Raw genomic sequence first — 130,197 nt, forward strand, 5'->3', positions numbered from 1 at the left:
CATGCCCCAGGGATCGCGTTTGCACTGTCTCGCGTTTCCTTAAAGCAATTGTTTTTGCTATTCCGAATTGCCTTCTTAAGGTGGAATTTTCGTGTACGATATTCTGCGTGCCGCTCGTTATAGTTTGGTCGATGGCGTGCTCTTTGTGCCTTTCTTCGTGCTTTGTTGCAGGCTTTCCGAAGGTCGGCTATTTCGGTAGTCCACCAGTAAGCAGATTTCCGTTTGTTGTTGTATCGACACCTCGGCATCGACGCATCACACGCGAGTTCTATTTGTGCGGCCATTTGTTCCGCCATACTTTCTGCACCCTCGCAGGAAAGGGAGGCGTTCTCCCAAACTGATTTAAACGCTATGGGGTCGAGTGCCGTTCGTTTCCATTTTTGCTGCCACTTTGATTTCACAAACTACTGCGTCTCCCCGCCTATTTCAATAACTATAGCTAGATGATCACTATGCGTGTATATAGATTCGTCTACTCTCCCTTTGATACTTCTCGCCTGCAAAGGCTAAGTCAATTAAGGAGCGCCCTCTACTACAATCAAACGTGTATATTCCGGGGGTGTTTAGTAAGACAAGATCCATTGCCGCGAAGGTTTCTTCCACCAACCGCCCTCTTTGAGTTGTGCATGCGCTCCCCCACGTTCTTGACCATGCGTTGAAATCTCCTGTGATGAGTATTGGGCGCTTACCTCTTAGCTCAACTTCTATAGCAGTCATCATGCGCTCAAACGCCTCAAATGACCAACTCGGTGGTGCATAGCAGCTTACGTAGTAGATGCCCTCTAGTTTCAGCCATGTATATCCGCTACTAGGCGAGGTCATCTTGGATTGGGGAAGTTCATCACTCATCACCCAAATCGCCGTCTGCTTCTCCGAATCTACTACCCAGTTATCAGGGTCAGTATTTTTGAAGGGTTCCGATATTAGCGCCACATCTATATTGTTTTCTGCAGCGTTTTGCCAAAGTAGGTCATGGGCTTCTCGGCAGTGGTTGGTATTCAGTTGGAGTACCTTCATGTTATTATTTTGCGCACCGCCTCTTGATAACGGGGACATTTCCCACTTCCGGCCGCGTGTGGGCCCTCGCATAATGCGCATTTTTCAGCGTTTGTGCATGTTGCAGCTTGATGCCCTTCTATGCCGCACCGCCTACATAGTTTCGTGCGGTCCTGTTCCCTGCATGCATTCGAAATATGGTCATACGCCCAGCATTTATAGCATCTTTTTGGCGATATAACTTCTGTGACGCGACTGCGAATCCATCCCACTTTAACGTGTCCGAGCGTCAGTACCTTTTTGGCGTCATCTGCGTGGAGTAATATGTAGACCGATTCTGTGCTCCCATGGGTGTTGCGCCTACTCTTAATTGAGCTTTCATCTGGCTTTTTCACTTGTGCCAGTTCTGCGATTGCGCTTAAAAGCTCTTCGTTCGTGGTCAGGCCAGGGATAAGTCCTTTGCATTGAATTGTAATGGTGTGAGTTTTTAAATTCACGATAGCGACATCCTTTAGAGCATTTTCAAAAGCTGTGTGATAGCTTGCTGTTTCGACGTCCTTGCTTCTCTTGAGCTCAATAAGCAGTCCTCCTTTTTGGGTTGGTCGCATGGTTTTCACCTTTTCACCTTGAATTCTACGCTATTTTTTATCTTTCGTAGCATGTCCGCATATGTCACATCTTTTGACTTTTTCTCGATTACGATCGAATCTGACCTAGTTCGGATGGATTTGCCACCATTTCTTTTCCTTGAAGGTTTTTTCCGCACTTTTGTCCACCCTTCCTTTGACCCAATAGTTTCCGTATGTTGAGAAAGAAGATTATTGCTGTCATTCTTTCTTTTTTTCGCAGATGGGGACTTGGTTGTTGCCTGCGCTGCGGTGGCTTTCGGGCTAACCTTTTCTCTCAGCCTTTTTGCTGACAGAACCGCGCCTCTTAGGGCTACGCTTGCTGTTTTCTGTACTGAGGCAGAAATTGTCAGAGCCTTGCGCCCTTCGGCTTCAAGCTTTGTGATCACGTCGCTATGGGTGCGCTTTATAATGCTGCACATCCTCCTAATGTCACCATGGACATTTTTGCGTGGTTCGACGTATGATAAGAGGACATCTATCTCATTGCCTAGGCGATCGACAAGCTCATACAACGCATTTGGTTTGGGCGCTGTGGCAATGCCTTGCACTTCATTGTCCGTCTTCTGTTTTTCTTTCTGTTGTGGCTGTTCTGTAGAATCATTTTTGATGAGATGTGATGTTGGCGTCCCTACCAAGACACCGATGATACTACTTGATTGCGCTGTTATTCTGTTTCCACGACGCTGACTACCGGTGGGCATGGGTGATTCATTCTCCTTTGTATTTTCTATAGTTGCTGTTGCTTGTGGAGGAGACCATCTAATCACAGAGCTCCTCTTAAATGCGTTTGCAGCTTCACCTGTCGGCGAGTGAACATTTCTGTTTACATCGGGTACGTGCGTCCCATCAATGAGGGTTTTTGAGTTTTTGTTTGTATTGATAAATTTGTTCATGCTATATGGGCCCCAACTCACATCCGCTATCTCCGCGCGTGTACGTAGTTACCGTAAGTCCCATAGTTATCTATGTAAACAGGGAGGCCATGCGAGGGTGGACTTTGGCCCTTATGGGGTCCAGAGTTCAGAGCCAGACTTCAAGCCGGAATTAATGGGGAGCCATCTCAACCCAACCTACGTGGTCACTGAAGACTACGCGCTTTGAGCGCTTTGTGAGACTTGCCATGTTTGAAAGGGGCGGAAGAGGCTATGAACCCTTCTGAAAGCCATTTTTGCAAGATTTCACTCCGCATACTCAGGTAACAGAGATTCAAAGCCCCAGCCGTTGTTCGCGTTTAGCGATTAGTACAGCCGCTCCTTACGTGGAGAACAGACGCTGACCAGAGAGCCGCTCAATATGAGTCAGACGCTTCTAGAATTTTTTGGGTTGCCTGTTTTGGTGCGCGAGTGGTATTTTATTTCGCACCTACCCTGCATATCTGCTGAGCGTTCCCCTATCCCCCACCTGGGGACACGTCCGATGGGAGACAGGCAACTCCACACGGAAAGGTGAAGTACCTGGGACTTATCCTTGACAGAGGTCTTACGTGGAAGCCAAACATTGAGGAGAGAATTATGAAGGCAACAGTCCCTTGTATGGTTGCAGGGGCGCTATCGGCAAAAGATGAGGCCTCTCGCCTAAAGTCACTTTTTGGCTTTATAACACGATTATAAAACCAATCTTGCTATACGGAGTCCTTGTCTGGTGGAACTCGCTAGAAAGCATGGTTTCAGTTAAGAAGATGGAGAGGGTACAAAGGTCTGCCCTCATTGGAATCAGTGGGGCGATCCGCACCACTCTTACTCTAGCACTTAACGCTATGCTGAATGTGGCCCCCGTGAACATTGTAGGAAAAACTACCGCTGCACGCGCCGCAATCAGACTAAGGTGTTCTGGGCATAAGCTAGACTTAAGTTACGGGCACTCTAGCATTCTTAAACATTTTGAGTTCATCCCCATAGTGCCGGATCACTGTACACCTACGCAGGTCCGAGCGGACCTTTTTCACTCATATTCCCTCAAGGGGTGAGTGGGCAGGGTGTAAAATTTGGCGGCAAGGCATGGCAAACATGTTCACGGATGGCTCGAAGTTGGACGGAAGGATTGGCTGGGGAGTATTTTGTAAGGAGCTTCTCATCAAACTCAAATTCAGGCTTCCGGACCACTGTAGTGATTTGCAAGCGGAGGTATCCGCAATTAAGAAAGCAGTGGATTGGTTGCTTACCTCGGTAATTACCGTTAAGGAAGCAAATATTTATTCCGATAGCCCAGCGGCAATAAGGGCCTTGGGATCGTTGTTTGTGCGTTCGAGATTAGTCGGGGAATGTCTAGCTTTTCTCTCGATTGCATCTGAATACTTCGATATCAGGCTCATGTGGGTTCCAGGTCACAGCAGCATAGAGGGAACTTTGAAGACGATTTCATCGCGAAATGAGAGGAGTGGGGTTCCCTTGAGAACCTGTGGTCTACTCCTGGAAAGATGGGCCTCGAGTCAACTCAGCGAGCGCTGGGCTAGTGCGCAAACGTGCAAGGTCGCGAGATCCTTCTGGCCACGTGTATATCAGGGCCGCTCGAGGGAGCTCCTAAAGCTAACAAAGCCCCGCTTCTTCACTGACTTCTATCTGATAGAATCCTTTTGCAAGATCTAAAGTCGTGAAGTACATACTTTTGCCTAATTTATCCAAGATTTCCTCGATACTCGGTATTGGATATCGATCATCTATTGTAACTTCGTTCAACTTTCTATAATCGACCAATAGTCTCCACTTTCTGTAACAGCTAGCGTCTGATTTTTTGGAACAATCCATATTGGCGCTGAATATTGTGAGTTACTCGGACGTATGATTCAAGATTCGAGCATTTCTTGTATTTGCTTTTTAACCTCATTTTTATGTATACATATACGGGTAACAATAGGACTTAGTGAATGACTAAAAGTTAGATCAGAATTAGACTGATAAAATATATTTTTATAGATATTCTTTTACGATTTTATATATTTCCGTTTTTTCTTCTAAATTCATGTGTGAAGTCCGAATTTGTTCAATTGTACATTGGAATTACTACGGTTTTCACCATGAAAAAGGGGAACTTTTCTATTACACTAGTTTACGAATTTTCACTTTCAAAAATGGTCCTCGATCAAAAAGCGTTTTTTAGACTAATTTGAGGTCGTTGAAACCAAAAATGAATTTTATTTTATTTTTTTTCAAAGAACGGTTTCCGAGATATTCCGAAAAAAACTGTTTTTTGGGCAATAGTGCAGTTATTACCTGCAATCTCGAAAACAGTGCGCGCCATTTCTTTGAAGTGCATAAATTTCAAAGGCACACATAACCTACATGGCAATATATAATTCGTGTCAATGGAAGTCGTAGTTTTCGCAAAACAGCTGTTGAAATTTAAAAAAAGGCATTTTTGACGTTTTTTACTAAATTATCAAAGTTTATTAACTTTTTTCTGCAACAAAAATTTTTTTTACATCGACATAAGATAAGTTTTCTGAAAGACAATTTTGTCACCTACATTTTAAGCCTAAGTTTGTCTGAATCGACGTATTTCTTAAACAAAAATTCGGAATTTTTAGTTTTCACACCGCCATTGAGGTTGGTATTTAGTGCGCGGGTGCCCAGGTACACCTACATATAATAAAAATAAACATAATCAGAATACATAAATAAGCTAAAAAATCAAAAATTTATATTTAAATGAAATTATTCAAAATTGAAATACAAATGTTATATAACAATAATAAAGTAATCAAAACGAGAACGTACAAATAAATACATAAAATATTGCGAATTTTTTAATATAAGAATAAAGCTAAAGCGGATAACCTTTACTTGTTTATTACTTAAAAATAGTTAAGTATGCTCGCGAAATATTTTAAACTCAAATTCCATTTCCTTACCTACGGTTTTTAACCATAAAATACTTACATATATACAAATGTACAGACATAAACCTACACACAGTTTTCAATAAAATTACATGTATGTAAAATGTATTCAGATATGTACCAAAGACGAATTAAAAGTAGAAGCCGAAAAGGATATAAAAAGTTTTGGAAAACTCTACAAACTCCCTTCAATTTAAATTATTACGTTTCAATTAAATTTATTTTAAACAAATAATTATAAACATTTCAATCGCGTCATTTTTTCATTAAGCAAAAACGAATTGTTTTCGTCAGTTATATCTGGCGCGTTTCTTCTGGTAGCCCGCCATTTCGCCTATCAGCTGCTCATCATCCCATAATGTGTGAATGCTGCCAAGTTTTGAAACGAGCTCATGGGCGCGCTCTCTCTCAAAATGAAAGAGTTTCGCATCTTATTATCTATGTCTGTAGTAGATGTCAAAGTAGGCTCTTTAGAGCGCGACGATGTCAGCCTTGTATTCACTAAGGGCATCAATAAGCTGGATAGCGGCACCGGGTGTTTAGAAAGTTCAGATGTTCCAGGTGCATATCCTCAAATCGTTGTCCTTATAGCTTACGCTAAGGGGGAAACAAAAGAGGGAATCTTTATCCGAGGCTCATTTGAATCTTTCACTGGAGTGAAAACCCCTTAAAGAATGGAGGCTCGCTTCACACATTAGTTCTCTACGGACGTATGCCCGTAGCTTATCCAGGCGACGCCTCGCGAAGGCAGTGTGTCAATTTGAAACGAGAAAGGAACAAAGATCGATTACGACATTTGTATGTCTAGTGTAATCGCGCACTTTGCTTTGTATTTCTGATTCTTCTTGACCATTCCTTTATTGTAGCTCACAAGCATTTTTGGAATATTAAAGTAAAATTTTGTTTTCTTTAGGACGTACACCAACTTTCAAAATAGTAACCACATTTATATCATTCCAAAATACAACCCAAATTTCGAGTACTGTGTCAAATCGGTAGTTACAGTGGTAAGTTGATACTTTTTAGTACTTTTTTTTCTCACTGTTCCTGACGCTCTGTAACCCAAACGACCAATGCACAAAATAACTGGTAATTCAAAAACAGTCATGGAAATGCGTACTACAATATACTTTTCTGTGTTAAAGATTTTACGACTCTTGTGCCAAGCGGATCGAAAGAAACTTCTGTAAATTTATTGCATAAATATCAAATGCATAGCAATATCCATTCGAACGAGTTTCCTATAATGAACTGTTTTGCTGAACTTTGACCAAAATATTTTATCATAGACTCATAGACAAAAAGTTTTCTTGAAGGACTCGTCATTGGCAAGAGTTTTTGGGGTAATATTACATAGTGTTCTTAGTGGAATGCCTATATCTTCTTCTGAACTGCAGTGGGCATGCTCGGTAGCATTTTTTTAAATCTGTGACGCCAATTTTAAAATGTTCCCGTTATTTTGACCTGTATAAATGACAATTCTTTCCCTTGATCAAACAAATTTATGGCAACGTACAGAGCCTAACATGATTAGAAACAAATATCACTTTTCACAATTATCGAAGACAAAAACCCCGAAAACACGCTACAAATCGGTATAGTCAAGCGTGTACAGTGGGTGGTATAGTGTTAAAGTTGAACACTGAGTATATACGATTAAGATTTAACCACTGTATGGAGGTATACATTTTTTTTAGCATGTTTGACGTTTTGGTAATATTATATTTAGATTTCCCTACTTTTTATTTTTACTTATTTTAGCTGTAATTAATATAAACTATTTTATAATGCTACATAATAGTTTCATTTTATTTTACAATTTATAATACATAAAATTAGATAATTACATGCTTACCATCCACGACAATTATAGGTATTCATGGACTTCTTTGTATTTATCCATAAATGTTTAAAAAATATACTTATATATAGTTTCCATCAGCGACCTCGGTAGTCTAGTGTAAGTGCACTAGCCTGCCATCCCAGAGGTTGTGAGTTCGAATCCCACGTTAAGCACGGTCCTCGAACTTTTCCAAATTTACCCTTTCTCAACCCCCCAAAACAAATTACTCCCGCACAATGGTCAGCGCATTGTATGCATTGTGGCTGCTAAAACAAGAAAAAAACATGGTTACACAATGCATCAGTGTCGACAGCAAAAGGAAGCGGGCAACCGCGATAATAGCGCAGACTCACCAAATTTAGCGGAGTCCTCAATCATCTGTGCGATCCTTCTACCAGAAAAAAATAAAACACAGATGGCGTTCCAAGCAGTAAGGTGTTGTTCTTAAACAACGATAAGTGGGCATTCCCACTATTTAGGACTGATAGCGGCAGGCTAATCACCTGTCAGAAATCAAAATATTCTACATTAACGAAACCAACGCAAGACTGATTCTTGTCGAGGCCCGATGCTCCCGAGAGTAGTGAACAAGGAGTAAAAAAAAAACTAGGGTCTGTCAGACTCACGCACGGTAGAAGTGAAACTTCTAAGTTGGTTGTTCCATGCATGGGAGCCCCGGTTTAGATCTCTCCCGAGGGGGGGTGTTAAATTCAGGTTTTCATTTTTTTTTTTCTATATCACTCCACATAAATTTGTACTATTTATTTTTGTCCTTATTAGCTTCAAATTTGACACTTGGGTGCAGTGCTGCACTTGACGCTGACATTTCTTTGCACTTCCAATGGTATTTTTTGCCTACTTTTGGCGCGTTAATCAATTTGCTTTGATCACCGAAACGGTTGAAATGTCATTTTACAACCTTCTACTTCAACTATCGTCACTCGTTTGGCAAACGCACTCATTGTATCGCTTCGTCTCCTCCATACCTACCATCTATTTACTTCACAGCAGTTTCTTATTGCTTTCCCGCTTACACACATTCAATCGGCGCTTTATCTGATACTCACACACAGCACTCATTTGCACGGGCTATGGCTATCTATAATACCCGTTGTCGGTTGTCGATTGTCGGTTGCCTGCATGTCGTCAGTCTACTTCAATGCTTACTTGTGTGCTATATACATTTCGTTCAGCGCTTGCGATGCGAGAGAGCGAATAGGCGAGAGTGGGAAGGAGCAGCTGCTCCTTGGCCCCCGCCCATTTGACGGATTTCGGTAACGCTCCGAACTTACAGTTTCACTCGCCTATTTTCAATCTGCCTTGGGGCCCCCGACGCGCCTAAAGAAGTTTCACTTCAAAAATAGTGCAATTTTTATATATATATAAGAATAGTGGGTAACAAAAACAAATCTGTAAAAGAACAAACAAATTAACAAAGCTTAATTTCTATAGCTTACAAATTTTTTTTTTATAAAATTTTACAAAGTAAAGAAAACTCATTTTGACATTTCCTTGTTGAAAAACAGTATTAAATATGATCTGTAAGCTGAAATATCAACCTTGTACTAACCTTAATATTTGCTTTCTGCATTTATATTTTCCTCTCTTATTTATATTATATTTATTTATGTATATCGCAGACTTAACGTAAAAAATAACTGTTTTCGTTAGATATTCTTGGCGCCTTATCACTGGCAGACCGCCATTTCTTCCATCAGCTGGCATGCGCGGTCTGAACAACGACTTATCGAATGAGTGTGTGAGCACGTGTGAAATGGGCTACCGAATTCCCGATGACGTGGCCGCCGATGTTACTCGCATAATTTTGCGTCAGATGGCCAAACTATGTAAGTATCAGAATAAAAACAATAAAAATGCGAGTCGTGCACGAATAAACGAATTTTAACTAAATTAATAGCAGTTGACTTCGTCGGAATAGACACACTCTTCTTTGAGTAGTCCATGAATGCTTTTAACAATTTATCGAAAAGTAATAGTTAATATAAACTTATAAATCGTAATCAAATACTCACTTTTGTTTGGTGTATCGGTGGTGATGGATACATAAATCTGTCGTGATCTACCTATTATTTACAACATTTTGATTGTCTCTATGGTTTCCGACACATTAAGGAACAACAAAGACTAATAAAGGGTGATTTTTTAAGAGCTATAGGAAAGTTTTCCAAAAAAACTCACGTTAAATTCAGAAAAATGCATGAAATTGGCATACCCTTTCCAATGTTTCGGCCGGTATCTCTTTCTAAGAACCCATTCACCAAAAATCCGCGTTGTGGTAGGTCGTTCGGCTTCAATTCTTGCACCAGCTGTATTTTGAGAGGCTTCACACCTAAATCCTTTCGCAAAATTTTCCACGTTGTTGAGTAACAGAGACACAATTGCTGCGAACGGCAACGAATCGATAATTGATGGTCATCATTAACACTGGCCGATACAGCTGCGATATTTTCATCCGTTCGCCCTCTATGTAAGCGTGTTGGTGGTTCGATGTCCAATAATGTAAATTTGGTTCTAAATTTAGTCACATAGCCATAAAATGGAAAAAGCGCGCGATAAACTTTCTTAACAGAACACGCATTTTATAATAAAATAAATAAAATTTGCAAGCGTTGTTCGTTTGTAAGACGATTCATGGTTAAATTATAGACCAAACTGAAGATGTTTGACAGTGAAACTAAACACGAAACGTGCGTCAGCTGTTTAAACCATTTCCTTTTTGAATCGGCTATAAAAAAAAAAAATAATCAATATTTTTTCAAACTTTTTTTTTATTTTGAAGATTGAACATTGTCATTTATGAATGAAAAATAATATCGTTCAAATAACTGCCACGACTGGCTTTACAGTAGGCCATTCGATCAATCCAATTTTTAAGCACATTTTCGATTGTTTGGGCTACAATTTCCTGAATGGCAACTTCGATTTCGTGTTTTAAAGCATCAATGGTCTCTGGATGGTTCGCATAGCATTTGTCCTTAACGGCTCCCCACAAAAAATAGTCCAACGGGCTTAAATCACAGCTCCGAGGCGGCCAATTGATATCGTAATTCAAAACCGGTAGCCAAAAGTTCGAGTGTAACTTTGGCAGTGTTACAAGTTGCACCGTCCTGTTGAAACCAAATGTCGTCCATGTCATCCTCTTCAATTTTTGGAAACAACTCGTTGAGCATGTCACGGTAACGCTCGCCATTTACTGTAACCGCGGCTCCTCGCTCATTTTCGAAAAAAAAAAAATGACCCGATGATGTCGCCAAACCAAAAACCGCACCAAACAGTGACTCGTTGTGGATGCATTTGCTTCTCTACAGTAACGTGTGGATTTTCTGAGGCCAAAATCCGACAATTTTGCATATTGACGTAGCCACCGATGTGAAAATCAGAAAAGAAGAAGAAGACTCACCACTTTGGAAATAGGTTTTCAATATTTCCCAACTTTGTTCAAGCGTATAGCGTCCCGTTTCGTAAATGTCAAACCTTTAAGTAAATTATGAACACATTTGACATGTCATTTGTGTTACCATTCTCAAAAAAAAAGGTGGTTCAAAAAGCAAACGCTATAAATACATTAAAAAGATAATAGCTAAAAAATCACCCGTTAGTTAATATAAAATACTACATATCTTGTACATACATGCCATAAATTCTGGAAAAAAAACTCTATTTTTTCTAGCTACTAGTAAATATAGAACAAGTTACTATATACGAGTATATAAAGGTTTAAACTAAAATATTATTATATATATAATATTATTATATATTGTATATAATCTATACTAATATTATAAAGAGGAAAACTTTGTTTGTTTGTTTGGTTGTAATGAATCGGCTCAAAAACTACTGGACCGATTTTAAAAATTCTTTCACCATTCGAAAGCTACATCATCCACGAGTAACATGGATTATATTTTATTTTGGAAATAGGGCTCGAGATATAGGTCAAAACGTGGACCCGGGTAACCTTCGGATGTGTATATGCAATATGGGTATCAAATGGAAGCTGTTGGTGAATGCTTTAGTCCAGAGTATTTTTTATGCCGCTCCGTGACTAGGGTCTCGAGATAGAGACCAAAACGTGGACCCTAGAATGTGTTTGTACAATATGGGTATCAGATGGAAGCTATTGGTGAATGCTTTAGTACAGAGTATTTTTCATGCCGCTCCGTGACTGGGGTCTCGAGATATAGGTCAAAACGTTGTGTATGTACAATATGGGTATCAAATGAAAGCTGTTGATAAGTGCTTTAATACGGGGTAATTTTCATACCTATTGATGACTAGGGTCTGGAAATATATGCCAAAACGTGGACCCGCCGTGTCTTTGCACCGAATTAAACCAAACTTACACACATTGTTAAGGAGGTATTGAAGATGGTTTCCGTATAGTTTGGATACCTATTGGTGGATAGGGTCTCGAGATATAGGTCAAAACGTGGACCCGGGTAACCTTCGGATGTGTATGTACAATATGGGTATCAAATGGAAGCTGTTGGTGAATGCTTTAGTTCAGAGTATTTCCATCCGCTCCGTGACTAGGGTCTCGAGATAGAGACCAAAACGTGGACCCTAGAATGTGTTTGTATAATATGGATATCAAATGAAAACTGTTGATAAGTGCTTTAATACGGGGTAATTTTCATACCTATTGATGACTAGGGTCTCGAAATATACGCCAAAACGTGGACCCGCCGTGTCCTTGAACCGAATTAAACCAAACTTACACACATTGTTAAGTAGGTATTGAAGATGATTTCCGTATAGTTTGAATACCTATTGGTAGATAGGGTCTCGAGATATAGGTCAAAACGTGGAGCCGAGTAACCTTCGGACGCGTATGTACAATATGGGTATCAAATGAAAGCTGTTGGTGAATGCTTTAGTACAGAGTATTTTTCATGCCGCTCCGTGACTGAGGTCTCGAGATATAGGTCAAAACGTGGACCCGGGTAATCTTTGGTTGTGTATGTACAATATGGGTATCAAATGAAAGCTGTTGATAAGTGCTTTAATACGGGGAATTTTCATACCTATTGATGAGTCTCGAAATATATGCCAAAACGTGGACCCGCCGTGTCTTTGCACCGAATTAAACCAAACTTACGCACATTGTTAAGTAAGTATTGAAAATGGGTTTCGTAAAGTTTGGTTGTAATTCGGAGCACTGGCAACGGGTACAGCGTTCTTTTGAACCAGCCATAATGTCGCTTACTTTTTTAACGCTTGGGGCGGAACTGAACTGTCAAATTGACAGTGTGAGTTACAATGTGTCAATATTTCTTTCTGATTTGGATGCCATAAGGAAAAAACGTAAGTGCAACATGTAAAAATTGTTTGTGAATTTTTTTGGAGTGGATTTTGGAACAGTGAATAATTTCTTACGAAATTTGAGAATTTAATGTGAAATCCGAATGAAATTATGTGTTCGTGGAAAACGATTTTTTTTTCGTTTTTTTTTTTGAAAAATATAAATGGATAATGGTTAAAAAAGTTCCAATGCTTAATAAAACATACAAATTGAAACGAAAAATTCATGGATGATCGGGGAAAAAGACGATTGTTTATTCATATGCGTTGATTTGAAATTTAAAAACAATCTTCTTTTTTCCTGATTTTCAATATTTATTTTATATTTACTCAAAAACAAATAGAAAAACAAAAAATATTGTTTATGCCAAAGCGCTTGAATAAAGAATAAAGAAATAAATAATATGAAAATCATATATTTTCTGTTCTAAACCATATCTATTCTATTTTAGTGTGCCCAGCGAAGGGGGCCGGGTTTGCTAGTATTATTATATATATACACCGGATACGTTTTCAATTTCCCCCCAATCGAATCCTTCAAACAACCTAAGTTATAACAAAATTGTGTTTTATTTACATGAATGAAATACAAAAATCATATTTTATCCAAATAATGACAAAATTTTAAAAAGGAACAAAATTATAGCTTTTTATATTAAACTTTATAAAAATTCATCTCTCAAAAGTTATACTTACTTTCAGTTCATCATATTATTAATTTGTGAAATCAAAAACATAATTAAAATCAAATCCTAGTATTTGGAAGGATAACCATTAGACTTTACAATCGCTTTAAGTCGTGATGGCATTGATTTCACCAAGTTTTTAGTTACAGCTGGAGGTATTTTATTCCATTCCTCTTGAAGGACGTTTTTCAGTTGTTCCTTATTTGTAATCGGAAGTTTACGTATTTGCCGTTTTAAATGTACCTATAAATGTTCGATTGGGTTGGTATCCGGGGACTGTGGCGGTGCTTTCAGCTGTTTTCGCACATTGTATAACATCCACTCTCGCACAATGTTAGATGTGTGCTTGGGGTCATTATCTTGCTGGAAGATAAACGTCCCTCCAAGGCCCATTTCGAAACGTTTTCTTTTAAATTATTTTTCAAAATATTTAAATAACCGTATCAGTCCATAATATTTTCGACAAATACCAAGTTTCCAATCCCGTTCCAAGCTATACATCCCCAAACCATGACAGAGCCCCCTCCATGCTTCACAGTGCCGGCCATATTCTTTGGATCCCATTCCGTCTTAACTTTTCTCCAAACTTTTTCACAGCCACCAGATCCACAGACTCTGAACTTACACTCATCAGAAAATATGGCTTGGTTCCAAAATATTTGGTCATATTTTTCATGATCTTTTGCGAATGAAATCCGTTTACTCCGATTGACACTACTCACGAAGGGCTTTTTCCTAACATTGCGCCCATGATAACCAACACTATGCAAAACCCGGCAAATAGTTTGGGTGCTAAATTGTTTGCCGGTCACATTTGGCCGGTCAATTTGGGGGCAATTATTTTGGGGTTTGTCCTGATTTTCCGTACGACTAAGCTTTTTTCTCTGGGACTTAAGAGCGGCGGACGCTCACAACGCTCTTTATTAGTGGTGCTTCCCGCATTTTTATATTTATTCACAATCTTTTGAACTGTAGCAAAACTCCTGTGTTTCAAACGACCGGTTTCCCGCAATGATTTATGTTCCTTGTGATATATTATAATCAGTTTTTTTAAATTATCAGAAAGCTCTTTTCCTTTTGGTGCCATTACTAAAAATGTCGCAAAAATTAATACAAAACCTACTTCCCTAAATTTTAATACTCACTGTAATTATTTCCTTTTAATAGTTTTAACTTTTTAATCAATACGTAAAAATAAATGTTATGCTAACTGAACAATCGTTTGCTGTATACTAACTTTTGTGACATAAATTTCGCTGGCATCAAAGACAAAGCACAGCATGGATAACTGTACCTAAAATTTACAGCTAATTTAAGACGCATATGAAAGGTTATCCGAGTACGCAATTACCATGTGTAAAATATTTTAATTACATATTAAGGAAAGCGTTAGCGTCAAACAATTCCATAAATCAGGAATCAACTTACGCATATCGGAAAAGAGGGCTTCGCAAAAAAAAAGTCCAACTCCTTATAACTGACAACCAATTGTAATAAAACAGAAACGATTGTATTGCACACCTAATTCTGTTTTTACACGGTTTGAAAAAAAAAAACAAATTTTAAATTTTTTACACGATTTTATTCCATTTAGCACGATTCAAAATCTTTACGAAATATATTCTTATCACAAATTTAGGGGAATTCCCTTTTTGTGTATACAATGAAAGTTATTTGTCACAGCAACTAGAATCGTCTAATATTTTCTGAACGTGTTTGCTAAAGGAATTTTTCATAGGCAAATTTGATTTTCCAACGTTGCATTATATTTAACTTTAACGCATTAATAGAAAATGTAAGCCCAAAAATATTTTATATTCAGTCAGTTATTTATAAAATATTTTATAAAAGACTAACAACTGCCTACCTCTACACAATCAACTCCTGAGAAGAGCTACTTCTTTTTTGCAAGCATGTTAACCAGTGATTTCTCCAAATGCATGCCCTTCATAACATAAAAATTAAGAGCGAGATTGCTTCCGGAGATCAGAAAGCTGCCAAAGAATTTCCACTAAAACTTAAAAAAATAATTGCCGAAGATCCAGGTTTTTAATGCCGATGAAACTGTTCTCTTTTGAAAATCAAAAAAAAAAAAGCCGAGAAGAACATATGTCGCTGATGGTTTTAAAGCTGAAAAGGATCGAGTCACATTTTTATTTTGCAGTAACGCTTCTGGAGATCGAATGTTAAAGCCCTTGCTTATCAATCGAGCACTTTAAGCCTCAAGCAATGAAAGGAGTTAATTTTGATACTTTGCCGGTCAATTAGATGGTCAATAAAAAAGCATGGGTGACCACTACAGTTTTCACCGAATGGTTCATTAAATATTTTGTGCCAGAAACTAGAAAAAATGTGAATGAAAAAAGCTTAGAATTAATGGATTTAAATAATCCAAAAAGGACTTCAACTTGAAAACAAATTTAGCATACCATTTCGTCACAAACGATGCAAATGTCAAAAGAGCTGCACAATTCTGAGCTGCACGTGAACTGAATTCTTGTATGACTCGTTACAAAGAATTATACAAATAGGTAGCAACAATTGGCGAACAACGCCTTGTAACAGAGTTCACTGTTAAAAAAGTAGATTTCGAACGAGCAAATTATTCCAGCGATGATAGTGATTTTATACGAATTCGATGCAAGCGAATGCGAGTAACTGATGATGACAGCAATTAAATTTATGTTACTGTATTTATGATTATCATTTTAATTTTTTGTACCTTAAAAATTGAATTCTTTGAATAACCATAGCTGTTTTACATAATTGTTTTTAGTTGCTGAACTTGTCATACATTTTTTTACATTACTTTTAAGCTTCGAGTGCATATCTTTTTTTTTTTCTTTAATAACTATGTTTATTTAAAAACACATTATATGATTTAATAAAATAACCCTGAATAGTTGTTCTTAAAAAATCCTTGTTTTTCACTAATAGGTTTTAAAGATAAGGAACCAGTCACCTATTTTGCATATGATCACTGTCTTTTTTTACTCGGGTTATTCTGGAACCAATTACCGTGTAAATACAGAATTAGGCGTATATGAAAAATTGAATGAAAAGATATTCAGGCAATGATGACATGTATTAATTGTTATGAGATCACTACAGAAACTTCATATTAGACTTGGTATAGTCAGCTCTGGTAAAAGTAACAATTATGAGTTCGAAACATGTTATTGAATTTCGCAAGTAACCTCATATAGAGTAAAATATTTATTTGCAAGGTTTGATACACCATTTACATAACAGAACATTTTTAGTGTAAAAATATATGCCATTTTTATTATGCAGCTTTAATTTGTATCCTCATGATTTCTGTGTACATAATCATTAACTTAATAATATGAATATTACAATATTAATACTATGGCGCATTAAATCTACAAATTAACGACCATATTATTTTTCCACCTATAAGTGGCAGATGATTGTTGTGCTGATTTATTATCTATGTTGATTTATAATATTCGCAGATTTGTAATATAAACTGCTGTACCACAAATATATTCTCAGTGAGGATAACTAGTAATCCAAGGCCTAATCCATACCACGAATTTGGTATTTGAAAAATTTGAATTTAGTTGCACAAGTTCCATTTTTTGCTGTGTGCTAGGTTTGACTTTAACACTAAACCTACCAACACCGGTCAAATTGACCGTTTTCAAACTTTTTGTAAAACTTACACATTTTTAAACGTTATAATACCGTTATCAAACTATATGACAATTCTTAGAATATGCATATAATATGTTGGTCACTCTTTACTTTTAGTTATTTTTTCTATTTTCCCAAAAAAATTTGTTATGTAGCCTAACTACCGCGGTCGGTCAATATGACCGGTGAGAAAAAATGTTCTACAGTTATCTCAGAGAAAAATTTTTTACAGTTATCTCAGAGTCGCTTTCAAGTGAAAAGAGTAAATAACAATAGTATTGATTACAGTCTCAAGTAGTGCACTTCTAAAGAGTTTTTTATGCAATTTTTTTTACAATTGTTTATTTGAAGGAGATAAGGTAAAGTATCAAAACATGGATGTAAATTTGTTATTCCTTACATAGTGTAATAATCTGTTGTAGATATTTACCCTAAAAATGTCAAAGCATTTGAAAATTACAAATTACCTAAGAAATATAACGGACATGGAAGAAGAATTTTCTGAATATGATGAACAAGAAACTTCTGAAATTGAAAAAAACATGGAAATAGATCAAGAGCTATTTACAAATGAATTGGAATCAGAAAGCGATAGTGAAGAGGAGAATATTATAAATAAGCGTTCAGGGCAGAAAAGAAAGAGGGTTTTATTGACATCCGAAAGTGAGACAGATTTAGAGGATCAACGCATCGAAACTGCTGCTGATGGAACAGTCTGGGAAGAAATAAACGGAAGACCTAAATCTGGCAGGTTACCAGTGCATAATATTTTTAGGGATATGTCAGGACCAACAGGATACGCTAAACGATATATAATGAAAGGACAAATGAAGACGGCATTTACTCTTATCATTGATCAGCGCATAATGCATCATATTATAAAATGTACAGAAGAAGAAGCATTTAGGGTGTTGGGGACTAAGTGGGAGCTAAATGAAACAAAACTAGAAGCATTTATTTCTTTGCTATATGCTCGCGGCGCATATGAGGCAAAAAATTTGGATATCTCATATTTGTGGAATAAAAATTGGGGACCCGCTTTTTTTTCGAAAACAATGAGCCGAAACGATTTTACAGAAATTATGAAGTACATACGATTTGATAAGAAGAGCGAAAGAAGCCAGCGTTTACAAACCAATAAATTTGCTATGATATCTACAATATGGGATCGATTTATTGAAAATTCTCAAACTTGTTATAAACCTGGTGCATATATTGCTGTTGATGAGCAGTTATTCCCGTCGAAGACTAGGTGTAGATTTACACAATATATGCCAAACAAACCAGACAAATTTGGAATAAAGTTCTGGTTGGCGTGTGACGTCAATAGTAAGTATATTATAAATGGGTTTCCCTATTTGGGAAAGGATGAAAGGAGAGATTGTTCAATTTCACTTGGGGAGTTCGTTGTTCTAAAGCTGATGGATCCTTTCACAGGATGCGGAAGGAATGTAACAACAGATAATTTTTTCACGAGTGTATCATTAGCCAAGAAATTACTTGCAAAAAATACTACAATTGTTGGAACAATTCGTGGAAACAAAAGAGAGTTGCCAAAGTTAGCCAAAGAAAGAAAAGATAAAATGGTTAGATTTTCAAGCAAATTGTATAAATCAAATTACATCACTCTTACAGTGTATAAAAGTAAGCCGAAAAAAAAAGTGCTTGTCCTAAGTTCCAAACATAACTCAATAGAAATAGAAAAAAGCAACAAACGTATACCGGAAACTATTAGATTTTATAATAGTACAAAATTTGGTGTAGATGTGGCAGATCAGATGGCAAGGAAATACAGCGTGAAGTCGAAAAGTTGTAGGTGGCCACTTCAGGTTTTTTTTAACATTTTGGACCTAGCTGGAATAAATGCCTGGATTTTGTATAAAGAAACGACGGGTGAAAACATTTCCAGGCAGGAATTTTTGTTCCAGTTAGCTTCAGAACTCAGAGATGCATATACAAAATCTCAAGAAAAAAAGCTTTTACCAACACCGTCCACAAGTTCCGATTTGTGCGTACGAAAAACTTGCCAAATAAAATTTTGTAAAGATTATAAAACAACAAAAATCTGTTCGAAGTGCGAAAAATATGTTTGCGGCAAATGCACATTTCAGACTACAATTATTTGTAAACAATGTGGGGAAGCCGAAGAAGTCGAATAAGTATATTATGTATGCATAACATTCTGTATTAAAATTTTATTTTATTTGTTTTTTTTATAAAGAATTTTAGAAATTATATAGAAATAAATTTGGACGAAATTTCATGAAAATTCTTTATTTTATATACATTTAGCCACAAATCAACCATTATCTGCACTGAATAATAAAATTGATAATCTTTTTAATTACCGGTCAATTTGACCGCGCGCGGTAGGAATAGGTATACAAGAATTGTCGGTAGGTTTAGTGTTAATTAATAACTGTATCTATAAGGGATATATAAAAGTGCAATAAAATTATCAATTTATCTTCATTATTTCGGATTCACGCTTTCACTTTCTTTTTTACGTTCTTCACGGATACGATTAAATGCTTCTGTTTTCAAAAAGTCTACTGAATTATAAACCACACCACTTTTTAAAGGACTTTGCGTTAATGAATCGGCCTTACTTGGCTCCTGCTTGGTTATATTATTTGTACTCTGTCGGTTTGCAGCTGGTGGATTTGCTACATCTAAATCGAAATACTGAAGTCGGTGTTCATTTGTTGGCAGGAGTTTCAATTTAGTTTGATATTTTGAACTGTTTGCAGATGCTGACGGCTGAGGTAAAATTGAAACGTCAATGGTTCCAGTACTTAAATGAGCTTTATTTTTGCCTGCCACTGAGCAATTTTGACGTGGCAAGGTTTTAGTTTCCAATATGTATTTATTTGTTTCTGCCGATATATCTATTGACGGTGGTATATCTACCGAACAACGAAAAGTGTGCTCCATCAATGTTGAATTTACTAACTGAAATATAAATTAATAGATATTTTTTCTTATACTCAATACTGACTTACCTTATAGGCATTAGGCTTAAGATTGCGATCAACTGATGGAGGCCTTAAATTCAAGATATCTTCAATGAATGCGTTATAACCTGTTTTGTCTGCTTTATGCTTTTCCGTTATTTCTTCGGGCCATTTATTTGTGGTACTAATTTTTGGTTTCAGCTTACGGTTTACTGGTGGCAATTCAGACTTATAAATAAAAAATGATATTAGTTACAAATTTTCCACAATCGAAATGTATGGTAAATATTTATTTTGTTATTTATAGGCATTAATGGTATTGCATTTTGTTTAGAATTCCTCATACAATCTCCATTAATCTGTCTAAAACTTCAATGAATACATTATAGTATTGTATTATAGAAGGGCTTATTATTCCTAAATATCCATCAATAAAACACTTTTATTGCTTTGTAAAATGGTCAAAGATAAATGAAACTGACTCACATTGCAAATTATTTATATAAACTATCTACAAAAATTAGCTTACATGTGACAAAAAAAAAACGTCCTGATATATCAGCAGAGTAAAATTTGAAAAGTTTAACTTACATGTTCTACGAAGTCATAACGAAATACATTTCCTTCAAATTTATTATTAGGCGCTGCATTCGTATAAAAATGTTTACGTAAAATTTCTTGAGAATCTGATCTCGAATCGGCACTTGGATCCAATGACGTTACGAATTTCGATGAATGTTTTGTTTTCGGATCCCATATTTTCTCCTTAAACATTTCAGCTATATTATGATATGGAAGCTGATGAGAGCGTGGTATATCATAGCTGTCTTCAACAATTGAACTGGCATCTTGCGGTCCAATCGCTGGCGAGGTGTTTTCCGTATCAGATAGTTGTGGTATTTCCGTTGACGTGCTGTATTTATTACTAAAATCTATAAAATATACCGCTTATTATGTGAAAAAATGTGCCGAAATACCTTTCATTTTTTTTAATATCTAGGGATAGATTTCGTTTATTTTTATACACTTTGACTGCTTCGCAAGGTTGATTTTTTCCCTCAGAATTAACATTATAGTTAAATTCATTTGTCTTATCATTGACATCATCAGGTAATTTAGAGAATCGTTGAGAATATGTTAAAACAAATGATTCGTTTTCCACTGAACTGTCAGAAGGCCGTGTATTGCGGTCTGGAAGAATATGCATTTTATTTGTAATTAATTGATCAGCTTAAATTTATATTAACATTCATCAAACGCACCAACATTCTCTCGGAGGGGCATGGGGTAAGTCCAATCATCATCATCCGTAAATACACTCTCAGAATCCGAATCTGAACGATTATTAACCGTTGGACAACGTTTAGCAGCCGATATTTGTTCCTAAATTGTAAAACAAAAGAAAACAAAACTAAAACAAGAATATATGTACATATAATGTATAAGTAAATAAATTAAGAATGTTCTTTTTGCAAGGATTTTATAATAAAAAAAAAACAATTATTTTTTTCCTACGCGGTTCTTCGGCGCTGGATTGCGCCGTTGTTAAAATATTTCGTGAGGACGCTGTTGCTAAGTCATATTAGTTTCGTGGAGACGCTGTTGCTGCCTTACATTCATCCGCAATATGGTAAGCTATATATATGTAATTGGTGCCTACATCCTTTTTGTTAGAAGCTTGGCGAAGCTTCTCAGCTGGCGGTAATAATGATTTTCGACAAATTTTATTCATCAAAACTACATTAAAATTTATCATAAACAGAACCAAATGGCCAAATACTTTTTCGTAGGATCAGCCCCAAATTTGAACTTTAACTGAATGCTTAAGAGTCCATTGAAGTTGTGGAGTACTAGCAGTATTCGCCATATGCAACTATTCGCCCAAAAAGAAGATCCACCCTTGAATATTTTTCGTCTTCTTCTTAATTGGCACTATAACTGCTTAAACTATATTGACTGAGTTTAACAAAGCGTGTCAACCGTTTTTTTCACGTGCTAACCGGCGCCAGTTGGACACACCAAGTTAAACCAAGTCCTTCTCCACCTGATCTCTCCAACACAAGAAGAACATAATCGAATATTTCCAGAGCTGGAGCGTTTATATTGTATTGTATTCGGACGACATGACTCAGCCAACGCAGCCGCTGGATCTTTATTCGCTGCACTATGTCTCAATGTCGTCGTAAAGCTCACAAAGCTTGTTGTTCCATCGCCTACGGTATTCGCCGTCGCTAACGTGCACAGGTACACAAATCTTCTTAACTCTCATAAGTGACGTAAATGCCGGTACTCGAGTGTGCCTGAACGATTAAGTTCTGCAGTTTGCACGATCTTTTCCAACTTCAGGTTAAAGAAATCACACGACAGCTCGGAGAGGTCATTCTCAATTCTGACAACGCTGCTTGTATTTGCGTAGCCGTATTAGTTTTGCGTGGATACCAAATTCAGACATCGTGGCATATAGGACACTCCTTTTCGTGCTGTCGAATACAGCTTTAAAATCGACAAAAAGATGGTGTGTGTCGATTCTGTCCATGAATATCACCTTCATTCGAGTGTCCGTGAATACTACCTTTACTCAATTTCTTTCTGAATTTATCTTAGCCCATACAATCCCCTTTCAACGTGTGATAATGAGAACAGCGGTTTTTAAATGTGCTGTGGATTTTGAAGTCTTCTCCATGCAAACGCGCTCGATTTGTGTCTTAGTGTCTTTGGATACATTAACATCACTTTTTCTTAATACTGTTTCAGCTTTAATTAAAAGTAATTAGGTTCGGCGTAAACAAATCAATGAGAGAGTTATTTTGTTGTTTTTTTTCCTCGTGAGGAAAGTGGCTTAATTTCGGTATATTCTAGAATGAATTGAATGATTCAATTTCGCTTGATGGCGACAGCACATGGCGAGATTGAGCTCGCCAGAAGATACGTCTTGTTGCCAATCTAGAAATTACAATAGTTATTAAACACATGTATATAAGCAGAGGCGCAAGCGCACAGGGTATTCAACGTGTAAGCGAGTAAACGAAAAGTATTAAAGTGATTCACTTAAGCAAGCCATTAATTTGTGACTTTTATTTAGCAATACAGTGGTCGAACTCTGAGGAATTATTGTGTGTTTATTTTTATAAAAACGTAGCAAATTCGTAACAATTGGTGTTAGAAATGGGATTGTTGAATTAAGCCACTTAGAAAAGGATCGTGAAAATGGCAAAGTTAAACGAACTTAAGATTCAGCATCTTCAAAAAGAGTTGGAAATATCGGACTGTAGAAGGCATAGTAAACTGAGACGAACCATAACAGGAAAGTGAAGAATTCCAGGAAGCAGGAAGAAACCCGTAAGCTACGAGATAGTTGGAGTTCCACTAGCAAATCGCGAAGAAGCAAATACCACCAATAAGACCGTTCAGCTCAACGGTTGTGCTGGTTAAAAAGAAAGATAGAAGCACCCGGTTTTGCAGAACTATAGAAAGCTGATTGAAAACATGAAAAGGCAGCTAGCCATTACTACGTATAGATGATACATACTCTGGACACTTTATCTGGTGCGAAATGGTGGATATTGGCAGATGGAAATTGAGGATTGCGATTATGAGAAGACAGCCTTCAGCATAGGAAATGGGTTGTGCGGACCAGCAACTATTAAGTGCCTGATGGAGAATTTTCTTAGGCGACTCCACTGAGAATTCTGTTTTTTCTATGAGTAACAATTTTAGTGACCATCCGAAAAACTTGGGCGAACCTACTGGCAACAATAGCGAGCGGACGTGATACCATAACAAAAACATGAATTCGAGACAGAACTCGCCAGAAGATTCGAGTTGCCAAATCTAGAAATTATTGTAGTTATTAAGCACATGTAAATAAGCAGGTGACTGAGGGCATTCAGTCGTAAGTTGAACGTTTAAGCGAGAAAACTAAAAGTAATAAAATGGTCAATTCAAGTAAGCAAATTGTGTTGCCATTAATTTGTGACTTTCATTTAGCAATCCAATAATCGAACTCTGAGGAATATTGTGAAAGATTTTATTTGAATAAAAAGGTAGCGAATTCGTAACAACAGGAACACTGCTTCAAATTGTTCTTCATACGTGGAACTGATTTTGTACACAACGTACGCCATCTAAATTTCTCACAAAACTAACGGCGACCGCCGTAGCCAAATGCATTGGCATGCACGAAACACCAAAATGAGAAAGTATTTTCCAATAGCGGTCGCCCCTCGGCAAGCAAACATCCGAGTGTATTTCTACCATAAAAAGCTTCTCATAAAATATTTGCCGTTCGAAACCGGCTTAAAAGTGTAACATCAAGACGCACGCCAGAAATAGGTGGAGCTCATCCAAATAACCAAAAAGGATGTAAGTAAGCGCCAGTTATATGGCATATATATGTATATGTGGTTTGTTAAAAAAATAAGGTGAATTTTGTAATTTCGCACGCGCAAAAAACTTGCCTTATTTATGCCTCTCACAGATAAACTAACCACGCTGTATTGCTAAAACCGTGAACATATCTTCGAAACGAGTGTACAAACATAAAAAACATCGAAAAAAGGTCAAATGTACGTAGCCCGCGAAATTTAAAAACTCCCCTTATTTTTTGAACAAACCTCGTATATACATATAACAAATTGCACGACGCGTATTGTGAAAAGGATAAGCCTTTTAGCATTTAAATTTTTGCATAATAAGTTTGATTTTTTTTTTGGCCACGCTTCCATTAGACAGACTGTACACTGTGCTAGTTCTTCAAAGTCGAAAATATTTCTTATTTGAGCTAATGAAGAAAAATTATTGGGTTGATATTGGGTTGAGGAATGCGTTCTAACCGTTTTTATACTTTCTTTTATTTTACAACGATTTGTTTGCTGTTTGGCAAAAGGTAAGTATGCATTCGATAGAACTCTTTCTGCTCTACAAAACTATGTTAATTGTATTTTTGAGTTTAGAAATGGCAATACCCAGAAGGCAAAAATCAACATTTTCGACACCTGCTCTTCTTTGCTTTTCATCGACGTGTATGGAGAAGGCGTTATAGGTGAGTCTACAGCACCGAAATGGCTTGCAAAGTTCAAAAATGGCGACTTTGACGTCGATGACACGCCCCGCAGCGGAAGGCCTTCTGAATTCGTTGATTAACGTCTCAAATCAGTTTTGAAGGAGAACAGTCGCCAAACCAGTCGTGAATTGGCGCAAAACATTAACTGCGATCATAAAATGACTCTCAATGTCCTTCATTCAATGGGATTTATCGAAAAATTGGGAGCCTGGGTGTCTCAGGAGCTCAACGCAATAAACAAAGAACGTCGCCTTCGAATTGCTTCTCAGTATCTCGCTCGCAAACGAGTAACACATGGTAATGAACAATGCTTTTTGTACCGAATCGTCACGGGAGATGAGAAATGGTGTCTATATCAATATGAAGCATAGAAAGGAGTGGGTGGCTCCAGGTACGCCAAAGCCGAGAATCAAGATGAATCTTCATTCAAAGATGCTTGAATAGGGCCTCTCTCTCAGCATCCGTCGTATTCTCTGGAACTTGCACCGACCGACTACCATCTTTTGAGCTTGATGTCAAACCATATGAAGGGCGTTACCTTCAATAACAAAGAGGTCCCTAAAAACAAGCTCAACAACTCTTTTCATAGAAGGTGTAGGAAGAGGTTGTAAAAATTATTTATATATATAATTATTGTTTTTTGTTTAAATAAAAGTCGTCTGTAAAAACGCTACGAACTTATTCCCCAACCCAATAGGTATGTGTGCGCGATATCGCCAAAACGAAGTCTCTATTTCAGTGATATTAATAAAAATATTAAAATTACCAATTTTTAAATTGAAATTAATTATCAAGTAACCTTGCAGCTAGCAGCCAACCGCAGACGAAAAGTGGTAAAAGAGAGGCCTATATGTTGTGTTGTCGTACACTTTTCTTTAAATGGAAAACCGTACACGACAAATATTCTGTGAAACGCATAATAACATAGAGGAATTTTTAAATAAAAATATGACTGAAAAAAACTTTGACCGAAATAGCAGTAGATGAAATCATTTCCCACTAACTGTTTTGTGCTAATGAATAGTTAATCCTCTATTTAGGATGTTTAAAATATACGGACTTACTCAAGGCTTCTTTCTACTTTTATTTTTCGTTAAACGAGAAAGATATTTCAACAAAATAAATCCGTCTTTTACCCTTGATATCTTTACGCTTTGTGCTTTGACAATTTAAAATAGCTTTGAAAACGAATAAATACGTCATAGTCGCTGCATGAGAAATCTGTGACGCGACAACGGTGAACTAACCTTATGCGTATGACCTTACTTTGTATAAAAACTTCCAATAAAAATGCACTAGAGCATAAAACTGTTTGAGTTTAGTGTTTAGTATAATAAATATTTTTTGCGGACGTACACGGCAAATTGGAGGAGGAGATCAGTAAAATATCTATCAAATGTGCTTTCATAATTCTGTATTAAATAATTTCCTTAGAGATCCGAAGGTATTCTTATTTTATTATGTTTATTTAAAAAAATTATAAGCAAACGCTTAATACTCTCATTTACTTACCCCACTACAGTTAGTAATTTTTGGTGAATAAGATTTATCGTTGGTGAGATTTAAGCCAATATTATTATGACTTCGTGGAGTATCATAAAATTTTGGATCCAAATTATTCAGTGGTGTAGTCGGGTTTTCATGCTGAAAAGATAAATCGTAGTATTCAGACTATATTTTTTACAGAGGAAAACAAAAACAGAAAATGTATAATAAATAACATCAAACTTTGTAGGATTTAAAAAAAAATTAACAAATTAAGAAGTACTAAATTTGGTCCAGACTGAACTTTATATACGCCCGTATAAATACGCTTGGAGGTTTGCCATTGCCTGCCGAGGAGTTTTCGCCCCTTTTTCTTCACTTTGGTGTTTCATGTACAGAGATTCGAAGCTACGCCCTCTAATTGGTAGCATAGTTTAGTAAATTTTAATTTGCACAGGCGTTCATTTTTTTGGAATCAAACAAACTCTTGGGCAATGACACATAACTTGTAACATCAGATGGAATTACCATATAAAAAGTGCACGTGGTTTTTATCCAATCTCAATAAAATATCTGCTGGAACTAAATTTTTTCTGCATTGTGCTCCTTTTTTTGTTCATCAATTGCACCAAATTTAAATAACCTGGCTTCATTTATAACAGATATCACACTTCTCGTTTTTTTGCAAATTACCGTTATATGGGAGGTGGATAGAGAGTAATATGTTTATTAAGTTTCAGTCCACTATATTAATTTTTCCGTAAATTAGCGAGCGCTTGAGAATTATCAACTCCTCTCATCAGCCTGACATTTTGGTATATGCATAGAAAGAAAGAGAGACGTATTATCAGCAAAGAAGAAACGAGAGGCCGAAATACGTGAGTGCGAGGAGCTTGATATGCCGGCCAATACGAACAACACCCGAAAATTCTACCAGAAAGATCGGCGGCTTACAGAAGGTTTTAAGGCTGGGGCGTTTTCCTGTAAGAACAAAAACGGTGACCTTGGGACTGACAACCACAGAATACTCAAATTATGAAGGGAACACTTCTCGAACCTATTAAATAGTGACAGCTGCGTATGTCACAGAGAATGTCAAGATCTACGATATAAAATCGTGGCATCGATATCCCAAGCATTGACGACGGACCTGTCGTTCCGCTACCCGAACATGACGAGACGAGAATTATGTTAACGCGACTAAAGAACAACAAAGCCGCGGGCGCCGGCGGACTGCCGCCTGAGCTATTCAAACATGCAAAATATGGTCGGATGAAAGAATGCCTGCCGATTGGAATTTAAGTGTGTTCTGCCCAATTAGTCGTCTAAATATCGCCTATCTAAAAAGTTTGAAATTCTGATGAAAATTTCTCAATTTTTATAAACTTTTTATAAAGTTAAAAAATTTCATTTACATTGTATTTGTTATAGAATGAACTACTATATATTTTTGTATAACATAAAAAAGTCTTCAAAACTGACCTTGGGTTTATAAGCCATGTTCGTCTTCATTTAAAAAAGATATAAAGTTTTTTTTTGTATTTAACATCCCAAATGTCATTTGATTTTAATACCGGCACACGTGTTAAAAGGGTATTAAATATAACGCTAGCATAAACGAATTTACATAGATATAGACATATGCATATATACCAAAATGTCAGACTGATGAGAGGAATTGATAATTCTCAAGCGCACGCTAATTTACGGAAAAATTAATATAGTGGAATGAAACTTAGTAAACATATTACTCTTTATCCACCTCCCATATAACGGTAATTTGCAAAAAAAAACGAGAAGTGTGATATCTGTTATAAATGAAGAGAGGTTATTTAAATTTGGTGCAATTGATGAACAAAAAAAAGGAGCACAATGCAGGTAAAATTTTGAAAAACGATGATAAACGTATTGCTGACCACCGGGCGCCGACGGACTGCCGGCTAAGCTATTCAAACATGGCGGCGAGGAGCTGGTAAAGTGCATGCATCCATGCAAAATATGGTCGGATGAAAGAATGCCTGCCGATTGGAATTTCAGTTTGCTTTACCCAATCAATAAGAAGTTGGAGAGCATCGTACGAGCCGCAGAACTTAATCGCTCAGGCACAATATTTTATCAGAGCGTACAATCGTTGGCGTATGACGATGATATTGACATCATCGGTCTTAACAACTGCGCTGTTAATTCTGCCTTTTCCAAACTAGATAAAGAGGCAATTTCGAGGTTGTAAAAGACTTCTATATTTAGGAACTAGCATTAACACCGATAACAATGTCAGCCTTGAAATCCAACGTAGAATATCTCTTGCCAACAAGTGCTACTTTGGACTAAGTAGGTAATTTAGTAGAAAAGTCCTCTCTCGACGAACAAAACTAACATTCTACAAAGCTCTCATCATGCCCGTCCTAACGTATGGCGCAGAAGAGTGGACGATGACAACATCCGATGAAGCGTCGCTTGGAGTGTTTGAGAGAAAGGCACATTGGCAACGGCGAATATCGCAGGCGATGGAGCGATGAGCTTTACGACAACATAGACATAGCGCAGCGAATAAAGATCCAGCGGCTACGTTGGCTCCGAATGGATACAAACGCTCTGAAAGTATTCGATGCGGTACCAGCTGATGGTAGCAGAGGAAGAGGAAGGCCTATTTTTCGTTGGAAAGATCAGGGGGAGAAGGACTAGACTGCACTTGGTGTATCCAACAGGCGCCGGTTAGCACGAGAATGAAACGACTGGCGCGCTTTGTTAAACTCGGCCAAAATCGCGTAAGCAGTTATCGCGCCAATTAAGAGTAAGAAGAAGATGTATCTTCTAAAAAAAAAAAAATAATTTAATTAAAAATGTTCCTCTAAGAAAAATACACAAATTTATTGTTTATTTAAAACTAACATAAACTTAACACAACTTAACTTCATAAATAAAATATTCACGAAAATCATATGATTCCTCATATTTTTTATGACAAAATTATTCATACAAAGTTTGAATTTTATATTTCAACTGATTTCATTTTTGTAACAAGGCAGCCTATGCTTTCGAATAAGTGCCATTATGAATATGATCATTCGAAACTCAACTTATTTGATCATTTCAAGTCCTGCTTTCGCGTTATCAATACATCATGGGTCGGAAAAAAGCAGACACAACTGAAGTTGAATGAAAAATAATTTTGCATATACATAATCCATCGGTCAAACGGTGAATCGGAGTCATTTTACTATTTATAGCATAACCTCATACTGGGAGACCTTACATATTGACCCTCAATGATGAAACCCATATAATAAGAATAAAAAAAATAATAAAAAAATTACTTCAACGCAAGTGGTAGCAGAAGTTCGTTAAGAGTTTAATTAAGAAGTCCATCCGAAAACAGGCCGAAACGTGCCGGGTATAACTCGTGGCTCGAAGGAAACCACTCATCAGCACAGTCAATAAAAATGAGAGGATAAAGTTCGCAAAGGAGTATAAAATTAAGCCTCTTGATTTCTGGAGCAACGTTATTTTTTGCGACGAGAGTAAGTTCAACATTTTTCAATCGGAAGGAAGGATTCAAGTCTGGAGAAAACCCAACGCCAAATTCGAAAAAAAACTACAGTAAGTACAGTGAAACTTGGTGGTGGGTGTAATGGTGTGGGGATGTATGTATGTCAACGGCAGGCGTGGGTAATCTGGTATTTATTAATCGTATTATGGATAAATCACTTTAACTTAATACATTAAAAAAAAAAACCTTCATAAAAGTGCACAAAAACTGTGTGTTGGAAATAACTTTTATTTTCAACGAGATAATGATACCAAGCATACTGCCCACGATGTGCGTATGTGTATCATGCATCGTGTGCTTCACATTCTTGAAACAACACCACAGTCTCCAGTCTTGAATTACATCGAACATTTGTGGGACAAGCTCGGTAGGCGTGTCGCTAAAATTAACATAACTAGCAAAACCCAACTAAAAGAGGTACTCCAACAGGAATGGCCAAATTTGAGCCCAAATGTGAGTAAAAATTAGTTAACTCTATGCCAAATGCGTGATATCCACTACTAAATATTAAAATTTCATTGAACTTAATATTTTAGTTGTGAAATTGAATTGTGTTAATATGTTTGTCTCTAAAAAATATGAAGAATTCTGTGAATTTTTTAATTTTTCTTTCTTGGAGCGAAGTATTGTTAAGTTTATATTAGTTTTAAATAAACAATAAGTTTGTGTATTTTTCTTAGCATAACATTTTTCATTACACTAATTTTTTTTTAAATATACAGCTTATCGAATGCAGGCGCTCTTGCTTTACAGTTTGTTCCGCGCAATTCGCCCGTGGAAGTTATATTTTCTAACACATTTCGAATTTTTTTATCTTTATTAGTATTCTATGGCTACTACAAAGGGATTTTTTTAACCTCTTTTAAAATCCTGCGTTCTTTGCAATCATTAAGTTTCTTCCCTTGACTTAGACAGCTTTTATTTGCAATCGAAGAGTCAAGACGTGCACCCCTCATCATGTTGGTCTCCTTGTCGCGGGGATGAGGCTTAAATGGTGATTTAACCCCCATATCATGAGGACTAACTCACCACAAACTAAGAGGGAAGCTCCGTATGGGGTTTGGCTAGCCATTCATCCGCCGAACGGTGGAATTGGCAATCCAATCCCCATGAGGAGATCACCGTACCGACGATAGTCCCCCTCATTTCCTATGGGAAGGTCAGGTCTTTCAACAGGGAAGACCACACACACGAGTGGTGCCAAGCCTGTGGCTAAGCCAGGGCCCGGCTCTCACTCCGTCCCTTCAGGGGCTGCCTCCACGGCAGCGAGGCCTATCACTTGGTGACGACATTCCTTCAACGTCTGGTGCCAGAAGTAGACCCCCCCTCACAACGAAACTTTCGCGAAGCAAGGACGACCCTGTCCTAAGACAAGCCCAACTGGCTGTCTCTGTCACTCCAGGTGTCACGGGAACTCCAGAAAGAGAAACACCCATGTCAACGTCGGTGGCAGTAGACCACATGGCTCAGCCAATGGTTTCTGGAGCTCGCCCTTCTGACACAATCACTGCCCCGGGTAGTACCCACCCCCGGAAGCGAATTAGTGTTTCAGAAAGGTTCTACCGGACCAAGCGTTCAGCCTTCAGGATCCTGGAGAGACTGAAGGAAGCCAAACTAGAGGATCTGACGGAGGAGCAGTCAGAATCCAAGGCGTAGGCTGAAGCCTTCATAGCCGAACACCGAGAGAAGGCTAAAATGGATTCTGTGCAAGGGAATCGCAAAAGATCGAGTGAGGGGACATCGGCTGAAGCCAAAAGATCTAAGGTGTCCGCCACTCAAATAACCAACACCATTAAGAAATCTTTTGCGGAAGTAGCAAAAGACAGACACATAAGAGCAGCAATTGATCGCAGTCCCCATGACGGTGCGATCACACAAGCAAACTGGGACCTGATAAACAGAAATCTCTGGAATGTTTACAGAGACATCCTGCGAGAAAACCCAGGACCCCCACCCAGCTGCTCGGACGCGGGTTGGTTTCAATCACGCGTCAAATTAATCAGGTGCGCTGACCAACGATTGGTAGACCTGTACACTCTGGGAATAAAGCGTCGGCTTTGGCCAGGGGCCCGCCTCGACGTGGTCCTCCTAGAAGACATCCCCAATCGGCCAAGATCAAGAGCCTGGATACCAGACTTCCACATCGACCCAGAGGAAGACTTGGAACTGTTGGAGTACCTAAAACTAGGCAACCCTGAGCTACCAACCAGCGATTGTAAAGTAGCAAAGATTGGTGAAGTGGATGGCAAGAGGAGACTAGCGGTGGTCAACTTGAATGAGGAATCCACTCGCCAGAAATGGAAAGTCAATTACTCCTTCCAATCACTGATACTCCATGTCTACAGACAGGATGTGGCCAGTAAAGACAGCTCCGCAGAAAACACGACGTCATCTGCGGAGGAGACGACGGTTGCGGTAGACAACCAAACGGACGACGAGGTGGCATCCAATTCCGGTATGCTGGGCGAACTCTTCCGTAGGGTTACCCTAGAGGAGATGGGGGAATATTCCGAGCTCTCAGATGCTTTGGAAGATGAGGAGTATATTCCCACTTCTTCCGACGAGGAGATCGCTGACCAAACCGTGGTTGGCTGTCATCCAGCAACGTATACCAGCGATGGTGGGGGTTGTACAGCTCAACCTCCACCAAAGTAAGGCGGCTTCAACCGCACTCATCCTCCGTCTCGCTAAAAGAGAAGAGGAAATCGCGCTCATCCAAGAACCATGGGTCGTAAAAGATCGGGTTTGCGGATTGAGCAACAAAGAGTTTAAACTGGTCTATGTTACCGACAATGGTAAACCCAGGTCGTGTATACTAGTGAAAAAACATATTAATGTATTCTTATTGATGCAATTTAGCGATGCGTATAACGCAATACTATCAGTGGAGTCCTGCGGAAGGACATATGGCTTGCCTGGTCCTACATGACACATGATGCAGTGCAGCCCCATCCATGGGCACATCAAAATCCTGGATGGCACGTTGCGACTTCCCAGACAGGTGCACTATACAGTTCCGCCTATACTTGCCACTACAACGTTCGTGATCCTCCTACCCTCGAGGGAAGAGTGGGAACGGGACGTGGTAAGACAGGGCGAGTGCATCCATGTATACACAGATAGCTCAAAGCTCGATGGCAGGGTCGGCGGAGGTGTATATTCCGAACATCTGGAGATATCCTTCAGTTTTCGGCTCCCCGACTACTGTAGTGTCTTTCAGACTGAACTGATGGCAATAATGAAAGCCGTGACACTAGTACAGTGTGATATGATACCTGAAGATGATATCTACATTTTCACTGATAGCCAGGCGGCGATAAAATCCCTCAAAAAACAGTTGATAACCTCCAAGGTAGCCATGAAATACCGCGCATCTCTTAAAGAGATGGCTGAGTCATTTCGCCTAATGATAGCATAGGTTCCTGGCCATTGCGATCTCATCTCTAATTAGTCTTGACATGGATCTGGTAGATACATTCATTTCCCGGATATCATTTTTTGATTTCTAAGGGGATTTCGCGGGAGTTCTTTTTCGAACGGCTTTTATGGCATTGGTTAAAAATACGCGAGAGCGACCACGTTTTTTTCTGTCTCTCAATTTTGACGCTTTGGAAAAACGATTGATGGTACAGGAAATAAGCATTCTCGAAATATTTAGTTTTATCACCAATTCGTAAATCTCACTTGCACTTTTACCATACTTATGCAAGCTTCACTGCAATGCGATTTTCCTTAGCTCCGCACTCAATAGTTAACAAGCGAAATTTTCCACGAATCTGAGTATAATTGATGAGTACACAATGCGTATGAACGAAAGCAAAAAGAACGGAACTTTTTTTTGCGAATTTTTTCTCGCCGTATGCATTGTAAAATTTGTCACAGCATTTATGACAAGACTAAGTATAGTTTTCTTAGTGGAACGCCTATATTTTCATCTGAACTCCAGTTAGCATGCTCGGTAGGCGTGATATCCACTTAACCTGTTAAACGATTAGTTTTTCTTAGACAGCTCGATTTACTGTGCTGAATTAATTTCAAGCGAAGACTGTCGATGCAAAACCGGTTTTCAGCCAAATATTGGATTCACCATGCGCGCTGGCTGAACGTTTATGATAACGATCATCAGGAAATTCAGTGTTCATGCTTACTTTATAATGTGAAAAATAACAGGGAAATTTTCGTTTTTGCTTAACTTTAAATTCCATAGCAAATGCAATTTCCTTTTTCGGCATGACGCAGATATCCGACATTAACTAAAAAATGAACTCTTGAGATTGACGCATATATACGACATAATCACTTAATAGGTTAAAATCAGTATGCCTAAAAACTTGTTTAAATTTATGACGTCAATTTTAAAATTGTTCCCGTTATTTTGACCTGCATAAATGACACTACTTTTGGTTGATCAGACAAATTTATGGCAACGTAGTCCCTCTCAGTGATTTGAATACGATATTTGCCTCAAAAGAATTACTTGGGGGATATTTTTTTCTAAACACGTTCCTATAAATTATTAATTTTTACTCATTTTGCAGGTATTTTAAAATTCAAAATTAGCTTGTTATCACTGTCGCCTCAATTTAACATGTCATAATTTGAATGCCGTGAACTAAACTACAATAGTACCTGGCACATCCTTTAGAAAGGTTTTAGAAATCAAGTTTTCATCATTTTCCTCTCCTTCTAATGCAGAGCCTACTATGATTAGAAACAAATAGCACTTTTCACAATTATCGAAGACAAAACTCCCGAAAACACGCAACAAATCCATATAGTCAAGCGTGTACAGTGAGAGGTAAAGTGTTAAAGTTGAACACTGAGTATATACGATTAAGCTTTGACCACTGTATGGAGGTATACATTTTTTTCGCGTGGTCAAACACTTACGAGGTCTCAAAATTTAGCTAATAAAGTTTACTTTAAAATACAAAGTGAAAAATTTAAAAATCCAAGATGGCGGCCACAACATGGCGGCTAATTTTTTAAAACTACTCAAATTTTAAAATTTATTACTCGGGGTTTTTTGGGTCGCTGATTACAAATCTGGTGTTAGATTTCCAAATTCCAAAATGGCGGATCCAATATGGCGGACGGATTTTTAAAAAAACTCATGAATTCGCATGAAACTCGTTACTCAGGGGTTTAAGTGGATTTGAGTAGTTTTAAAAAATTAGCCGCCATGTTGTGGCCGCCATCTTGGATTTTTAAATTTTTCATTTTGTATTTTAAAGTAAACTTTATTAGCTAAATTTTGAGACCTCGTACAACTCTTTCCGTTGAAATGAATTTTTTTGGCATAGGTTATTAGAATGAGTTTAATGAATTTTGATTACATTTTTAGCCATATTAAATGAGCCATCTTGAATTTCGTTTTTGGCCACTCTGCATTGAAAAGTAGATAAAAAGAGCTAAATTTAAAGCCCTATTAGAACTCTCTAGGACAAAAATATTTTTGGATGGATACGGGTCTCCCGTTGAGAAAGAATGCCCCATATATATATTCATGGACTTGTTTGTGTTTATCCATAAATATTTAAAAAATATACTTATATATATTTCCCCACCTTAATAAAAACAAAATCTATCAATCAAACACAATCTATTCTTTTCGTTTGAAAAGCAAAAAGGAAACGAGAGAAAATAACAGGGTTAGAGCTTAAACAAAATGTATACTTGATGGCACAGACCATTTTCACGATGTACAGAATGCAGAGGTTTGTTTATGAAAAACTCAGATTGTGTTGCTGATATACGAAAAAAATTAACACAATCTTCACTCATGCTACTCGTTGCCATCTGAACCATAGATGACAAGATGCAAAACGTGCATTTTTTATAACATTAGCCAGTGATACCATACCGGAAGAAGTATGAATAAATATGTACCTTTAAAATAAAAATTAGGAGTTTTCAGTTTACAATAAAAATAGTCACGGTATGTATGATATAAATTACATAAATGAGGAAAAATTCAAAAATGTAAACTTAAATGATATTATCAAGTATTGAAACACAAATATACTGAAGGTTATAAAGATATATATATAAACAATAGTGCAATTTGTATATATATGCATATACCTAAGAAAAGTGGGTAACAAAAATAACAAATTTGAAACAACAAACAAATTAGCATAGCTTAATTTTTATAGCTTAAAAAACCATTTTTTGGAAAATATGACAAAGTGAAGAGATCAGAATTCAATTATCTCCTTCTGACTTGGGAAGTTGAAAATCCATTGCTCACGATGCATCCTGAAGCCCACTTATTATTTATTTTTGATATTTCCTTGCTGAAAAAAGAGTTTTCAACATAATCGCCTTATCACTGGCAGCCCGTCATTTCGTTTACCAGTTGTCATTTGCTCTGCATCAGAATTCTGTCCGGTTATTTCACACGCATTCACACACTCGTCCAATCAGTCAAATCGTCAAAAAAATGCATAAGCAAACCTATGATATGCCCGGAAGGAAAGGCGCGAACCATTTATTGGTTGATAAAAGACACGCAACCCCTGTCATTGACGTCAGATAGTTTAGAGGCGCAAACTGCGTCTCAAGAAGGCAAAATGGAATACTGAGCGAATTTCAGCGAATGAAAATGAGCGTCGTGCGTATCAAGAAAGCATAAATAGTAAACTAAATATAACAAAGGAAGACTCAGCAGAAACCATCTAGGCTGGTGTAAAAAATACGGTTTTTGGGGTAGCTAAAGAGAAATTAGGTACAAAAAGATATACCACAAATTAGTGGTTTGACGCTGAGTGTAGAGCATCTATTGACATAAAAAACGAAGCACGAAGAAAATATTCAAATAAATGGAGAAGGAAAAACCTACTTGACAATAAAAAAAGCACGCCGCTAAGAAAATTATAAAAGAGATGAAAAAACAAGACATCAACATGAAAGTTCAGCGTATCAAGAAAGAAGGAAATGTAAGAAATATGTACAGGGCAATTAGAAGCCAAACAAAGCCATATCAGCCTCGAACAAATTTGTGCAAAAACAAGGAAGGTGAAATAATAACAGAAAAAGAAAAAATACTGAATAATGGCAAGAATACTTTAGTGATATTCTGAATATAGAAAATCCAACAGACTTCGGTTCACACCGTACAAATGCGATATACTCTGCAGCAGAAAACCTCATAGAAACACCGTAGTAACGAAGTGATAGAAAGTCTGACAAAGTTAAAAAATAATAAAAGCAGCGGAAGTGACCAAATAAACACACCGTACAAATGCGATATACTCTGCAGCAGAAAGCCTCATAGAAGCACCGTAGTAACGAAGTGCTAGAAAGTCTGACAAAGTTAAAAATTAATAAAAGCAGCGGAAGTGACCAAATAAATGCAGAACTTTTAAAATACAGTTTTGAAGCGTTCAATAATATAATAACAGAACTGATAAGCACAATTTGGGAAACTGAACAGTTAGCAGAAGAATGGAACATTAGCCATGAAAAGGGCGACAAAATCAACTGTCACAATTACCGAGGTATATCTCTCTTCAACACTGGCTATAAAGTCTTTACAAACATACTTAATAAAGGGTTGAGCGCATATGCAAAGCAAATTTTGAATGACTACCAATGCGGCTTTCGCCACGGAAGATCCACAACAAAGGAACGTTTCACACTAATGCAAATACTAGAGAAAAACAGAGAGCTCGAACTGCATTTGCATTGCCTGTTCATTGGTTTTAAGCAAGACATCGACAACATTATTAGAAACCGTCTGAACGATATAATGTTTAAACAAGGTATACCACTAAAAATTATAAAACTAATCCAGATGACGCTATCAAAAACCAATGCGAGGATTATGATAAATGGAGATGTCAATTTTTAATTATTACTACATGAAGTAGTATGCAAACTTAAATGTGGCGAATTGATTTTTCACTGCAACTCGCAAGTGTTAGCTTATGCCGATGACATTGTTGTGAATACGTAAAATGAACAAGAGCTTAAGAAAATATATGAGCGATTGAAAAATTCAGCTTTACAAGTGGGTCTACGTATAAACACAGAGAAAACGAAATATATGCACTTCGCAAAGAAACCAAGTGATGATGCACACATTGAAATCGATGCGGAATGCAATCATAGGGTTGACAAATTTAAATATTTAGGACTCTTCATCAGCAGTAATTCTGAAACTTCCGTGGCAATAAATGACCGAGTAAGCGCGGCAAATAAAACATTCTTCGGTCACATATAATTATTCAAGTCTCGATTGCTATCAAAAGCTCAAAAGATGGCAATGTATAAAGCGCTGTACGACCCATACTAACATTCAGCAGGTATGGGGGTACCTAAAACAACAGACATCGACAAATACTGAGGTTTCAAAAGAATATACTGCGAAAAATATATGGTCTCTTCTGCCGAGATGACGGAATATATCGGATAAGATATAATCACGAACTCGATGCATTGATTCAAAATGGAAACGCAATACTTTTTATAAAAAGTCAACGAATCAGATGACTGGAGCACATGTACAGACTGCCCAAATGGAAAGCTGCCTGTACAGCGTTTCATAGGCAAGTGGTTGGATGGAGAGGGCGACCAAACAAACGCTGAATTTATGAGGTCACAGCCGACATGCGGAAAATGGGGATCGCAAACTGGAAAACCGTAGCAAAGGTTCAATCGGAGTGGAGAAGCGTAGTTGTGGAAGCAATAGTCTGCGCAAGACTGTAGTGCTATTGATGATGATAGAAAAATTAACAGAAGTGTATGCATTATGGTTAATGAGACCAAAAAGTTCGAATAAAATCTAGTCATATGTCAAATTAAGGGCTCAGACTAGTTAGACAGAAAGAGTAATTTCAAAAATGGGATGAGAAATAAGATATTGTAACAGTAGAAATTAATTTACTGTTTTGTGGAGAGTGGTGAGTTTGAATACATCCTACACAATATTGCAAAGCTGCAAGCAATTACTTAAGATAACTTAGGACTACTCGATAAAAACACCGCCAAAAAGTATTTGTTTGATGTAACAGATGCATGTACCAAATTTGTAAAATTTTGTATACGAGTATATAACAAAAACTACATTGCTAAGACGGACCTACAGAAAAAAAATTTTCTATCATTTGGTGCTTCATGCCTGGGCTTCGAACACGGACACTACCGAATGGTAGTTACACACAAACCATTCCGCCACGACGGTCTCCTACTATAGTATACCAAAGAAGCTATAGTAATATATACACTTGCCAGAAAAAGTATCTGTACACAAAGAAATGAAAGCAGCATATAAAGAAATTCATTAAAAAAAAAAACTAAAACATTTTAAACTTTTATGAGAAATGTTTAGTCAGCAATTTTTCTACAATTTCTATACATTTTTTCCTAGGTTCACCATTAAAAATTTAATTTTACAAAACAAAAAACTTTACTTCAACGAAGCAGAAAAAGTTTCCGTACACATGAAAACAGGGATTCCCCACAGTATGCAGTGACTAATTCATACCCAATAACGAATTTTTTTTTCTTTTAAATAAAAAAAAAAAAATTACTTTGGAGTTATTTCAAAGTTTTTGTGTGCAAGAAATAGCGATGGCCTTCAAAACTAAGGAAATTAGTGCTGGCGAGAAAAAAATTCTCTTCAAACTTAGAAATGAAGGCAAATCTTTCAGCGAAATTTGGCAAATCATAGGACGAGGTCATTCTTCTGTGCAGTATTTCGTGCAAACATACCTTATACTCAAATATGAACGAGACGGTATCAATAAAACCGTCCGCGGATGACATATGGCAAAAATAAATTTTTTGTTTTTTGGTAGGACTGTTATAAGCTTACATGGCAAATTTCAGCGTGATATATCACATAGTTTGTTTTCTGTGCTACTGTAAACAAGTCAAGCTCGAGTGTGTTCTTCGAATTCTCTTTTATGACTTCAATTGTCTTAAAATGTTTTCCACGGAGCGGCAACTTGAGCTTGGGAAACAGGAAAGTCACATGGAGCCATATCAGGCGAATACGGTGCTTGCGGAACGATATTAACATTATTTTTGTTCAAATAATCGCGAACAAGACGTGATGTGTGAGCTGGTGCATTATCGTGATGCAAGAACCATGACTTGTTGTCCCACAATTCCTTCCTTTTAAGACGAATGTTCTCGCGCAAACGCTTTAAAACGTCTAAATAATATTCAGCGTTAACCGAAAAAAACAGTCAGCATAATCTTAATTTTTGAGCGACTTTGGCGTGGTTTTTTGGGTTGATGTACGGCCCTCTTTGAACGATTTGTACCACTGGAAAACACGTGCACGCGATAGAGCAGAGTCCCCATAGGTTGTCTGCAACATTTTTAAGGCGTCTGAAGCCGAAATTTTGTTGGAATAACAAAATTTCAAACAAATTCTTTGAATTTCCATCATTAAATTCGAAGAACACACTCGAGCTTGACTTGTTTACAGTAGCACAGAAAACAAACTATGTGACATATCACGCTGAAATTTGCCATGTAAGCTTATAACAGTCCTACCAAAAAACAAAAAATTTATTTTTGCCATATGTCATCCGCGGACCGTTTTATTGATACCGTCTCGTTCATATTTGAGTAGAAGTTACAATACAACTGGTTCGATTGTGTCAAAGCCACGTTCTGGTCGACAAAGCAAGCTGACTGTACGTGAAAAACGAACCTTATTCCAATCAGTGAAAAAAAAATCCTCGAATTACGGCTTCTCTAATATGTAAAATCATTTCAAATTCCTTTGAAAAGGATGTACACGACGATACTGTACGTAAAATACTTAAAACAGATGGGTATCGCGGACATGTAGCACGTAGAAAACCGTAATCAACAGAAAAAAACGCATGGATTTTGCAAACGAATATGTTAAAAAGCCTGGAGAATTTTGGAAACGTGTACTATTTACGGAGCAAAGCAAATTTGGCATTAAAGGAAGAAAACTAGTGTAGTGTAAGAGCGGTACTGCGCTCAAAAAAGAAAATCTTGCTCCAACTGTGAAGCATGGCGGAGGAGCTGCGATGGTCTGTGGGTGTATGGCGGCGCAAGAAGTTGGCGATCTTGTTTTTATATGTAGAGTCAACAATGGATCAATTCTCTTATTTAAATATTTTAAAGACTAACATAATATGATGCAAAGCGTTCAACAGTTGGAGCTTGGTGATGAATTCTGGTTCCAGCATGATAACGATACCAAGCATTTGGCATATAATGTTAAGCTCTGGTTGCTGTAGAACACAAATTACCAACTGCCCACACCGCCCCAATCCCCAGACCTCAATCCCATTGACCATTTTTGCGATTTACAGGAGCGCAGGGTCCGTCAGCGCATCATAACCTCCAAGGAAATGCTTAAAAACTTAATAACTAATGGATGGAGAAAAATTACCAAAGAGGATACTTCTAAATTAGTCCATTCCATGCCACATCGACATGCGGAGGTCCTCAAACGAAAAGGTTATCCCCTTTTTTTAAATATGAATACTTTAACGATATATTACAATGAAGGAATACTTTTTCTGCTTCGTTGAAGTGAAGTTTTTTGTTTTTGTTTTGTGAAATTAAGTTTTTAAAGATATACTTAGGAAAAAATGAGCGGCGAGGAGTCACTGAAGTTACTTCTCGACGCCCATTTTCCGACGAGCCCAGCACCTAGCAGCACCGGCCTGGATAGCATTTCAACTCGCATTCCGGACCGGGGCTGGTTGCTGGATAAGCGTCGCCTGGCTTGGGCCATTGACTTCTTTAGGCCCTTCAAGTCGCCTGGTCCTGACGGCATCATTCCTGTCCAACTGCAGAAATCTGTGGAGATATCATGCCGTCGGTTGAGCCCTATCTATGCGTTCTGCGTAGCCAGAGGCTATATACCAAGATCATGGAGGGCCGAGAGGGTTATCTTTACACCCAAGGCAGGCAAGAGCTCGCATGTCTCCGCTAAGGACTTCAGGCCAATCAGTCTCTCATCTTTCTTACTGAAAACCCTTGAGATACTGATTGACCTGCACATAAGAAGCGAAATTTCTCGGGGTCGGCTCTCGCATAATCAGCATGCTTATTGCAAGGGTAGATCGGTGGAATCTGCCCTACATACAATCGTGGAAGAGATTGAGGAGTCTCTTTTTCAGGAGTTTGCGGTAGGCGCCTTCCTCGACATTGAGGGGGCTTTTAACAACGTCCTCCCTTAGGAAATTACCAGGTCTCTAGGTAAACTAGGGGTCGGAACCGACCTTATAAGATTTACCTACAAAATACTTAGCGACAAAACTGTCACGGCAGAGTGGGGCGGTATGTCCATCCACTGGCAGGTGAGTAGAGGCACTCCGCAAGGTGGGGTTCTCTCACCATTCCTCTGGGTTGTAGTTTTAAATGACCTGTTGGAGGAGTTGGTGAAGGGGGGCTGCAGGGTAATTGCCTACGCGGATGACGTGGCACTAATTGTTAGAAGAAAATTTTTGGACACTCTGTACAACTTGATACAGGGATATCTGAACGCAGTTGTTAGATGGGCAACGGATTGCGGCCTGTCGGTGAATCCTCTTAAGACGGAGCTCATCCTATTTACGAGGAAACATAAAATACCCAGAGCTCAACTTCCCTCACTAGGAGGGTGCTCCTCTGATGCTTTCTGACAAGGTGAAGTACCTAGGTATTATCCTTGACAGCAAGCTTACATGGAAGCCCAATATTGAGGAAAGAGTGAGGAAGGCAACAATCACCTTGTATGGGTGCAAGGGCGCAATTGGCAGAAGATGGGGCCTTTCGCCTAGAGTGGTTTTCTGGCTATATAATACTATTGTAAAGCCTATCTTGTTATATGGATTCATAGGCCCCTATTATGAGTTGTATTCGATCTTCGATATTCGCTGGTTGTCGAAGATCGAAAATCGAATGTCAATTTGGTATTATGAGCGGTGCAACCCTATCGAAATTTTCGTTGTTTACCGAATTTAGAGTCGAATGCAATTTTGCTTTCGATCGTGTAGCGTATAGTGGGAAAACTTGTTAAAGTGTAAGTTGTTTGCGATTATTTATGGTTTTATAGTAACCAAATATATATATATACTAATTTTGTTAATATTATGCAGGGCGAAAGTCGTGAGTACCAAACAACAATTAGAAACGCGAATCCCCAATTCGCAAAAGGGATTTGCACCAAACTTCAAGCAGCAAAAAAATGGGAGGAATTTACAACGGAGCTGAATTGCTTGGGACCACCAGTGAGAACGGCAGCAAAATGGATTAAGCTTAATAATGGTTTTTTTTTGTGATGTTTATAGAAATACATTTTCATATTTTTTTCGAATGACGAATAATTGAATAAAGAAAATTTATAACAAAAATAAAACAGAAAGTGTGGTGTAAAGGTTTCTATTTAATACTTTTTAGATTTTTCTATAATATTCTCAAAATTTCATTTCTTATGTTTTCTAATTCTCCGTTATTTGACTCCACTTCAAAATCTTCAGCAGCATCGTACACATTGGGTTGAGCAAGTCCTAGCATACCTTCATTACCAATACTCAATTGGTACGATCCCTGAGCACAAACTCGCAGAACTGTGGCTAGCTTTAAAATATTTGGAATCAATTTGGCTCGGGTGCACTGCTGCAACTGGTTTTCTGTACTGGACAGTACGTTCACAAACGGCTCTTTAGATAATCTAAAGTTCTTTAAAAATCTGTAAGGAAATTTCTGTAATATTAAGTACGTCAACACATTTTGAAAATTCTAAATTTACTCAGTGGAAGCCATTTCTAGGTGGTTGGATGCGTCCCTCAACTGTTTTCTACTTCTAGCTAGTTCCACTAATATTTCATCGTCCGATGAATCGTCGAACCACAACTCCGTTGTACTCATTTTCACAAAAAATACTTTTTTTACCTTTTAAAAATAATGTTAGCAAAGAATTTCAACACAATCGGTTTTTCTTTTATTTTGATTTGCTGTATCAGCTGAGAAAAAATTATCTATTGTAAATACGTCGAGCGATCGAAATTCAAAATAGTCCTATTCTTCAACGAATGAGCACCATAATACCAAATGAAAATTCGTTCGATCAGCACTTTCGACTACAGTCGAAGATCTAATGTTGCTCATAATAGGGGCCATAGTCTGGTCGACCTCACTAGAGAAGACGACATTGGTGAAGAAGCTGGAGAGTTCAGAGGTCGGCACTCATTGGAATCAGTGGGGCGCTTCGAACGACTCCTACTCTGGCGCTCAACGCAATGTTACATGTGGTACCCGAAGACATCGCAGGCAGAATTGCCGCTACACGTACAGCAATCAGACTGAGGGGCTGGAGCTATAAGCTCAACCTCACTTATGGGCACTCAAGCATCCTTAGAAACTTCGAGTTCATCCCTCTGTCAACAGAGCAGTGTATACCCTCGTTTAGTCCAACCGGAACATTCTCCACTCACATCCCATCAAGGGAAGAGTGGACGGAGGGCTACATTTGGGGGCAGGGCCTAGTGAACTTGTTCACGGATGGATCGAAGTAAGAAGGAAAGGTTGGCGGAGGAGTCTTTTGCGAGGGGCTCCCCATCAGACTCAACTTCAGGCTACCGGACCACTGCAGTGTGCTCCAGGCAGAGGTAGTCGCAATCAAGGAGGCAGCTGATTGGCTGCTCAAATGCGTACTAACAGTCAAGAAAGTAAATATTTACTCCGACAGCCAAGCCAATAGGGGCCCTCGGGTCTATGACGGTGCATTCGGAATTGGTCAAGGAATGATTGATTCTCTGACATCAGGCTCATCTGGGTTCCTGGTCACAGCGGCATTGCGGGAAACTGTGAGGCGGATGAGCTGACCAGACAAGGGACATGTGAGGTGATTTCCCCGCGAAGGGAGAGAATTGGGATCCCCCTGACTACCTGCGGTCTGCTCCTGGAAAGATGGGCATCGCGCCAACTCAGCGAGCGCTGGGCAAATACACAAATGTGTAAGGTCTGGCCATGTGTGGACCGCAGGCGCTCGGGCGAGCTTCTGAGGCTGACAAAATATCATCTCTCTAATCTAGTGGGTTCTCTCACAGGACACAATGCGCGAGGAATGCATGCTGTGAGACTTGCAATCACCTCGAGTCCTTTTTGCGCTGGATGTATGGAGGATGAGGTGCAATCATCTCAGCACCTTCTCCTTAGCTGCCCTGCTTTGGCGGGGCTAAGATCCAGGCATCTTGGCTCTTACTTCTTTGCCGCGTCTGCTGATATAGCTGGCGCTCACATTAAAAATCTGATGAATTTCATCAGCAGCACAAAGCGGTTGACGCAAACATAGTCATCGTTCGTAATCAGCATGCTCCTAACCATCTCATCACCTCCTCTCCCCGCCCTCTCCCGGCATCCCATCGGTATTTCCCTTTCACCTCACCTCCTTCATAATGGTATCACAAAGGACAAATCTTTCTTTGTCCAAATGTGCTCACTCCCTGGGCAACCATACCAACCTAACCTAGGAAAAAATGTACGGAGACTTTTTCTGCTTTGTTGAAGTCAAGTTTTTTGTTATGTAAAATTTAATTTTTAAAGATGTACTTAGCAAAAAAATTGATAAAAATCGTAGAAAAATTACTGACTTAACATTTCTCATAAAAGTTGAAAATGTTTTAGTTCTTTTTACAATGAATTTTTTTAATTTGTTGCTTTCATTTATTTGTGTACAGATATTTTTCTGGCAAGTGTATGTATGTACATATATGTAATGTAATTCTCCGTTACTTATGAATAAGCAAACTGTTCAATAAACTCACTCTCTATTTTACTTCATCGAGCCTGGTTATTCTTTTATTTTGCGTGTTTCTAAACTAAACTAAAAATTTCCTGTATAAAATTGCTACTGTATAACTCAAAAAATTTTATATACATACATACAGTTAGTAACAGAAGTAATTATACACCGGACACGTTTTCAATTTTCCCCCAATCGATCCCTTCAGACAACCTAAGTTATAACAAAATTGTGTTTTATTTACAACCCTTAACCTAACCGAAAGTGAATCTATCAGTGAATTTTTTATGTGAAAAATTACCTGAGTATAAAGTGGTAAAAAAATAAAAACTTGTGCAAACCCGATTAAAGAAAATTTTCGTAATCGGTGGTGTATAAAATAACATACAAATAGTGTGCAATAAACGTAAATTTTCCTTATTAAAAATTGGCGCTCAGAGCTTGAGCAAAGTGAAAAAACAAAAAAAAAAAAACAATAACAAAACTATCAAACAAAGGCGTCAAAACAATAAAACAAAAATCGAACCCAGCCAGCTGCAATAAGCTCGGCCTAAAAATATGCAAGCTTTTTCTGCCTCTGCATAAATTAAATTTACTCAGTGTTGCTAACTGACAAATCTTAAAAACAAAAAAAACAAAAAAAATGAGCGTGAATAACGCTCAAACTCTAAGGCGAGAGCCTCAAACAAAAACAAAAGTGAATAATGCATATTTCACATATTCCCACGCACCAAGCCACACCCAAGGTAACAGTTGCCTTAACGCGCCTGATAGGCGCCAGGTCGCTCTCTCCACTCTTCCTCTCACAATGACATCAACAACCAACACAACAACAACAGCAAACACAGCAGCTACAATATCAGTATGTTCCCCGGTACATCTGATTTGCTCTTCGGCAGTAACTTCAAAAACTTCCACAACATCGCAAGTACAAAATATTTACACCCAAAGAACCAAATAAGCAAGAACACCTAAAACGACACCTTGACGGACAGTCCCCAAACAACTCAAACGAACAGATGAAAAGTAATAAAAAACATAAAAACAAAACTCAAAACACTGTACAAAAGACACTCAAAGAGTACTGGCTGGACAAGCCTAATTCAAGCAACCGTTTTTAGTTGCTAGCACAAGAAGCTGAAACGAATGAACTACATACTGACAGTGGGACAGAACCGAAAACAAAACCACAAATCCAAACAGAACAACGCAAACTTAAACCACCACCCATTTATGTGCAAAACGTTGAAAATGTACATGCATTAAGGGGTTATACGCAGTTATGACTTTCAAAAAAATCGATTTTTTTTATTGCATTTTTGTAATGTACATATATTCAAAAGTATACGCACGAAATTTGAAGTAGATCTTAGCAATACTTTCGGAGTTATACCTAAATATGTAGAGATGCCTCGGCACGTTTTAAGGTAGGTATTGAAACTTTAAACGTGTTTTTTTCAAAACGGCATTTTTCAAGTCGGTGTACACGATATCTCGAAAACGGCTTGTTTGATCGGTCAACCGTTTTAACTCAATCTTTAAAGATACATTTTCTAGTAATTAATCGTTCCTTTTGTAAATCTGATACTTATTTTCCATTTCATAATCAATTTACGGCCAAATTTTAACGTAAAAATCGAAATCATTTCTTTTAAAAGCTGCCATTTTGTGAAAATTCACTATTTTGATTAGCCGAACGATTAATTACTAGATAATCTAATATATTATATTAACAAAATTTGTTTGGTTTTTTGATTTCAGATAATCCAATCCTGAGTTACGATGTACACCGAAAATCGTCTTTTTTTAAAGGAGGTTCCAGAAATCGCCTGCAGCGCGCTCTATAATCAACATTTTCATAAATAAAAAATTTTGTTACGTTCTTGAAGGATACTTTTATAACCGCCAAAAATTTTTAAATTAAAATATTAAATAAGTTTCTTCAGGATAAATCCTTGACAACCCGTCTTTTATTTGCTTCATAACTGCGTATAACCCCTTAACAACAGCCCTTAAATCACTAACTGATACAAAATACGAACTTAAAGCTCTCTCAACAAATGAAGTTAAAATCCAACCACAAGAAAGCATTCACTACACAAACATTCTAAAACTATTAAAAGATAAAGAAAAAAAATTCTACACATTTAGACCTAAAGACCAACGAGTATTCAAAGTAATACTTCGCAAAGTTCATCATGCAACAGATAAAAACGAAATCATAATGGAACTAGCAGAACTTGGTCATGAAGTGCTAAACATATACAACATTCAACGCAGTAACACAAAAGAACCTCTCCCTCTCTTCGCTATAGAACTAAAACAGCAAGACAATAACAAAGAAATCTACAAAATAGTAACCCTTCTACACTGCAGAGTCACGTTTGAGCCACCTCACCAAAAGCGGACAATGCACAAACTGCCAAAAATGGCCACGCGAAGAATTATTGCACAAAAAATCCAGTATGTGTAAAATGTGCTGGTAAACATAACACCCTTAACTGCAAGATCCATCACTCCTCCAGCAAAAATGAAATTAAATGTGACCTATGCGGCGAAAATCACACCGCAAATTATAAAGGATGCATGGTCTACAAAGCCCTACAAATACAAAAATTTCCCTCCGTCCGTAAAAAAGAACTACCAGCAACGCCAACGCCACCCACAGATCAGTATCAGAACTCTGGCACAAATAAACAAATAACCCCAGGAATATCGTACGCAGAAGCACTTACCAAAAATATGCCTTCATCAACGACCCATAAACAGCATTCTCCCACAACTAACACTTACCCGACGCAACAACAAGACGACTTACAAGAATTGAAACAAATGATGAAACAACTAGTTGCTCAAATGACCAACATGATGAATATCATAACCTTGCTTGTAACTAAACTTGATAAACAATAAATTAATAATCGCTATCTGGAATGCTAACGGACTATACCGCCACTTACTAGAATTTAAAATATTTTTAACCCACAATGCAATTGATATCATGCTCATCTCCGAAACCCATGCCACTGAGAAGACCTATATAAACATACCAAACTTCGATATTTATTATACAAATCACCCTGACAACAAAGCTCATGGAGGCACAGCTATCATAATAAAAAGAGCAATAAAATGCGGAGAAATGGATGGCTATAAAGTAGAACACATACAGGCGACTACAGTCTGCATCAACACTTTGACTGGCTCAATAAATATATCAGCTGTTTATTGCCCACCCAAGTATAATAATACAAAACCGGTACCTAGCAATGGGAGACTACAAAGCTAAGCACGTAACATGGAGATCTAGGATAACCACCACGAAAGGAAGACACCTATATGAGGCCATTAAGGCAAATAACAACAGTATATTAAGCACAGGAGAACCGACGTATTGGCCAACTGACACTAAAAAACTTCCGGACTTAATCGACTTCTGTATTACGAAAAACCTGACTCATGAAAACATTGCAATAAAATCATGCTTGACTTATCATCAGACCACTCACCATTAATAATAACGCTCCAGGATAGACCTGATAGAAAAACCATCACCTCGCTATATCCTCCGAACTGGACAATGCAATCGTATACTTAAACGATAACATAATAAAAGCAGTAACACAATCGACACCAATATTAGACACCTTAATAACAAAGAAAATCCCTGCTTTTATTTTAGACAAAATCAAACAAAAACGCAAACTCAGGAAAGACTGGCAACGCTCCAAACACCCAGCCGATAAAACTAAACTAAACAAATCATCAAAAGAACTCAAAAAAATTCTCCAAGAACATAATGACAATCAACTGAAGAAGTACCTTAGCAGCCTCGAAACAACTACAGCTACCAACTATTCCCTATGGAAAGCAACTAAAAAAACTCACTAAAACAACCATACACAAGCCACCAATAAAAACAAATTCCAACACATGGGCTAGAACAAGCAAAGAAAAGGCTGAAACATTAGCTGACCACTTTAAAACAATATTTACAAATAGCACGGATAATAAAGACATTGAGCTGCCGAACACAATTGAGAATGCAGACCACACAATACAAAACACGACAAAAGAAGAAATCAAATATTATATAAAGAAACTTAAAGACAAAAAGACACCGGGATATGACCAAATAAATGGAAAAATACTAAAGGAGCTACCCGATACTATAATAAACTACATACGAGACCTCCTCAACGGAATAATTAGGTTACAATACTTCCCAAAAGCATGGAAAGTTGCACAAGTTATAGCGATACCCAAGCCAAACAAGAACGCCACTGTTGTTAGCTCGTACAGACCAATTAGCTTGCTGCCCATCCTCTCTAAATTGTTTGAGAAAATACTGCTTGACAGAATTGACCCGATTCTAAAACAAAAATACGCTATCCCCACACACCAGTTCGGTTTCCGAAAACAACATTCAACTGTGCAACAGATTCACAGAGAAGTAAACAAAATTACAGACGACTTCGATAAGAAGAAATATTGCATTGCCGTGTATTTGGACATCGCGAAAGCTTTTGACAGAGTACGGCACAAAGGACTTCTATATAAGCTAAAAACCATTTTACCACTTAACATATTTAATATCCTTAAAAGCTACATGACTGATAGACACTTCTTCATACAATATGACGATGAGTGCTCTGTTATCTTGACGGCGTCTGCTGGAGTACCTCAAGGAAGCGTACTGGGCCCCATACTATACTTAGTATACACAGCAGATATACCAACACCAACTACTCGAGGATCAATGATAGCTACATTTGCAGACGACACAGTTTTAATGTCAGCTAACCACAATGAAGAAGAAGCAACAAAAACACTGCAAGATACGCTATCAGCTACAACACAATGGCTTGAAAAATGGGGCATTGAGGTCAATAAAGACAAAACACAACATGTAATATACGCGAAGAGAAAATCTGCAAGATATCCAATCCAAATTAACGGGGAAGACATAAAAATACACTCAAGTGCAAAATACTTAGGCATAACGATTGACTCAAAACTCACATGGAAAAAACACATACTGAACAAGAGAAACGAGATGAAAAACAAATTCGGACAACTCTACTGGCTACTAGGAAAACAATCAACCCTAAGCTTACTTAATAAACAAATGATATACAAATCAATAATCAGACCGACATGGACCTACGGACTAGAAATTTGGGGGACTGCCAGTAAATCAAACCTACAAATCATTCAGAGAAGTCAATCTAAGATGCTAAGGACAATCACAAACGCAAATTGGTACATAAAAAATGACGACATTCACCGCGACCTCAGCATAGACACTGTCACTGAAGCAGTAAAATGAAGCAGCAGTAAGCACATCTTGCGACTATTAGAGCACAAAAACCATGAGATGAGACTGATACCGGAAATGGAACTTAAACCAAGAAGACTAAAGCGCAAAACACCCACAGATCTTGCTCGTACTGTTATATAAAATAAAATATAATAATGTAAAATTATAGAAAACTAAGTATTAGTAAAATTGTATCTAAATACCACCAAAGACAATAATGTTCTCTTTCAAAGGAAAGGGACATTTTAATTCCAAACCCTAACACCAATTACTTATTGTTAATATTAACAGATCGTAATTTATAATGGAAATAAAATAAAAATAAAAAAATTTACATGAATGAAACACAAAAATCATATTTAATCCAAATAATGACAAAATTTTAAAAAGGAACAAAATTATAGCTTTTTATTTTAAACTTTATAAAAATTCATGTCTCAAAAGTAAGTATACATTTCATCATATTATTAATTCGTGAAATCAAAAACATAATTAAAACCAAATCCTAGTATTTGATAGGATAACCATTAGACTTTACAATCGCTTTAAGTCGTAATGGCATTAATTTCACGAAGTTTTTAGTTACAGCTGGTGGTATTTTATTCCATTCCTCTTGAAAGACGTTTTTCAGTTGTTTCTTATTTGTAATCGGATGTTTACGTATTTGGCGCTTTAAATGTACCTATAAATGTTCGATTGGGTTGTTATCAGCTGTTTTCGCACATTATATAACAGCGACTCTCGTACAATGTTGGATGTGTGCTTGGGGTCATTATCTTGCTGGAAGATAAACGTTCCTCCAAGGCCCGATTTCGAAACGTTTTCTTTTAAATTATTTTTCAAAATATTTAAATAACCATATCGGTCCATAATATTTTCGATAAATACCAAGTTTTCAACCCCGTTCGCAGCCATACATCCCCAAACCATCACAGATCCCCCTCCAATTCCGTCTTAACTTTTCTCCTAATTTTGTTCACAGCCACCAGATCCACAGATACTGAACTTACACTCATCAGAAAATATGGCTTGGTTCCAAAAGATTTGGTCATATTTTTCATGATCTTTTGCGAATGGAATCCGTTTACTCCTATTGACACTACTCACGAAGGACTTTTTCCTAACATTGCGCCCATGATAACCAACACTATGCAAAACCCGGCGAATAGTTTGGGTTCTAAATTGTTTGCCGGTCACATTTGGCCGGTCAATTTGGGGGCAATTATTTTGGGGTTTGTCCTGATTTTCCGTACGACTAAGCTTTTTTCTCTGGGACTTAAGAGCGGCGGACGCTCACAACGCTCTTTATTAGTGGTGCTTCCCGCATTTTTATATTTATTCACAATCTTTTGAACTGTAGCAAAACTCCTGTGTTTCAAACGACCGGTTTCTCGCAATGATTTATGTTCCTTGTGATATATTATAATCAGTTTTTTTAAATTATCAGAAAGCTCTTTTCCTTTTGGTGCCATTACTAAAAATGTCGCAAAAATTAATACAAAACCTACTTCCCTAAATTTTAATACTCCTGTAATTATTTCCTTTTAATAGTTTTAACTTTTTAATCAATACGTAAAAATAAATGTTATGCTAACTGAACAATCGTTTGCTGTATACTAACTTTTGTGACATAAATTTCGCTGGCATCAAAGACAAAGCAAAGCGTGGATAACGGTACCTAAAATTTACAGCTAAATTAAGGCGCATATGAAAGCTTATCCCAGTACATATATAATTGGCGCGTACACCCTTTCTGGGTGTTTGGCCGAGCTCCTCCTCCTATTTGTGGTGTGCGTCTTGAGGGAGGGACCTACAGTTTCAAGCCGACTCCGAACGGCAGATATTTTTTATGAGGAGCTTTTTCATGGCAGAAATACACTCGAAGGTTTGCCATTGCCCGCCGAGGGGCGACCGCTATTAGAAAAATGTTTTTCTTAATTTTGGTGTTTCACCGAGATTCGAACCAGCGTTCTCTCTGTGAATTCAGCATGGTAGTCACGCATGAACCCATTCGGCTACGGCGGCCGCCAGTACACATTTACCATGTGTAAAATATTTCGATTACATATTAAGGAAAGGCTCCTGTATACTTATTTATGTTACTAACTGTATAAGTAAAGTAAGAAAAGAAACAATCTTTTGTACGGCAGAAATCCCACGAACCCCACATAAATATTGATTCAAAGAATTATTAGCAGTTTAAGTTACTGTAATTCGAATAATTACTTACATATTTAGGTATGCCTGAGAAACATTCACTTATGGGAATATAAGGGCCAGAGGAGGTGCTTAACGAAGGAGATGGTTGAACGGTAAGTGTGAAAGCTTCCAGTAAAGGTGAGTTTTGCAGAATTAAATTTTCGGGAACCTTACGTATTACGCCATTTCCATTTGCTTGTAAGCAGTCTGCACTATCTTCCTTTGTATTAGATAATATGGGTGTATTAAGATAAGTTTTTTCATCATTTCCAGAGGCCGCAACTGTTAAACTGCGTTCGATGCTGGCATTCTTCGTAGTATTTTCAGTATGAAGTTGAACCTGACTTAAATCATCGCGTAACTCACTATTGCTATGCTCCGCATTCACATAAGTAGAGTCGCTATTCTGATAAACATTGTTGCAGTGAATGGCTGCCGTAGACGTAGACGGTACTATAACAGATAATTTATCGTTATTCAGTTCCTTGTTACGCTTGTTTGTTAGAAACTGTAAATCGTCGACAGCTGCTAATACAGGTGTATTCTTGTTGTTGGAAAAATGGATACTGCCTGCAATAAAATCAAATATTTAATTGCAAATTGCGAAAAGTACATACAGTTTGTCAAGAATATCTTAGCTTAGTGAAGAAAAATTTAAAATTGTATCTTTGATCGAGAGTTCCAACAACAAATAATAAAGCAAACAAAAAATGTATACACACATTCCATTACTGTACTTGTTTACGACTATTAGGCGCCAACAGTTATTAAACACACACATAAAAAAAACAAAAAAAGATGTTTACTCTATTTAAAAAGTGTAAAAAAAAATGTTTGCATAACTGATGAAAACAACAAAAAATGCAGTTATTTTCCGCGAATGTCATTCATTTGGGTATAAGTGTTACGCTACAACATCGACGCCAGAGTCGTTGACTACAAGGTCAACGATGGTGTGCCACAAGGATCCGTAAATATCCTGTGAAACATCATGTACGACGGCATTTTACGGCTAAAGGTACACAAAAGAGCATCATTCGTTGGTTTCGCGCACGATATATCAATCATTGTAACCGCGAAAAAGCCCGAGGCGATAGTAAATATCGCGTAACAAGCTATAGAAGAGGCTCAGAGATGGCTAGGAGCGAACGGTTGAAAACTAGCTACACATAAAACAGAAGTCGTACTCATCAGCAGAGTTGGGAACAGCATTATCGAGTCCAAGCCATATGTAAAATACTTAGGCGTCTTGGTGGATCACGGAATTAGCTTCCGAGACCACTTGGAATACGCTAGCAACAAAGCTGTGACCGCGACGATAGCTCTGGACAGAATAATGCGAACATTGGAGCACCAGCCTTGGCAGCAGCATCACACCCGAGAATTCAGTGCCACTAATGTTGAAGAGCCAGGACAAATGGAACAAAGTTCAACACATGGCTGCCGAAATATTGCAGCAACTCCGACGTAGCGAGCAGGCAAGGCGGATGCGCGAAAGCTAAATAAGAACGTAAAGCCACATACCTATCCACAAAAGAAAATGCAGGTAAACTGACGATACCACTATTAGAAACTAACTTTTCTATGGTAACAGACAGGGAAATGGTAGGAGGGGGTGGCTCTTCAAAATGACTTAACAGTGGGTTGTAATAAGCAGATGCAACTTCAGGCATTTTGCATCAGAACAGTATGTGACGGTGAGTGCTATGCTCAAACCACCTTCCGACGAAATACTTGAACGTATAGTACCGGGGGGATGGGTACTTTGATGGTAGGAGGTTTAGATCGGGTTAAAGTCTCACACTGACGGGCTGAAGCTTTCGATGGTTCCTCCTCTTAAAAAAAAACTTTTCGCTCAGCTGTTTATGAAACTACTGACAAATTACCCGCTAGGAACATCTTTGGAAACAATTTAAGACTTCCGGGTTATTTAACGTTCAGAAGAGGTGCCGCTCCTACAATATACGAAAGTAGCAGTTGGGAAACACTGTCGAATGACATGGATGAATTACACCATCATGTGAGGCAGCATACCCAGCTGCTAAAGAGTTACAAGATGAAGGACAGATTTCATCGTGCTGTGAACTCCGAAGGATTCAGCGAAGACAGTTTAGTACTTCTTTATAAATCGCAAAGAAAGAGATTTCTCCAAAACCGTAAGCGTCCTAAGAGGGTCCATATGAGGTGATTACAAGATTGAATGATGTGGTGTATCGTATATAAAACAGGGAGAGGTCCGTCCACGTACGTGTATTATTATGTCAAAAGCGGTTGATTACATTTTGTTAAGACAATTCTGCTGTCAAGACTTAGTTGCAGTCAAAATAAGGTATCGATTAGAGGGGAAAGAAGTAGAGACAATTGTCGTCTGGGCCTATTTTCCTTGCGACTCCATTCTCCCTCCCCCTACGAACTCCGGAACCCCGAAAAACTTCCAGGAAACTTCTTAACAGAGCTCTTAAAACTCAATTGGAAGGAGATTAGACTGCCTACCGAAGCTGAGGAAGATATATAAAAAGAAAATTAGATCATCTAAATTGGACTCTTATAGAACCTTCTGCAGTGAACTGAAGGCACGGAAGAGTTCAGCGAGGTTATGCAAAGCCCTCCAAAGAGACCGGACGGCTAGGCTAGACTCACTGCTCAAACCTCACTCCACTCAAAATCAATGGCATTTACCCAATCATGCTCAAGCGGGGCGGAGAACAACTAATGAAGGCTCTGAAAAGAATCTTTATGGCATGCCTTGCGCACGCTTATGTTCCACAATTGTGGCGTTTGGTGAAAGTTGTATTTGTCCCAAAGCCAGGTAAGGACAGCTACGCTTTACCAAAAAGTTTCAGACCTCTAAGCCTGACATCGTTTATGCTTAAGGGTCTGGAACGTATGGTGGAGAAGCACATTAAGATGAGGGTTCTAAGTCGAAACCCTCGCAACGCCAGATAGCATGCTTATCAAAGTGGAAAATCTTGCGAATCGTCTCTGGACGAGTGCGTTAGCATAATCGAAAAAAGGGCTGGAAACAAGAGAGTACTCTCTTGATGTGTTTGTGGACATTGAACGAGCTTTCGACAATGCTACCTTTGACTCTCTGTGCTCTTCTATCAGAAGTTATGGAGTAGAAGAAATCATTGTCATTGTCAAGAAATCATTAAAGCCACAATGGTTAATTCTAGAGTAAAACCCCTAAACAGGCTACAGAAAATAATATCAATAATAATATCATTCTGAACTTGCAACCTCTAGATCTTCAAATTCGAAAGGAAGCAATGAAGGCGGCGTACAGGCTCAAGTTAAACGGAGTCCAGAGAAGCTATTAACGGGATTTCAGCACACTTTCTACATCGCCGGATCCAAAACTAGTAGATGGTAGCGGATCTGGATGGTACTTAGACGAAGACAACAGAACCGAATATTTTAAAAAGAACAAGAACAGAATATTTTAAAAAGATTATTTTTTATAGGATTTTAGAAAAAAAAAATTATATTCTTATATATAAAAATTAATGTTTGTCTGTATGTCTTCGATGAACTCAAAAACTACTGGACCGATTATCTATAGTATTATTTTAAAACATGGCGCTTATTCTGACTAAACTACAATATGTACAGATATGAAATATATATCAAAAGAAAGGTTTTGATGAGCATATTTCCAGAAAATTATAAAAATTAAAATTTGTTAATCTGTTCATGAAATATTTGCATGTTATATGCATAAGTTCTTACATATTACATATGAATAAAAATATACACTTTTCTAATCATCATAACTTTTAATATATAAAAGTCTCACATATGCTGTTTACTTTCCGTGGGAAAAAAGCCCACCCGATTTTCGGGGGTCACATACTAGTTATATTATATTAAATTGGTACATATATATGTATTTTTCCACGGAGAAGGTTTGTAGAATATGCTCATTGATGCCACTCTCCACCAGGTGGCGCTGCAGAGTAGCAACTTCTCCCCATGAATTCTGAGAATCCATGCTTCTCACATGGACAGCTGTATGTGGCTTGCTCACGCGTTGGAAAACCTTCTGAAAAACAAGAAATATTGTGTATCCCACACCTAAACTTTGTAATGTCACAATTCTTTCGAAATAGGTAAACAAAACCAATAAAATGGTTTAGAATGAATATTTACCTTATGCCCAAATATGAACGAGACGGTATCAATAAAACGGCCCGCGGATGACATATGGCAAAAATAATTTTTTTGTTTTTTGGTAGGACTGTTATAAGCTTACATGGCAAATTTCAGCGTGATATGTCACATAGTTTGTTTTCTGTGCTACTGTAAACAAGTCAAGCTCGAGTGTGTTCTTCGAATTCTCTTTTATGACTTCAATTGTCTCAATATGTTTTCCACGGAGCGGCAACTTGAGCTTGGGAAACAGGAAAAAGTCACATGGAGCCATATCAGGCGAATACGGTGCTTGCGGAACGATATTAACATTATTTTTGTTCAAATAATCGCGAACAAGCGACAGTTTTGCGTTATTATTTTTGAAGAAAATTCAACAATTTTGGAACAAGACGCGCAGACACTCGTTTCATGCCCAAGACATCATGAATAATAGTATGAACGGATCCATTTGATATGCTCAGCTCACTAGCTATCTCTCTTTCGGTCACACGGCGATTTTCAAGCACAATTTCCTTTACTTTTCCGATGTTTTCATCTTTTACTGATGTTGCTGGACGACGTTCATGAGGCAAGTTTTCAACCGATGTACGGCCCTCTTTGAACGATTTGTACCACTGGAAAATACGTGAACGCGATAGAGCAGAGTCCCCATAGGTTGTCTGCAACATTTTTAAGGCGTCTGAAGCCGAAATTTTGTTGGAATAATAAAATTTCAAACAAATTCTTTGAATTTCCATCGTTAAATTCGAAGAACACACTCGAGCTTGACTTGTTTACAGTAGCACAGAAAACAAACTATGTGACATATCACGCTGAAATTTGCCATGTAAGCTTATAACAGTCCTACCAAAAAACAAAAAATTTATTTTTGCCATATGTCATCCGCGGACCGTTTTATTGATACCGTCTCGTTCATATTTGAGTAGAAGGTATGTACTGATTTTTCTTTAAAGTAATTTTTCTTAAATTTATTTTAGTTGTTGATGTAGCAACGCGCGCCGGGTACAGCTTGTATCTAATAAATAATACATGAAAACAAAATTTCAAAGTTATGTAAAGCTGTGCAGCTAAATGTTTTAAGAATTCTTCTTCTTAATTATATCTTTCAAACAGCAATATTTCCTTATTCTTAACTTTCTTTTTCCCTTGTGTTTATTTTTTTTCCATTTTTTCCTACTAGTATTTGTTCCTTGATTAGGCTTCCTAATAGATTACGTATGACCTATTAGCCAACTTAGCCTTAGTAGTAGTCTAGACAAAATAAGAGCATAAGCCAAAAGAAATCGCTCGATTTTTTTAAATTGTGTCTGGTCTTGTATCTTGGATTTGATCGTGTCTGAATTATGTCTGTTCGGATGTTCGGAATTCCGTGGTAAGACTCCAAAAATTTTATTTAAAAAAACAAATTTCAAGTTTTCGAGAAAAAAAAACAATTCAATCTCCCACTCGGCCGGAAACATCATAAAATATTATATACTATTCGCTTAACATTTTCAAATACATTCAGAACATACGTAGGTGTTAAACAGGGATTCACATAAATACATAAATGACTTACATGAAAGCTCGGAAGGAGGATTAACATAGAAAAATATTTATAATATTACACTTTTAGTTTTGTTAGCGGATCACTCAGGCAATCCACATAGGTTGATTAATAATAACATTGAAAGTTACTGCAACTTATGAAACCTTGAAGTGAACCGCTCATAGTCACAAATAATGCTGTTCATAAAGGGTAGGAAACTTAGTAAGGGAGTACTTACTTAGGAGTAGAAATAACACCTCGGATTTTGTTTATGTACTCAGAAAAGTCAGTCAGTTAAAGACAGAATGAAGGTGTTTGCCACTCCGACGACTAACATCACGGTAAAGAAATATATTACGAAAATAGCGAGTGCACGCGAGAAGTGATTGATCGCAGTTCCCCATGACGGTGCGATCTCGAAAGCAAACTGGAACCTGATAAGGAGTCTTTGGAAAGTTATTGGTTTTTGAATAAGTTTTGCGATTCGATGCGAGAGGACGTTACTACTAACAAATTCTTTTATGTAGATACACTCTTCACATGAACGTATGTGAGTTTTCATTTCAATCTGTCAATTCATTCTTGGTTTACAAGCCATTTAGTATCGACGTGTCACAGTATTTTCCATATGGATAAAATCAAGTAGGTTTAAAAGCAACGGAAATTTATGAACTAATGTTGAAAGTGTACAAGAACTTTTCGCCATCAATTAGAACAATAGAAAGATGGGTTGCTGAATTTAAACATGGTCGCACAAGCTTTGAAGACGACCCACGTCAACAACGTCCAAAAGCAGAACCAACACCAGAAATAATAGAAAATATACAGGATATCGTATTGGGAAATGCTAGAGTGAATGAAAGAAATTTATTAGAAGCCCTAGGTATCTCATTGGGCAGTATAAGGAATATTTTGACTGATGGATTGGGTTTCAGAATGTTGTGTATGAAATGGATGCCACATTCGCTAACATGGAGCAAACACATCATGGATATACTATGGATGAGACTTGGGCTTATCATCATGATCCTAAATCGAAAGAAAAGGCTTAAGGGTGGTGTGAAATTGGTGCTTCGGCTCCGAAACGGGTTCGAGTCCAGAAATCGGCAAAGAGCATCAGTTTTTTTGGGATGCGAAGGGAATTTTGTTTGTGAGGAAATACGACCTCATCTGTGAATGAGACCACGGTCGCGTTAGATAACTCCCCGGAAGACGAGGTGGCATTGCCCTAAAATTGATGGGGGGAATACTCCGAGCTTCCTGATGCTATGGAGGATGAAGAGTATCTCGCCACATCCGACGAGGAAACCCCTGACCAACAACATTTATCAGCCATGACGGGAATTGTACTGATCAATACCCACCACAGTAAGGCGGCCTAAGCCGCACTCATCCTCCGTCTCGCTGAAAGAAAATAGAATAGCGCGCTCATCCAAAAACCATGGGTCGTAGAAGATCGGGTTGCGGTTTGGGCAGCAAGGAATACAAACTGGTCTATGTCACCAAGAGAGGTAAGCACATATAGTGCATTCTAGTGAAAAAACATACAGTGGGTTGCCAAATCATGAGGGACGATCGCAAAATAATGTATTTGTTGAGTACTTGGCTAAAATTATTTAATTAAACACGAAATTTTTAATTAAATTACGTTTAATATGATAAGAACAACAACTTAAAAAATTATATACATAATAAAAAATTAAAAAAAAAAGGTTAATATAGTAAAAAAAAAAAATGTATGTGTTGGGGGAAATGTTACTTCTTACGAGTCAGTATTTTGTAGCATTACCCTTAGCCTCAATAAGGGCTTCTAAGCGCTTCGGCATAATTTCCATGCACTGTTTGGCACCTTCTTTTATTTAAACCTTTTTTTCTTTCTTTTATTTTCTTTGGCAATCTCAGCTTTGGTGATCTCCCAAAGATTTTTTATGGGGTGCATATCCGGAGAATTGCCCGGCTAAGGTAAGATTGGAATGTTATGGTCTTTCAAGAACTTCTGCCTTTATGACACGGCGCCGAATCGTGCATAAACATGAAGTCTTCACCATTCTGAAACTATTCACTCAGCGCCGGCAGGAATCGATTCTGAAGCACTTCTTTAGATTGGTCTTGTTTCATTGTCCCCTGAACAATGTGGAGGTGTCCAAAACCCTCGGCACTGATAACTGACTCCCCCATTATTTCGATTGGATGTTTAACCCTCTCCACGATGCAGTCAGGGTGGTATTTCCTGGTCGCCTTCTGACGAAGCTACTTTTATCGCTTAGGATTTCAAAAGATTCACACCTGAAAAAATGTTATATTTAAAAATAGTACAGAAATTAATGTTTATCAATTGTTAGTAGGCAAACAGACTTTATTCCAATCTTCAACAGTCATTTGGCGGTGTTTCCGAGCCCAGGCTAGTCGCTTTCTCTTCATGGCTTCAGTCAGGCGAGGTTTCTTTACTGGACGATGTCCTATCAAGCCTTCCTCTCGCAATCTTCACTGAACAGTTCTTTTGGAAACGGGTATGCCAGACTCTCGCGACTTAGCTGGGTTAACAAACTACCGCTTTTTTCGAATTTCCAAACATATGTTTCTAATTTTTCTATCGTCTTTTCTTCCGCTGTTGCCTTTTCTCTTAAGCGATAGAGGCAAATTTTTGTCCAAATTTATTTTTATTCTATTATCTACCAGTAATTTCTGCTATCTTCCTTTGGGAGTGAGTGGTGTGGTGGAGAAGGGTTTTTATTTCAGATTTTTTCCAGGGAGAAACGTCACATCCGTTACCCTTGCTAGAAGATCAAAAATTTCATAAATACAATTAATTATAACAAAATTAATGAAAGAAAATTATTTTTAATGCATCAAATTAATAATACTTACATTTTAACAATATTTAATAGCACAAATATATTATAAAAATAACTTTGCTTGAAATCTTTCAATTCGTTTTACACGCGCTTTCGACAGACTGAGGGTAGCATAATATTTAAAAGAATTTTAGAAAAAAAATTACGTCCTAGATCTTCCAGCAACCACTTGAAATATGAGCAAAAGAAACATGCCAAACAGAATAATAAATTTCATGCATTGAAATAAAGAAAATAAGCAAACAATTTTCTGTGCCTAATAATTTGGCAACCCACTGTATTAATGCGTACTTATTGATACAATTTAGCGATGTGGATAACGGCATCATATAAGTTGAGCCCTGTGAAAAGAAATGATAAACCATCCTCGACCTACATAGCAAATGACGCCGAGCAACCAGCTCCATCACTACCTAAAAGAGGTGCAGTCGAGGAAGCCTCGCATTTGTACTGGGAATAGATGCAAATGCTCGCCATCATATCTAGGGCAGTTTAGACACAAACGAACGCGGTGAGTACATCTTTGCATTCATTATGTGCAATAATCTTCATATTAGTAGTATAGGTCACACCACTACCTTTGTAACAACTACTAGGAGAGAAGTTCTAGACATCACGTGTGTCAATGGACGAAGGGCACAAACTGGGGATATTTGTAACCATATTAGCCAGCAAACTCTCTGACACGAAATACCAAATCCAACGCAGATTTAAGTATGACATTAGGGCAGCAAAACAGCGTCTTGAAGAGACAGACACACTTTCCAAGGTCTCTGCAATGAAAACAGTAGATCTCTTCCCATAGTTCACAACGGAAGCCCCCCGTAAATTTGCCTGAAATTTAACTCTGTCTTGTTTTATATAAATATTCCCGGTACTTTCTGATCATAGCGTACTCCTGGGGGATGGGTAGCTGACTTTTCGGAGTTTGGAAGTACTCTTTTCCACGGTTGTTGGTGTAAGGGAAAAAGCCAATTAAGCGAGAAAGGTAAATTTGTTGTACGGCGCACGAAACGCAAATTGTGGTAGATACAATTTATTTTTTATTTTGTATTTTTGTTTTTTCTTTTTTGTTTTGTTTGGACTCTTCTCCTTCCGCACGTCACACACAGTTGATGGCAGAAATTTTAATTTGAAATTTTCCCATTTTGCATTTTAAAGAATTGGTTAGGGAAAATTGGATTGATTTTTTTTGTGCTTTTTTGTTTTTGTAATATGTAGGTAATTTTTTTTAATTTGGTAAAATGTAATCTTTCTGTACAGTGCAGCTACAAGCACAATGTCAACTCAACTCAAAAAAAAAAAAAACATAATAAATTAAAAAAAACATTATATATACGAAAAAAAAGTTACGAAAAGTATGAAATTCGCAAACTTATTGGAAATATGTAGCATTTTTTGATGAGAAGGAAATTTTTGCATAAACAGTTGATAGCTGTGCATAAAAATTATATCAAATCAGCATTTCGTCCGCAATCTGCTTACGTTGGCCAAGTTATTGTGAAATGAGCGAACGTGACTTTTACCTTAAAATAATTATGTATTACTAAGTACATGTGTATGTATGTATGTACACATATTTCCACATGTAAATCCATTTGCATAGCTATGTGCGGAATAATCGTGCATGAATGGACAAAAATGCGACAATTTTGCGAAAAGAAAATTAAAATATTTTTGTGCAAAATGGACAAACAAAACAAACTTGATGACGTAAAGTTAAATTGTATGCCCAATTTTTAATGACGTCAGTGCCTAAGAATGCGCAGACGTGGCGAAAATATAGAAACTAATTTATATGCAACAGTCCTATAAACTTCTAAGGTATGCAAGAATTGCAAATGAAGCATTTAGCTGAGGATATTCGTCTTGTTTAAATTTTTTATGAAAATTATCAAATTTGAAAAAGCAACATAAACTGGCGATTTTTGACTTTCAAAAATACAACAAGAGATAATAAAATAAAATAAATAAACCGAAATTTCAGGCTTCAAGCCAGAGTAGAGAACGGCAGTCAAACCTGTGAGACATATATATTTGTGTATATGAAGTAAGAAATTTTTTCTGACTGAGGTATAAGTGGCGCAAAATTAATCATTCTATGGGAAAATTTATATTTTTTGCAAACGGATCATATTTGAGCATATCAAGCAATTGAGCGCGTAAATGTCAAACCAATATTTCCATCCCTCAAAATCTTTGTTTTTATTTAATACAATTTTTTATCTGCAAGCCATACCGCCTACTTAGTTAAACTCTTGCATCTGGATGACTAAGGAAGCATCATGAGGAAGGCTTAATAGAACAATCATAGAACAATCAAAGCGCCTAGAAGCACACTACCAAAAATTCATCTCGTTAAGGGATCTCCGAAGCTACCACAAAGAGGCTGACATGCCCAAAATAGAGTACTTAGAAGGTAATAAGAAAAGAATGATGGCCTATTTTGCCTCAAACTGAAAAAATTTATATTACAATTTTCTAATAAAGAAAATTATGTAAAAATAGTGCACTAAAAACACGCATTTAAGTTGAGTGTTAAAAAAAAAAACACTTAACATCCCTAAAAGGCTCAAAACTCAAAAAAATTTATAAGTCTCAATACAGAAAGCTTCAAAGTTTAACTGAAAATACCAAATATCAGCACTTTGTAAGCAAATAAATGTAATAAATACTACTATAAAAGCAGAAAAAACTGGAATGGTTGACTATGCTACTGTAGTGCCTTTCAGGCTAAACTGATGGTAATAATGGAAACTGTGACACTATGTTGCACATCCGATGAACTGGCGAGACTCGGCACCAAATTGACCGATGAGTGTACAGACAACGACATATGCATACCCTTACAAACATGTAGGCTACTCATTCTTGAGGAAATTGTAAGAACAGCGAATAAAAGATGGTGTAATGAAACCACATGCAGAATCGCCCGACAATTGCGACCGACTCTGAATGTTTAACGCACAGAATCTCTGCTAAGCCAAAATAAGCTTAGTCTTAGCACATTGATTTTAGTTTTAACGGGGTATTGCCTAATAGACAGGCACGCCCGCAGGATGATTGTGCAAACACATTACTTCTGCAGAAGCTGTTTAGATGAGGAAGAGTGAATCTCTCCCCTTCTGTGTCACTGTCTATCCAGATGTAGATTTAAAATTTTAAGTAGACAATCCTTTATTGAATAGGAAGATTTCAGTACTGTGGAAATTAGGGATCATCTAAAATTTTTTAAAATTACACCCTAGTTTTATGAGAGAAAGTTCCCCATGCAGCATTACAATGGGCTATGAGCCTGAGTGGGTCCCAGAATGGACAACCGCTTCAACCCAACTTAACCTAACCTAAATGTAACATATTTTATTTGTAACATTTATTTACGATTACCCGTTTGATATCTTTTCTAGGTTATATTGATCGTGATATCCCTTATGATTTCTTTAATAATCGCCTAAAAAAGGTAGGTATAACATATTTTTTAAGAACTTAATATTTAGTCATAACATTTGCGTATTAGCTTATAAGATTTTAATACTTATGGCAAGTTACTTGGAACTATTCAATAAATAATAATAATAAAACATACCGTTATCATCTAAAGAATGTTTTGTGTCGTGCAAGTGGCATACTTGGCAAATGCAATTAACCCAATCACGCATGTCTTCTTCAGAATCGGCAGCTAGATAAAATGTTCGTTTTGGAGTTTTGATGTCAAACATAAATTGGAACTTTTGTTTCCGATTTTCCAATCGAAGACCACAATCAACTTGCTCACATTGATCTAAATCAATTATACCTTTCAGTTTACGACAATTACGATCAGTGTAATACTCAAGACAAAACTGTTCCGGAATTTCTCCTTGTTTTAAAGTGAACCATCGTCGGCGCCATCGCTATAAAACAAGAAATTATAAAAGCTATCAACAACTTTGCAACTCATGGAAATGTATATGCATAGCAAACTTAGAAGTTATTTCTTGCTAATAGGGTTATACAATCAAATATAAACCAAAGATTCCAAACTAAAAAAAAATAATTTAAAAATATATTGTATAAACGCAAAAATATGAACTAAATAAGTGCAAAAAACAATTAATTAATGAAAATTAAAAATATAAGTATATTTAATCACATATTATATATAATCCAAATAAAATTAAACATTGCACTATAACTTTGGTGCGTTAGCTAAAAACAGCTCTCTTCGAAGCCGACTTCAGTTAAAGACAATCAGTACACTTCAAGAAATGTTCGGACCGTAAAACTCATGCTCTCGCCAAGAGGCGCCCTGAACCTACACGGCTTTAACTTCACGCAATATTCCGGCACCTCTCCGAAGGTGAGAAACCAAACTAGAACCCTCACGGCTCTATTTGATTGGAGAATAAGTTCGAAGGTGAGAAACCAAACTAGAACCCTCACGGCTCTATTTGATTGGAGAATAAGTTCGTAGCATTTTTTTAGAAGATTTTTATTAAAACAAAAAACAATAATTATATTAATAAGTTAATCAATTATATATTCGCTGTTGCTGTTTACAACGTCTTCCCACCCCTCGACCAATTTTTTGATGCCGTTCTGCCGAAAACCGCCTGGTTTGGGTTCAAAGAAGTTATTAAGCCTGTATTTAAGGACCTCTTTGTTATTGAAGGTGACGCCCTTTATATGGTTTGACAGGAAGCCGAAAAGATGGTAATCGGTCGGTGCCAGGTCCGAAGAATACGATGGCTGCTGAAGGAGTGCGGTTTTGACAACTTGTGCAACATGGGACCTGGCATTGTCGTAAAGGAGTATGGTTTAACTATGTCGATCAGGTCTTTCCAGTCGAACAGCCTGTCGAATAGCACGCGGTGTAGCTGGGCAATGTAGAGCTCCTTGTTGACAGTGGTATTCTTTTCGAGCATTTCCCAATGCATCACGCTCTCCCAGTCCCACCAAACACATATCAGGATCTTCTTTGGATGAAGATTCAGCTTGACTCTCGGCTTTGGCGTATCTCCTGGAGCCACCCACTCCTTTCTTTGCTTCATATTGATGTATAGACACCAGCACAAAAAGCGCTGTTTATGACCGCGTGTTGATCGATGCAAGATGCTGAGAAGCAATTTGAAGGCGACTTTTTTTGTTCTTTCGTTGAGCTCGTGAGGCACCCAGGTTCCCAATTTTTCGGTAAATCCCATTAAATGAAGGACATTGAAAATTGTTTTATGATCGCAGTTAATTTTTTGTGCCAACTCACGACTGGTTTGGCGACTGTTCTTCTTCAAAACAGATTTGAGACGCTCTTCATCGAATTCAAAACGCCTTCCGCTGCGGGACGTGCCATCGACAGCAAACTGCTCTATTTAGAACTTTGCAAACCATTTCCGTACTGTAGAATCACCTATTACACATTCTACATATACGTCGAAAATGTCCCGAGCTGCTTCGAAAGCTTTCTGGCCTCGACGAAGAACAAAGAAGGGCAGGTGTCGAAAATGTTGATTTTTGCCTTAAATTATGGAGGGAACACTTCTCGAACCAGTTAAATAGTAATATCTGAGCATGTCACAGATAATATGAAGATCCCGATACCCCAATCGTTGGCGACGGAATTGCCGTTCCGCTACCCGACCATGACGAGGTGAGAATAGCGATAACGCGACTACAGAACAACAAAGCTGCGGGCGTCGACGGACTGCCGCCTGAGCTATTCAAACATGGCGGCGAGGAGCTGGTAAGATGCATGCATCTGCTTCTATGCAAAATATGGTCGGATGAAAGTATTCCTGCCAATTGGAATTTAAGTGTGCTCTGCCCAATCCATAAGAAGGGTGATCCTGCAATCTGAGCCAATTACCCGGGATTAGTCTTCTAAATATCGCCTATAAGGTTTAGCGAGCGTATTGTGTGAAACCCTGAAGTGCACGATCAACCAACTGATTGAAAAGACCCATGAAAGAAGAATCGACAAACACCATCTTTTCGTCGACTTCAAAGCTGCATTTGAGAGTACGAAAAGGCGTTACCTATATGCCGCGATGTCTGAATTTGGTATCCGTGCAGAACTAATATGGCTATGCAAGATGATCAGAATTGGGAAGGACCTCTCCGAAACGTTTGATATCAAATGAGGTTTCAAAGAGGTTGACTCGCTGTCGTGTGACTTCTTTAACCTGATGTTGGAGAGCATCGTACGAGCCGCAGAACTTAAACGCTCAGGCACAATATTTTATAAGAGCGTACAATTGTTGGTGTATGCCGATGATATTGACATCATCGATCTTAACAACTGCGCTGTTAGTTCTGCCATTTCCAAACTGGATAAAGGAGTAAAGCGAATGGGTCTGGTGGAGGACGAGGACAAAACAAAGTAGCTCCTGTCATCAAACAAACAGTCGGCACACTCGCGTATCGGCACCCACGTCTCTGTTGATAGTTATGATTTCGAGGTTGTAAAAGACTTCGTATATTTAGGAGCTAGCATTTACACCGATAACAATGTCAGCCTTTAAATCCAACGTAAAATATCTCTTGCCAACAAGTGCTACTTTGGACTAAGTAGGCAATTGAGTAGTAAAGTCCTCTCTCGACGAACAACTAACATTCTACAAGGCTCTCTCATGCCCGTCCTAACGTATGGCGCAGAAGAGTGGACGATGACAACATCCGATGAAGTGACGCTTGGTGTGTTTGAGAGCAAGATTTTTGGATCTTTGCACGTTGGCAACGACGAATATCGTAGGCGATGGAACGATGAGCAGTATGAGCTTTACGACGACATAGACATAGCGCAGCGAATAAAGATCCAGCGGCTGCGTTGGCTGAGTCATGTCGTCCAAATGGATATAAATGCTCCAGCTCTGAAAGTATTCGATACGGTATCAGCTGGTGGTAGCAGAGGAAGAGGAAGGCATCCTCTGCGGTGGAAAGATCAGGTGGAGAAGGACTTGGCTCTACTTGATGTGTCCAACTGAAGCCGGTTAGCACGAGAAAGAAACGACTGGCGCGTTTTGTTAAATTCGGCCAAAGTCGCGTAAACGGTTTTGGCGCCAATTAAGAAGAAGAAGAAGAGCAGAAAAAGTTTTATCGAATGAATAATTACCCTTTGCCAAACAGCAATCAAATCGTTGTAAAATAAAAGAACAAATAAAAATGCTATGAACTTATTCCCCAACCCAATGATACTATTTACAAGATACGTATACTGAGTCTTGCCATAAGTTCTGCTACAAATAAAGTCCGTTAAATACATATCGGTCAGTCCATAAGTTCGTGTGTATTTTACCAATAATTTCGCTTTTGAACGATTTTAGCATACAAAAAATTATTCGTGGAATATAACGGAACTATTTATATTTTTTTTGATATATTGTGTTTTCAACAAGCGATTTTAATTGCGGATAGAAGCACGTGTTATTCAAAAATTAAATGGAATCTTCGAACACGTATAAGAGGCATATTTTGTATTTTTTGTACAAAAGTGGTAAAAATGCAACAACTGCTGCTGCGGAAATAAACACTCTTCACGGAGAGGATACCGTGAGTGTAAGGACTGCGCAAAAGTGGTTTTCAAAATTCCGAAGTGGTAACTGCGACGTCTTGCTCGAACTCGTGGAAGGTGAGCCAAATTTGACAGTCGATATGATAGCTCAGAGGTTAAGTTCATCACATGGAACAGTTCACAGGCACCTGGTACAGTTGGGAAAGGTTTCAAAGGTGGGAAAATGGGTTCCGCATAGACTTTCCGTCGCCAACCTTCAGCAGAGAGTGAATCTGTGTTCTCAGCTGCTGCAACGGCTTGAAAATGAAAGTTTTTTGAACCGTATCGTTACTGGTGATGAAAAATGGGTCCTTTACAATACTCCTGTTCGCAAACGCCAATGGTTATATAAAGATGAAACACCAGAACCGACCCCTAGAGAAGGACTTGACCCCAAGAAGATTCTCCTGTCTATTTGGTGTGATATGGCCGGCATTGTTTATTATGAATGGAAAATTCTGGAACCAAACCAGACAACTGCTGATTATTATTCTCATCAGCTATCAAAACTGAATGAGGCACTTAACAAAAACCGACCGTCTTTAGTGAATAGACGCAAAGTTTTGTTTCACCACGACAACGCAAGACCTCATACCGCAAGGCAAACATTAGGCAAGCTGAGCGAGCTCGGATGAGAGCTTATGCCGCATCCATCATACTCTCCGGATATTGCACATTGTGCTTATAATCTTTTCCGTGGACTTCAATCCCATATGAGTAACAAGAACTACTCCTCAAAAGAAGCTATAAAAAGGGATATCGAAGCGTATTTTGACTCTAAGGACAAACAATTTGTTGAGCAGGGAAATCAAAATTTGCGTAAACGTTGGGAAGACATTGTAAATAATGGAGGAAAATATATTATTGCTTAATAAATACTTTGAACATATTTTTTATTAATTTTAAAACCATCTTTAAAAAACGCACGAACTTATGGACTAACCTGATATATGAAATTATAATACTTTTTATAATTAAACTACTTTTATTTAATCATGTGAATATTAAAACCAAAAATTCTAAGTTTTCATTCGAAATGGTCACTCTTTGCTTTTACACTAGCCTTCAAACGATTAGGCCATTCAGCTATTGCAGCACCCACGGTTCCCATGGATACTGACGTCGCTGCTAGAACCAAAAATTGTTTGAGACTATCCGAATTTCTGTGAGGTCTTCGACAGGCCATGTTCTCCAATTGTGACCACAAACTGTAGTCCAGTGGAATCAGATTTGGCTATGAACCCAGGAATATTGTTTTTAGCCACTGCTAAGTGGGTTTTGCCTTATGGGCTGGACCGGAATTTTGCTACAAGATCGAAAACTCTCAATTGAAGAGAGTACTGCTCAATTGCTTCACCACGCCTTCTAAGACATCTTCTTAGTATACTTTAGTACCGGTCTTAACGCCTTTTTCACAGAAATGAAGAGTTGTAACGTCTTTACAAGATATTCTTTACCAACCATTACGACGGCTGACTGGTGGCCACGATGAAACCTTGGAAGACATTTTTGGCGTCTTTAGAAGTAGCAATGATTTGGTCGTGTTGCTATTAAACACTTCTTCAACAGTAAAAATTTTTTCATCTTTGAAAAGAATATTTTCATGGCCGTCGACCGCGTGCCATCGAAGAAGCTGTTTGCATCTGTTGAGTATAATTTTCTTCAAGCGCGTTGTCAAAATATGACCTGTTGAGCGATGGAAGACTTCTATGTGGAGATCATCTCTAATTAGTCTTGACATGGATCTGGTAGATACATCCATTTCCCGGATATGATTTTCTGCTTTCTAAGGGGATTTCTGCGAATTCTTTTTCGAACGGCTTTTATGGCATTGGTTGAAAATACGCGAGAGCGATCAGGTTTTTTTCTGTCTCTCACTTCAGACGCTTGGGAAAAACGATTGATTGTGCGGGAAACAAACATTCTCGAAATATTAGGGTTTTCAGCAATTCGTAAATCTCAATTGCACTTTTATCACACTTCGGTAATGCAATCACTGCAATGCGATTTTCCTTAGCTCCATTGTTAACAAGCGAATTTTGCCACGAAACTGAGTATAATTTATGTGGTAGGCAATGCATACGAACAAAAGCAAAAATAACGGAACTTTTCCTGCGTATTTGTTTTCGCCGTATGCATTGTAAAATCTGTAGGTCCCTCTATTTATGGAACAACACCAAGACGCGAATCACAAATAGGAAGAGGAGCAAGGGCAAACACCCAATAGAGGGTGTAAGCGCCAATTCAGCCTGTCTAATAAAAGCGTAACCGCCATAACTTACAACATATTTGACCAATTCGATTGTAAATAAAAAATAGTTTAAAAATACCTAAAAAACACTCTTTAATTGCCAATCGAACTAAAAAGTAGAAAATAAATTCTAATGACAAAGAGACCTATAATGAAGTAAAAGCAAATCGAACGATCAGTCATAGTCAACTACCTCAGAACAGAATTATAACAAAAATTAAGATACAAATAGAATAATTCAAATTAGAATTAAAAGCGTGGGATGCTTGATATAGTAAATATTACAACCATTCTATTGGCAACTACCTATGTACAGAAGGTTATGAAAGTGAAACAAAATGCATTATGAATGAAAATTATTCTTATCATTGCAGTCAGTGAATTAATGGTTCGATATATTCGTGTTATATTTAATTCCTTTCTTATCGACTGTGAGTCTAAAGCTATGCAGTTATCGGCCGTGATAAAGAACTTGTTTCGTGGAGGGAGCCTGAGAAACGGCTACCCCACTCCTGAAACGGAGAGGTAAGAACAAAATATACTGACATAATCAATATGTTACATACTTTTTCCCATATAGATCATTGATTGAAGGTCGAGCCTTGTTTTTCTGAATGAAAATTATTGTTTTCATTTAGTCAGTGATTTATAGTCCTATTTAATTGTGTTATATTTAATTTCTTCTTTACCGACTATATGTCCAAAGAAAGGCCAGCATTGGTCTTGAAACAGAATAGATACTCTCAGCACAGAAAAAGGAGACCGTAGATTATATTGACACAATCAAAACGAGATGTAAAGTTCCAGTTTGGTTTTTTTTAGTTCATTTTTGTTGTGAATTGTACTTTAATCGATAAAATTTTATAAATGAAATTATGGTAATGATAAATTCCTTCTTTATTTGCCAAAATTTTGTTCCGTAAAATAATTTCAAAATTTATGTTTTGATTATTGTATTTTATTGTAATTAACAAAATTACATCTTATGTGAAAATTATTTCACCTTATATGAACATTGAATAGAGTAAATTTGCGTGTATGAGACTTGTAGTATCTACGCATGTGTAAAGACTATACAAAGTGAGAATGCAACTACCCTGAAAACGTTTTAGCCTTCTATTCGTACTGCAGTGCCGCGTGCCCGAGCAAGTTCGAATTCGAAAGAGTAAGTCGTAGACTCCCGAAATCAGTAAGAGTAACTCGGAGAGTGCAGGCATGCGCAGACCGCGCGTTAGCTCTATCTTTCTTACTCTTCTACAGAAGATCTACTACTGCGGGCAAAAGTAAAGGCACATATACCTTTAGCAACTTGCAATATGCTTATAGATAAACACACTATCAGTGCTGCCAACAGGCTATGGTGTCAGTCCCTGACCTGTGCAACTAGTAGAATGACGTGGCCGGAATGGAACATGGGCCGCACAAACCGACTGTCGGAACTAAACAGGAAAAACATGAGAAATCTTCTTCTTCTCTTAACAGGGCATTGTCTGATTGGCTGGCATGCCAGTATACTGGGAGCGCCCAGAAGGGGTTTGCAACCTCTAAAGCGTACTTTATATGTTGTGTTTATATATACTCAAATACAATATTAATGATTTTTTAAAAACAGCTAAAAACGTAAAGCACGTAAAAATACTGTGGGCAACGTAGCAGGTGTTGGGCAGCTGGGGGTTATATTTTTGAAGTGCGCAAAAAGAAGTTTTACGCAGAAATACTGTGGACAGCCGACGTTGGACTGATCAGGGCTATTTTTTTTTAATAATATACTGCGGCACTGTGGCCAGACATACACACCCATCATATATTACATATGTATTTTATATATAAATCAAATAAATCTCTTAACTAACTCCTCTGAATTCGATCGAATAAAATTCAGTAATTAATGATAACACCACTTGCTTTACTCTATCCCCAACACTTTACTTTACATGTACACGTTCACTTAAGGTACTTGACCACCTTGGAAAGCTAAAAAGTACAACATATTCAATAATTTTTTTTTTCATGTTCTGTATAATATATTAAAATAAATTTTTTTTTAAATTTTTATTTAGAGCTTATATAATACAAAAAAAAAATTGATTTATTAAAATTTCTTTTTTTAACATATATCCAGGAGGCGCCAAAGTCGAGGCCTGAAGAAAATCATGTCTTGCGGCGGACAGTTAATCTTAGAAATGGTAATTCTAAAACAAAAGAGAGAAACAAAATTTTCAAAAGGAAGGTTCCTTGCGTGAGAATTTACCACAAACTGACAAAAAAAAAAAAATAATAAAAAAATGGCGGATGTTTGAAAAAAAGTTAAGAAAACACCCCTGTTTTTCACAATGTTATGCTTAAAAAGCAATACTGCACATTTTCACTGATTTCACTTTGTTAGAATTCGAATTTAAAAAAACAGTTTCAGGTGATGATTTTTAAAAGTATAAGGATTGAAAAAATGTAAAAAAAAAAAAATTTAATTTTTTGAAACTTATAAGGTGGTCAAGTACCTTAAAGACTGAATCACTCTATTACTTTTCGTTTATTCGTTTACACGTTCCACCTCCATTTCGATACCCTATACGCATGCACCTCTGCTTGCTTATATAGGGTGGGCCATGTAAAATTTGCTTTTTGAATCGGCTATAAAAAAAAACTAATCAATATTTTTTCAAACTTTTTTTTTATTTTGAAGATTAAACATTGTCATTTATGAATGAAAAATAATATCGTTCAAATGACTGCCACGACTGGCTTTACAGTAGGTCATTCGATCAATCCAATTTTTAAGCATTTTTGATTGTTTGGGCTCCAATTTCATGAATGGCAACTTCGATTTCGTGTTTTAAAGCATCAATGGTCTCTGGATGGTTCGCATAGCATTTGTCCTTAACGACTCCCCACAAAAAATAGTCCAACGGGCTTAAATCACAGCTCCGAGGCGGCCAATTGATATCGAAATTTCGGCTGATTATTCGGTTTTCAAAAACGGTAGCCAAAAGTTCGAGTGTAACTTTGGCAGTGTCACAAGTTGCACCGTCCTGTTGAAACCAAATGTCGTCCATGTCATCCTCTTCAATTTTTGGAAACAATTCGTTGAACATGTCACGGTAACGCTCGCCATTTACTGTAACCGCGGCTCCTCGCTCATTTTCGAAAAAAAAAAATGACCCGATGATGCCGTCAGACCAAAAGCCGCGCCAAACAGTGACTCGTTGTGGATGCAATTGCTTCTCTACAGTAACGTGTGGATTTTCTGAGCCGCAAATCCGACAATTTTGCTTATTGACGTACCCACCGATGTGAAAATCAGAAAATAAGAAGAAGACTCACCACTTTGGAAATAGGTTTTCAATATTCCCAATTTTGTTCAAGCGTATATCGTCCCATTTCGTAAATGTCAAACCTTTAAGTAAATTATGAACACATTTGACATGTCATTTGTGTTACCATTCTCAAAAAAATACGTGGTTCAAAAAGCAAACGCTATATGGCCCACCCTGTATATACAGGGTGGCTGATGAAAGCCGCTACCAAAAAAAATTGAATAACTTTTTTTCTTTTTAAGTTATCTGTTCCATTTTTGTTTTAATTTGCAGATTGATCTTTAAAATTTATTAAAATGGATAACAGGGACACGCAAACAAGAATTTGGATAGTCCGCCGCTATCACGCACTGGAGTCCGTAGTTTTGGTACAGAGAGAGTACAGGCGGATGTTTGGCGGCGATCCCCCGAGCAGATGAACCATAATGAGACTGGTGAATAATTTTGCTGAGCAAGGAACAGTCGCAAGAAGGCCTTATCATCGAAACCCACCAGTTCGGACGGAGGAAACGATCGCTGCTGTAGCTGCAGCTATACAAAGCAATCCAAGGGTTTCAACAAGAAGCTTATCTGCTCAACTTGGTGTCAGCCGACAGTCTTTGCAAACAATAATGCACAAAGATTTAGACTTATTTCCCTACAAAATTCAAATGGTTAACAAACTGAATGCAGCAGACTTGCCGATTCGCTTGGAATTTTGTCAGAAGATCCTGCAAATGGTGGAAGAAGACCAAAACATGTTAAACTGCCTTTTCATGTCTGATGAGGCCCATTTCGATTTAAACGGCAATGTGAACAAACAAAATTGTCGAATATGGAGTACTTCTAACCCACAGATACTCCACGAGACGGAATTGCATCCTCTTCGCGTGACCGTGTGGTGTGCGGTTTCTTCACGCTGTATTGTCGGGCCTCATTTTTTTAAAGAAAATGGTCACATCGTTACGGTTACTGGAGACCGTTACTTGAAAATGCTGAAAGAATTTTTCTATCCAGAACTACGCTGAAAGAGAATTCCTTTCAACTCTGTGTGGTTTCAACAAGATGGGGCAACGTTTCACATAGCCCAGACCGTTATGACAGAGTTGCGACGAAAATTTCCCAATAAACTGATTTCAAGAAACTCCGAATTTCGGTGGCCCCCCAGGTCGCCTGACCTTACTGCACCTGACTTTTTCTTGTGGGGTTTATGTCAACAAGAAGTTTATAAAACAAAGCCAACAAATTTGGATGAACTAAAACAATCCATTCGGGCAACAATTGCGGCTATTCCTGTCGCAACTCTCAAAGCAGCAATGAACAACTTTTTACTAAGATGCCGCACTTGTGTCAACGAGCATGGGGGGCATTTAAATTCAATTATTTTTAAAACTAGTTAAGCTACATTTAATAAAATTTAATGACCTTCAACTTGAAAAAAAAAAAATGAATTCCATACACTAAAAAAAAAGTTATTTGAGTTTCTTAATGTAGCAAAATTCATCAGCCACCCTGTATGTGTTTAATAACAATCGTAAATTTTAGAGGGTTTTCCAATAACAGGTGTTATTTTGAGTAGCCCGCTATTTCGGTATATGCAACTTTTGAAGCTGTCATTTTATGATATTTGAAAAGTAGAAACTACGCCACTAATAAAAGTGCAACGATACACGCTTAAACAACGCATTGAAATTATTAAAATTCACTATAAAAATGGTGAAAATTTGGCAGAGAGGGTTCGTAAAACTCGAACATTTTTGGGACATCGTGAAGCGCCTTGTCGGACCGCAATACAGAAATTGGTAAAAAAATTCGAGCTGTTGCGAAAAGTTAATGATGTGAAGAAAAGAACAGCCGAAAATATTGCTGTTGTAGCCGAAAGTATTTAAGAAAACCCAGGTTTATCCACTCCTCGTCGTTCTTTGGAAGTAGGCATTCCTCAAACGTCATTACACCGTATTTTGCATAAAGATTTTGGTCTTAAGGCTTATAAAGTCCAGTTAACACAAGAACTCAAGCCGGCCGATCATCAACAACGTCGTGTGTTTGCTGATTGGGTCGTTGAAATGCATGGAAATGATCCGGAATTCCATCCAAAAATCATCTTGAGTGATGAAGCCCATTTCCACCTCGGTGGCTTCATCAGCAAGCAAAATTGTCGGATCTGGGGCTCAGAAAATCCAAGAGTTATTGTTGAAAAGCCTCTTTATCCTCAACGTTTGACTGTTTGGGACGTTTTATGGTCCTGCGGAGTCATTGGACCTTAACATTGGACTGGAGCAACAGTTACAGTGAATGGATTGCGCTATCGCCAGATGATTAACGATTTTTTAAGGTCGGAATTGGATGGTATTGATCTGGACAACGTTTATTTTGAACAAGACGGCACTACGTGCCACACAAGCAACGAAACCATTGATCTTTTACGGGAATAACACCTCTTATTGGAAAATCCTTTAGATCTGACAGCTCGTATCTTCTGTCGAGTTCTATCGTTGTAACAGCTTACTAAACCCTGTCTGTGCAATGTAGTCACCTGTAGTCTTCGTCTAACTCATCTAACGGTAGACCCAGAACACCTGGTTGTTGTTGTTATAGCAGCATAAACATTCCCCCTACATATATGGGGAATACTGCTGAAGTGACAGTCCTTGGCCGGATATAAATCCGGGTCGTTCCGGTAACGTAGAACCGACTGTCGTGGGAACGAACATCTGGTCTGTCTCGCTATCTGCTGTCGCCCTCAAGACTAATTCACATTTCTGTTTTGGTATCTCATTCGTTCGCTATTATTACCGATTGATTCGCGAATTTTCACCGTTCGCAACAGTATTAAACAATTGTTTAATATAAATCTAAACATGCCCATCAAATATAATAAGGGTGATCAGATTGAAGACACATTTTCCAATAGGGGTTTTTTGACAGATCACGCGTGACTATTATCAAACTAAAAACATAATTTTTTTCAGTATTCATAGACATTTCATCATGGAAAGACTTATGCCTCAACAACGTTTACAAATCGTTCAATTGTATTACGAAAATCGACGCTTTGTGAAAAGTGTTCATCTCGCGCTCAAGCCAACTTATTATGTAAAGGGATGAGGCTAATTTTTGGCTTAATAGCTACGTCAATAAGAAAAACTGCCGTATTTGGGCTGAAGAGCAACCCGAAGCTATTCAAGAACAGCCATTGAAAACAAGTGTTTGGAGCGCCCTACGGGCTGGAGGAATCATCCGTTATATTTTTTCAAAGACGAGGCTTGCGCCAATGTAACAGTAAAGGAGAATACTACCGCATCATGATAAACGATGAAGATGAATTTCCCAAACTTCGCTGCATGAGTGATGAATGTGTGGTTTATATTAGCAACGTTGACTTTGCAATTAAGGAGGTTCAGAATATATTGTTGTTTTAGCAGTAATACAAGTCCCGTCAGTGTAGGGTATATCACCGGTCGTCTTCGTCTAACTCATATAAAGGTTGGTCCAGGAAACATGCTGTTCGACAGGTTGGGTCCAGAGGGAGGGGTGTTAGATGAGTAAGTTTTAAAGGGCATGTGAAAAGGTGGTTAGTATCGAGCGGGGTACCGGACATATATTTGGTATGTCGGGGTCTGTTGAGTTCAATTAAGTATTCCTTTGTTCTTATACATACATACATAGAACTTACCGCTTTTGTGAAATATGTTTTTATTATAAGCACTTTAAGGCTTTTCAACTCTGGTTATTTGTTATAATTTTCTGTGAAAATAAGTAGGCTTTGATTGAAAAGAAATATGTACCTATGATTCAATTATTAAAGGTTTGCTCACTTGTGACATTAGAATTCTGACACTCCCTTACAAAAGGTCGCATTTAAGAAGGGCGAAGAAAAAGGAAAAATTAAATACCTTTTTGGTAAAAATTATTTTAATTTTAAATAAATATAGTCCCAGAATTACATTTTATGAATTAATTTTTTAGTCAAAACTAACCGCGAAGTTTCGCCAATATGGCGCTATTGTGTTACCTAAGCATTATGACCCTAAGTAATACTTTCATAGAGGAAATGGATTTATCATAAATTTAGTAGACTAAAAACAAACTTTGAAGATACTCATGTCTTATTTTACTATGCTCTGCCCACGTAAGTTTGGTGTCTTGACCGCCAAGTCATGATTATTCTTATATTTTAAGTACTCTTATATTCCTAATCGTTCTTATTCAAATGAATTATTACATCGGCGGTGGTCGCAGTAGCCGAATGGGTTGGTGCGTGACTACCATTCGGAAGTGCACGGACTCGAAACCCCGGGCACGAAATGCCAAATGATAGAAAACATTGTTAGCGATCGCCCCTCGACAAACAATGGTAAGCCTCCGAGTGTATTTCTGCCATGAAAAAGCTCTTCATAATAAACCATATGCCGTTCAGAGGCTGCGAGTAATTATATATTACAAAATGAATTCTTGTTAATAAGTTATATATTTTTAAAACAATCTAGTGAGTACTTCCGCAACCTATATTTGAAAGGCATCGGGCTCAGATTGTGAAAATGACCATCTTTCACGCTCATTGCCCCATCTATGATACCCTGATATGTCCGGATGTACTCCATATCATGGTCCATATTGGTCCTGGACGTACCGAGCAAGTTCTTGCTCATAAGCACATTCTTCTGAAAGCGAAATTTTTTTCCTACATATTTTACTTTTCCTCCACTTTTACTCTAAATTTCTAGAGTTAGCAACCCAGTGTCTTGCTAAGGGAGCCGATTTGTCAAGAGGAAAGGAGAAAGCTGCTTACTGAGCAAACCTTTTATTATTGAATCATGATATGTACCTATATAAAGGGAACATTTTGGAAAATAAATGTGAGAAAAATTGTAATTTTGGTCCATCGAGCCGGATAAGGTCACTCCGCCTGCCTTTCGCATATACTAATTCGCTTGTGTACACACATACGTACATACGCGTAGCAAACGGCGCAACTAATATTCAAGAAAATTGTTGTGCATTAAATCGTGTGTACGTTTGTGCAGCCGATCCTGCATTAAAAATCGTGAAAGTTCTAAAAGTTCAGTCGTTACTTTTCTTTGAACAGAGGACATCTCTGTTACATTAAAATAAAAAAAAAATATGTCCAATTCTGTCGAAACGCGCGATTCCGCTCTCAATGCCATTAAACGGTATATGGCAAAATGTATTGATGAGGCATTCAATATGGATGCAGAAAATATTGCGAGTTACCTCCAGTTATTGAGTGAACAGTGGGTTCGTTTATCGTATGTATCCAAGCGGAAAAATGATACTCTACTGTTTCAGCTAACTTTAGCCGCGTGACAAATTGTCGTATTACACCGCAGGATAGCTCCACAAAGACACGTGTATCCGCGGCTATACGTTTACCGAATATGGAATTACCCATATTCTTTGGTGGATCGGTTTTTTCGACGCATTTTCCTTGTTAGTCGACAGTAACTCTGCTTTATCGGATGGATAAAAGTTGCACTCCTCCGAAGCAGCTTGAAGGGTGACGCGTTGAAAACTATCAGTGGTTTTAAAATATGTGACGCAAATTACGTTGAAGCTTGGGGTCTATTAATATCGCGGTATAAGGTTATTCTTGTAATTATGGAAGCTTATCTTAACGCGTTGGCCGATATTAAAAGGGCATAACAGTGCTGACGCGATCAAAGGCATAATTGATGCGTTCCAACAGCATATTCGCGAGCTTAAAGCATTAAGATGTCGATCGCTATCGATGCTTTCGTCGTCAACAACATCAGTACCTATTAAGGTCAAAACTGCATCAGCAAACAAGTCGACAAATGTGTTCCACACGGTATCAGAAAAATATAACGTGTGTGCATATTGTAGTGGAGCTCATAAAATTTAGGGTTGTGAAAAATTTCGTGAATTAGATTTGCCCCCAAAATCACATCTCGTGAAATAAGGTCGCGTATGCTTCAACTGCTTAAGTTCAGGTCACTATAATTCCCATGGCAGCCAGTTGTACGTTACCGGAATGATTCGGGTTTTTCATGACCAAGGGCTGCCGCCCCAACAAACTAGCCCTGTCTAGTGTACCGTATCCCAGGTCACTATAAAGATCGTTGTAAGAGTGCTTCCACTTGCCGCGTGTGTAAACAACGTCATCACAGCTTTTTGCACGGTGCTTTGCTTTCAGCGACTGTTAGCGCAGTGAATAATTACATCAGCAACGCGTCACATCCGTTGGCCGCTGCTGGCGCCACATCAAAGCTCCAGTCCACCCGTCAAATTAGGAAGAGTTGTGCTGTTATCCACCGCATTAATGAACGTAGGCGACTGTTACGGTATTTGGCAGTCCGCACGTTCACTTTTCGATTCTGGATCGCATGCTTCCTTTGTGACCGAGGTGTGTGTGCAACGCTTGGGCCTGCCGCGATCATCATCTGAAGTTAACATTACTGGAAGTGGGTCGGCGCAAGGAGGACTAGCTAGAGGTGAAGTATCATTTTCTTCTTTCTCTACAAATCAATACTTCAGTGTCAAAACTCTAATTTTGCCCAAAAAATTACGAGCGACTTATCAACACAGACTATAGCTATTTCGTCGAGGCCGCATATCCGAGGTTTGTTTCTAGCCGATCCGCAGTTTATGAAGCGTGTCGATATATTGATTGGCATGGACGTTATGGATCAACTTATCTATACAGAATTTCGTAAGCGTTCATCTGGCACACCTATGGCTCAACTGACGGTCTTTGGGTGGACTCTGTTTGGATGCGTGAATGGATCTGAGCCTGATATGCCACGCTTACAGCCGTTTGCGATGTTCAATTGGACCGAGCATTGAACAGGTTGTGGGAGTTAGAGCAAGCGCCGCAGAAAAGCATATCTTATGCATGAGGAGCATTACTACGAAGACCACTTTGAAACAACGCATCGAAGGGATCCTAACGGACTTAGAGGTTTTTCAACTCTTGTTATTTGTCATAATTTTCTGAGAAAATAAGTAGGCTTTGATTGAAAAGAAATATGTATATAAAGGGAATATTTTGGAAAATAAATGTGAGAAAAATTGTAATTTTGAAATCCAAGCAACGGATTTCATTATTGGATTGAATACAGGACACTCCCTGCAACACTTGTATAGTCGCTTATTGGACAAGAATTGGATACAGGATTCTCCCAGCAACAGTTTTATAGCCGCAACATTAAGGATACAGGACTCTTCCCACAACAGATTTGTGGATATTGGATACAGGATTCTCTCCGCAACATTTCATTACCACAACATTAGGGTCAATTCTGCATAGGTAGGAGTTTAACCTTCTACAATATTTAGAACGTAATTGTGCCACTGTTACGCGAGTCTCAAGGGGAAGCTGGAGCTCTTCATCTGCTGTAGGTGGTGGTTGGACTCTGATTACGGCATTCGGAAGTCGGGAGCTTAAGAAGGTGGTAATGGTCCCCCGAAGAATGTCGTTTATTGTATGTCTTAATAATTTCTGGTCCAGCAAATGTCTGTTAGTTCTGTCCTGGATCTCGTCGGCGTAATTCAATAGGTGGCTCCAGACGTGCCTAGGAGGCGACTCTGGCTCGAACAGGTGTATGCAAAGGTGAAACCTGCGGTAGCACCCCAACAGGAACTGCTTGTTGAGCAGTTTATTATGCTCCATTACAGGGAGCATCTGTGCCTTCTTTGTCTTTGTCCCAAGTGCTGCCGGCAAGCGATTTGAGGACCTTGTTGCGATTTTGGACTTTAGTGGCAATTGCGGTTGTATGTGCAGAGAAGGAGAGCAAACTGTGGAAGGTTAAACCCAAAATTTTGAGTGTGTCATCGACTTTTATCTTGAGTTGCACTTTGACCTCCTTGTCAAGGTGGTGAAGAGGGTCGCCGTGGATTTAGTGGGGGAAAGTTGTAGATTCCTCGCAGCGAAAAAGCGTGAAAGGTCGGTGAGGTAGTTGTTCACTTTGACGCACAGGTCATCAATGTCATTGCCCGACGCCCTTATCGTGCAGTCATCAGCGTACGAGACCAGGGAGAACCCTCTGGTGGTTGAGGGAGTTTGGATAGGTAGAAGTTGAACAGCAAAGGTGAAAGGACACCACACTGCGGAGCATCTTGCTTGATCTTCCTCTGTTTGGATGTTTGGTCTCGAAAAATCACTGACGAGTGACAACCGCTCTAATAGTTGGCGAAACACCTCTTCAGCCCTGGCTTGAGTGTCGACCGATAAATATCATGTAGCGTGGAATGGCTGACAATGTCGAAAGCCTTCTTCAAGTTCAGCGCTACTAGGGCAGTCCTCTCGCATGGGCGGTTTTGGTAAAGCCCGCGGTTTAATTGGGCGTTTATGACGGTGATGTGGGGTTGGGGTTAGGTGTTTCGTGAAGAGTGGGATTATAAGGGCTTTGAGTGTCTTCAATACTGGGAAAAGGAGAGTTATCGGCCGATAAGATTCCCCTTGGTTGGCGGGCTTTCCAGGTTTCAGTAGTGGAACCACACAAATAATAAAAACAGACCCATGTTTCAACAACCACATTAAAAACTTGTTTTACAAACTCAACAAAGCGTATCGCAAATTGAAGAGTTTCAGAACTTCGGAAACCTATAACACCTTTAAGGCTTGCAAACGAAATGTTAACAAATCAATTATATAATATATATGTAGGTATATATAATTGGCGCGTACACCCTTTTTGGGTGTTTGGTCGAGCTCCTCCTCCTATTTGTTGTTCCACAAATGGAGGGACCTACAGTTTCAAGCTGACTCCGAACGGCAGATATTTTTATGAGGAGCTTTTTCATGGCAGAAATACACTCGGAGGTTTGTCATTGCCTGCTGAGGGGCGAAATGACTTTAGAAACTGAAAAAATCCACATCTGTCTAATATCTGAGACGCACTTCACCAAGCAGTCATACATCAAATTCAAAAACTACAATACATATCATTCAATTCACCCAAACAACGCCACACGAGGAAGCGCTGCTATTATTATAAGAAGTAATATAAAACATTACGAAGAAGGCAGCATTTCTATACCTGAATTTCAAGCATAACCATAAGAGTGGAGGGTGTTAAGAATTTGTCAGTCACTGCAGTCTATAGTCCCCCAAAACATCAGATTAAATGCGACCAATACATAGAGCTAATTAATAGTCACGACAACCGATTCTTAATGGGCGGCGACTTCAATGGGAAACACACACACTGGGGCTCGAGATTAATCACTACAAAAGGTAGAGAATTGTGCAATGCTCTTCAACAGACTGGATGTATCACATTTTCTGCGGGAACTCCAACATACTGGCCAACGGATCCACAAAAAATACCCGACCTAAAAGATGTTTTCATTGGCAAAAAAAAATAGCAGCTAAATTTATCAGCATAGAAAGCGGTTTGGACATGAACTCGGATCATTCTCCAATTTTATTAACATTATACGAAAATGCGCTTATCAAGAAATTGCCATTCACGCTAACGAATAAATATACCGATTGGGAATATTTTAGGAATGTCTTAACCGCGGATAATCACAATGCAGAAATTACCAACACTTCCGATTTAGATAATAAAATATTAAAATTATCTAAGCTCATACAACAGGCAACCTGGAGTAGCACTTCGGAAAAAAAGGTTTGTTACATCAGGTCATAAATATACCAAAGATATTAAAGATATGGTTGCAGAAAAACGCAAGGCACGTAGACGATGGCAGCAAACAAGATCTCCACCCGACAAAAAACTACTAAATAAAATTACGAAAGGAGTTTTCAAGAAGAAAAAAGAAAGAAGAAGATTAAGATTTTTAAAATAGATCTCTGAGTACTCTGGAAATGCAAAAAAACTTTTCACAGCCAGTAACACAGTACCTATCAATTAAAAAAGAAGAAAGCTCTTGGGCCAAAATCAGTAAAGAAAAACTAATGTTTTTGCTTAGTACTTCGAAGGCATCTTGAAGCCATATGAAACATCGAGCGCAGCCGGAATGCAGCCACTTAACTATTAAACTGATGCCGAAACTCCCCTTGTTACGGATTCCGAATTGCTTGGTGAAATAAATGAGCTAAAATCAAAAAAGGGGCCTAGGTATGACCTTATTACTGCTGAAATTCTAAAACAAGTTCCTCAATGCACAATATCCAAGATTACTGAAATAATGAAGGCCACATTCAAACTGCACCACAACTCTATATATTGGAAAACTGCTGAAATATTTATGTTTAATAAACCAGGGAAGCCAACGCATGATGTCACATCTTATCGACCTATCTCGCTCCTACCAATCATATCAAAACTGATGGAAAAGCTTTTAGCCAAAAGTCTCAACATAATTATTCGCATCATTGAAAACGCCTTTGAGGGGAAAAAGGTGTGCTCTGCTGTCTTTCTAGACGTGTCTAAGGCGTTTGAGAAAGTTTGCCATGGTGGGCTCCTCAACAAAATAAATGCACTTCTACCAACACAGTATTTTAATATTTCAAAATCGTACCTATCTGATCGTTTCTTCCGAATACAATACAAAGACACATATTCCGAACTTAAGGAAATTAAAACTGGCGTCCCACAGGGCAGCGTGCGGGGGCCCATTCTCTATATTCTTTTCACATGTCATTTGCCTAATGGCACAAATTGCTCCACAGCAACTTTTGCTGACGACACAGCCATCTTGTCGGTAGGAGAAACCCATATTGACTCAATCAAAAACCTTCAAATTTATTTAAATAAAATCTCAGAGTGGATCATTAAATGGCGCATAAAACTAAATGAAACAAAATCGGTTCATTTAGACTTCACACAGAAGAAATTCCAATATCTGCCACTATACATAAACGGCCAAATAAACGCCAAATAATTAGATATGACACTAGATACCAAGCTTAGATGGAATGCTCAGGTTAAAAAGAAAAAATAACAGTTAGAAATCAGATATAGAAATATGTACTGGCTTATGGGCAACCAATCAGCCTTATCCCTATACAATAAAATTCTTTTATATAAGCAGGTGCTTAAACCAATTTCGACTTATGGGATCCAGCTATGGGGCTGCTCAATATAAAATCTATAGAAAGATTCAAAAATAAGGTTCTACGATGAGGTGTTAATGCACCTAGGGATGTCCGCAACACCGATACCGAACACGACCTTGGCATAAAAAAAAAATACGGTACACTAGACAGGGCTAGTTTACTGGGGCGCAGCCCTTGGTCGGGAAAAACCCGAGTCATTCCGGTAACGTAGAACAGCTTGAAGCCCTTCTACTCCCTCTCCTCACGGAACACCTGACTCCAGTCCCACACCAGCATGGATTCCGAAGAGTGCACAGCACCACCACGGCACTCACCGTCATAAACACCCAGGTAAACCGTGGACTAAACCAAAACCGCCCCTGCGAGAGGACTGCCCTAGTAGCGTTGTACCTACAAAAGGCTTTCGATACAGTCAGCCACGCCACGCTACTAGATGACATTTTACAGTCGACACTCCCGCCAGGGCTGAAGAGGTGGACCGCGAACTACCTGAGTGGTCGTCACTCGTCGGTGATATTTCGAGACCAAACTTCAAAACAGAGAAAAATAAAGCAAGGAGTACCGCAGGGTGGTGTCCTTTCACCCTTGCTTTTTAATTTTTATATTTCGAAACTCCCCCAGCCACCAGAGGCAGTCTCACTGGTCTCATACGCCGACGACTGCACGATAATGGCGTCGGGCAATGACATTGATGGCCTATGCTCCAAAGTAAACGACTCCCTCGCCCGCCGTTCTCGCTTCTTTACTGCGAGAAACTTAAAACTTTCTCCCACTAAATCCACGGCGACCCTTTTTACCACCTGGACAAAGGAGGTCAAGCTGCAACTTCAGGTGTACGTCGATGATACCCCAATACCGACGGTAAATAACCCCAGAATATTGGGAGTCACCTTTGACAGCTTGCTCTCCTTCTCAGCGCACACAACCGCTATTGCAACGAGAGCACAGAATCGCAACAAGGTCCTCAAGTCGCTCGGCGGCAGCACTTGGGGCAAAGACAAAGAAATGTTGCTGTCGACTTTCAAAGCAATAGGCCGACCGGTTCTTAACTATGCTGCGCCTGTCTGGTCGCCTGGAACCAGTGATACGCAGTGGACGAAGCTCCAGACCTGCCAAAATACTGCTGCCAGGAACGCGACAGGATGTCTCCTGATGTCCCCAATTCAACACCTGCATGACGAGGCTCATATGCTCCCTGTAAAGGAGCACAATAAAATGCTCGGCAAGCAGTTTCTGCTAGGGTGTCACCGTAGGCCCCACCCATGCAGACCCCTGCTTGTGCCTGAGCCACCTCCCAGGCACATCAGAAGACACTTCCTCAACTACATGGACGAGATCCAGGACAAAACTGACAGACCACTCCAGGATCAGACAGGCCATAAACGACATTTATTGGGAGACCCTTACCACCTTCTTAAGCTCCCGACCCCCGAATGCCGTTATCGGAGTCCAACCACCACCTATTGCAGACGAAGAGCTCCAGCTTCCCCGAGAGTCCCGCGTAATCTTGGCACAATTACGTTCTGGATACTGTAGCAGGTTAAACTCCTACTTATCCAGAATCGACCCCGACATACTAAACATATGTCCGGCATGTGAAGACACACCGCACGACACTAACCACCTTTTCACATGCCCCATCAAACCCACTCATCTAACACCTCGCTCCCTCTGAACCCAACCCGTCGAAACAGCTAGTTTCCTGGGCCTACCGTTAGATAAGCTAGACGAAGACGACCGGTACTAACACTACACTGACAGGGCGAAGATACTGCTACAACAACAACAACAACGCCCTTGGCATCGAATCAGTTGCCACTTCGATCAACATAAATGCTAAGTCTCATATGGAAAGACTACGCCACCATGTAAATAGCAAAGCCTCAGCCCTCATTGATCCCGGTAAATGGAAATAAAAGGCTGAAACGAAAAAAACCGCACCAACTCACGCAGTAGCCCACTTCTCTGCAAACCTTGGGCAGAGCATTATTTAATTTAGTTGTATTGCACAAAATTAAATCCAAATTGTTCATTAGTTTATAATTTATTAACTAGTTACAATGTAAATGATAATAAATAAAAAATGAAAAAATGGCAACGCTTTGGTGAACACATTGCAGTCGGGGTTTAGATGTAGTAGGAGCTGCATCACAGCTCTTCTAAAAGTGTCGGATGATATAATGTTCAACATTAACGAAAAGCATGTGACTTCTCTTACTCTACTTGGCCATTCCAAAGCATTTGACTCCATAGACCATAAACTTTTAACCTTGAAGCTTAAAAACTTATTCGCTTTTCAACGTCGGCTTTAACTCTTATGAAAACATATCTTAGTGACCGAATACTAGCAGTATGTGGTGATAATACCATATCCAACTTCCTACCTGTAACCAGAGGAGTACCTCAAGGCTCTATCATTCGCCCTCTTTTATTTGTCTTGTAAATTAATGGTTTGCTTAGTGTGATTAAATATAGTGATATGTTAGTTGTTCCAAGTGGGCTTCTGACAACGGATTAATTCTTAATCCTGATAAGTCACAATGTACAAAGACAAACTAAATAACGCTGTGATTAAATATGTGGGCATTATTAAAAATTTAGGGGTTACATTTAATAGAATATTGACATGGAGCAACCACATCTTTATTGCCATAGGCAAAGTTTATGGTATGCTCCGAAATTTATAGACCACTCAACATTTTACGCCAGTAAATATTCGGCTGCTACTAGCTAAAACGTATTTGTTACCAACGTTACTGTATGGTTGAGTTATATAGTATACTCCTTGTGATATACATACAACATTGCAAGATACGTTAACGTTATGACCACTTTTTTGTTTTCGCGAAAAAAAATTGCTTCCGTTCTTTTGACGATTTGCTTAGGTTTAAATATTCAGATTTACTCCAGAAGATCATAAACACTCAGGAACAAAAAATACGTCAAAGATCGACTTATGTTTTCAAAGTCTTGCCGTTCGTTAAACTTAGTCACGATGAAATACAGTTGTTTGGTGACTGAACGTCAATACTTTGTGTTCTCTGTCCGTATTTGGAATACCTTAACTCATAAAATAAAACGTATAAAAGAAAGCTCGTGCTTCAAACATAAATTGCTTCGCTACCTTACCGAAAATTGTTAAATGTACTCAAATTATTTCTCATTAAATTTGTAAAAATAATCCATGGTTGTAAGCTTGACTTTAATAATAAATAAAAATAAACTAACTGGTGCTACTTCCCATAAAGCCCGTGAAACAATGGATTTACTGCGTCGTCGTTTCGGTGAGCAATTTATCCCTTGTCTCGGACCAGTGCATTCGCGTTCAAGATCATGTGATATCACATCTTTGAACTTTTATTTGTGTGGGTATTAAAAGTCTAAATGCTTTGTGGATAAACCAGCTACGATTGAGGCATTGGAAGCCAAAATTATCAAAGTTATTTACGAGGTACCGAACGCTGTCCTTCAGCGAGTCATTCAAAATTGGTGTTTACGGATAGCCGAATTACGGCGCAGTTACGGTCAACATTTGAAAGGGATTATCCTTAAAAAATAAATGTCATGAATGGTTCTACACAAAAATTATACTAAAGAAGCCAATCAATTGAAGCCAATCAATTTGAAATTTGTTTTATTCCTATTTCAAAGCAGATACCTCTAAACTAATCACCCTTTCACCCAATCCATTAACTCAGAATGTTACAATCCAACATACTTTACCACTAAGTATTAACATGTACATATATATACAATACATAAATATGTGCACATCCATAAATATACAAATATAACATATAGTCCGGGAGCCGTTTTTATACCGTTAAATTCTTGACTATACTATGTTCATGAATAACGAAAGTGAACGTCAGCTGGCGCGCTCGCGGTGGGTATGATTGTAGGAGGGTACGAAACGTGTCGAAAAAAAATTTCTACCAACTCATTTTATACCGACTGAAAATTTTTTCATGTATTGTTGACATTTAGTAGAATAAAAAAAAAATAGTTAGCTGTGCGGTAGAGGGGGGAAAATACGTCAGCTGAACAGGCGAACTTGTAAAATAAATTAAAAAGTAAAACTACTTTATGCCGATTGAAATTTTTTTACATAATTTTGGACACATATGAAAATATAAGGCAAAACTTTCCATTACTACCACGATATATTTGAATGGGTGGCGGAGGGGGAGGATGCGTGGCACCGCCCACTAGAAAGAGCAAGGTCACACCATTATAACTGTGAAAGTCCCAATTTCCTAGGGTCTCTATAGAACCCCCAGGAGAAGTTTAAAAATTAGGTTTCTTCCGACCGCATTTGCAGTTTGCTCTGAAATACAGTTGAAGAGAAGTGTATACAGCAGTCGTCAACCCAGCAAGCATTTAACTTAGGTTTTATATTGTAATTCATAGCACTTATGAAAATGTTGTTTTATCGTAATAGTTATGAGTGCCGCTGTCGAAAATTTAGGCTAAAAATTGTCCGATTTTGCACTATTTCACTATAAACATTTTTTTTTGTAACATGTAGGGTTTGACTGAAAAGTAATGAGCCTTATTTTTTTTTAAGCAGTTTTATTAAACCTTTTGGCTTATATAACTAATATTCTTCAAAATAGGACCCTTGAGCGTCAACACACCGCTTGTAGCGGTCTTTCCACTGCAGGAAACATTTGTTTAACTCATCCGCCGGAATCGCGTTCAATTCGGCTGTCACGCCACTCCAAAATTCTAACACACTTTTAAAACAGCTTTCACGCGCGCAGCGATGTTGACTGCACCGCTGTTGTTTCTAGTGGACGGTCCAACGATCATTTTCTCCCACCAGCCGATTCGGTTGCTCGCTTGACAGACGCTCCGCGCGGGAAGGCTCATTACTTTTCAATCAATGAATGTATATTTTAAATCAAAAAAGCGCCGCAGTCGAATATTTGGACTAAAGATCGCGCGATTTTTATTCCAAATTTTCAGTGTTTGTAAAAATATTTGGTTTTGTAACATGTATGTATATTTTAAAGCAAAAAAGCGCCGCAGGCGAAAATTTGGACCAAAAATGGCGCGATTTTTATTTCAAAGTTTCAGTATTTATAAAAATATTTTTTTTTTGTAATATGTATGTATATTTGAAATCAAAAAAGCGCCGCAGGCGAAAATTTGGACCACAAATCGCGCGATTTTTATTTCAAATTTTCAGTATTTGTAAAAAATTTTTTTTTGTGATATGTATGTATATTCGAAATAAAAAAAGCGCCCCTATAAATAATAAAAATAATAATAAAAGAATTGTGCCCTTTTGGTTGACTGGGTATTTTTATTTCGCTCTGTCCTTCTCTCTCTCATCGTTCGTTTGACAGTTCGCTCCTCACATTTATTCTGCACGGCATTACAAAGGTTTAGGAGAACATTTGTAATAATAGAATTTTAAAAGAATTTGGAGTATTATTTAGTAGAAATAGCTTTAATTTGAATCTTCATTTAATAAAGAATGTTTATAAGTGAATACTCGTATTGTTACTTTTCTGTGTTTGCATTTAAGTGAAATAAGCGTCTGTAATAGGGCATTTTTTCAAGCTTATGAAAAATTAAGCATTTTTAACGTTAAATATTGCTATTAATTATCAATTGCAATTTATGAAAAGCGGCCGCCGTAGCCGAGTGGGTTGGTGCGTGATCACCATTCGGAATTCACAGAGAGATCGTTGGTTCGAATCTCGGTGAAAGCAAAATTAATAAAAACATTTTTCTAATAGCGGTCGCCCCTCGGCGGGCAATGGCAAACCTCCGAGTGTATTTCTGCCATGAAAAAAAGCTCCTCATAAAAATATCTGCCGTTCGGAGTCGGCTTGAAACTGTAGGTCCCTCCATTTGTGGAACAACATCAACACGCACACCACAAATAGGAGGAGGAGCTCGGCCAAACACCTAACAGAAGTGTACGCGCCAATTATTTATTTTTTTTTTATTTTTTTTTTTACTATAAATCAAAAGGCTGATACGAGTATAGTGACTACATTTGTGTGTTATAATTTTTAAATTCGGTCCACGTACTTAGACATCATAAGGAAATATATCGTGGTAGCAATGGAAAGCTCAGCCTAATAAAGAATGTTTATAAGTGAATACTCGCATTGTTACTTTTCTGTGTTTGTTTTTAAGTGAAATAAGCGTCTGTAAAAGGGCATTTTTTCAAGCTTATGAAAAATAGATGCATTTTTAACGTTAAATATTGCTATTAATTCTTAATTTTAATTTATAAAAAGTAATATAAATCAAAAGGCTGATACAGTGACTACATTTGCGTGTTATAATTTTTAAATTCGGTCCACGCACTTAGACATTATAAGCAAATATATCGTGGTAGAAAAGGAAAGCACAGCCCTTTATTACATTAAGATTCGATTTAAAGCTAGTTTTACTAAATAATAGTCCAAATTCTATTAAAATTCTATTATTACAAATGTTCTTCTAACAGTTTGTAATACCGTGCAGAATAAATTTGAGGAGCGAACTGTCAAACGAACGATGAGAGAGAGAAGAACAGAGCGAAATGAAAATACCCAGGCAACCAAAAGGGCACAATTCTTTTATTATTTTTTTTATTATTTATAGGGGCGCTTTTTTGATTTCAAATATACATATATATTACAGAAACAAATATTTTTACAAATACTGAAAATTTGGAATAAAAATCGCGCGATTTTTAGTCCAAATTTTCGCCTGCGGCGCTTTTTTGATTTCAAATATACATATATATTACAAAAACAAATATTTTTACAAAAAAAAAATTTTTATTAATAGTGAAATAATGCAAAATCGCACAATTTTTGACCTAAATTTTCGCCATCGGCACTCATAACTTTTACGATAAAACAACGTTTTCATAAGTGCTATGAAATATAAAGCCTAAGTTAAATGCTTGCTGGGTTGACGACTGCTGTATACACTTCTCTTCAACTGTATTTCAGTACAAACTGCAAATGCGGTCGGAAAAAACCTAATTTTTAAACATCTCCTGGGGGTTCTATAGGGACACTACGAGGTTGGGACTTTCAGTTATAATGGTGTAACCTTGCTCTTTCGAATGGGCGTGGTGGGTGATGCCACGCCCCCTCCCTCTCCGCCCCCCATTCAAATATATCGTGGTAGTAAAGGAAACTTTTGCCGCGGAATTTTCAATGCTTCGACTAACGGTCTTCCGCTATAAACGCAGTTGACCATCATTATTATATTTTCATATGTGTCCAAAATTATGTAAAAAAAAATTCAATCGGTATAAAGTAGTTTTACTTTTTAATTATTTTACAAGTTGGCCTGCTCAGCCGGCGTATTTTCCCCCCTCTCCAGCGCAACTGCCTATTTTTTTTTATTCTACTAAATGTCATCAAATGTCTCGCAGCCCTTCTACTCGTAGAAATAATCAAATAGGAGAATTGTTGGTCAATTTTACAAAATTTGAAATCAAAGTTTTATATATAGGGTTTAGTCTATGTATATGTAACTATAAAATAACTATAATTTTCCTGAGGGTGGGGTTTTCATTTTTAGAACTTCGAAGACTTCCTCCAGCCCCCTCACGGACCTTCACTCGGATTTTTTCCTCTTAAAAATATTGGTGTTAACTGCCCTTTTCTGGAATGAAAACTATTAAAGATATTTTAAAATAAGTTAATCCTATCTTCCTAAAAATCCCTACGTAATTTTATAGAAAAATTAGTACACATTACTTTGAAAATAGATTTTATAAGTATTTAGTAGAATAATTGCGACAATAACTTAAACAATATTAGTAGCGAAGTAGAATAGAATTCATTAAATAACGTACTAAGCCCAGCCCGAAGTACAATATATGTTTACTTTTTTAATTTCACATACCGATCTCCAGATTCGTTTCGAAGGTGGTGACTTTATCAACCATCCTTCATAATGCACTTCCTTGCTCATAATGTTGATAAATTATTAGTTAGGTGCGATCATCACAACCTTTGCGAACTCTTTAAACAAATAGACTTTCGTATGCAGCAGACCAATTTTAACTCATAGATTTATATCTATGTATATAGAAATGTGCTTATGAAAGTAAATATAAGCCATACTCGATACTTCAGTATGGAAATAACTACTTTCGGAATCGATAAATTCTAATGAAAATTTAACTAATTCCGATAAAATTATTTAATAATACGTTCACATATAAGTATATAATCTACTTTTTCGCGCTTTACTCCGTGATGAAAAAGCGCGATTTCCCATTCCAAATTTCTCTCCCAAATATTCTGTTTTCCGTGTTATCGATAATTATTATTACGAATGCTAGGAGACATATCAAAATAACAACTAAATGAAATGGATGCCGGCTAAGAAAACGAGTCTGTTAACATAATCCTAATCCAATTTTTGTTAAATATTATTAATTATGGATTCAGTTTACATAAAACGGCGTGTGCCCATAAACGTTTTGTCCCCTTTTTACTTATTATAAAATGTAATATAGAATTTCCCATGCGCATTGCTGCCGTAATTTTTTGCAACCTCAGTAAAAGTCGCATACGGATTTCTTCCTACTGTTTATTGCGCAATTAAATTAACTATTCCTTTTCCTTCCATTTTCTTCATGTCATTAATAATAATTAAAGAAACCAAAACACCGAAGTATTGCACCAAAATAATTTTTATGAAAAACCTCTCAAAGCACTATTGACAGCTGATTGTAGATTTGGCAGTTAATCTTCCATATGTGAACGGGTAGATTACTTTGATGGATTTATAGACAATTAATGCATATGTAAACGTATTTTAAGGCTAAACATCAAATAAAAAACTGAATGAAATGGATGCCGCCAAAGAAAACAGATCTGTAAACATATATCTTATTAAACTTTATTAATTCTAGATTAAATTTACAGAAAAAACGTGTGTTCATAATCGCTTTGTCCTGTTTTTTTCTTATTATAAAATGTAATACAGAATATCCCATGCGCATTGCTGCCAAAATTTTTTGGAACCTCAGTAAATGTCGTTTATAATACGTTCACATACGCATTAATCACATACCAATCCACCAAATTAATCTACCCGTCCACATATGGCAGATTACCTGCAAAATTGACAATCTGCTGTCAATAATGCTTTGAGAGGTTCTTCTTCATAGAAATTATTTTGGTATACTATTTCGGTGGCTTTGGTTTCTTTAATTATTATTAACGATATGAAGAAAATATCTAGGAATAGATAATTTAATTGCACAATTAATTGGCTGCTACTAATAAACATGGCTGCCATGAAAAAGCTCCTCACAAAAATATCTGCCTTTCGGAGTCGGCTTGAAACTGTAGGTCCCTCCATTTGTGGAACAACATCAAGACGCACACCACAAATAGGAGGAGGAACTCGGCCAAACACCCAAAAAGGGTGTACGCGCCAATTATATATATATACTAGCAAACCCGGCCCGCTTCGCTTTGGACACTAAAATAGAAATGATATGGTTTAGAACAGAAAAGATATGGTTTTGACCATGATACTGGTTCTTCTAAATTCATCCCGCATATTTCTAAAGTTTGCCCTTGTGATTTATTGATAGTTATTGCAAATGTTAAACGAATGGGCAGTTGCAAGCGCTTCAATTCAAATGGCAATTCAGGTGGAATCATTGGAATTCTTGGTATTAGAACGTCTTCATTCTTGAATTTGCCAATTAAAATAATTGCTTGGATAACATTATTCATCAATCGTTTGACTACTTCATTTTCTTCTTGACGATTTTCTGATGTCGCGTTATTCCGGGCATTTCTCATGCGCCTGTTATTATTTGTCGAATGACCAACATGATTACGTGGTTGTCTTGGCATTTGTACTGTAATAAACATGATGGTAATTATGGTATTCTGAGATTTTAAAACATGTTTTTTTTTTTCAATTTTGTGGATTATATTTTCGATGCATATGTGTTTAAAAGCCCAAGTCCGTATGATCAGGATTATTTTATTTTGTTGTGATTTTCTTAAATCATCTCTTTTCTTCTGAAAATTGTTGACAATTTGCATGATAAGACTATTAATTTTTTCATCAAAGTTACGCATTTTTCGTGCTCTTCTTTTGCATCCTTTAACAATTTCTGTTGTTTCTTCATTTTTTTTTACAATTTTTTTTACTCATGGTGTATCGTAGCTTATCGCATATGAACCGAAAAAATAAATCCACAAAACATAATTTCATTTGAACATTCGGATTTCACATTAAATTCTCAAATTTCGTAAGAAGCTATTCACTGTTCCAAAATCCACTCCAAAAAAATTCACAAAAAATGTTTACACTTTGCACTTACGTCTTCTCCTTATGGCGTCCAAATCAGAAAGAAATATTGACACATTGTAATTCACACTGTCAATTTGACAGTTCAGTTCCGTCCCAAGCGTTAAAAAAGTAAACGACATTATGGCTGGTTCAAAAGAACGCTGTACGCGTTGCCGGTGTTCCGAATTACAACCAAACTTTACGAAACCCATTTTCAATACTTACTTAACAATGTGTGTAAGTTTGGTTTAATTCGGTGCAAAGACACGGCGGGTCCACGTTTTGGCATATATTTCGAGACCCTAGTCATCAATAGGTATGAAAACTACCCCGTATTAAAGCACTTATCAACAGCTTTCATTTGCTACCCATATTCTACAAACACATCCTAGGGTTACCCGGGTCCACATTTGGGCCTATTTCTCGAGACCCTGGTATCCGATTCTTAAAATTTCAAAACATAAACCTTCTCCACATGCGTCTCTTCAAAGTGGCAAGGTTTGGTTAAAATGGGTTAGGCCATTCTCTGTAAAGTTCATCACAACGCGAAAAACGGCTGAATTTTTATATACCTATACCTATAGATATAATAAACAGTCGTGCGAAATCCGTATGCGACGTTTACTGAGGTTGCCAAAAATTTTGGCAGCAATGCGCAAGGATATTCTATATTACTTTTTATAATAAGTAATAAGAGCATCCATTTCATTTAGTTTTTATTATTATTATTATTTATTAGAATAATAAAAAATATTACACTAACTTAGAAAAAAAAAGAAAAAAAAGCACACTAGCTGCTTGGATCTTTGGTGTTTTTATTTTGATGTTTCTCCTTATATTCGTAATAATAATTATCTATAACACAGAAAACAGACGGCTGTATATCAAAAAGTATCGTTATTATTTAGGATTATTTAATAATCTCAGATTTTGGGAGAGAAGTTTTGTATGGGAAATCGCGCCTTTTTTATTACGGATTTTGAGTTAAGCGCGGAAAAGTAGATCATATACTTTTACGTGAACGTATTATTACTCTACCGTCGGGCTCCGATAGTCTTAAATACATTCTCTGCATTTCTTTCGCCAAAATGTCTACGGGGACTAGACCGGATATAACGAAGGAAGCATCGTCCGAAATTGTATGGAAGTACTATAATCCGCAAAGCGTTTAGTCGATAAACGGCTATCAGGTTTTTGTGTAGTTTTTTCTGTTCAGTGCATCAGCCAGATCGGTGCGCCATATAAAATAACCGATCTGACTACCCTGCTATATAGCATTTTTTGCTGTGCCTTGGTCCGGCATTGTTTGGCGTTATTGGCGATAGACAGGACTGCATACTCGATGCCTTCTTCACAGCATAATCCAGGTGTGTTGTGAAGTTTAAACGGCTGTCAACCTTCATTCCTAGGTATTTAAAAGCGTATTTTGAACTAATAGTTACAGCCCCAACATTAACATTTATAGTTTATACTATCTTTCTGCTGCTTATTAAGATTCCATCGGTCTTACGCTCAACTAATTCCAGCTTCATAGACCTTAGCTAAGTCTGGACCCTGCTCGCTGACTCGCCGGCGATTCACCAATTTCATGGATATGTTTTGCTACCATTACCATCGCGATGTCATCCGCGAATCCAATGGCTTTAGTTCTAGAGGGCATATTCGATCGTAGAACCCCTTCGTACATTAGGTTCCAATTATCATAATAATATAACTAAGTGGGGGGAGTCACCTGCTTCGTGTTGTGTGCAGGATGCCAAAATGTTTTCAGATCTTTGAACAAAGAGAGTAGTAACAATTTTGCGCAGCCGTACTGGGCAAGTAATTTGAGGTGAGTGTACGCTTTTGGCTTCGTATATTACCACCCGGTACACGGTGCCCCAGAGGTTGATATCAGCTTCATCTTGCGTCTAGCGCGGAGGCGTGAATATCTTAAAGATTTGATATTTTCGTTCCACCAGTAACATTGATATATATGTTGGCACATTACTCACCTGGGCATGGAGGCATCACAAGCTTCTCTTAGTCTTTCTACTTGGAGTTTCGTCCTATTTTCGAGAGAGCCAGCAGGGGTTGAAGATGCTCAATCATATATTTTAGGGCTTCGCTATCAAGCTTCCTGTCGTTCCACTTCGGACTTGTCAGCTTGGGTGCAATTTTAAGCCTCTTTTCTGTATTGATGGTCACTGTGCGTGTAACCCTGACTCACCCTGCATTTGACCTTTTGAGCAAGAGGAATAATTTGCCAGGTAATATTTATGACCCCATTCCCATCTTATGGTAGGTGAAACTTGACCCGCTATTTAGAAGACGCATGTAGAGTGGGGCTAATGCTTCAAGAAGAATCTCTCCCTGCCATTATTAAAGGCGATTTCCCACTAGCACGTTCAGCTTAAGACTTTATCACTGTATTACTTTTCGTTATTCGTTTAAAAGTTCAATTTCCAACTGAATACCCTATGTGCATGCACCCCTTCTTATATAGATGTACAATACTTAATAACTATCGTAATTTCTAGATCTGACAGCTCATATTTCTGGCGAGTTTTGTTGTAGTTACAGCTTTCTAGGCACCTGTCGTCTTCATCTAACTCATCTAGTGGTAGACCCAGAAAGCGTACACTGGGTCTCCATCTTCTGTTGCCATAGAAGCTAATTCGAACGAATGAGTTTGGCATGTGGCGCATTTTTTTTTTCTGCATCAGCGGTGGGACTATCGTCCTTGACTAACTCAGTGGTGCTGCTGCTCTCTGCACCATAATCATTCTCTGGCTCATAAGCTGTTTCAGTATCCTCTACACAAATGCTGCCTGTACATTTTTTCTCGATTGTGTTTGGTGTAAAAAATTGCTGTTACAGCTGCGATCGCCGTTAGTTTCAACGACGGCTTCCGAATACTTTGATTTTGCTCCATCATCCTTTTGTAAAGTAAAAGATTTTTCGCTTTCAAGTTTGTCGAGTTTTCGGATTTAATTCAGATTTGGCGGCTTCAAACTAATTTGTGTCCGTTTTCAACTCAGTTGTTATTTCGCTGCTGTCTTTAGATTTTTTTGATTTCATCTCGTCGGTTGTGCCTTCCACTTTGTTAGCTTTCGCGACGTCTGCTTTCCGCTTCCACGATATGGTCCTCATACACTCCAACATCCGCATCGCCATCTTAATTGTCAGTAATAATGCCTTTTCCAACATTGCCTTAATAATGTCTGTTTGACCTTCAGCAGTGACCGCAGTTAATTTACCAGATAGACTTCGTCCTCATCAGTCTCCCCTTTACGATGATCACAATGGTTTCTCTCCAGTTGCCAATTTATCTACCGACAGCAATTACATTTGTGATGACATTTTCGATGCCATTTGCGACGACATTATATATATTTCCGAATTATGATAATACTCTATGTCTACAACTAGTGATGGTCCTGGAGGGCCTACTGTGGTGGACGGCGCCTCAGCTTCTAGCTGGAAGACATATTCGTTTACATCGACGCCCTCTGTCTCCATTGCCTCCCGCAGCCGTGGTTATAACTCTTCCTTTTTTCCAGTAGTTAACAAGCCACGCTGTTCCTTCTTCGGACTTTATTCGGCAATCCCACTTCTGACACCAATTGGTACGAAATTCTTCACGCTAAAATTCAAATAAATCTTTTACAATAATTTTTTGAGTTCTACCACTGCTTTGTCGAATAAAACACATAAATTAATCGCAACACACTTGCTTTACCTTATTTCCAATACTTTACTTCTAAAGGTACATGTTCAGTTTAAGACTGCATTACCTTAATACTTTCGCTTACTCGCTTACAAGTTCAATTTCCTACTGAATACCCCATTCGCATGCACCTCTGCTTATACACATGTGCTTAGTAACTATAGAAACTATCAATAGGAACAACGCCCAAAAGGTCTATGCCCGAAAGTTCTACCAGAAAGTTCGGCGGCTTACAGAAAGTTTCAAGCCCGGGGCGTTTTTGTGTAAGAACAAAAAGTGGTGATTGACATCAAGAGCATACTTTAAATATGGGGGAACACTTTTCGAAGTTGGTAAACTGTGACGGCTGCGTTTGTCATAGAGAATGTGAACACCTCGATAACCCAATCGTTGATGACGGAACTGTCGTTCCGCTACCCGCTCATGACGATGTGGGAATAGTGATAACGCGGCTAAAGAACAAAAAAACTGCGGGACATAACAGACTACCGGCTGAGCTATTCAAACATGGCGGCGAGGAGTCGAATGAAAGCAGGTCTGCCGATTGGAATTTAAGTGTGTTCTGCCCAATCCATAAAAGGGTGATACTGCAATCTGAGTCAATAACCGCGGAGTTAGTCTCCTCGCGTATAAGGTTCTAACGAGTGTATTGTGTGAAAAACTGAAGCCCACCATCAACCACCTGATTGGACATTATCAGTGTGGCTTTACCCCTGGAAAGTGCAAGACCAAGTGTTGGAAAAGTGCCATGAAAGGAGAATCGACACACATCATCTTTTCGTCGACTTCAAAGCTGCATTCGACAGTACGAAAAGGAGTTATCTGTATGCCGTGATGACTGAGTTTGCTATCCCCGCATGTGACCTCGCCGTCATGTGACTTCTTTAACCTGATCTTAGAGAGGATCGTGCGAGCCACAGGACCTAATCGCTCAGGCACAATTTTTTATTCACATCATAAGCCATAACAACCTCGCTGTTGTTCTGCTTTTCTAAAGTGGATAAAGAGGCAAAGCGAATGGGTCTAGCGGTGAACGCGGACAAAGCGAAGCACCTCCTGTCATCAAACAAATAGTCGGCGTACTCGCGTATCGGCACCCACGTCACTGTTGACAGTTATGATGTCGATGTTGTAAAAGATTTCGTTTATTTATTAACCGGCATTAACACCGATAACAATGTCAGCCTTGAAATCCAACGTAGAATATCTCTTGCCAACAAGTGCTACTTTGGACTAAGTAGGCAATTGACTCTACAAGGCTCTCATCATGCCCGTCTTAACGTATGGCGCAGAAGCGTGGCCGATGACAACATCCGATGAAGCGTCACTTGGAGTGTTTGAGAGAAAGATTCTGCGCAAGATTTTTGGACCTTTGCACGTTGGCGACGGCGAGTATCGCAGGCGATGGAACGATGAGCCTTACGAGGACATAGACATACCGCAGCAAGTAATAATCCAGCGGGTACGTTGGCTAGGTCATGTCGTCCGAATGGATACAAATGCTCCGGCTCTGAAAGTATTTGATGCGGTACCAGCTGATGGTAGTAGAGGAAGAGGAAGACCTTATCTGTGTTAAAAAGATCAGGTGGAGAAGGACTTGGTTTCACTTGGTGTTTCCAACTGGCGCCGTTTAGCACAAGAAAGAAATTACTGGCGCGCTTTTTTTGAACTTGGCTAAAATCGGGTAAGCGGTTATTGCGCCAATTAAGAAGAAGAGAATAACTACCGTGTTTTCTGATCTGGCAGCTAGTATCTTCTGGCGAGTTCTGTTGTAGCAGCAGCTTTGTAGTTACCAGTCGTCTTTAGGATGAGCCGGGATTCCTTTCCCTTTTAATGTAACGAAGTCATGTCCATTGTAAAAACTGATACAACGTATAGGAAATGGTAAAATGAACTAAAAAATCGAGAAAAACCAAATATGCTTGCCTCGGAGGACATAGATCCCTTCAGGAAAAGCATACGGTTGGCTCATTCACCGGCAAGATCTCCCACGGATTGGACTTACCTAGACGGGGAGTCACAGAGCTATACGGGTGTTGGTTCACCCGCTAACAGATCAGCGGTGCAGTAAGATCTGGAGACGAAAAACTCGGTTAGCAAGCTTGGGAACAAGTAAGAACTCTCGTGAACATGCTAAACGGAAACGAAGGAAAGCGCCGTACCATCCATCAACCTATGAGGGACGTTATATTCAACATAAAATCCCTCTGCCACCGGGCTGCCTCAGAAATGTGTCGGTGTAACTCAAGCGTGACACCCTACGATGAGAGTAGCCCACTAACGTCTCCCATGCCATGAATTACAACAGAGAATAGACGCAAAAAGTCAGGCACTGAGGATTCACCGAGAAGTAAAATTAAAAAAACAGTGGAAAAAACGCAATCGGTTGGAAAAGTTCATGTATCAGCTTCTTCTCGCCCAGTCCAATCGAAGCCAAAAAGTAAGAAAACTCAAAAAAGGCCAAACAAGCTATTAATAAAAGTAAAAAAAGTGATCTCTTAATAGAACTGACGAAATGTGCCAAAAATCTACTGATTTCAAAATTATCGTGGGTGCCACCTTAGGCCACATGTCGCGCAACTGCGCTAGTGCATTCGATAAATCGAAGCAGTGCAGGAAATGTGGTGTTGACGATCACTTCGTTAAAGATTGTCAAAATAGTCCGAAATGTGTGCTGTGCGAAACCGACAGAAGAGAGAATATCAACCATATTACCGGGAGCTATAGGTGCCCGCATTCAGGAGAATTCTAACAAATAAAAGTAAATGAGAATTGTTCGGATAAACCTTAACCACTGCGAGGCTGCCCTAAACCTATTATCACAAAGAGTAAAAGAAATTAGAGCAGATATTGCCGTTATAAGTGAGCCGTACAAGTGTGAAAACCACAGCACATGGGCCTCCGAGAGCAGAAACTTCACGGCCGTCTTCGCTTTCCAAGAGGATCATAGTGCTGGTCGTGCAATCCAAAATAAATTGAATCAACTTCGTCAGTTTCTACGCAAGACCCCGTCTGACAACAGTTTCCTCAGAACATTGTACTGGAAGCTAGATGGAAATTGCCTTTAATAATAACGGCCGATTTCAACGACTGGGCACCGAATGGTTGACTGGTCGAAGCATTCGCTCCACTCCACAGGTCTATGAAGCTGGAATTAGCTGAGCATAATACCGATGTAGTCCTAATAAGCAGCGAAAGATAGTAGAAACTATAAATGCAAATCTGGGGACTGTAATTATTACTTCAAAACACGCTATTAAATACCTAGGAGTAATGGTTGACAGTCGCTTAAACTTCAAAACGCACATGGAATACGGTGTGAGGAAGTCATCGAGTGTGCAGTCCTGTCTGTCACGAATAATGCCAAACAATGGCGGACCTAGCCACAGCAAAAAATACTATATAGTATGGTAGTCCGATCGGTTCTTTTATATGGCGCACCGATCTGGGCTGATGCACTGAAAATAAATAGCTACACATAAAAACTGATAGTCGTATATCGGCTAAGCGCTGTGCGTACTACCTGCGCCTTTCTAGACGAAGGATCATCCATCACTATGGTTGACAACGCTCTTATTCGAGATTTAGGTATACAAGGGCGCGAGCAGAGTTTAAACTTACAGTGATTTGGAAGGCATGCAGCGTACAAGCCAGCGGTTGTAGTCTTATTACTTATCAGTCGGTATGTAAAAACGAACTACTGAACCGATCAGTCACTGCACAATATGATAGCTGAGTTCCTCGAAATAAAAAGTTTTGGTGTGAAAGCTTCACCCCCCCTTGTAGAGGGAAGCTGATGTCTGTGCCAGAATGATCTTGGATTTACTATTCTATTATTTGCCGCGTGACAGGACAGGACAGGACAGGACGATTGGCCAGTGTGGAGCGGGAGATGAATAGAGATGTAGGGTTCGCTACTGAGTATAAGCGCATAATGGACTCCTACATCGTAAAGAAGTATGCAGGAAAGCTGCCGCCGCAGACTATGCCAAGTGTACGCCTACTTCGTGGTATTTGCCACACTTTGTAGTTGCTAATCCCAACAACAGGGTAGGTTGCGTATGGTCTTCGACGCCACCGCTGAGATTAGTGGAATCTTCCTAAATTTGCAGCTGTTGAATGGCCACCAAGAATATCGGTCTCTGCCAGCAATATTGTTTCATTTTCGTGAGGATGCGGTTGCCGTTTGTGAAGATATAAAGAGATATTCTACCAAGTGTTTATAAAATAAAATGATAGATGTACTCAACGATTTCTTTGGCGTAGTTTTGATGCTACACGTCCACCGGCTGTGTACGAGACACGCGAAATGGCCTTTGGTGATGCTTGTTCTCCATGTGTTGCCAATTATGTCAAGACGATCAACGTGTTGGAGCACCTAAGGGAATTTAGCTCCATACAGTGCTGTGAAAGCAATATTAAACCATCATTATGCCGATCACTTAGTAGATAGTTTCAGTTTGGAGGAAGAAGCGATCGCTGTGCCAAAACATGTATAGACGATTCACAAGAATGCCGTTATTTTTCATCTAATTCATCGACCGTAGTATCTGCACTTCGTGGTACTGATGATACACGGGCGATTGCCATGCTGGTCAAGCGGGTCTTGGATTGTTTTGGCAGTCGTCGTCGGATCGTTTTGGATTTAAGTTGTAATTCCATAACGTCGAAGCAACAGTGGTGAATTGAAGCAGGCGTCCCAGTAAGCATCGTCATGTCAATTTTTGAGCCTTTAGGACTGCTGAGCAATTTCGCTATTGGTGCCAAGTTACTTATGCGTGAAGTGTGGAAACACGAAATCCGTTAGGATGAAATGTTGCCAAACATTATCAATTCCGCGTGGGAGAAATGGCGTGAACAACTATCAGCAGTCACTATAATATATCTAGCTTCTATTTTCGCAATGGACCACCTCAAAACCTGAAGCTCCACGTATTTGTATACCTCAGTGAAGTCGTCTTCGCCGCTGTTGACTATTGGAGATGTCAAAACCCGTTGAGTGAAATTGAAGTGGTATTCGTATCTGCAAAGTCAAAATGTGCACTAACAGAGACCCTTACCAAGGCTTGAACTGCAGGCTGCGGTTTTGGGCACTCGTTACCTTCGAAAACTGCGTACTATGGAGCGACTCAAAGACTGTGATCAAATGGTTCCAAAACGAGCGCCGGCATTACAAGCCCATTAGGCAGCACAGGGTAGCAGAGATTTTGATCGTCACAATAACTAAAAATTGGAGATGGCTGCACATTACACACAATGTAGCTGACGAAGGTACATGATGAACCTGATGAAGAGATTCGCTCCAAATTCGCTTTGGACATTGTGAGTGGTAGCTTTTCAAATTTTAAAAACTTTTAACAGATTGGTGAGATTAACTGCTTGAGTTTTGCGTTTCGCTAACAATTTGCGTTGCCATGTTTAGCCAGACAGAGGTTATGGTTTGACTGCGAAGGAGGTCGAAAATACCCAACGCCTTTTATGCCGAATGGTATAACGCGAGGTTTATGCTGAAGAGTTTCAATCGATTCAGAAGGGTAATGGAATTGCTCGCAATAGCACGCTGATACAACTTTCGCTGTACGTTTAGCGATTCGATTATCTCGGCCCAGTAGCAGTTACTGTTCGGCACAGCACTTAGAAGAAATGGGTAGCGCTTTTTACCTGCTTGACTGTGCCAGCTGTGCACTTAGACTTGTCTCATGACTTAAGCACTGATTCATGCATTATCGCTATACGCAATTTCATCAACTGACATGGTGTGCCTATACGTATCAGATCTGCCAATGAAAGGAATTTCGTGGGTACCAAAGCGTTTCAACGAAGTGTTTGACCGCATTCGTCGGCAAAATGAATTATAGCAGAAAGGTGTCGAATGGGTGTTCAACTCGCCATTTAATTCAGCGGAAGGTGGTGCTTGGGAGAGAATGGTTCGCTGCGCCAATCGTGTGTTCCGCTATACTTTGTAAGAAGTCGCTGCAAAAGAGCATACCATGAACAGTTTCCCTATGGAAACAGAAAACGTCGTCAATTCCCGGCCACTTACCCATTTGTCGTTCAACGCTGATGAGAAAAATCTGCTAGCACCTAATGATCTCCTACTGGGGGCAATAAATCCTGCACAGACTCCGCTGAAGTGGGGCGAGCATACATATGAACCTGGGGTGAAACAACGTGCGGTTTCAAAGCTGGTGAGTCTCGCTTATTTAGTTACACCGTCTACTTATTTATATACCTATAATAATATTCATGTACTGTAAATGTGATTTGTGAAACCGCTCACTTAAAACTATATATAATCAGGACAAAAACATATTTTAAGCAGTCGCCGGTCAGTAAGGAATTGGAAAGAACGCATCACGGTGAGTATTTAATAATTATTATATTTGCAATATGTAGGTATCTGTAACTTTCAAAATTTCAGAAATAAACGCAACCATAGCGAATCTATAGATAATTGGACGAAGTCAAATTCGCACCACTAGATCGGCGACAATGATGATGGTAATGATTTTCGCTTCAATCTGTGGTATCGTGTGTGCGTATTCAGTGAGCCAAAACAGACGAGAGCAAAAATTGCATGCAAAATTTACTCCTTCCGAATTAAACGATAGCAAAGCACAAATGTGCAAAATTGTATACACGAATCGACTTTTGATTGTGTAAGTGCGTTTGTTGACATTATTGTCGAAACCCGAACAAACTGACATTAAAAAAATTTCTATGTATTATTATTGCGCAAGCTTGCCAAAGTAATAGTGCGGTGCAATTTTAGCGGGCTTCCCTCAACTCCGCGTGTTTTTTAACCATCACAAATCGTTTCTTGGTCTCCTTTTTGACTCTTGTGCAATTACGCGCTATAATTCTTGTTGTGGGAGAATGTCTCTACAATAATTTTTTTTATGCATTCAAAAGCTAATATAAAAGAGCAAAAGCACTAATGCCAAAACAGATAATTGTTTTGACCTATATCTCGAGACCCTAGTCACGGAGCGGCATGAAAAATACTCTGAACTAAAGCATTCACCAACAGCTTCCCTTTGATACCCATATTGTACATACACATGCGAAGGTTACTCGGGTCCATGTTTTGACCTATATCTTGAGACCCCAGTCTCGGAGCGGCATGAAAAATACTCTGTACTAAAGCATTCAGCAACAGCTTCAACTTGATATACATATTGTACAAACACATTCTAGGCTCAAAGTTTTGGTCTCTATCTCGAGACCCTAGTCACGGAGCGGCATGAAAAATACTCTGAACTAAAGCATTCACCAACAGCTTCCATTTGATACCCATATTGTACATACACATCCGAAGGTTACCCGGGTCCACGTTTTAACCTATATCTCGAACCCTATTCACCAATAGGCATCCAAACTATACGTAAACCATCTTCAATACCTACTTAACAATGTGTGTAAGTTTGGTTTAATTCGGTGCAAAGACACGGCCGGTTAGCGAACACACACAAAAAGTTGACTTTATTTTATATATAAGAATTAAAAAAATAAGGCGAAAAATTATACTTGTTCGACTTTGTTGAAAAATCTGTTAACTGATGTTCAACTATGAGATAAATAAAAATTTGCTAGGTGTAAACAGCTGCTAAGATTGACAAGCCTAATTTATCTTATTAACAAATGCTGGTATATATTGTGTTCGCATGAAGTTTGTTATATCAAATCGTCTGAATTGGAGTAAAAACACGGTTTCGCTAATATTGAAATATATGTTACATAAATAAGGTTTAGGATATGATTTGTAAAAGAAATATTTTTTGGAAAGGTGTTAGTATCGTTAATCAATCTAACTCCATTAAGTATAGTGCGTTTACCGGAGGTCCTACTAACAATGAGGAAAATACGTATGGGCTGGAGTACATTCGGTCCAAGATTGATCGAAATAGGTCAAAACTTTTGGGTCAGCATAGAAACGTGCTATTTAATGTGGTTCCTTACCTCCAAGCGTGCTCTTGGATACATTTGACAGAAAAATACAAAAGAAAAGTGTTTGGAAGACATGGTCTAACCTCAGGTGTTGATCCTTATATATGTTTTAACATGCATGGACAGTCTGACACTATTGATAAAGTGAAAGAAGGATGCTCATTACAAAAATTAGTACTCAGTTGTAGGGATAATAATTTACTGAAAACTAAAGATATTGAATCCCGAGAACTTGAAATTACGAGTAAATTGGAGAAACTTGAACAATGGAAGTTAGAAATGAGAAACAGGATATCAAAAAAAGAAGCTGATGCATTAGCTGCGAAAGAGCACAAGCGAAGGTTAATAGAAGAGGTGCGGAGACATTTTGGCTTTAAAGTGGATCCCCGAGATGAAAGATTTAAAGAAATGCTGGAACAAAAAGAACGTGAAGAAAGAAAGAAGCAAAAGGAAGCTAAACGAAAAGCTAAAGAGGATAAAATGATGGCAAAACTTGCAAATAATACATCTCCATACCGTGGTTGAAAATGGTATAATATCAGGACTAATATATAATGTATAAACTAAAAATGATATAACTCTTATCATTTACTTTTTCAGAAGAAATCTGGAGTTTGAGGGGTTTATGTACAGATGCCGTTTTCGTTTCACCGTGCATGCTTATAGTATGGAGATAATATAATATAATTGAACGGAGATTGGCACCTTTAATATATTTTTTCCTGTATTTCTTTCTTTTCCATAGCATTCGCTTAAATATTTAATTTTTCTCTATGCATGATATTCTGAAACTGTATATTCCTCTATTGTTCTCCTCCGCCTCATATTAATTGTAACTTAAATTTTTTTCTTAATGTATCATAAATGTTTATTTTCTTGAAATATGGGAAATATTCCACACAAAGGTTGTGTAAGATGGATCTGCTGTAATATATGCATTTGGAAAGCAGACGGAAAAGTTTGTATCCATTTGTGAAAACATTAAAAAAAGTACGCAGAATTCATGCGGATGAAAATGAATATATTTAACTGAAATATTATATGAAAATGAATATATTTAACTGAAAATTGTTTGCAGTATTCACGTTTCAAGTTATTTCGTGTGTTTCAAGCCAGGAAATTTATAAACTTTAAACCATTAGAAGCAGAATTTTGATAGATAGATAATCTATGAAATATACAACTAAATATGCTGCTATTTGGCGAATGAGAGGGAAACAGCTGAAAAAATACTAAATGGCTGTATAAATTGCCGGCTAAAGTAGCTCGCGCATCTCTTCGGATCCGATGAAGTACGAAAGATCTTGTCTCGTACACCAGCCATCGATTTTGTCCAGAATCCTCTGCACTTTCATGCAAAGACTCCTTAGGGATTATCAGACAGCGCACAGACATCCATTTTAGAATGTTTGATTAACTCCGTGTCGTTCGGCAGAAGAACATATTGACTCAAAAGTGGCATTATCAAAAGCCCCCTCAATGTCCATGAACACGCCAATTGTGTATTTGTCAGCTTCCAGGCCAGAATCTTGCTAACAAGATCATGTAAGGCTGATTCACATGATTTTCCACTGTGGTAAGCGTGTTGATTTCTATGAAGTGGACTTCTCGGCAATACCCTCACTCGAATATGTTTCTGCACCACTCGTTCTAGACTTCAACACGAACGATGTCAAACTGGAATAAAACTTTTTGCTAGGGAATAGTTATCTTTTCTTGGTTTGGGAATAAATGCTACTTGTTGTTGTTGTTGTTGTAGCAGTATCTTCGCCCTGTCAGTGTAGTGTAATTACCGGTCGTCTTCGCCTAGCTCATCTAACGGTAGGCCCAGGAAACTGGCAGTTTCGACGGGTTGGCTCCAGAGGGAGAGAGGTGTTAGATGAGTGGGTTTGATGGGGCATGTGAAGAGGTGGTTAGTGTCGTGCGGGGTGCCTTCACATGCTGGACATATGTTTAGTATGTCGGGGTCGATTCTGGATAGGTAGGAGTTTAACCTGCTACAATATCCAGAACGTAATTGTGCCAAGATTACGCGGGACTCTCGGGGAAGCTGGAGCTCTTCGTCTGCGATAGGTGGTGGTTGGACTCCGATAACGGCATTCGGGGGTCGGGAGCTCAAGAAGGTGGTAAGGGTCTCCCGATGAATGCCGTTAATTGCCTGTCTGTATACTGTCTGATCCTGGAGTGGTCTGTCCGTTTTGTCCTGGATCTCGTCCACGTAATTGAGGAAGTGTCTCCTGATGTGCCTGGGAGGTGGCTCAGGCTCGAGCAGGTGTCTGCATGGGTGAGGCCTACGGTGACACCCAAGCAGAAACTGCTTGCCGAGCATTTTGTTATGCTCCTTAACCGGGAGCATGTGCGCCTCGTCGTGCAAGTGTTGGATAGGGGACATCAGGAGACATCCTGTCGCGGTCCTGATGGCAGTATTCTGGCAGGTCTGAAGCTTCGTCCACTGCGTATCACTGGTTCCAGGTGACCAGACAGGCGCGGCATAGTTCAGAACCGGTCGGCCTATTGCTTTGAAAGTCGACAGCAACATTTCTTTGTCTTTGCCCCAAGTGCTGCCGGCGAGCGACTTAAGGACCTTGTTGCGATTCTGTACTTTCGTTGCAATAGCGGTTGTGTGCGCTGAGAAGGAGAGCAAGCTGTCAAAGGTGACTCCCAATATTCTGGGGTTATTTACCGTCGGTATTGGGGTATCATCGACGTACACCTGAAGTTGCAGCTTGACCTCCTTTGTCCAGGTGGTAAAAAGGGTCGCCGTGGATTTAGTGGGAGAAAGTTTTAAGTTTCTCGCAGTGAAGAAGCGAGAACGGCGGGCGAGGTAGTCGTTTACTTTGGAGCATAGGCCATCAATGTCATTGCCCGACGCCATTATCGTGCAGTCGTCGGCGTATGAGACCAGTGAGACTGCCTCTGGTGGCTGGGGGAGTTTCGAAATATAGAAATTGAAAAGCAAGGGTGAAAAGACACCACCCTGCAGTACTCTTGCTTTATTTTTCTCGGTTTTGAAGTTTGGTCTCGAAATACTACCGACGAGTGACGACCACTCAGGTAGTTCGTGGTCCACCTCTTCAGCCCTGGCGTTAGTGTCGACCAGTGGGACCACTCTCCCTAATTTCCACTTATAAGGAATACTGAGAGTGGCCATGGACAAATTGAAGACCTTTGTGAGATATTCTACTCCCAATGGACCCAGCTTTTTCAGCATCAGCATGTTTAGTCCGTCGGGGCCAATGGCTTTCGATGGTTTCATGTGTTTGATGGCCCCCTGAACCTCGTCGCTGGTGAAAGTAAGCGGTGCACTGTTGTAGGGCAGTTTGTGCAACCGTCTGGTGGCACAACGTTTGGATCTGTCGACCGGAGGATGCAATATAAATTGCCGGCTTAAATAGCTCGCGCATCTCTTCGGGTCCGACGAAGTACGACCGTTGAAGGTGATATCCACCTTGTCGTTGTGCTTCGTCGGGTTAGACAGGGACCTTACGGTGGACCATAGCTTGCTCACACCAGAGGTGAAGTTACAGGACTTCAGATGCTCTACCCATTTAGTCCGCTTATGTTGGGTGACCAGTTGCCGGATCTCCGAATTGAGATCCTTTATACGAGGATCCCCGGGATCGGCCTGGCGTAGACGGTCACGCTCGTTTGCCATAACGACTGCTTCGGCTGGGAAATTGGGACGTAATTCCCGGATCCGTCCGGCAGGTATGAAGCGAGCCGCGGCGGCTGTAATCGCCTTGCGGAATGCGCGTTCGCCTGCGCGCACATCGGTGGGAGTGGGTAGGGCTGCGAAGATGTTCTCAGTAAATTCCGCGAATCTGGTCCAATCAGCTTTGTTGAAGTTGATGTATGACCGGTGATCCGCGGAAACAAAATCGGCAGGTCTCTCGATCGAGATGATAATGGGCAAGTGGTCTGATGCAAGCGATGGCATAGGTCGCCAGGTTATGCTATTTATCAGTCCAGCGCTAGCAATTGTGATGTCAGGCGAGCTGCTGCAATTGCCCACTACCCTGATGGGGGCGTCGTCGTTTACAGTGCTGAACGTCGAATCGTCTATCTGCTCTGCCAATAGCTGTCCACTACGATCATTTGGCAGGCTTGAATGCCAAAGATCGTGATGCGCGTTAAAGTCACCTACTACCAATCGGTTTTCTCCCCTGATGAGTGCACCAATATCGGGGAGATATCCTGCCGGGCAGCAGGTGACAGGGGGTATGTAAATATTATATATTTCGAGCTCGGCATCGCCTGACCGGACAGCTATACCCTGACGTTCTAAGGTGCTGTCCCTGCGGTCGATGCCTTCATCAATAAGACGATACTGCACTGAATGGTGTACTATGAACGCTAGGCCACCACCATTGTCTCGCTCGCGGTCCTTTCGGTGCACATTGTAGCCGTACCTGGTAATCAGGGGGGAGCTAGCGTGCAGTTTTGTCTCCTGGACCGCAGCTATCTTGATTCCGAACCGACTCATGAAGTCGACTATCTCGTCAATCTTGCTCGTGAGTCCGTTGCAGTTCAGTTGCAGAAGCTTAAAGCTTCGCGGGAGTATCGTCGTAATTCGGGGGGTGAGGGATGCGTGATGTTGTCTGCGTTGGTCCTGCTGTGCGTTCCGCAAAATGGGGAGTGGCCTGATGTTGTCAGATGGCCGCGCCACTGGGGGCGGTTGCGGGTGCAGAGCTCTGCAGCAGGGGGCAACGTAGTCGCGTGTCCACTCACGGGTGGTGTGCAGGCCGGAGCACCTCCGGAAGTGATACCAGCCACTGCAAGAATTGCACTGGACAGTTGTCAGGTTCCGAGGTACTACGGTTTGGCACACGGAGCAGACTGTGCGGGGGACCAAGAGCTGCTGGTTTGTCCCCGCACTGGGGTAGGAGCAGGAGGGTTGTGGGTTTGAGAGGGAGTCGTGTTGCTCTTGGGGAATCCTGACCGTTGAGGTGTTGCTAGTGGCGGCAGTGTGATGTGCCGGCACTGAGGGCAGTGTAGCCGTGGAGGCGGTGACCGCCTGTGAGCGGGAGCAACACGTGGCCACATACCGCGTGGACCACTCCCTGTGACTCTTAAGGCCTGAGCAGGTCTTAAGATGGCAACACCCGTTGCACTGGTTACACCTAACCGAGGTCGAGTTCGGGTGGAGCCGTTTGTGGCAAATGCAGCAGTAGAATACCTCTGGCCCAGGGTTGGATTCGACGCCAGCCCGGAAGAGAAGTATTTGGAGCAAACTGGCTGCAATGAGTTGCTCCTGTGACGATAGATTTAGGGTAAAATACGGTACACTAGACAGGGCTAGTATACTGGGGCGGCAGCCCTTGGTCGGGAATAAAAACCCGAGTCATTCCGGTAACGTAGAACCGGCTGCCATGGGAACGAATAAATGCTACTCTTATGCGTCGCCATTGGGATGGTATATGACCAAATGCAAGACAGGCTGTAAAGATACTTCTGAGGGCCTCAATCAGCCTGCCTCCTTTCTTAAGCATTGCTGGATATATTCCGTCAGGGCCAGGGGACTTAAGGTTTTAAAAGGAAGTTAAGGAAAGGCTTTTCGATTCTTCTGTCACTATCCGACTAGCAATATACCAGCTGTACTTAGAGGTTTCCCCATCGTTACCGTTATTTTTCATACCACTCTCTGCTTCAGAGAGTGTTCTACTACCCGGTAAATGGGTTTCGAGTAGAGCATTAACCGTTTCCGATTTGGAAATGGTATATGAACCAGGTTTTCGAATGGAATCCAGCCTTACTGAGCGGTCTTGTTTAAGGACCTCACAAAGTCTCGCTGTTTCCCTCATTTCTTCGACGTAGATAGGTAGGTGAAATGGTTGAAGTGTCAGTCTGGCACTCCTCAAGTAGCACTGAAGTGTTGTTTTGATATCATTATGAGACCTCGAAGAGGCAGATATCTACAGCCAGTCAGAGCTGTTGATGTAATGGAGAAGATTGATGGGATTTAGATTGGCGCACTGCCCCAGGTTGTCGAAGACAAGAGCACCCAGTGACCTTAATCGCCTAGCTGCCAAACTCGGACATTTACAGAGAAAGTGCTCAACAGTCTTCTGAAAGGTCCCCAAAGCTTCTGCAATGGGGGTAAAATGGTAACCCAAGCTTTTCCGCGTGTGTGCCGATCATCCAGTCCTCGATAAACATAGCTACGAGTTTGGAAATTGAATGGAGAGGAGTCCAAAAGCCTTTCTGAGTATTGTACTTGGACCAAAGGGTTTTCGAAATAGCACATGAAGAAATGGAGCTCCGACTTTTCTGTGCTTTCCTGAGAAATAATTTGTGCCTTCCCTTTAACAACTGTCAGGCGGATGCCGATGACCGGGTAGGAAGTCTCTTAGGCCAATTCAGTGCCCTTCTTGGCAAGCTCATCAGCAATTTCATATCCCTCTATGTACCTATGTCCTGGAACCCAGATCAGAGAAATATTACCTGCACACCCTAGAGATTGAATCTCCTCCTTACAGAAGTTTACTAATTTCGTTCTGCACCATGACCTCGCTCCTGCGTTCCCTAAGCATTTTGCATGCCTACAGAAACGCAATGATTTCTGCTTAAAAAACACTTGCAGTACTCGACAGTTTAAAAGAGATAGATAAATTGGCTGAATTAGAGAAAACCCCTGTTCCGCCTTCCGATTCCATCTTGGAACCATTAGTGAAAACAGAGGTGCAAGGATTTCCGTGGCAGCCGGTTCTACGTTACCGGAATGACTCGGGTTTTCTTTCCCGACCAAGGGCTGCCGCCCCAGTATACTAGCCCTGTCTAGTGTACCGTATTTTACCCTAAATCTCTCGTCACAGGAGCAACTCATAGCAGCCAGTTTGCTCCAAATACTTCTCTTCCGGGCTGGCGTCGAACCCAACCCCGGACCTGAAGTATTCTACTGCTGCATTTGCCACAAACGGCTCCACCCGAACTCCACCTCGGTTAGGTGTAACCAGTGCAACGGGAGTTGCCATCTTAAGACCTGCTCAGGCCTTAAGACACACAGGGAGTGGTCCACAAGGTATGTGGCCACGTGTTGCTCCCGCTCACAGGCGGCCCCTGTCTCTACGGCTACACTGCCCTCAGTGCCGGCACCTCACACTGCCGCCACTAATAACACCTCTACGGTAAGGAGCCCACAAGAGCAACACAACTCTCTCTCAAACCCACAACCCTCCTGCTCCTACCCCAGTGCGGGGACAAACCAGCAGCTCTTGGTCCCTCGCACAGTCTGCTCCGTGTGTCAGACCGTAGTTCCTCGGAACTCTACAACAGTTCAATGCAATTCTTGCAGTGGCTGGTGCCATTTTCGGAGGTGCTCTGGCCTGCACACCACCCGTGAGTGGACACGCGACTACGTTGCCCCCTGCTGCAGAGCTCTACACCCGCAACCGCCCCCAGTGGCGCGGCCACCAGACAACATCAGGCCGCAACCCATTTTGCGGAACGCACAGCAGGACCAACGCAGACAACATCACGCATCCCTCACCCCCGAATTACGACGACACTCCCGCGAAGCTTCAAGCGTTTGCAACTAAACTGCAACGGGCTCACGAGTAAGATTGACGAGATAGTCGACTTCATGAGTCGGTTCGGAATTAAGATAGCTGCGGTCCAGGAGACAAAACTGCACGCTAGCTCCCCCCTGATTACCAGGTACGGCTACAATGTGCACCGAAAGGACCGCGAGCGAGACAATGGTGGTGGCCTAGCGTTCATAGTACACCATTCAGTGCAGTATCGTCTTATTGATGAAGGCATCGACCGGAGGAACAGCACCTTAGAACGTCAGGGTATAGCTGTCCGGTCAGGCGATGCCGAGCTCGAAATATATAATATTTACATACCCCCTGTCACCTGCTGCCCGGCAGGATATCTCCCCGATATTGGTGCACTCATCAGGGGAGAAAACCGATTGGTAGTAGGTGACTTTAACGCGCATCACGATCTTTGGCATTCAAGCCTGCCAAATGATCGTAGTGGACAGCTATTGGCAGAGCAGATAGACGATTCGACGTTCAGCACTGTAAACGACGACGCCCCCACCAGGGTAGTGGGCAATTGCAGCAGCTCGCCTGACATCACAATTGCTAGCGCAGGTCTGATAAATAGCATAACCTGGCGACCTATGCCATCGCTTGCATCAGACCACTTGCCCATTATCATCTCGATCGAGAGACCTGCCGACTTTGTTTCCGCGGATCACCGGTCATACGTCAACTTTAACAAAGCTGATTGGACCAGACTCGCAGGATTTACTGAGAACATCTTCGCAGCCCTACCCCCTCCCACCGATATGTGCGCAGGCGAACGCGCACTCCGCAAGGCGATCACAGCCGCCGCGGCTCGCTTCATACCCGCTGGACGGATCCGGGAATTACGTCCCAACTTCCCAGCCGAAGCAGCCGTTATGGCAAACGAGCGTGACCGTCTACGCCAGGCCGATCCCGGGGATCCCCGCATAAGGGATCTCAATTTGGAGATCCGGCAACTGGTCACCCAACATAAGCGGACCAAATGGGTAGAGCATCTGAAGTCCTGTAACTTCACCTCTGGTGTGAGCAAGCTATGGTCCACCGTAAGGTCCCTGTCTAACCCGACGAAGCACAACGACAAGGTGGATATCACCTTCAACGGTCGTACTTCGTCGGACCCGAAGAGATGCGCGAGCTATTTTAGCCGGCAATTTATATTGCATCCTCCGGTCGACAGATCCAAACGTTGTGCCACCAGACGGTTGCACAAACTGCCCTACAACAGTGCACCGCTTACTTTCACCAGCGACGAGGTTCAGGGGGCCATCAAACGAATGAAACCATCAAAAGCCATCGGCCCCGATGGACTAAACATGCTGATGCTCAAAAAACTGGGTCCATTGGGAGTAGAATACCTCACTAAGGTCTTCAATCTGTCCATGGCCACTCTCATTATTCCTGATAAGTGGAAATTAGGGAGAGTGGTCCCACTGCTGAAGCCTGGGAAACCCGTCAACCAAGGGGAGTCTTATAGTCCGATAATTCTCCTTTCCCCAGTAGTGAAGACACTTGAAGCCCTTCTACTCCCACTCCTCACACAACACCTGACTCCAGCCCCACACCAGCATGGTTTCCGTAGAGTGCACAGCACCACCATGGCACTCACCGTCATAAACAACCAGGTAAACCGTGGACTAAACCAGAACCGCCCCTGCGAGAGGACTGCCCTAGTAGCGTTGGACCTACAAAAGGCTTTCGATACAGTCAGCCACGCCACGCTACTAGATGACATTTTACAGTCGACACTCCCGCCAGGGCTGAAGAGGTGGACCGCGAACTACCTGAGCGGTCGGCACTCGTCAGTGATTTTTGGAGATCAAATATCAAAGCAGAGGAAGATTAAGCAAGGAGTACCGCAGGGTGGTGTCCTTTCACCCTTGCTTTTTAACTTCTACATCTCGAAGCTCCCCCAACCACCAGAGGGAGTTTCCCTGATCTCATACGCTGACGACTGCACGATAATGGCGTCGGGCAATGACATTGATGGCCTGTGTTCCAAAGAGAACAACTACCTCGCCCGCCTTTCTCGCTTCTTCACTGCGAGAAACTTAAAACTTTCTCCCACTAAATCCACGGCGACCCTTTTTACAACCTGGACAAAGGAGGTCAAACTGCAACTTCAGGTGCACGTCGATGATACCCCAATACCGACGGTAAATAACCCCAGAATTTTGGGAGTCACCTTTGACAGCTTGCTCTCCTTCTCAGCGCACACAACCGCTATTGCAACGAAAGTACAGAATCGCAACAAGGTCCTTAAGTCGCTCGCCGGCAGCACTTGGGGCAAAGACAAAGAAATGTTGCTGTCGACTTTCAAAGCAATAGGCCGACCGGTTCTGAACTATGCCGCGCCTGTCTGGTCACCTGGAACCAGTGATACGCAGTGGACGAAGCTTCAGACCTGCCAGAATACTGCCATCAGGACCGCGACAGGATGTCTCCTTATGTCCCCAATTCAACACCTACACCAATATGCTCCCCGTTATGGAGCACAACAAAATGCTCGGAAAGCACTTTCTGCTAGGGTGTCACCGCAGGCCTCACCCATGCAGACACCTGCTCGAGCCCGAGCCACCTCCCAGGCACATCAGGAGACACTTCCTCAACTACATGGACGAGATCCAGGACAAAACTGACAGACCACTCCAGGATCAGACAGTATACAGACAGACCATTAACGACATCCATCGGGAGACCCTTACCACCTTCCTAAGCTCCCGACCCCCGAACGCCGTTATCGGAGTCCAACCGCCACCCATCGCAGATGAAGGGCTCCAGCTTCCCCGAGAGTCCCGCGTAATCCTGGCACAATTACGTTCTGGATATTGTAGCAGGTTAAACTCCTACCTATCCAGAATCGACCCCGACATACTAAACATATGTCCAGCATGTGAAGGTACCCCGCACGACACTAACCACCTTTTCACATGCCCCAACAAACCCACTTATCTAGCACCCCTCTCCCTCTGGACCCAACCCGTCGAAACAGCCAGTTTCCTGGGCCTACCGTTAGATGAGCTAGACGAAGACGACCGGTAATTACACTACACTGACAGGGCGAAGATACTGCTACAACAACAACAACAACAGAGGTGCAAGCTTTGGTACAGATTCCCCCCTCGATCCAATCCTACCTCTTTGGAAAGATTGTCCTAACACGACTCCTAAACTCTAGTTTGCGGATAGAGAGATCTATTCGAAGTTCGGGGAAATATGGCGTTAACTGCCAGAAAATGCTACGTCCCTTGAGAGATTGTCTCCAGAGGTCAACCCCCTCTTTGACGTTACTGCAGAAATTTCTATAGGATTCAAGTTCGGGTTTTCGTACTTCTTTCTTATATTCTCTCTGTGTAAGTCGATGATTGGTCCAGTTTTCTTCTGTTTGGGTGTTTAAGGTCTTATTAAGGAGGTTCCTGGATCGTACACGATGTTTCGACAGATCAGGATTCCACCAAGGAACCGCTTTCCCCTGTCTACTTTTTCCCTACTTGGGCACAGTTCCTCAAAGCAATTGATTAAAGTACCTTCGAATTTCTCAGTAGCATCTTGAATCATTTCTATTGAATTGAGTTTTTTCAGGTTTGGTAATCGCTCAGCTACAAGCTCGCCATACCTGTCCCAGTCCACATTTCGAGGATTCCTACCGGAACGTATTGATATTATATCAAATCCCAGTCGGAATTCGATAAGACGATGATCAGAAAGAGAGTCCTCTTTCAAAACTCGCCATGTTGATGTTGTAGAAGCATAAACATTCCCTGTACATATATGTGGAATGCTGCTGAAGTGACAGTCCTTGGCCGGATATAAATCTGGATCGTTCCGGTAACGTAGAACCGACTGTCGTGGGAACGCAAAACTCGCCATCGGTTGATTTGATTTCCAACTGACCTATTATATATATTATATATCTATATATATATATATAATTGGCGCGTACATGTGGTGTTTAGCCGAGCTCCTCCTCTTATTTGTGGTGTGCGTCTTGATGTTGTTCCACAAACTGACCAATTGGTAAGTGTTAAATCAATCACCTCTTGTCTCCTTTTGGTCACAAAAGTTGGTTTGTTACCAGTGTTTTGAATGACTAAATCAGATGAAAGAATAAAATCCAGTAACTTGAGACCTCTGGGGTTGCATTTGCTTCTCCATACAATGTTCTGTGAATTTGCGTCACAGCCCACTATTAGCCCCAGATTATTGGATTCTGCATACTTGTCCACTTCTCTTAGCTCCCTCGAAGGAGGTGGCTGTAGAGTCGTAGGGTAGGTAGGCCGAAACTATGATAGTTTCGACACTCTTCCCACTATTCAAGTACTTTATCTTTTCAACAACGATATCTCCGGAGCATATCTCTTTTCACATCGTATGTTCGATCAACCTTGGCATGATAATACATGCTTGAGGTCTCACACTCCTTTCACAATGAAGTATTTGTCCGCACGACATAGTACCTAGACCACAGATACGCTTGTGACATACTCATGGTTCTTTGCTACGCTGGAGTCAAGAAAGCACTTAGAAGAGCTAAATCTGAGTTTTGGCAATCTTATTGCACTTGAATAGAAAACTCTAAAGAGTCCGAATGGCTGAGCAAGTTATTGTCTATAGAACAATCCGGCGACACCTGGGCTGCGGACAGGCTCTGCCAAAGAATCACTAGAAACGTTCCTTAAATGCCACTTTCCTGCATGTAATCTGTGCGACATACCAAGAACCTGGACTTTTCAAATGCCGCGTTCCTCCTTAAAACACTTCAAAGTATTTTGGGAATAGACATTAGAGCTTTAGCAAAGAGGAACCTACTTTCGAAAGGCCAGCACGCTTACATGAAGGGTAAATCCGCGGAAACAGCTTTCATGAGACGATTTGGCACATTGAAAAATCCCTGTGCCAGAAACTATTTACCTAGATATAGAAGGAGCCTTTAACAAAATATCAATCGGATCACCCTAGGATCACCCAATTTGTGGATAAAAGTCCTTACAGGGTGAGGTGCTCTGCCCACTTTTATAGGTTAATCAAAATTTTACTGGAACTCAACAGAATAAGAGCGAAAAAAGTGGCCTTCCCTGATGGGGTGGGTTCAACACTCATGTGATGACTCAAAGTTGGCATAGAATCAGGGTGCCATCCGCGAACCAAACTGGCTAGGGAGGAGTCGCGAACAAAATCCATCCTTGGTAATGGAAAATACAGAGGATATTACTCCAGGTGAAATCCACACAAGTGGCAATCCACCCGCTTCGGCGGCAGGGGCATGGATTCTGGAGGCCCCAACCATTACCCAAGTCTCTCAGCTCTACGAGTGAGAGCGCATCCTGGAGGAGACGGGGTTGCTATCGCAATCTCCTCTCCTTCAGAGTCTGAGAAACGTTTCCCTGTTTCGGAGGGCCTGAGTTGTGAGATCTCTTCGGCGGCTACACGACCTCCCAAAGAAGCCGGGAAATCGAAGAACGTGGCAAGGAGGGAGAGAAGAAAGCGGCGCGCAAGGCTCATGCGGGAGAAATCCTCAAGTAGCTCTGCTGGCCCTTCTGCGTCTGTGTCTTCCAAAAGACCTCGGCCAGCGGAAGTGACACCCACGGAAGCTACCGAATCCTCAGTGGGCACGGGCGCTCCCAAGTTGTCTCTCTCTCGAGGTAAGCGGAGAAGGACGGTGGCTGAAAGCAGCACACCTCCCTGCCCTGCGGTTGCCGCCAATGGCCGAGCCACGACCCCCCAAGGTACGAGCGCGGTCTTGGCGCCAGTCAATGTGGCGGGAAAAGAATCTTCTGGGCCACGTCCCTATCGGCGCCTCGACAAAATGTCCAGCACAGCTGTCTGCTCGGCGAAATATTCGTCAATGGAGAATCGGGAGCTGGACCTTCGCCCAAGCACATCCAAGGGTGCGGCCAAACCATCCTATAGCGAGAAGGCTGCTGGCCCACGACCTGTGGCTGTGATTGGAAAACTGGGGCCTGACCATCAGCTGACGGATGCAGAAATCAAATACTGCAAAAGTCAACTGATACGTCAGGTTATTTCCTCCGGTCCTGAAGCCAACGCGAAGGGCTATGAGGCAACGGACGGCACCATAAAGGTGACGTGCGCGTCTATGGCCAACTTCGAGTGGATCAGGACCGTGGTCAATAACGTTCCCCCATGGGGACCACTCGCTTCGCAGTCTACAGCGAGGAGAGTGTACCCCTCAGGAAGGCCATCCGCTAGATTCCGGATCCAGACCTGTTTACGGCGGATCTCCTATCCTGTCTTCGTGCTCAGAATCCGGGCATCAACACGAGGCTTTGGCGAGACCTCTCGTACACCAAGAGCAAAAACCGGGAAGGAAAGGAAGGGGCTGCTCTTGTGTTGCGAGTGGATGAGGCCAGTGCTGATGTCGTGGGCTCACGGTACGGGAACCGTCTGAGTCTCTTCTTTGGGACGGCAGCTTTCATGTCTTTCCCAAATGATTGGCTCGGACGGTTCCTGTAGCTACCGTCCCTTGACCGTGAAGCAGATTAACTTGCAGCATTCCAAAGCCGCTACTGCACTACTAAGTAGAAGGCTTACCCAGCTGCACACATTACCCCACATAACAGCAGTGCAAGAGCCCTGAGTCTTTAGGGGCCGTCTCTGGGCTTAAGTGCGCTGAAAGGGGCCACGTTATTATATGACAGGAGTTCGAGTAGACCTAGGACCGGTCTTATAGTATCATCCCATCTCACTGTGACGGGTCTTGAGCAATTCTGTTGCCAAGACCTGGTAGCGGCTGAATGTGTTACAGGGGTAGACGCGGATGGTCTAAGTTTGTGATTGCATCTGCTTATTTTCCTTACGATGCTCTGGAAGGGCCACCACCCGGGAAGGGCACTAGTCTCGTGAGGTTCTGTGAGCAGCGCAGTCTGGGCGTCGTTCTCTGCTGCGATGCTAATGCCCAGCATACAATCTGGGGCAGCAGCAAGTGCAATGGTCGGGGCTCTCGACTATTCGAATTTATCGCGTCCTCTTGCCTAGACATACATAACAAGGGCTCAGAGCCAACGTTTGTAACAGCTAGAAGGCAGGAGGTGATTGATCTCATCTTATCAAATTGAAAATTTGGGTGGTCAATCAGGAACTGGAGAGTCCTTGCCGAAGATTCGTGCTCGGACCACAGGTACATTGAGTTTCAGTGTGGCGAGGAGGCACAAATGCCATTGCCCTCTAGAAACCCCAGAAAAACAGACTGGCAGAAGTTAAGGGAGGCGTTGCGGGACCTTGATGTTACGCCACCAAGACTTCGAAAAGAACAGGCCATTGAGGCGGCTGTTCAGAAACTCAACGCTGCCTTAACCGAATGTTATGAATCAGTCTGTCCAATTCGACCTCTCCCTAACCGGACTCCCGTTCCTTGGTGGAATCGAGAGCTCCAGATGTTAAGCCGTGAGTCGAGAAAACTTCTAAACCGGGCCCTCAAGACTGACATTTCAGAGGACTGGGAGCGATACCGTGATGTTTATAAGAGCTACAAGAGGCTTATTCGGGAATCGAAAAGAGCCTCATATAGGGAATTCTGCAGCGGTATTGAATCTCTGAGTGACACGGCGAAATTGGTTAGGATGCTGAAAAGGGGCCTAACTGCAAAGCTGGGGTCACTTAGTAAATCTGATTTCTCCTTCACGGAGCGGCAAACTGAGACACTCAGCTTGCTGATGGAATCTCACTTTCCTGGTAATCAGATAAGCGTCAGCCGGCAACAGAGGCAGTTGTTAGAGCTGTTACACCTTCTCGGCATAACTGGTTCGTTGCCAGATCTGTGGTGAATGAGAAAAGATTTGATGGCAAATCGAATGGCGGCTACAAGTCGCCCAGACCAGATGGCATATATCCTGCCATGCTGAAGGAAGGTGCAGAGTCCGTGACAGCAGCCCTGAAGAAAATCTTCTCGGCATGCCTGGCACTGGCTTACATACCACGCTCTTGGAGGATGGTGAGGGTCGCTTTCATCTCAAAGGTTGGAAAAGACGACTACATTAGCCCCAAAAGCTTTAGATCCATCAGCATGACCTCTTTCATGCTGAAAAGTCTGGAACGACTGGTGGAATTGCGCATACGTCAGAAGTCGCTGAAGGCTCACCCTCTGTCTCCATTTCAGCATGCCTATCAGAGTGGAAAATCCTGCGAGTCGGCACTGCAAAACCTTGTTGGTAGGGTAGAGTTGGCCATCGACAGGAGGGACTAAACTATGGGCTTCTTTTTAGACATAGAGCGGGCGTTTGATAATTCCACTTTTGACAGTATGTGTAACTCTGCTAGTAGGCACGGCGTATACCGGGTGCTAGTAAATTGGACTCGTTCGATGCTGGCCCAAAGAATCGTTTCGGTGCGAGCAGAAGAAGATCTGCTGGTGTCATCTGGGGTTAATAGAGGCTGCCCCCAAGGCGGTGTGCTATCTCCATTGCTCTGGTGCATGGTAATCGATCCCCTACTCCCCACCTTAAACGATTCGGGAGTCTACGCACAAGCATATGCGAACGATGTTGCTTGTTTGGTAACAGGCCCTTCGCTTATGAACATCTGCAGGAAAGTGCCGAAAACTCTGGATCGGATTGACACTTGGTGCTGTGCGAATGGGCTATCGGCACATCCCGCCAAGACTGGTATTGCCCTCTTTACCAGAAGGAGGAAGCTTGATGGACTCGTTCTGCCAAAGCTAAAAGGAATCACAATCTAGCTATCCAAGCAAATTAAATATCTTGGAGTAATCCTTGATAGTAAGCTCCTATGGAAATCACACGTTGAAACAAAAGCATCCAAAGCACTGACAGCTTTCTGGCAGTGCAAAGGTGTCTTTGGGAAAACGTGGGGTCTCTCTCCTAGCAAGGTCCTATGGATCTACACGGCTATGATAAGACCCATTATCACCTATGCATCAGTGGTCTGGATGAGTAGACTCTCTCTAGTGGGAGTCAGGAGGACCTTATCGAGACTACAACGCACTGTGGGCATCTTATACCATGAGTACCTTCAGCGGCAGGGCTGTAGAGCTCATCATTTGTGTCAACTCTTGTATGCCTCCAAAAATTCAAAAAAATGGAAAATACACAACAACAACAACTGCAACAAAAAATACCAGTCTAACGGTTAGACGCGATAGAAGTGAAACCTTCCGTAAAACAAACTGAGAGAGAATGAGACGAAAGCAGCATTAGAAGCGGGATAATTATAGGTTCATTATAATATTGCTATAAAGTTCATATTTTATTTTCTTCATTTTATTGTTATTCATCCTCAATGTTTTCAATTTCAACAAATGATACGAGTGGCTTATAATAGCTAAAATATGATACAAATGCTTTGGTTTCGATGTTGTCAACATATCTTTGAAATACCGCGTCAATTGCTGTTTTTGATCGTGTTGTCGATTCAGTTCGATTGTTACACATTTTTAAATTGTATGTTGTATTGAGAAAATCAATTAAAGGAACCGCTGTGCTCAATGCAAAATTTACGTTTTTTTTCTGTCGAAATTCACGACACTTTTCTACATTATTTTTCGGCATAATTGCGGTAAATATTTAAAAATGAAAATATTTACGAATATAAAAATACGGACGCAATACAGCACACGCGGTTGCTATTATGAGCGTCGTAACGCGTATAATACACAGACGTACTAACATACACGCAAACATTCGTAGGACGCTTGGTTTGAATTTTTTATACATATGTATGTATGCTATACTATGGCCTAGCCTATGTACGTACATACATATTTGTGTTCTGAACTTCCAGCAAAACAATGCTTATTAATATACACATATGCATCTACATACAACCGCACACACAGGCCACTCACTTTATTCCTGTAAATGCGTATGTCGTCCAAAGCTAAAATTCTATGCCTAGCGACTACAAGAACAAAATGCATTAATAGGCGCAGGCGTAGCGGCCATCATCCTAGTTGCCATAGCGCTGAACAGTCGCGGCGGCGCCGAACAGTTTCAACTATTGTACTGTGCAACAAAAACTCATCATCAAAAAATTGATTTATAAATTCGAGCTCATAGTTCTAAGAGCAAGTACTTTCATTCATAAAACGAGCCGCCCATATGCTAATTTTCTCGACAAATCGAAAATAGTCAATATTGGAATATTTCGCGTAGAATTATTTGGCAATATTCAATTTTTGTCAAGTCGAGTGCCCGCGGCTCCGTAAATATGTTTGCACCCATATATGTATGTAAATATATGTTTCTAAATGCTCGACAACCGCAGCGCCTGTTCAAGGTTACTGTACATTAGACCGGGTCGATTTGTGGGAAGGCAAAAAAATCGCCCATTGCTCTGTGAAAATCATATTCTAGGGATCAGAATAAGAAATTTTGCCGAAGGAACCATACCTCTAAAACGATTTCTGATGTCCCCCAATATGGGTCGAACTTTTTAGTTTCTTTTCTATGACTAAATAAATTTCTGACTAAATAAATTTCTTAAGAGAAAAAATAGATAATATTATAAATAAATAAAAATAAAGAAAAAACATAGCCATTTAGCTGATTTTTTCATGTAAAGGCCAAAAATGGTGATATTTTGAAATTGGGGGACATCAGAATTCGTTTTAGAGGTATGGTTCCTTCGGCAAAGTTTCTTATTTTGATCCCTAGAATACGGTTTTCATAGAGCAATGAGCGATTTTTAAATCGACCCGCCCTACTGTACATACAATGCTGTGCCTATGAATGCGCGCTGGATTTCTTGAGAAATTTTACCGTATGTTTTGCTGTGGCGAGGCACATATGTACATACACACAACATATATACATATATCGGCATATATACATACATATATAAATTCACAAATTTAAATTTGCTTATGCCATCCTTCTGTGTGCCTGGTAATGAAGCATTTTCTATACATACATATATATACGTATATCTTTTTTCTTCTTCTTTTTGGTGTCGCTTTTTCGTTTCATCGAGTCTCAAATCACTCCCAACGATTCTAAAGAAGTTTTCACTTCAAAAACAGATTAAAAAAGCCGATGAGAGAAGCGTGTTCAAAAGTAGCAGCAGAGTACTGCGATCTGCGGTACTGAGTACGCCTTAGCCATCAAAAAAGACAAAGGAGGCTTCCGAAGAGAGGCTTAGAAAAACGGTAGTAGAAACCTAATTCGAAATAACGAAGCAGTCAACACAGTGTTTTACTCCTACACAAACAGGACCACTGTCGTACTATCCTAATTTTCCAAATCAGTAGTTCATGCAAAAAATGAGAACAGCCGAAGAAGAATCACTTACGAAATGAGTGATGAATAAAATGAAGCTTGCACTACTAAAGCAGAAGAACGTCAGCAGGGACAGAAACGATGGTGAATCGGAATTGAAAGAAATGGATGACGGCAGAGAAAGAAACAAAAACTAATGCCGCAAAAAGCATGAATGAAGCTATACGGGCTACCAGTGTGGCCACACCTAGCACATTCCAGGCGAAACGACTGGCCGCAAGTTCTCCAGCTCGCAACACACGCTTGTCAAACATAAATGGCGAAGATGGCCAATGGCTAATTCTTGGAGAAAAAAAGAAGGCGAATTAGAGGTGCTGCTGAAGCAGGTCCAAAGACTGGCCCTAAACCATCAATAATCAAGTCGGCAGAGGGATACAGCTACGCGAATGCTTTAAGAAACCTACGTAGCAAAATGAAGCCTTGCGACGCGGAAGCCAAAATAAAATCTGGTCGAGCTGGATAAAGGAGAACAGATCAAATCCACCTTTTGCGAGGCACTAAAAACTACATTACCAGGATTAATAGCCGATCCCAGACCTTAAACCGAAAACTACGGTAGAGATACGAGACTTTTCCTACTACGAAAGGGGAAGTGGATAGGCGTAAACCTGTCAGCATCAAACAGCAGAGAACAGGTTCGTGCTTACGTGACTTTAACACAGGAGAAAGCTAGCATTCTTCTCAAAAAGTCACGTATAAAAATTGGCTTGGTGAAGTGTAGAATGCCACCCCAGCTAGAATGCCACCCCTGCTTCAGGTGTTTCGGCCCAGGGCACCTAACATGGAATTGCAAAGGACTCGACAGAAGAGGCTAGGGTCTCTGCATTAGATGCGGCAAACTTGGCCATAAGCCCAAAGAATGCACTAATACCCCAAAATGCTGTTTGTGCTCTGAAGCGAGTTACGGCTCGACTGTTCTTATACCGAGATCGGCAAGATGCGCGGTATATAAGAGCCAAAATGTAAAATGAATATACTGCAAGCAAACACGCACAGAAGCAAAACCGCAGACGAGCTGTTATCACAACTGATAGCAGAAAAAGACACAGACGTTGTTATAATCAGTGAGGAATACAAACAAGAAATGCCGTCAACTGGTTAGAGGACCCCACCGGTTCGGCGGCACTCTGACTCCCGCCAGGAAGTGGGGTAAATACAACAGAAAACGAGAGCGGAAATGGCGTTGTGTAGGCGCACATCCAACAAACTACACTAGCAACCTGCTAACGCCCAGCGATAACATCGAAAAGTTCCGAAACAAAATAGATGACATTGAGGATATGGCTCGCGAAATCGGAGGATCAGTAATTGTTGCCGGGGATTTCAACTCCAAAGTCATCGAGTGGTGTATGCCAACTACGAATTCAAGAGGCAGGCGGGTTCTGGATACGACGCCCAGGATCGGATTGACGATCATGAACACAGGAGGAGTAACCACATTTAGAAGACGCGCTTGTGAAGACCCACGCTTGTATCTTATCGCATTGCTGGACTAGTAAACACATGAAAGATCCTCGAAGCCTTTACAGGCAGCGACCCCCGAGCTAAAATGCCTCGCATTAATCAAGCTTGTAATAAAGCGATGCCGCCTCTGACAACAACATAAAAGCTATGTTTCTTGGTTGAAGGAGGAAATAGCCGAATTGAAATGTGACTGTCTTCGCCTCAGGCGGAAATACACTAGAGCCAGACGAACCGGGCAAGCCATTGTGGATGCAGAAGCAAATAGCAAGAAAGATAAATGGGGGGATACCCACACCGGAACTAAGCTCGAGTGCGATGGACTACTTCGTAAAATAATTATTTCCAAGTCACGAATTCAAAGAAGGCAATAAGCGTTAAATAAATGTGACAGAAGATCCTCCAATATCCACCAGCGAGGAACTCCAGTCAGCTGCGAGCTAGCTCAAAAACAACTAGGCACCAGGACCGGATGGAGTACCCGCAGAAGTCCTCAACGAAATCGCATAAAAGTGGCCACAAATCTTATTAGACATGTTCAACGTCTGTGTAAGAGAGGGAACTTTCCTAGAACACCACCTTTCGGAGTGTCCCTCCTCACCTGCCGTCGGATGGAGATGCCGCGACTATTCTCACGCTAAGCATTCTGTAGATAAATCTTGTAAGGTCGGTTTCGACCACCAGTTTACCCAGAGACCTAGGAATTGCCTCCGGGAGAACGTTGTTAAAAGCCCCCTCAATTTCGAGGAAGGCGCCCACCGCAAACTCCTGAAAAAGAGACTCTCAATCTCTTTCTCAATGGTATGCAGGACAGATTCCACCGATCTACCCTTACAATAAGCATGTTGGGTATGCGACAACCGACCCCGAGGAATTTCGCTTTTTATGTTCAAGTCAATCAGTCTCTCAAGAGCTTTCAGCAAGAAAAATGAGAGACTGATTGAAGTCCTTAGGGGAGACATACGTACTTCTTGCCTGCTTTGGGTATGAACACAACCCTCACAGCCCTCCAAGATCATGGTATGTAGCCCCTGGCTATGCAGCTCACACAGATAGGGATCAACCAACGGCATGACAACTCCGCAAATTTCTGCAGTTGGGCAGGTATGATGCCATCAGGAACAGGCGATTTGAAGGGCCCGAAGGAGCCAATAGCCCAAACAAAGCGACGCTCATTTAGCAGCCAGCCCTAGTTGCGAAGACAAATTGATGTACTTCCCAGGCTGGTGCTATGAGATACTGGATTAGTTGGAAATGCGCGTCGAGAAATAACTTTAGTAATTCCTCGCCGCTCATCGCCCAATGTCCCGATTCATCCCTCAGGTATCCCAAAGGAGCGGAGGTCCGCGAGAGTACTCGTCTAAGCCTTTGAAGGTTCCTTACAGTCTTCCACGCTTCCACAGAAGCTTCTCCAAGAGTCCCTTCCTGCCTTCCTAATTTCGGACTTATAGATTCCTAGCCCTACTTTATACAATTCCCATACTGAGTATGCACGAAGCCCTAAGCTCAGAAATCACAGCTGTTCACCTAGGCAGTTTTTCCTTCTTACGGAGCGTTATAAGCGGGCAGGAGCTTTCGAGAGCCTTATTACAAGCTGAAGTGAAGATTTTCATCAGATCATCGATTGCTCCCTCCGAGAGATCTATATTCTCCTTTAGCGCTTCAGAGAGAAGGTTTAGCAGATTCCTGTTGTTTGTATCCCAGTCCGTGGGTAGAGTAGCCTTTGTTTCACAAAGTAAACCGTCATGCCAGACGCGGTCGAAGGCTTGAGATACATATGTCGAGAAATGCAGCTGTGCTATACTTCTTCTGTTCAAATGCTTTGTGAATATTATTTATGACTCAATGTACTTGTTCGATGGTACCATGTGCTTTTCTGGGACCGAATTGAGGATTTGGAATTAATTTTCAGTCTTCAATTATGGGCATCATTCTTTTGAGAAATAATGACTCCAAAACTTTTGAGGCAATGGGCAACAAGCTGATGGGTCTAAAAGTATTCACTTTTTCGACCTTTTCTGGGTTTAAGGATCATTTTTATTAGTGCGACTTTCCATAGGGGAGGAACAAAATCAGTTAATATTGTGGCATTTTATATATGCGTGAGGAAAGATATTCTTTCTGATCGAAGTTGTTTT

At 39.8% G+C, this 130,197-nt stretch overlaps 2 protein-coding genes and 1 long non-coding RNA gene across 4 annotated transcripts; 1 reads left to right on the forward strand and 2 right to left on the reverse strand.

Moving 5' to 3' along the window:
• Positions 1-5,027: 5,027 nt before the first annotated feature.
• LOC128861169 (uncharacterized) lies at positions 5,028-9,800 on the reverse strand. The gene is made up of 5 exons (XR_008454343.1): positions 9,537-9,800; positions 9,337-9,473; positions 7,657-9,146; positions 7,308-7,569; positions 5,028-5,200 (listed from the first exon to the last, which is right to left on the reverse strand). It is a non-coding gene; the product is annotated as an uncharacterized LOC128861169 (long non-coding RNA).
• Positions 9,801-19,210: 9,410 nt separating this feature from the next.
• Positions 19,211-93,983, reverse strand: LOC128861171 (protein daughter of sevenless). Of its 2 annotated transcripts, none has more exons than XM_054099097.1 (9): positions 93,744-93,983; positions 65,387-65,693; positions 53,297-53,835; positions 26,497-26,628; positions 21,185-21,305; positions 20,900-21,113; positions 20,514-20,847; positions 19,971-20,150; positions 19,211-19,920 (listed from the first exon to the last, which is right to left on the reverse strand). In XM_054099097.1, exons 1-9 carry the CDS (start codon positions 93,810-93,812, stop codon positions 19,441-19,443), a joined length of 2,376 nt encoding a protein of 791 aa, XP_053955072.1. In that variant the 5' UTR covers positions 93,813-93,983; the 3' UTR covers positions 19,211-19,440. The 2 variants fall into 2 exon arrangements, with proteins under 2 accessions (XP_053955072.1, XP_053955073.1); XM_054099098.1 differs by having other exon boundaries at positions 20,514-20,835; positions 93,744-93,982.
• Positions 93,984-107,497: 13,514 nt separating this feature from the next.
• On the forward strand, positions 107,498-108,350 carry LOC128862540 (growth arrest and DNA damage-inducible proteins-interacting protein 1). The gene has a single exon (XM_054101229.1). It carries the CDS (start codon positions 107,629-107,631, stop codon positions 108,343-108,345), a length of 717 nt encoding a protein of 238 aa, XP_053957204.1. The 5' UTR covers positions 107,498-107,628; the 3' UTR covers positions 108,346-108,350.
• The last annotated feature ends 21,847 nt before the right edge of the window (positions 108,351-130,197 follow it).

The sequence above is a fragment of the Anastrepha ludens genome, chromosome 4 (assembly GCF_028408465.1).
Source record: "Anastrepha ludens isolate Willacy chromosome 4, idAnaLude1.1, whole genome shotgun sequence".
In the NCBI taxonomy this organism is placed as follows: domain Eukaryota; kingdom Metazoa; phylum Arthropoda; class Insecta; order Diptera; family Tephritidae; genus Anastrepha; species Anastrepha ludens.

Excerpts from the sequence above, each read along its gene's own strand:
- LOC128861171 (XM_054099097.1), bottom strand. The coding sequence starts at position 93,812 with ATGAGCAAGGAAGTGCATTATGAAGGATGGTTGATAAAGTCACCACCT. Across the intron at positions 26,629-53,296 it reads TCTCAGGCATACCTAAATAT|CATGAAAACCCGACTACACC; the intron begins GTAAGTAATTAT and ends TTATCTTTTCAG. Across the intron at positions 20,151-20,513 it reads GTTATGACTTCGTAGAACAT|TCTGAATTGCCACCAGTAAA; the intron begins GTAAGTTAAACT and ends TTTATTTATAAG.
- LOC128862540 (XM_054101229.1), top strand. The coding sequence starts at position 107,629 with ATGATTTGTAAAAGAAATATTTTTTGGAAAGGTGTTAGTATCGTTAAT.